The sequence below is a fragment of the Antechinus flavipes genome, chromosome 4 (genome assembly GCF_016432865.1).
Source record: "Antechinus flavipes isolate AdamAnt ecotype Samford, QLD, Australia chromosome 4, AdamAnt_v2, whole genome shotgun sequence".
Lineage (NCBI taxonomy): Eukaryota > Metazoa > Chordata > Mammalia > Dasyuromorphia > Dasyuridae > Antechinus > Antechinus flavipes.
This window is the reverse complement of record NC_067401.1, coordinates 164,168,445-164,312,623: the sequence shown is the minus strand read 5'-3', so window position 1 is coordinate 164,312,623 and position 144,179 is coordinate 164,168,445. Positions and strand designations below refer to the sequence as shown.

Genomic DNA, 144,179 nt, shown 5'->3' with positions numbered 1-144,179 from the left:
CAGAAAGTTATCAAATATAAAGCAATTATATCCAATAAAGCAGTTAACGTTCATATAACATTTGTTTTATGCTAAGCACTTTTGCAATCATGTGGTCTTCACAACAGCAGGATGAATACAGAAAGGACTGGCGAGACTTACATGAACTGATGCTAAGTAAAATGAGCAGAACCAGGAGATCGTTATATACCTCAACAATGATACTGTTTGAGGCTATATTCTTTTTTTTTTTTAATTTTTATTTAATAATTACTTTATATTGACAGAATCCATGCCAGGGTAATTTTTTTTACAACATTATCCCTTGCACTCGTTTCTGTTCCGATTTTTTTCCCCTCCCTCCCTCTACCCTCTCCTCTAGATGGCAAGCAGTCCTTTATATGTTGGATATGTTGCAGTATATCCTAGATACAATATATGTTTGCAGAACCGAACAGTTCTCTTATTGCACAGGGAGAATTGGATTCAGAAGGTATAAATAACCCGGGAAGAAAAACAAAAATGCAAGCAGTTTATATTCATTTCCCAATGTTCTTTCTTTGGGTGTAACTGCTTCTGTCCTTGATCAATTGAAACTGAATTAGCTCTCTTAATCGAAGAGATCCACTTCCATCAGAATACAGCTTCAAACATATTTTGATGGAAGTGGATTTCTTTGACAAAGAGACCTAACTGCATTTCAATTGATAAATGACAGACAAAAGCAGCTATACCCAAAGAAAGAACACTGGGAAACGAATGTGAACTATCTGCATTTTTGTTTTTCTTCCCGGGTTATTTATACCTTCTGAATCCAATTCTCCCTGTGCAATAAGAAAACTGTTTGGTTCTGCACACATATATTGTATCTAGGATATACTGTAACCTATTCAACATGTAAAGGACTGCTTGCCATCTAGGGAAGGGGGTAGAGGGAGGGAAAGGAAAAATCAGAACAGAAGTGAGTGCAAGGGATAATGCTGTAAAAAATTACCCTGGCATGGGTTCTATCAATAAAAAGTTATTAAAAAAAAAAAAAGAGAGAGAGAGAGAGAGAAATAGTGGATTGTTGTGAAGACCACATGATTGCAAAAGTGCTTAGCATAAAACAAATGTTATATGAACGTTAACTGCTTTATTGGATATAATTGCTTTATATTTGATAACTTTATGGTTTTTTTTAAATGTGACCAACATATAATGTCAATGTTGAGGTAAATGATTTCTATGTGTGTGTGTGTAAAATAATTCAGAAGCAAATTCAACAAAATTAAGGCCTTCCAAGGAGTAGAAAGATACACTCTCTGTACTCATAGAAGAAAGAAAGTCTCTTTCTCTTTCTTCCCTCTTCCTTCCTTCCCTGACCAAAGTAGGGATGTGTGGACGAAGGGGTGAGAGGGAGAGAAAGGAAATATATTCATTTCAGTGAAATTTGTTATTTGAAATATGATAGTAAAAGTAATTTTAAAGGAGCTCTAATGAAAGCCCATTAAAGAGATATGCAAATTGTAATCTATTTGTGTTCACTGTTAACAGAAGATTTAAGAATTTGGGAACTTTAGGAAAACAGAAAAGCAGTTGACTGCTATTTTTAAAACACTGAAAATAAAGAGATGGCTTTTGAGTTATCTAGAGTCAGACTTCTCAGGGCCCAGTCAGTAAAAATTGTTACTTTAGCCCTTTCCTGGCTCATAAAAGAGAATGGTTTGTGTGAATTGGAAAATAACCAAATGGCAATTCAATTCCTCTGGAACATTTAATTAGAATTTGGGGAATCTCCTGAACTAAAATTAAGTCAATTTAAAAATCTGTTCTATCTCAATTTTAAGAATTATCTTGTTTTCTCCCTAAAACAAAAGGGAAATTTATTTAAGGGAATAGAAATCCTCCTTGAGAATTTCCAAAGTTTTAACAGCTTAGAGACAGAATAAACTAAAAATTTAAAAGAAAGTGGAAAGCTATTTAGCCTTTTAAGTCCCATTTTATATTTTGTATGTGTTATTTAGGGAATTAAGTATTTTTACCTTTGCTAGAAAATTAAGAAATTACAGTTAAGACTATTTGGCTATTACTTAGGAGAATTCTAAAATTGTCAGCTAAGTTTTTTGGAGTTATTGTCATCATATTAAACTTACTGTGTGTGGGACAAGAGGGATGAGGTCTTATTAGTTCACCTCTAAGTATGAAGTATGCAACAACTTTTTTCCCCTTCACAGAATGAGGAAAGGTATCAAACAACTAAGACCATGAAAACAACAGCAAACTCAGCCCCTTCTCTAGGAATCTCTGTCAGCCCTTCCCTTAATTTGTAACCCTGCCAGTTTTTTTGAAAATATCAGGGTAAGGAAGATCATCAGCCCTGAGAAATGAGCCTGTTTAGAATGTATAGTTCCTAAACAAGAAATGTGTTTACTAAGAATCTATAAGCTTATTTAATGATTGATCCTTTGCACAAGAATGAGTTTAAACTTAAGAAAAAGAAAAGAAAAACCTGTTAAACAAAATCTCCTAAGTGTGTAAATCCTGATAAAATTTTAAAATAATGTATCTAGGGGCAGCTAGGTGGCACAGTGGATAGAGCACTGGCCCTGAAGTTAGGGCTGAGTTCAAATCTGGCCTCAGATACTTAACACTTAACACTTTATAGTTGTGTGGCCCTGAGCAAATCACTTATTCCCAATTGCCTCAGGAAAAAAATTGTATCTAACCATAAGCTGTGATTAGTAGAATTTGTTATTAAAGATAAAATCTCTTGGGACTGTAACTGATATTCTTTTGAGTTTTGAATCTGATTGCCTGATCATTAAGTCAGTAACCCACCATTCCAGAGAAATGCCATAAGTTACTCAGGGGAATGCCTTCCTGAATTGAAATAGGTGGACATCTTATCTGGGTAAGAGCTGGGAGGACAATCTTAGCCTCTGCTTAAGGTTGAATCCTTCTGACTCAGTTTCCCAGTTCCATTTCTTTGTTTCCCACCTGATTATTCCTGAGTCTGACTATAAGGTGGAATTGTTACTGCATGATTGGCTGTCAAACAGATCTAAGAATGCTTTATCCTGTCATGTATGTGCTCTCAGGCTGAAGCCTGAAGGACCTGTTTTGACACTATTATAATCATGTCCCTGCTTTTTCTTCTAATAGCAAATTTCTATAATCAGAGAGAAGCCATGAGCCCAGTATAAGTATCCCAGGAGACATAATGGTTTTCTACCTTAGATCTTAAAGATGCTTTCTTTTGCATACCATCATATAAAGACAATTTCTTTTTCTTTTAAAGGGGCAAATCCAGGGGAACGTAAATCCCAGCAATTAACATGGGCAGTCATGTCCATAACATGGAGATAGCTCAGGGCTTCTGTGACAACCCCCCCCATATTTGGTCATACCCTAGCTATCTAGTATGTAGATGATATCTTGATCAGCCTTCCAATCTGAGAGGCTTCTCTGGCTTCAGCCATAAAATCCTTAACTTCCTGGCCCTCTCCAGGGCTATGAAGTTTCTTTGTCTGAAGGCCCACTTTTTAAGTTTTTGAGTCATGAATTAACTACCATCTCTTATTTGCTCACAGCAGAGAGAAACCACTCCCTGAAGCTTCATCAAAGAAATAGCTGTGTACTTCCTGGGCACAGCTGGATTTTATGCCTAACTTTAGTTATTGCCAAAGTTCTCTATGATTCCATTCCAGGCCCTGACAAATTCCCCTCAAATGGGGCCCCTGATCAGGTCAAGGCTTTTAAAATCTTAAAAGCTAAACTAATCTCTTGCCTAGCTTTAGTGCCACCTAAAACCTTTTATACTGTACATTGATGAAAGGTGGAACCAGGTCCTAGGGGGTCTTGATTCAGTCCCTGGGAACCTATCCCAGACCTCTTGTTTACTTTTCAAAGAAACTTGATGTCTTTGGAGTGACCTTCTACCTTAGAGCAGTGGCTGTCACAGTGTTTACTCTAGACCAACCATTGGAGGTTCTAACCCCCCACCAGGTTAAAAATATTTTTGCCCTCACAGAGTTTCAGAATTGGGGAAAGGAATAAGAGTGAACATCTACATTGATTCCAAATGTGCCTTTCAAGTTTTGCATGGTCATGGGACTATAAGGAAAGAAAAGGGATTTTTGACAGTCAAACATTCCCCCATTAAGTATTCAAGGGAACAATTACTGCAAGCTGTCCATGGACCTAGAGAACTTTCTGTTACATTTTATAAAGGACACCAGATGGAGGATTCACGTTATGCCAAGGGGAACAGGACTGTAGATTCAGCTGCCCCTGCTGCTGCCTGTTTGCCCCTGACCATGGCACCTTTAAATCCGTAGCTCCCCAACTCCCATACTCCCTCATAGTTCCCAGCTACAGGCCTAGGGTACACCCTTCTCCTTATGGGTGGTTTCAAACACCTTTAGGCCAGTTTTTAATCCCAGAGGCCAATCAGTGGAAACTTCTCTTGGACTTACACCAAGCTACTCACTTGGGAAAAAATTCTCTCTAGTCCCTTGTGAAATCTATTTTCACTGGTCACAAGCTAGGAGAAACCATTAAATGGGTCTGTCAGGCCTGTCCAGTTTCTGCCCAAGTAAATCCTGAAAGGATTGGTAACTATCCCCCTCCTGAAGCCCATCCAGAGGAGGGGTACATACTTAAGGGAGGACTGACAGATGGATTTTACACATATGCCCTCTTTCAGGGGCTTCAAAATGCTTTTGATTTTTGTGGACACCTTTACTAATTGGGTAAAAACCTTCTCTTGTAAGACTGAAAAGGCTCAGAAGATTTTTGCTAAAGAAGATCAAACCTATTTATGATTAATTATTATCTCCACTCTGCCTGTCATCCTCTCTACCCAATGCTTTATGCCTTTTAAACATTATGGTGCTTGCAACCTAGGTCACCTGAGCACTCCTTTCAGGGTGTATAATGTCATTATTTTACACTATCCCTACTGCTTTGAGGAAACAAAAGCAGGGATTTTGAGAAATGTTCTTTGGTGTTTGTCTAGGAAAAGCTGTCTGAATGTGAGACATTCATGATAGCTTCGTCTACTCCCCTCCCCCCGCCCCCAACAATTTTCCTCTGGGTGGGATTCCCAATTACTGTTCCTAATAATCCCCACACTAATTCCATTTTTTAATTTTTCTTTTTTTGCTTATATTTGGCCCTTGCATTTTTAACTTACTTGTGTGATTTGTTTCCTCCAGGCTCCTAACTTTGAACTTCCAGCTATTTGTTCAACCTGAATACCATCACAAACTGATTCTGACACCCAGAACCCCTTGGATGCTCCTGCTATCATATTCAAGTTGCATACTTCACCTCTTGAGTATGGACCCCACTAGGCAGAGACAGCTCTGCACCCCTTATCAGCATGAAGCAGCTCCAGAAGATGAGATCTTCATCCTTTTATCCCAAATGAATTTGGGGTTCAAACTGAGAGGGGAAAATGATAGGGTACAGCTTCCAAGGGGAAATATAGCAATAATTTTAGGGTTCTCTGACCTTAGAGTGCTTCTGTTCTAACAATCTGTCAATGATTCTAAAGTCTTCTGGCTTTATTATCTGTGATCCTGAGGTCCCTCTTGACCTTAGAGTGCTGTTGTTCTAGAAATCTATCTTTCAATGATTGTAAAAGTCTTCTGTCCTAGGAATCTAATAATATCTCTTCCCTTAGACTTTAGGGAAGATATATTAGGGATCCTGAGGCCCTCTGACCTTAGAGTGCTCTTGTTCTAACAAATTCTAAAGTCTTTTGGCTTTAGAATAGTCCTACAAACATTACTGACTGTCAGATAGATAATCTGCTGGTCAATGATAATCAAGTTCCTGAGACAATAGTGAATAGACCACTCCTCAGATCTACCTATAAGCCATAAGATTACTAAATAAGTAACATGAAGCTCTAATCTAACTTTGTCCTATAAATCTATCTCCTTTCTCTTGGTTCTTTGCTAAATTGTTTTGGAACTTAGTCTGTTTCAATTGGTGTTACAATTACAATAAACTTGGTCCCTTAACTAAGAGATGGGTTCAAACCTGCAAATTCTTATCACAAGGAAGAGTAAAAATAAGACAAAGCTAGAAATCACCTTTCCTTTTGTTTTTGTACCCTACTTCCCTGCTACTGCTACAAGAAGGGAGAGCATCAAGAAACACCTCAGGATTTGCTATCTCATGCTAAAAGGCCAGGTCTTCATTGTTTACATGTATCAGGCATTGTAATAAGCAATTTTCCCTTCTCAGTAATATTTTATTTTTTCAAATACACATAGTTTTCAACATTTATTTTTGTAAGATTTTGTGTTGTAAATTTTTCTCCATTTCTCTACAAAATAGTAAGCAAAATGATAAGAGGTTAAACATGTGCAATCCTTTTAAGCATATTTACATATTTGTCATGTTGTGAAAGAAAAATCAGAAGCCAAGGGAAAAATCCATGAGAGAAAAAGCAAACAAAAAAAAGTGAAAATACTATGCTTCTATTCATATTCAGTTTCCATAGTTGTCTCTCTGAATGGAGATGACATTTTCTGTCCCAAAATTAGTAGAATTGTCTTGAATATCTGCATTGCTAAGAAGAGCCAAGTTCATCACAGTTGATCATCACATAATCTTACTGTTAGTGTGTACAATATTCTAGTTCTGCTCACTTCACTTAGTATCAATTCAGAGAAGTCTTTTCAAGGTTTTCTGAAATCAGCTTCCTTATTTTTTATAGATCAATATTTCATTACATTTATATATCATAATTTATCCAGCTATTCCCCAATTGATGGGCATTCACTCAATTTCCAATTCCTTGCCACCACAAAAAGAGCTGCTACAAACATTTATTGTAACTAAGCATTTTTTAACAAATATTTCTTTTGATCCACACAACCCTATGCAGAAAATGCTATTATTCTCATTTTGTACTTAAGGAAACTAAGGCAAACAGAAGTAATTTGCCTAGGACCATATAATAAATATCTGAGGCCTGATTTAATTCTTGTCTTCAGGACTCTTAACTCCAATTATTGTACCAACAACATCCTCTAGAAGAAGCATTGGGAAATCATTTAGTACAGCCTTCGTAATTTTACCGATAAGGAAACTAACTCAGACTCACAGAGGTCACTTTCTCATTGATTAGGTCTAGAATCAAAACCCAGATTTCCAAACTGTCATTCACTGGGTAATTCCCCAACTTCCACTGGTGTTGATGAAATGACTAGTTTTCTGTTCACAGTTCACAGGCACTTTACATATCCCGCAATGTGCCAAAGGGGATTGTGTAATGCCGGAGAAACTGAGGCAGGAGAGAGATTAGAGAGTTTTTAATATTTTATTAATGGGAGAGTAAGATTGGCTGGACAGGATTCTCGTCTCAGATTATCCAGTCAGACAGAGATAAGTATACTGGGACCAAGGAATCCATATTGGTCCCAGGGCTGGAGGACCCAAAGAATCCAGCATCCAGCATACAGCTGCCAGACGCCATTCTCCAGCAATGAATGGAAGAACCCCAACTTCTTAAATACCTTTTTGGAGACAAAGAAGAGAAAGGGAGGGAAAGTTTTTCTTATCAGGGAGGGGAAGCCATAAAACCTAAAAATTCCAGAGACAAAGAAGTAAAGATATCATGGGTTGATCTTGGAATATTCTAAAGGAATATTGTAAATCCATAAAAGAATCAGGAGATCTACTCTTTTATCTTGCTAATTTATAACCCAAGAGCGAATAATCCTTAGTTTTACTGGGTCAGAGACAGAACAGTTAAGGAAACTGAGACAGGGAAACTGAGTCAGGACAGTTAAAGAAAACTGTGGCATAACAATTGCAAACCACTTTTTACAAAATCACAATCCTTTTAAATGTTGTTCTCTCCATGTTGACTTGAGATAATTTAATTTTGAAAAGGAATCCAATATACATGACATTAAATTTTTATATTGCTAATCAAGATACCTAAAAAGCATTATTAGATTTTAATTCTTTGGCATTAAAATTAGCTCAACACTGCATATATTTGAAGAAAGCTGAAGCTATTGATTATAGAAAAACTGAAAGCTGTTCAAAAGGAAATTGCTGATGCCTACCATTTTGACAATGTTTTTATACAGCCTAAGGAAAACCTGAAGGAAATCATGATATTGATAAGGAAAATATTTTCAAAGTATCTACTTATTTTAGAATTTAGAAGCATATAGAGTCATCATTAGGAGCCATGTAGAATAAACAAGACCCGATATAGACATTCTGATAGTTCAAGTTTGAGATGGGAATGAAATGAGATATTTGTTGGAATTTTTCATGGTCAACAAAAGGAAGTTTACTTTACCATATAGCACAGGGAGGATACTTAACCAGGATATAGCATTTGGCTCAGAGAGATAGAGCTGTTGAGGTTGGGAAGGAGGGACTCTTAAAGATTGGGGTCTCAAACCAATGTCTTCATGTGTCTCAAAAGTATTTGCAGGCTTGAACCCATCTCTTTAGCCAAGGGGGAAAGCTTTATTGCAATAGTAATACCATTACAAAAGTGAGCTTGAATTTTAAGGGAATTCAGCAGAGAAAAAGCAGCAAGGAGATATATTTATCCAGCTTTCAATCATACAAATGTTAATCCTATGGCTCATAGGTAGGAAGGAGTGGTTCTCCTTTGATCAGATTATTACTGACAAGATTAAATCAGCAATGAATTGAGGAGTGGTCTTATTCAGTATTGTCTCAGGAGTTTGATCTGTGGGAGTTTCCTGAGGTCAAAGGCTATCTGACTAAGGAGTGGTCAGACACTGGGTGTTGGGGTTTCCTGAGGCAGAGTCCAAAGCTAGAACATTTAGGACTACTGATTTATTGTTAGAACAGAAGCCCCCCAACATCAAGGGACCACAAAATCATATCACATCAGAGCCACATGGAAAAATGTGTCTAGACCATTAGACGGGGTATGATGATTCACATATGCTTACCTGAACTGGCCTTTTAACAATTCTGCCTAAATTAATCTACTTATTCAGTGCCATATCAATCAAACAGCTAAAAAATTATCTATACTAGAAAAAAATAACAATTTATCTGAAAGAACAAAAAGTCAAGAATATCAAAGGAATTAATGGGGGGGGGGGAAGCAAAGGAGGGTGACCCAGACCTAAAATTATATTATAAAATGGTTGTCATCAGAACCATTTGATACTAAGAAAGAGTGGTGAATCAGTGGAATAGCTGAGGTACACAAGATGCAATAATCAATAACTATTGTAATAATTATAGTAATTTAGTGTTTGAGTGATACAGAAAACTAAAGACTTCTCAGAATAATCATTTTTGTGAGGAATTGTGTGGTTTCTCATAAAATCACTAATTAAGGTAGATTGAACCTACCATTAAGATTTTAATGTATCAAGTAAATTGATGGATTTGGAAAATGAAATTCTTTGTATAAATATCATAATAAAGAACTTAAAATAGTTTAAGTATTGTGACCAGCTAAGCTTGAGCAAACATTTGTAATAAGTTAACCACATCGGTTTGAATAACCATTGTAACAGATTGGAATGTAACAAACATTGTAACACTTTATTACACTTTAATCATGGGTGAAACAGGAAACTGAGGACTTCTAAGAATAATAAGATTCAGCATCAAGGGCTTAATCATTAGGATCTGGGGAGAAGAACAAAGACTTTCAAAGAGAAAACATTTAAGAGATAACTACTTAGTGAAGAATCTGACTAACTGGGCTGGAGATATTCAAGAAGTACAAATTGGCTAATTTTTATTTATTGATTGAGAAAAGCTTGAGGTAAAAGCAAGTCTTCTCAAGCTATTTTAGAAACCTCTAACTCCTCTGACTTAATTGATTATTAACCTTAGAAGCAAAACAGACTTTCTTTCTTTTGAAACATGTATTGCTTAATTAAGACCCTAGTGCCACAAAAGCCCACCAATATTCCAGAGACAAATAAAGGAATAAAGGTTGAGTTTGCCAATGACTTTAGGAGGATTAACAGGAGATGGATGCGGGAATAGTTTCTGTATTATTTTTTTATTTAAATTATCTCTCAGCCTTTGTGAAACTGCTCTCCTCTCTCTGAGATTCAGTGAGTGGACTGTTGGCTTCTCACAAGATTCTAATTTCTTTACTTTGAGATATCTCTGAGTAGTCCTTTTGAGTTAGAGTTTGCCATCCTATACATGTTTGATAAGCCCAAAGAATCTAGTTTCTAGGATAAGAACTCAAGATTTGTCAAAATTGCTGGGAAAATGGCATAGTAGAAACTAGGGAGTGACCAACATCTAACTCTCTATACCAAAATAAGGTCAAAATGGGTTCATGATTTAGACATAAAGGGTAATATAAACATACTGGTAGAGATTGTTAGATCTATGGAGAAGGGAGGAGTTTATGACTAAAGAAAAACTAGAGAACATTATGAAATGCAAAATGGATAATTTTGATTACATTAAATTAAAATTTTTTTTGCAAAACCAATGCAATCAAGATTAGAAGAGAAGCAGAAAGCTTGGAAACAATTTTTATAACCAGTTTTTTTAAAAAAGATCTCATTTCAAAAATTTAGAGAGAATTGAGTCAAATTTATAAGAATACAAATCACTCCCCAACTGATAAAGGGTTAAAGGATATGAACAAACAATTTTCAGATGAAGAAATTAAAGCCATATCTAGTAATTTAAAAAATGTTTTAAATCACTATTGATTAGAGAAATGCAAATTAAGAAACTCTAAGGTACCACTTCACATCTCTCAGATTGACTAAACTTACAAGAAAAGATAATGATAAATGTTGGAGGCTGATGAGGTCCTAAGTAGCTAGGTGGGTATTAGTTGAGAAAGCTTGAAGCACTAATAGGATTATAATACTCCCTGAGGCAAGCAGAAAGAGCACTGAAGGGAACAGCCCAGTTTTTGGTAAAGCTTTTTGTTTTTAAGTAGACCTTTTGTTCAAGTGGACTTTTGATTACAGTCTCACCCTAGGTGGTCTTTAGAAACTCCATTTCATACCAAATTAGAAAGTAGAATTATGATATCAAACTCCCAAGGTTATATTTTCCCTATAAAAGATTGAGTTGTGTTAGATCTTTGCTAAATTCTTTTTAGGGTTAATCAGCCATAGCATCCTGCCTCATAGTATCTTTCCACACCCTTCCTCCCACCCTCACTCTCCTATGATTTCTTTCTCTCTATTATAACTAACTCGTTTAGGGTTAGTCCACCAGTTAGTGGTGTAATCCCCTTCCCCTATTAACTCTTTTGGGTTAGTCTGCTAAACTCCTCTTTGAATCTAGCTTGTCAAATGAATACTAACACTTCATGGCATATTGCCTTTAAAAGGGTCTTCTTTCTGGTTAATTGTGAGTTCCACTAGAGAATTTGTCTTTCCCCTTGTTGTTAAAACCCTTTCCTTGCTAACTCCTGTGTGTTAATTCACATAGTAAATAGGAAAACTTTGTACCTGTTGATGTCTTGTCATGATTGCTCCATGTAATGAACTTAATTTTTATTATGCTATTTTCATATAATATTCTTTTTACAATCAATTGCTTTCCCGAAATGATTTCTATTGACCATTTCTGGTGCCTCTTTTATCTCTTCAGAGAGGATATGGGAAAACTGGGACACTAATGCATTATTGGTGGAGTTGTGAAATGATCCAACTATTCTGGAGAGCAATTTGGAACTATGCCCAAAGGGCTATCAAAGTGCATACCCTTTGATCCAGCAGAATCTCTATTGGGCCTGTATCCCATAAAGCCTTTTTTGTAGTGGCAAGGAATTGGAAAATGAGTAAATGCCTATCATTTGGGGAATGGCTGAAGAAGTTATGGTATATGAAAGTAATGGGACATCATTGCTCTATTAGAAATGATAAGCATGTGTGGGACAGGTGCTAGACCGTTTTCCCAGATTAACTAATCAGAGACATCTTCAGGTACAAAGAGAAAGCATTTATTTAATCCCTGTTGGGAGAGGCCCAGATACACCTGGGAGCCATCCGAACTACTACCATGTGCTCCTGGAACCTGGGCAGCTTCCAGCTTGTCTAAGATTTAAAAAGCAAAAGACCTGACCCTTCTCATTGGATAGACTAAAAGGACATGACCAACCTTGACCAATGTTGTCTGCTTCCTGTGGGTCATATCACTTCTTGAGGGGCTGAACTTTAGAGACCACATGACTCTCTGAAATCCAGGGTTCAAGATTAGGAATTGAGATCATGTGACTGAAACCTGAGGCCCAAAATTTCATCTTCCAGCTCTCGGTGTAGGATCATGTGACAGACTCAATACTGAGAAAACTTCATCCAATCAGTCCCATTCAAGCAGGCTGATTTTGGAAAAGTCTGGAATTACTTTACATGAACTGATGGTGAATGAAGCGAGCAGGACCAGTAGAACATTGTGCACAGTAACAACTAGATTCAAGATAATTCCAGTAGACTTGAGATGGAAAATGTTATCTGCATCTAGAGAACTATGGCGATTGAATGTGGATTGAAGAGTAGTATTTTCACTTTTTTGGCTTGTTTGCTTTTTTTTCCTCATGGCTTTTTTCCTTTGGGTCTGATTTTTCTTGTACAACCTTATAAATATAGAAATATGTTTTCCAAAAAATGGCTAGTGAATGCTAAGCACCTTGAGTCTTAATCCTCAGGACAATCACCCTTTTTTTTTTTTTTAAATAACTTTTTATTGACAGAACCCATGCCAGGGTAATTTTTTATATTATCCCTTGCAGTCACTTCTGTAACAATTTTTCCCCTCCCTCCCTCTACCCCCTCCCCCAGATGGCAAGCAGTTATATATATGTTAAATATGTTGCAGTATATTTTAGATACAATATATGTGTGCAGAACTGAACAGTTCTCTTGTTGCACAGGGAGAATTGGATTCAGAAGTAGAAGTAACCCGGGAAGAAAAACAAAAATGCAAACAGTTGACATTCATTTTCCAGTAGGACAATCACCCTTATATTAACCTTGACTCACCTTACTTCCCTAGCTTAGGAAAAATACTAATCTTATATACTGTCAAGGACCCAGGTAGATTTTGCTCCAACCTTACCACATCCCTTGATGAGAAAGGTCCTAAAATTCTTTAAGAGGGCTTTATACCATTTAAATAGCTTTAGGGGCATTATTGGGAAAACTTGATCTCAAGGAAATGAAAAATTTGGAGTAGACAAGGAAGGAAGATTAAAAAAAAAAAAAACACAACAAAACCAGAAAAACAGCAAAAATGAATGTAAAGACAGACTGGAGCCAATAGATCATCTGTCTTTCCTGATGGGTGTGAACATCTTTTTAAGAAGCTGAGGTGGAGTAGGAGAGTAGACCATGGGAAATTAGTAATTTGAGAAACTAGGAAGTTAGAGTATTTTTAAAAAGTGTGTACATAGTATTAAATCCTAACTACTGACAATCAAACACATAAAAACACAGGAAGTCATTTTCTTATCATGAGTGACTAAAAGGTCAGGATTGATAGAAGTCTTCTGGTTGGCTGCTGAGACAAAAGGTCTAATAACTAAATGTCTGGGGATCAAATAGAAACTGAGCAAGCATACTAAAACTTTAAGTAAATAGGTTCTAATTCTCTTCCCTGGCAGCTTTCCTGTGGGAAGGATTCCTTCAAGATCCCTAATGATAACTTGACTACCATATATGTGTATGTATTTATTTGTTTTGTTTTTATATATTTTTATTCTTTTCTGATTTTTGGTGAATGAGTATCAAGAGGAAGAAAGGATTATGTTATCACTTTGTGAGCTTTAGAGGAAAAAGCTTTCAGAGGTGCTACAAGTAGAGTTAGCAACAGAATCTTCTAGTAGGCACAGCAGCCAAATCCAGAAAGGAGTCCAAACAGCTGTATAAAGTCAGCCAGTGGAATGGAGTCAGTCTGAGTCACCTTCTCAAGCAGTGCTCAGCCAGCCTGGTCCCCTTAGATCTAATCCCATCACCTGAGATGAATCTGATGAAGACAATACAGCCTCTCCCAGAAGAGCATCTACATTTCCTGAGAAAGACTCTCTTCACACACATTATGCACCTTTTGGATGCAAATCTACATTCCCTGGAAAAGACTTTGCCCAAGCCCTATCTCAAGTGTGTTCCTTTTGGATGCAAAACCCAAATTGTTTTGTTTCTGTATAAAAGTAAGCCCTGAGAAAATGTCTCTTCGAAATTCTTTGACATTGCCCACTAAGAGAACATCTTGGTGTCTCTCTCTCTTTAATATCTCTCTCTTTAATAAAGTGCCTTTTCTTATCACAGCCTTTTGTGTAGCGTTTCTCGCTGTGAACCTGCCCTAACTTGGTGTTCTGGAGAACTAGGAAACCAACCCATATCCCTGCCACGATCCATACCTCATCAAATCTACTTGGCTCCAAGTCCAGCACTGTATCTACTATACTGCCTGGCAGCATTAAGAAGAAAACAGAATTTGATATTTATCATAATTGAGGTACATGAGAAGAATATACAAACATGGAGGAAGGGATGGGGGGACACCCAAATAAAGGAAGATTAAATGTAAATACAATATATTTATATATATATATATATGTTATTTTATATGTGTGTGTATATATATATATATGTATGTATACATATATATAAATATAATAGAGACATCCAGGTGGTGAAGTAGTTAGAGTACCAGCCCTGAAGTCAGCAGGACCTGAGTTCAAATTTGACTTCAGACACTTAACACTTCCTAGCTGTGTGACCCTGGGCAAGGCACTTAACTCCAATTGCCTCTGCAAATAAATCAATCAATCAATCAATCAATCAATAAATAAAAAGGAGATAAAGGTGCAGTAGATAGAGAACTAGACTTAGAGTCAGAAAGAACTGACTTCAGATCTGGTCTCAGATACTTATTAGCTTTGTGACTCTGGGCAAGTCACTCAACTTTGCTTGCATCAGTTTCCTCATCTGTAAAATAAAAAGGAAATGGTACCTAATCACTCTAGTGTCCTTGCCAAGAAAACTCAAATGGGATCATGAAAAGTCAGACTCTACTGGAAATAATTAAACAACAACAATAAACAATGAAGACACTCTCATTTTGGGAATGAGGTGACTAAATATAACAAGTATAGCTCTTCCAAGAAAAGTCCTAGATCTCACCCAAGGGGAAGTTCACCAAAGTATCTAGTGTAGCAAGCTGCAGATAGGGACATGGTGGCATCTGTCAGCTCTTATGTTGGCTTTTCCCTATAATCTTTTTCTTCAGGAATCTTTTCTCCTAAATCCGGAAGCCAGAAGCATCTGAAGTAACTGCAGAGCCTGAGAGACTGAAGAAACTGGAAAAACCTGATAGTCTTCTCTCTTTTGCTTATCTAACTCTGTCCTGATTGATCTCTGCCAATTAATTAGAAGGCTCTAGTTGTATTCATGCTGCTCTGTTTATGGAAATGTTAATTCTTTTTTTGGTACTTAAATTGAGAATTTTTTTAAAAAGCTCAAAAACTAGGAAGATCACAAATATGGACATAACAAATAGCATCTTTTATTTATTGTATAAATATGTGTATGTATAAGGATATATATCTGAAAAAGCCCCTGTTTGATTTGCTTATTATTTAACTAAGAAATATTTGCATTCTATTTGTTGAATGTCTGTAAACATTGTTTTGTATCACTTTCCACTGTTTCTGTTTAGTTTAATAGAGTCTACAATAATTTGAATTATTAATATTTTTAAAGCATGTTATACCTTAATATATTTTGGTGGCTTATTCCCTCTTACTACCAGGTAAGTTAGAATACTCCTTGTTGGCCATTGCTACTTTTGGGTTCCCCCACCATCACTCACTCAAAACATCTTCTCCTTCGAGGATCACACAATTGGTATATACTCAAGTTTTTTAAACTGAGTCACAACCCATATGAGAACACACAACTGATTATGGGACTCATGACATTGATCTGTATATCTTTTATATACCTATATAACCTGATGTTGTGTAAAAATTCCTTGGGCAGAAAAGGATTGTGAATAGAAAAAGTTTATGTAAACCTTACATTTATATATTTATATAAACTGGTATATATTACCCATTCAAAATCCTGGTAACATATACATATGCATTATATAAGATTACATGTATATAGACATATATGTATACATGCTCCCTCAACCTAGTTTCTCAAATTACTAATTTCCATATAGGTCTGCCACTTACAAAAATGGTCACTTGATCTTGCCATAATGTTTTCAAATTCATAAACTTACCTAATTACAATCTATTGACCTTCTACCTCTTTCAGTCTTCCATTATCAAACATTGTTCTTCATGCACATCCATCCATACAAACCTCCAATCTCTTGATTCTTCAGTTATCTCTAAGGCAATCAGCCCTACACTACTACTTTCTGCTTTTCCTTATATGGACTCCTTGGAGAACCAGTTCAGTTTTACCCTGATCTCTTGAGTTCTTTGCTTCCTTATCATTCCACTGATTATGCTTTGCCAAGCTCCATCTACAGCTTTTGATCTTCATACATGTTTGCTGTACAGAGGAGAAAATCATTCAATGGTACTGATTTGAGTCCATAAATTTGTTATATAACCTCAATTGGACTCTTGCTGCTATAGTACTCTAATTAGCTTACTATTCCACTCATAATAGACAACTTTTCTAAATATTTTTATCCTTCTTCAAACCTTCCAAGGCTCTCCCTCCCTTATTGAAACTGAGATCATTACTCCAAACTCCCTCTTCTTTATTCCTAATCTCATATCCCTCTAAAGCCTTCCACTACTATTTCTTCCTCATTGCTATCTCACATGATAAAGTAGTCCTTGCAAGGCTAACCCTCCTTCAATCTTTTCCCATTCTGTTTTCTCTATTACCATCACCACTTTCTCATTTTTCAGTCATCTTTCACTATCTACTGGTTGCTTCTCTACTGCCTAAAAACATAATCATTTCCATCATCTTCAAAAAACCTTCACTTAATCTATCCATCCTAAATTATTTTAACAATAATTTCCTTTTTAATATATTTCCCCCCCATTTAAAATGTAATATTTGGTTTTTTTCCCTAATTACATGTAAAAACAATTTAAAGATTTTTCCCCCAGATTGTTCAGTTCCAAATTTTCATCCTCCCTTCATTGAGAAGGCAAACAATTTGACATAAGTTATACATGTGTAGATATGCAAAACAATGATCTGATCTATTCTGATGATTCTTTAATGTATCTATCCAGCCCTAACCTCTCTTTGAACTTCAAGTCTTGAGTCTCCAACTATACGATGTGTTGTAGACACCTTAAATTCACCATTAACTCATTATTTTACCCACCACAAACCCTCTTATCTTCCAGATTTCCCTTTCATTGTTGGAAATCACCATCCTCCTAGGCATTTCCCTAGACCCACAACCGAAATGTTGATGAGGTCTAGATTTGGGGTACCTAAATGAAATTAGGGTTTAGTTGAAGTCTAGTGGCAGGTTTGGAGTACAGGGAGTCAAATAGAGCTCCCCTGGAACTCCCATGGATTCGGCGCAAGGATACGGTGGTAAATGAGGTCTAGTAGCTGCGCGAGTCCCCAATAAAGGCATTTATCAGCCTGAAAGCTAGATTGATAAAAAAGGTTTATTAGTTTGGAAGCAAAGTTAAAGCATAGTTAAGGAAATAGGTGAAGGTAGAGATAAGGAGGGCACCGGACAGAGGGTCCAGTGGACAGAGAGTCCTGACATGGCTAGCATGTTTAGGACCTCTGCAAAGAGGGGGTCCCAATGTGTCCCTTTTATAATGGGAGATTTAGCTAGAGGGGTCTGTGGGTGTAGCCCCAAAGTTGGCTTAGATTTGGATGGAGGTTGGGAAAGGTCTGGATTTTTTATTGGAATACAAAGGGAGCAGGATTTGTAAGTCAAAGGGTAATTACATTAACTGGGGGGGAGGTTGGGAGTCACAAAGAAAGGAATCTTTCCCGCATCATTCCTCCCTCAAGCAGTTGGAATTTAAATTCATTTAAGAAAAAAAGGACATGGGGCAAAGTCTCTTATTGAGGCAGAATTGAAGATTTTCTCCTTCTAGGATTTTCCAAATTTGGGGGTCTCCTCTTCATCCCCCCCCTCAAGCAGTCACCTCCAAAGGTATGTGGGGAAAAGAGGCGCTGATCTCTTCTTAACTGCTTCGAGCTGGCAAGGGTCGAGCTGGGGGTTCATGCCAGGAGGTGAGGCGTGAGGTGTGGGGTTTGGGGATGATAGCAGGGCATCTAAGGGTGTTTGTCCCAGTCAGTCGCTCCTAGTCAGTTTTCCCATGTTCTCCAGGCTGAAGAGCAGTTGATAATCCAAAGATTGAAGCCCAGATTTCGGCAGCAGGTTAAAACTGGGGTGTTATTCAGGGTGGAGATGGCGGGATAGCAGGAAATACATCAGGTTCCTTCTGTGGGCTGCCTGAAAGAATGCTGAAAGTTTGCTGATGGCCCGTTTAACTATCAAAGAGAAGTAGGAGAAGTAGGAAGCAAAAGATTATTTGTTTATAGTAAAAAGCATTAAGTAGCCTAGAGTTTAGCCCATTCACTCTTAATTTCCAGGAAAGCTAATTTCTCGGGGGTGGGGTGGGGGGATTAGGGTGTGGACTAAGAAGTCAGGGGAAACTGGAGGCCTTTATATCTAGTTAAGATAAGAATGCAATTTAAGCTCTTAGAAATCTTTTAACTGTGCTGCCTTTCTTTAAAAAAAGAGTTGGTTCCTCAATAAGCAAAGATTCTGAGCCTTCCCCCCCACTTTCCCCATTCTTATGGGGGAGGGGGGGTGGAAGAGGTCAGAGGGAGTGTAAAGTATCTCAGCACTGCCAACCTAGCTTACGGCCCCTGAGGTGTTGGGACTGTGCTGGGATAAAAGGGAAAACAGGGCCCGACCCAATTCCCTACCGGGGAGCAGGATGCCGGGGGCCAATTCAGCCCCTGTGGTGTGAGGCAGTTTCTCCATTGTTTTTCCTGCTGGAACTCAGGGTAGAGACTGGGGTCTCCTCGGACAGTTTCAGGGCACCTACAGACCTATGTTTGGGAGAGATTTGTATTAGAAAGCACTTCCGCTCTGAGTGTTTTTTCAGGAGACAGAAGTTGCCCTGAGAAGAAAAGAGCTGAGAGTCTCAGGTTAGAAAGTTAAAAAGAAACCAACAGGTGTTAGCAGCAGAGTGGAAGAAACATTGAGTTTTGGACCCCAGAAACAAATTGAGGAGGTGGGTGGGTCCTAGGTTTCATTAGGTTGAATTTTTCAGCTTTAAAAGAGATAAGTGTTTTGGCTCACTGCTTTTGCCTGAGGGCACAAGTGTTAATCAGTCCCAGGATTCCAAAGAAAAAAAAAAGCACTTTAAAGGATGGACTTGTCCAGAGAGTTGGTGGGTGGAGAGAGATTGGAATTCTGCTAATCTGTTCAGAGTTCAGGTGTTGAGATTGAGGTATTTTTCTCAAACACAGTGTGTCTCTGCATTAAGCGACAGCTTAAAGGAGAATGTCTAGGGATGGGGAGGGAAGCTAATTTATTGCAAACCCGAAAGCCTTACCCATTCTATAATGTAACCTTCCATAGACATCTCTAGGAAGAAAACCCGCAAAGGCCCTCCCAGAGGGCCATTGCCAAAAACAGGATTTTGTCTACACAGCGTCCTATGACAGATAATTTCCCCCAAAGGCTCCCCGAGCCTGTCAGCACTCAAATTAGCCTGGGAATTTGAACTGCCCCCATTATAGAAGGGTGGTGTGGTAGCTTTGCCTCAGTGGAAACCTCCTAGGAGGCCCACCAACATTGAGGGCAAGGTAGTGAAGGAGGGGTGTGGTAGGAGTGGGTGTGTTCTCCATTCAATAGCTTCTAGCTTAACTCTAGACAGTATGTGTATTCTATAGCCCCTGGGCTCCTGGAGCTAGTGCCAGAGAAACCGAGGTGGAAACCTGACAGAGCAAGGGAGAATTTGTCAGGGACCAAGTATAGAACAGAGAACAAATCTAGAGAGCTTGAGAAAAGAACAACAGGAAAGACAGACTTCTTTCCTAAAGGTGTTTACCGAATTGAAGTTGTGTTTTAAATGGCTTCAGTTTCTCCCATTAACTCATTTCTTGTTGCAGTCAAGGAATGAGAGAAAAGAGAGAATCCAAAGAATCCAATTCTAAAGAATTCAATTTGCCTTGATTTGGAATTTTATTCCTCAGCCATCATTCCAAAGGTCTTTTTTGAAGCTGCAAGCTGGCCAGGGTTGGAGCCCAGAAAAGAAACCTTTAGTTGTTGGCAGGGATGTAAAATGCCATTCCAGAAAAGAATAGAACCAAGTGTGCTAAGAGCAAAAGATCTTGGGACTGAGAAAATTAGGAGCGAAAGAGTTCCCACCTGTGAGGTTAGGTAGGAAAATGAGTGAGAGAGAGAGAGAGACCTAACCTGGTTTAGCTAGGTTATCTCCCCACAAGCAGTTGAGAAAAAGGTTTTAAGTAGTGCCCTGAGGCTAAGAAAAAAAAACCCAGAGAGCAGTTTAAAACCCCCAGTCTTTGTAAACAGCCTTGTGAGCATGTAAAAGCATAATACTGAGGCTTCTACAGTTAAAAGGCTGTGACGGGAGGGGCATTTGCTCTAACCCGGGATGACCAAATCAGGGAAACCGAGTCCTGTTTTAAAATATATGGGAGGAGCACACTTCCTGGGGGCTGGAAGCTGCGGCTTTAAGAGCCAGGTAAAGGTCTGGGAGGGGCGTGGCTCACTTGTCCAGATTGTTAGCAAACTTCCATTTAAAAGTTGGGGAAAACCTTTCCGGAGATTTGAGAAGATTCAGATTAAGTCCCCAACCTCCCCCCCGTACAGTAACCCCAAGAAGGGGACAGGATAGGAGCATTTAAATGGCAGGTTGCCAAGCCACATGGGAGAGGTCCAAACCAGGCCTCGAGTTCTACACTCCCCACTCCATGGAAGAAGCAGGAAGAAAGGCCAGAGCGAGGGTGAGGAAGGAAGAGATGCCATCTTACCCAGCGCAGTGCGTCTTGAATGGCGAGGGCTCCTCTGGCGGTTCCACGCTGGAACTTGAGGGCGGGGTAGCTCATCTAAGCCCCCATCTTTTTCTTTTTTTTTTGCTGAGGCAATCAGGGTTAAGTGACTTGCCCAAGGTCACACAGCCAGGAAGTGTTAAGTGTCTGAGACCAGATTTGAACTCGGGTCTTTCTGACTTCAGGGCTGGTGCTCTATCCTCTGCGCCCCTCAGCTGCCCCGTAAGCCCCCATATATTTCTGGGAGAGCAAGACCTGAAGGAGAGACCGCTTACCCCTGTCCAGGGAGTAGCTGCCCTGGGCAGAGACATTCTCTAAACTCACCTCAATTCAGTGACCTTTCTCCTCATGGCTAGAGCCTGACCATTAGAGACTCCATTGCATTTAACAGTGGAGTGGGAGAAGGGCTCAAACATGGCTCCTCTTATGTTTCTCCAGCTATCTCCCCAGAACAGATCAAAGAGAGCGCTGGCCTGGGACCCCCAAGAGGGGTGGGTTCCCCAGAACAGCCATGTGTCTCCTTGGTATGGGGTGGGGGGCTGTTAAAGAGACATTTCCTCTCGTGTCTCTGAGTTCTTGCTTGAGAGCAGGGCTTTCTGGTGACCAAGAAAAAAGATTAGAAATGCATTGAGATGTAAAGGAAGAGCCTTTGTCTCTGGAAAGGATTTAGACAGAGGGAGTTTCTAAAGCAAAGCATCTTCTTGAGGAAAGATTTTAGAGGCAGAGGTGTGTCTAGATTGTGGACAGGTAAAAACTTTTAGTTTTCCAAATCCTTGCAGCCTCCCTCATATCTCTTAGAGACAGAGAGCAAAACAAATGAAGGCTTTTTGTCAATCCACAGCAATTCACAAAGAATTGTGAGCTTAGAGCTCCAACAATGACCCAAGCCCGACCCAAGTGGCTTGGGTGTCCACTGCAAGATAAGGAAAGAAAAAAAGTCTTTTATCTTGTCCAGAGTTCCGGATTGCCTGGTAAAAATAGAGGCCTTTTCACCTGAAATGCAAGTAGAGTGAGACTGAATGCAGATATTCTCCCCACTACCTTTAGGGATAGAGTGAGATGAAAAAAGGAACTCAGATTCTTCCTGGAAGAATACTGCCTGAACAGCTCAAAACCCAGATTGGTTCTGAGTGCCCTGAAAAGGTTGGGGTTCAGTTTGGTCGCCAAATTATCTAGTTTCCATGTTTCCAGTCAGAGAACCAAATGATGGGATCTAGATTTGGGGTACCTAAATGAAATTAGGGTTTAGTTAAGGTCTAGTGGCAGGTTTGGGGTACAAGGAGTCAAATGGAGCTCCCCTGGAACCTCCTTGGATTCGGTGCAAGGATACAGTGGTAAATGAGGTCTAGTAGTGGGGTGAGTCCCCAATAAAGGCATTTATCAGCCTGAAAGCTAGATTGATAAAAAGAGGTTTATTATTGGGTTTGGAAGTAAGGTTAAAGCATAGTTAAGGAAATAGGTGAAGGTAGAGATAAGGAGGGCACCGGATAGAGGGTCCAGTGGACAGAGAGTCCTGACATGGCTAGAATGTTTGGGACCACTGTAAAGAGGGGGTCCCAGTGTGTCCCTTTTATAATGGGAGATTTAGCTAGAGGGGCCTGTGGGTTTAGCCCCAAAGTTGGCTTAGATCTGGATGGAGGTTGGGACAGGTCAGGATTTTCTATTGGAATACAAAGGGAGCAGGATTTGTGAGTCAAAGGGTAATTACATTAACTGGGGGGAAGGAGGGGTTGGGAGTCACAAAAAAAGGAATCTTTCCTGCATCCAATGTCATCCTCAACTCCTAGCTCTCTGTCTTCCTATCTCAATCCAGTCTGTTGCAAAAGCCTCTCTCTATATAATTTTTTACCTTCCAGAATCTCTCTTTTCTCTCCTGATAGTACTATTACTCTCTTGTAGACGACCCCACACTTGGACTGCTGCAATAACCTGCTGGTTGGTCTGGCTGCCAAAAGTCTCTTCTCATTGCAGTCCATCTTCAGTTGTCAAAATTATCTTCCTAAAGTGCAGGTCTGACCATATCACCACTTTTCCCTCTCCCACTCAATAAAGTCCAGAGATTCCCTATTAATTCCAGGATGGAATATAAAATCCTATTATTCAAAGCCTTCATATCCGAACCTTCCCTCCCACCTTAATAGAACTTTTCATCTTCTTATACCTTTACACATTTTCACATATTCTTTGATCTAGTGAATAGCCACTTTGAATAAGCCATCCCAACTCCTTATTTATTTGTTTATTGAAGCTTTTTATTTTCAAAACATATGCATGAATAATTTTTTAATATTAACCCTTGTAAAAATTTGAGTTCTAATCCCCACCTTCCCTTCCCCTAGGGGGTGAGTAATCCAATATGACATCCCATCTTCTTATTCTAGACAGTTTCACTAGCTGTTCATCATATTAAAAGTTCTTCCTCTTAGTCTCTGCCTTTTTGCTTCCTTAGCTTCCTTGAAGTCTCAGCTAAAAGCTTCCTTCCACAAGAAACCTCTCCTAATCCCTCTGAATTCTAACACTTTCTATACTAATGATTATTTATTATCTGTTATATTTGCTTTCATGTTGATTCCTCCATTACATTTGAAGGCAGGAACTGTCTTTTGACCTTTTTTTTTATGTCCTTGTCTCTTAGCACAATGCCTGGCACATAGTAGGCACAACAGATGTTTATTGATTAAGAAAAGAGTAAAGTGTGAGAGGGGAACTAGAATAGGTTAAGAGAAAAAAAAGAAAGGATTATTAAAACATGTTTTTGAAAAACACAGAAGAGAACAGAAGGAAGGCCAGGAGAAATCACAAATAAGCAGGACAAAATTACATATTGAATTTATTATATAGTTAAAAAGAAAAGCAAACTGAAGCAGGTTGGGGTCCCTTTAAGAAAGTGTATTTCCTATTGATCTGTGATTCTTTTCAGATTCCCAGCCCCTCCTGCCTGAGCCATATCCTCCCCAGACAAGGTGTCTTTCCGGGATGCCAGAGCCTTTGATTCACAAATCCTGGTCAAAAAGCATCCCTTTGAATTCCACTAGGAGATCCGGACTTGTCCCAGCCCTCATTCTGACTTTCTTGGGCTGCTCAGCCCCCACTGGTTCTGGTTTGCTCCGTTTGTCCCAGTCCCCACCAAGTCACCCAATATAATAAGTTTCCATTAACTAAAGTCTTTGCAGATGGACCTTGGCAGCTCCCTTTTCTGCCAGGACCTTTGGTCCACTGAGAACTGCATTCTCAGTGCAAAACTCCAATTTCCATAGCTCTGCCGCTATAGAAATCAGTCTCTGGGTAAACTGATTTCTATCTAACAATAAACTTTCATTTTGCAACTAATATTCGGGAATGAGAGAATTTTTTCACTCCTAAAACCTGTGGCCAATTTAATGGGGATTCTTAACTCTCTCATAGCCACTAATTTCTAGACCATTCTAAACCTCATCAAAACTACCCATAATATTTGCATTTTTATATGCCAGCCATTTTTATTCTACATACATGCTAATGCACTGTTAGTAGTTTGTTTAATCATTCTGGAAAAGAATTTGGAATTATACAGAAATTTGTTAAAACTGTGCATACTCTTTGATCCAGAGTTACCATAACTAAACATATGTCCCCAAAAGATCAAAGATCCATATATACAAACCAGTGTCAGTACTCTATTAGACATATGAAAAGAAATTATTAAGGAAAACTGCTCCAATATTTTAGATCCACAAGGTAAAATAGAAATTGAAAAAAATCCACCAATCACTTCCTGCAAGAGATTCCAAAGTGAAAACTCTCAGGATATTATAGCCAAATTACAGAACTCCCAGGTGAAAGGTAAAATAAGCAGCACCCCCCCCCCCCAAAAAAAAAAAAACAAAACAAAACAAAACAAAAAAAAACCAAACCCAATTCAAATTTCATGGAGCTATAGTAAGAATTACAGAAGATTTACCAATTTCCACATTAAGGGGACAGAGGGCTTGGCACATAGTAGGCACAACAGATGTTTATTGATTAACTAAGAAAAGAGTAAAGTGTGAGAGGGGAACTAGAATAGATTAAGAGAAAGAAAGAAAGGATTATTAAAACATGTTTTTGAAAAACACAGAAGAGAACAGAAGGAAGGCCAGGAGAAATCACAAGCAGGACATTATATTCCAGAAAGAAAAGGAGCTAGGATTACAACCAAGAATAAACTACCCAGCAAAAGTGAGTATAATTGTTCATAGGAAAAAGGAAAAAGGATATTTAATGAAATAGAGGACTTTCAGATCAGAGCTGAATAGAAAATTTAACATTCCAACACAAGACTGAAGAGAAGCATGAAAAAGGTAAACACAAGGAAGTAATTATAAAAAACTCAATAATGTTAAACTGTTTACATTCCTGTGAGGGAAATTTTTATATATATCTGCTAAGAATTTTGTCATTTTTAGAGCTGTTAAAAATTTGGGTTTGGATGTAAGTTAATTATGTTGGAATGATCTCTCCCCCCCTCCCCCCACCAAAAAAAAAATGGTGGGGTGAGAGAGGGATGCACTGGGAGAAGAATAATAGGGAAAATTTTCTCACATAAAAAAGTCATGCAAGGAAGAACTTTTATAATGGAGGAGAAAGTGATAAGGGGTGAAAGGAAAGGCTTGAATTTTGCTTTCACTAGAATTGGTTCGAAGAAAAATTATATATATATACTGTGTGTATTTAAAAAATGAAACTGACCCAATAGGGAAATAGAAAGGGAAGGGAACAAGAGAAATTTATAAAATTAATAAAAATAAGAATCATTTCCCAATTGGTAAATGATCAAAGGATATGAATGAGCAGTTTTCAGAAGAAGAAATCAAAACTAACTATAGCCATATATAAAAAAAAAAGCAAAACTCCAAATCACTAATGATTAGAAAAATACAAATTAGAGCAATCTGAGATATCACCTTACACCTATCAGAAATGACAAATGCTGGAGGAGATAAAAGGAAAAGTAGCCACACTAGTGAATTGTTTGTAGCGTTATGAAATAGTCCAACCATTCTAGTAAACAATTTGGAACTATGCTCAAAGGGCTATAGAACTGCCCATACATTTTGACTGAGCAATACCACAATTAGATCTCTATTCCAGAGAGATCAAAGAAAAAGAAAAAGAACCTATCTATATATGGACAAAAATATTTATAGTGGCTCTTTTTGTGATGACAAAGAATTGGAAATTGAGGGGATCCTCATCAATTCAGGAATGACTGAACAAGTTATTGCTTATGATGTGATAAAGTACTACTGAGCTATAGGAAATGATTGGAGTGGAATCATTCTAGAAAAAATGTGGAAAGATCTATATGAATAAACACAGAGTGAAATGAAAATAATCAGATCATTGAAACCAGTAACCTTAATGTTGCAATGATGAACAACTGTGTTCATCTTCTAATCAATACAACGATCCAAGACCATTCCAAAGAACTCATGTTGAAAAAAGTGGTATCCACCTTCAGAGAGAAAACTTATAAACTCTTATGAGTCATAGAAAACTCATGATGATGTGTTCAATTTCCTGATGGAGAGGTGATGGACTTCAAGTAGAAACTGAAGTATATTTTTTTTGGACATAGTCTGTGTGAGGGGGATTTATTTATTTTGCTTGGGTCTAAATAGTTATAACAGGGATTTTGTTCTTTCTCTATAGAGGAATGTAGCAATCTTTTTGATTGAAAAAATTAATTTAAAAAATTGATTAGCTTAGAGTATTAAAGACTGCTGACATCACTTCATGGTTGCCTGACTATAAAACATATAAGGAGTTCTAGATTATTTTTGATGCTTAGTAGTCTATGATGGACAATTCAGGCAAAGGAGCTTTACTCAATTTAATCAACTCAGTGTGTCTTCAATATTTATCCTTATTTAATTTTCTTCTCCTGATATAGATAAGTAAAACTCCTTTTCTTAACTGTTGAATGATCTAAAACTGTCTTATTTTGCTCCAGTACTGAATCAAAGCTAAATCCTGCCTCCCAGGTGGGGACCAGGCTTAGACTTCAGATCCTGTGAGGAACACTTTTGGTACCTGAAATTAAAGACAAACAACACAGAATAGAAATAAACACTCCTCAGTTCATTTTTGGAGCCTGGAAAAAAGAAAGGGAGAAGAGGAAGAAAAGTTCTTTTTCTCCCATTGGTTCAATTTTAAAACAGGAAAAAAATGTGGGGAAAAAAAGGATTGACCAGTTCAGTCTCACCAATTTGTTAAGATGCAGGCTGCGAATTAAAAGGTTAACTCCCTCCCATGTGATAGGGGATACAAAAGCCTCCACAGTAGGCAATCGGGGCATGCCCTAAAGAGGCCACATTACCTAAATTGGGCAATGTCCAGAGCATTTGGAATGATTTGGAATACTCTTACATATGGTTATTTGTAATAGTTAGCAATACTTCTTTTGAGGACCCTTTGTTCATATCCTTTGATTACTTATCAATTAGGGAATGACTTTTAGTATTATTTATTTCTATTAATTATCTAAGTATTTTGGATATTAAATCCCTAACCAAAAAATGTGATCCAAAGGGCTTTTCCATTGGATCCCTTTAGACATTATATAAAAGTTTTTCAATTTTGTGTAATCAAATTATTTTATTTTTTGATTATACTCCTCTGCAGCAATCAAGTGGCACAATCCTGGAAGCAGGAGGATCTGAGTTTAAATGCACATTTAAACATTTGATAATTACTAGTTGAGTGACCTCCAGCAAATCACATTGCCTCACAAATTATCTTACAGAACAAACAAATAAAAAAAAAAGTCTCTAATTCACCAATATAAGTACATTATTTCTTCTAATTTTTTATAGATTACTCTTTACTATTCAGATCATGTGTATACTTCAAATTTATTATTGAATATGGTATCAAGTGTTGGTTTAGCCTAATTTTTGCCCAGCTACTTCCCAGTTAGTCTAGTTCTTATCAAATAGACTCTTTTTCCTAAAGGAATTTGTTTTGAAGTTTATTAAAAATTAGGTTATACAAACAAAATATGTAGTCAAAGGTGATGAAGTTGGGACAGATGTGCTAGAGGAATCCATGGTTGTTGTTACCTTCAATAATATCTAAAACTTGTCATCCTTGAAAAATTGCATTTGAATAAAAGTATTTGCAAGCAAAAAAAAAAAAAAAAGAAAGAAAGAAAGAAAATGGTTACAATGGGAAAAAAATCTGCAAAAAAAAAAGAAAATTAGGTTACAAAGTTCTATAATTTCTCATTGTTCTTTGTCAAGTTTATTCCATTGATTCTCTATTTTTTTTTTTTTTTTTTTGCTGAGGCAATTGGGGTTAAGTGACTTGCCTAGGGTCACATAACTAGGATGTGTTAATGTCTGAGGTCAAATTTGAACTCAAGTCCTCTTGCTGTCAGGGCTGGTTCTCTATCTTCAAAGCTGGTACCACCTAGCTGCCCCCTCTATTTTTTTTTAAACCACTTCCAAATAGTTTTGAATACTGTTGCTTTATAACATAGTTTGAGTTCTAGAAGTGCTATTCCCTCTTCATTTCTATATATTTTTCCATTATTTTCCTTGGTGATCTATATTTTTTATTCTGCTAAAATAAATTTTATTATTTTATCCACTTCCATAAAATATTCCTTTGATATTTTGATTGATATAACATCAAAACTATAAACTAACTTGTATGGTATTATCAGCACAGTGACATGACCCAGAGAGGCATTCTCAGGTTTCTACCTGAGATGGGCAGCACCTTTCCTTACCTGGTCACCATAACGACCCTTCAGACTTCTCCGGATTATGTCAGTAGGATAGTCAGTCACCATACCCAAGGAAAGTTTCTTTCTTTTTTTTTTTTTAAATTTTATTTAATAATTACTTTATATTGACAGAATCCATGCCAGGGTAATTTTTTTTACAACATTATCCCTTGCACTCGTTTCTGTTCCGATTTTTCCCCTCCCTCCCTCCACCCCCTCCCCTAGATGGCAAGCAGTTTTATATATGTTAGATATGTTGCAGTATATCCTAGATACAATATATGTGTGCAGAACCGAACAGTTCTCTTGTTGCACAGGGAGAATTGGATTCAGAAGGTATAAATAACCCGGGAAGAAAAACAAAAATGCAGATAGTTCACATTCGTTTCCCAGTGTTCTTTCTTTGGGTGTAGCTGCTTCTGTCCATCCTTGATCAATTGAAACTCAGTTAGGTCTCTTTGTCAAAGAAATCCACTTCCATCAGAATATGTCCTCATACAATATCGTTGTCGAAGTGTATAATGATCTCCTGGTTCTGCTCATTTCACTTAGCATCAGTTCATGTAAGTCTCTCCAACCCTCTCTGTATTCATCCGGCCGGTCATTCCTTACAGAACAATAATATTCCATAATGTTCATATACCACAATTTATCCAACATTCTCCAATTGATGGGCATCCATTCATTTTCCAGCTTCTAGCCACTACAAACAGGGCTGCCACAAACATTTTGGCACATACAGGTCCCTTTCCCTTCTTTAGTATCTCTTTGGGGTATAAGCCCAGTAGAAACACTGCTGGATCAAAGGATATGCACAGTTTGATAACTTTTTGGGCATAATTCCAGATTGCTCTCCAAGGAAAGTTTCAATCTCTTTATTAATATCATATCTCTCTCTCTCCCTCCTCCTTTCCCTTCTCTGTCCCCTGCTTATAACCCCTTTCCCTGTTGCCCCTTGGTTGCCCTAACAACAGTACCACCATTGGAAGGGAGTGCTATCTCGTTTTTGGCACATACTCAATGCATGACTGCTCTGTGTTTTCTTGACCACCTATACATTTGGTGGATGACTTTAACAGAAACTTGTCTGGCATAACTGAAACTCGGGAATGCACATCAGCAGAATACATGCCCAGGGCGCTTCTTGGACCCTTTGGGTATGTACTGTTTCCAGGCAACAATCAAAGGCAAGGTTGGGGTTTTACAAAGGACAAAGAGACAATCCATCATACCCTTATATGTTTATATAACCAGAACATAGTTAAAGTGTAATTATTCTGGGAGTCCAACAAGGCATGATCTTTTAATATAGACTTCTAAATTAGCCAAATTTAGAAACTCTAAATTATGATAGAAATGAAATGAGTTTTCTAGTCATATGAGAAGGTGCTCTAAATCACTATTGATCAGAGAAATGCAAATTAAGACAACTCTGAGATACCACTACACACCTGTCAGATTGGCTAAGATGACAGGAAAAGATAATGATGAATGTTAGAAAGAGTATGGGAAAACTGAGGAACTAATACATTGTTGGTGGAGTTGTGAACTGATCCAGCCATTCTGGAGAACAATTTGGAACTCTGCCTAAAGGGCAATGTACATACCCTTTGATTCAGCAGTGTTTCTACTCACTTGTATCTTAAAGAGATCATAAAAAAAAAAAAAAAGCAGAAAGGATCCACATGTGCAAAAATGTTTGTTGCAGCTCTTCTTGTAATGGCAAAGAATTGGAAACTGAGTGGATGCCTGTTAGTTGGAGAATGGCTAAATAAGTTATGGTTTTATAAGAAATGGTCAAGAGAATAATTTCAGAGAGGCCTAGAGAGACTTACATGAACTGATGCTAAGTGAAATGAACAGAACTAGGAAATTGTTATAAATAGCAACAACAAGATTATACCATGTTCATTTCTGATGGATGTGGCTCTCTTCAAAAATAAGATGATTCATACCAGTTCCATTGAAGAGAGCTATCCACACCCAGAAAGGATTATGGGAACTGACTGTGGATCACAACATAGCATTTTCACTCTTTTTGTTATTTGCTTGCATTTTATTGTCTTTCTCATTTCTTTTCTGGTTTGATTTTTCTTGTATAAATTATATAAATATGTATACATATATTGGATTTAACACATATTTCTACCATGTTTAACATATATTGGATTACTTCATGTAGGGAAGGGTAGGGGAAAATGGAGAAAAATTAGAACATAAGCTTTTGCAAGAGTTAATGTTGAAGAAATTTTTTTTTAAATGAAATGACTAATGACTTTTTTCCCTCAAATAATATTTTATTTTTCCAAATACATATAAAGATAGCTTTCAATGTTCATTTTTATAAGATTTTGTATTCCAAATTTTCCCCCTTCCTCCCCTACCTTCCCCTGCTGTAATATAGCAATCTCATATAGATTACATATGTAGAATCCTTTTAAATATATTTCCATATTTGTCATGCTGTATAAGAAAAATTAAACCCTTTTCAACAGTGAGGTGATTCAGGCCAGTTCCAATAGACTTGTGATGAAGAGAACCACCTGTAACCAAAGAGAGGATTGTGGGGACTGAATATGGATCACAACATAATAGTTTCATTTTTTGTTGTTGTTGTTTGCTCACTTGTTGCTTTTCTCTCATTTTTTTTTTCCTTTTTTATCTGATTTTTCTTGTATAGTATGATACATATGGAAATATGTTTAGGAAAATTGCATATGTTCAATTTTGAAAGAAAAAGCAAGTAAACAAAAAAACTAAACTTGTATGTTATTATCAGCACAGTGACATGACCCAGAGAGCCATGATCTTTTAATGTGGAGTTTAGATAGCTCTACCAGAAATCAGGAACAAGTAGTCCACATGAACATTTATACATGACATTCAAAATTTCTCCATTTGTTGTAACTGATTGTTCCACATATGGATGGTGTGGCACTAGCTGTTAGAAAATCTTTTTTTTAAGTATTGTGAAGCCAAAATTAGCACAACCAGTAAAGAATAGAGATATATTTTATTGTACCTCAGCTTCAGAGACTTCATTTTACAATCATCTGTGAAAAATCTACTTTTGTCTTGGCTTGTAGCCTTTTCAAGTTCAATAATTTATCATCAGTGCAGTAGCTGATGCTTTTCTTCATTGCGATTGTCATCTTCATTGAAGGCATCTTGAAACATCACTGAAAACATCAAGCATGGGAGCAAGCCTCTAGCTCTGCTTTACTCCACTGGTGACTAGAAAAACATGAGATCATTGTCTCTCATCCAGAACCCATACAAGCATGCCTTTTTGTCATGATCTTCCTCTAGCTCAAACAATTCACAGTATCAAAGAACTTGGTCAATTGATCGACAAAAGCTGTGTACAGACTGCTTCTGGCATTTTTTCTAAAGTTGTTGAGTCATTCCTTCACCTTTTCTTTCTTTTTTTTTTTTTTTTTTGTTTCCGCTTAAAAATTTTCAATGTAATTTCTTTAAAAATTAATTTTCCAATTTTTTTATTTTCAAAAGATGTGCATGGATAATTTTTCAACATGAACCTTTGAGAAACCTTGTATTGCAATTCCTCCTCCTTCTCTGTACCCCTCCCCTAAATAGCAAGTAATCCAATATGTGTTAAACATGGTAAAAATGTTAATATATTATTATATGCATACATATTATACAATTATCTTGCTGCACAAGAAAAATAAAATCAAAAAGGAAAAAAATGAGAAAGAAAATAAAATTCAAGCAAACAACAAAAAGAGTGAACATGCTGTTATGATCCACATTCAATTCCCACAGTCCTCTCTCTGGGTGTAGATGGTTCTCTTCATCACAAGATCATTGGAAATGGCCTTGATCCTTTCCCACTGGCTCTCAGGTAAATGGCCCTCTTTCAGATGGAGTATTAGCTTATTTATTTATTTATTTATTTATTTATTTATTTATTTATTTATTTATTTATTTATTCATTCATTCATTCATTCATTCATTCATTTATTTATTTATTTATTTATTTATTTATTTATTTATTTTTGCTGAGGCATTTGGGGTTAAGTGACTTGCCCAGGGTCACACAGCTAGGACGTGTTAAGTCTCTGAGACTGGATTTGAACTGTGTAAAGCAGTTATTTTTTTATTTTCTTGTGTAAAACAGATATTATTTAGAACTATGGTTTTTTATTTGATCTGAATATTGCAGGTAAAAGTTGTTTTTTTTCTTCTTCTGATTCAGTGCACTTCTATCCACTTCACCATCTAGCTGCCCTGAAGTATTAGCTTCATAAAAAGGACTCTGGAGAAATCTGGTTGGCAGTGATTTAGAGACCATGCTGTGATTATCACAGGATAATCTATTTCCTTCTCCTTTATAGAAATGGACAATAGGTATTGCTAGATGACACAGTGGATACAGTACCAACCTGAAGTCATGAGGAGCTGAGTTTAAATCTGGCCTTGGACAGATTTACATAACTAGACTTCCTAGTTATGTGACTCCCAATTGCCTCACACAAAAACAAACAAAACAAAACAACAAAAAAGGTGGAGAAAGGAGGCTTCTATGATCTCCTGGGAGATAGCATCCTCTTGCCATATAACCCAGAAGGCTTAAGTCAGCTTTCATATGAATGCAGGACCCTCCACCTTGTAAATCTCAGCTGGAAGAGAATCCATTCCAGATGCTTTGCTACATGAGAGAAGCCTAATGGCATTCAAGCTTGTCTAAAGAAGAATTAATTTCAACCCGAGGTATTGTCAGTATCTTCAGCATTAGTGGTCTGTTGAGAATGTTTTGAAAGTGTTCAACCCATCTGCCCAAGATTATGTCTTATCACTGATCATTAAGTAGTTGAGATGCACATAGCTCTTTGGCCCATAAATAGCCTTCAGGGCATCACAGAAGTACGTTGGGTTATTAATGTCAGTGTAAAATCAAATTTCATTTCTTATTACTAAGCCAAGAATGCTGCATCTAAGTTTATCCACCTTTACTTTTGATGGAGTTAAATACTTCCTTGTTAGAGACAGATCCTGGTAAATGCTTTGGAGTTCTCAATTCTTCATTTAGTATCTACTGAATTTCCCCATATTTTCATTAAGCCAATCATGACATTTCTGAGTGTTCTGGACCAGATGAGTTAATGAGGACTGTATACCAAATTTCTGAAAGCCACCCACTCCTTTTCTGCCAAATATAAGTTGCCTCAGATTTCCCTCTAAGTCAGCATGAAGAAGCATTCTACTCTGTTGATATTTAAGTCTTTTGGTAGTCATCTTGTCTTGGAGCCTCAGTTTGGCTTAATTCAAATGTTTAGATTGTAGCGTGTTGGAATCCTTACAAAGTGTTAAGTCATTAGAGTTGATAGAGACAATAATTATCTAATTTAGCATGGTTCGGTATGATTGATCTGATCCTACAAGGAGATGTTATGGGCCAGAACTTGAAACAAGATACTAAGTGGAATTGAGGAGACAATGTTTAAATCTAGTTTAGAATTGATTTAATCCAACAACAAATAATGGTTTCCCAGTGAAATAATGATTGGTGTGTACTCAGTGAATAGCATATAAGCAGGAAGCTCTTAGGGCCAAAGAGCATTCTGGGAGATACAGAAGCCCACTCTCAGAGGCGGAGACAGATTCATTCCATATTCCACCTTTGTGCTGGCTGGAGACATTCGGAGGGAGCTAGGGTCTGAAACTCAAAACTTTGAAGGACACAATAAAGGACTGGATTTTAACTCCTGGCAGTATTTGAAGTGATTATTGATTTGAACTGAAACTAAGGCTGCTTCCAGAAAACCTCCCCAAAAAACCTGCTCACAGAGAACCATCATATATTCTAGAAAAGAAGAGAACACCACAGTAGGGAATGTCTGTGATTGGTCCAGTACTTTGTGACACACATTACCTTTGTCACTCCCAATTCTGTTTGTCTTTTCTCTTTACAATGACATTTTGCTGTAAGGGTGCATCCACAAAGTTTTATTGGATTTAAAAAAACAGAAGATGGTGTTAATGATGAGTTCATGAGATCCAGAAATCATCAATAACCTTTGCTGTTGCTGTTTCTGATTCCATACCTTCCAAGGACTCCTTGCCATGACTGACAGGGTATCTATTCTAGAATTAAAATCACTCAGAATTTCAAGCTTGTTTGCTTTCCCATAAGTGGCAATTGCATCATCACGAACCTATCATTCATTCTTTTTGGAATATATGCAAGATTATTGACTGGATGATTTGAGCATGAAACATATTTGTTTCATGGTATTCCTCATCACGGTAACCATTCCAGAAAAACGTATCTCTAGCTCTGACTTTGGTAAGATGACCAGCCTTGTTTCACTAAGGGATGTGACACCTGCTGAGTTCTCTCCCGACAAAAGCATATCTGAAATATGACATATGCTATGTGCACTTCTTTTTTTTCCCCCTCTTCCATGGTTTTTCCTCTCTGCTCTGATTTTTCTCTCCCAACATGATTCATAAAACAATGTATATTAAAAATAAATAAATTTAAAAAAAAATAATATATTATACCACTCTATGAACTTGGTGGTATTAAATGTTATCTTTAAACAGTGGAATTTCTGGTGTAAAGCAGATATTATCTAGAACTATGATTTTTTATTTGATCTGAATATTGCAGGTTAAAGGGTTTTTTTTTCCTCTTCTGATTCAGTAACTTTCATGCACAAGAATATGTCAAGAGTTAACCTACAGAAAGTGTTGCCTCTTCAATATTCAATCAATGAACATTTATTAAGGACCAAACACATTCCTAAGTAAGGCAAAAAAGACTGAATCTGTCCTCAAGGGAGCTTATAATCTAATGTTGTACTCAAAGCTTCATAATATATGTTGCTAGGAAGACTGAGAGGACAGTATTATGAAGGCAATGGCAAGATCCTCTTGATCTTGTTTCTTTATTGAACACAATAATTTCTCCTAAATTAGATCATGATTCTGAGTAAGACTCCTTTTGAATATAAGGATCCTATGCAAAGTGCTTTACAAATATTATCTCACTTGATTCTCACAAAAACCCTGAAAGGTAAGTAGTGTTATCATTCCCATTTTACAGTTGAGGAAACTGAGGTTAAGTAACTTGCCCAGGCCTTATACAGCTGATAAGTTTCTGAAGCTGCATTTGAACTCAGGCCTTCCTGATTCCAGGCTAGCTCTTTGGAGCTAGGAGTTCATGACTGACCATAACAAGAAGTTTTTATTCTATTTGCTAGGAATCCAACAAAGCTGAGAGTCCTTTTCCCAGTACAGCTAAGACAGTTCAGTCTGTGGCTTTCTGTTAGGGCCCAGCTCAGTTTTAATGTCCCTCTTCCTCTTTTTTCGAAGCTATTTCCTCTGAATAAGTAGGAGAATGGTAAACATTTTATGATGACTCTTATTATCAGACTGCCAAGAGTCCACAGTCATGGATATGTAGGAGTGGAAATCCAATGCAACTTGTCTTTGTACTGCTCTGAATTTGTAGATTAAAATGTTATTTTTTAGATTAAAATATATTATTTTTGGGACCTCACTGCCAGCTCCAGACAACTGAAGCCTTTATACAAGGCAGTAGTTCCAATATCTGCTCTGAAACAGACAACTGGTAAAAGAACAGCACCAACTCAAATATCCTTTGTGTTATGTCACTAGATGAAGGGATGAAGATGCTAAGAACTGTGTGGATTAAAAAATACAAATGACACTCATCTTAAATCCTATGCATTTAACATTATTTTTTTCAGTTCCTACTATTTATACATTCCCACTAACAGATATAGGTAATAGCTGTACTCCATTAAGACAATTCATTGTAATGAATTTTTTAAAAATTAGCAATGCAGTGATTTATTTTCTTCTATTATTTCAGTGATGTTTGCCTCTTTGTGATTCCATGGACCTAGGGATATTGATGAGGGGAATCCTGAAACAGTCCTCTGACTTTGGGGAGGAACCATGGGGGTGGACTCTGAGAAAGTCTCCTCTGGGACAGGCCCGCCTCAGGGAATGAAGATAAAGTAGCTTCATTCTATTATTTGGTGGGACTAGCTAGACCCTCTAATGAACTGAAAATTAGTCCAGGACCACTCCTATTTAGCTGGAACTTAAGTGGTCTCATTCAACTGGAAATCTAGGCCTGGGGGTAGTGACAACATTGAAGAAATTTTCATTCAATTGATCTCTTATAAAAAAGGCAATTTTAAACTCATAATTTGCAGGAACCCAAAGTAGGAATATACTTTGCCAAAGGAGCTCTCCCATCTTGGCATAGCTGCCTACCAGGACCCCTGCTAGCTGTGAAGAGACACCCTCTTCTCAGTGTTAACACCTCTGTTTATTTCTCTTCCAGGATTTCTCTTCTAGGACCTTTATCTCTCTGCCAGAACTTTATCACTCAGAAGTGATAGTCTTCCTAGCAAAAGCTGGCTTTTGTAGTGCCAACAATAAACTCCCTTTTGCCAGCCAAAATTTTCATTTCATGAATTCTTTCACGGTGAACTTTCCCTTTCCAGAAGGGGATTCTCACACCTCAACTCTTTGCACTGCCACTAACTGCATCAATATGATTTGCCACTTCCTTCTGTGGATCTGCCCCCCTTCCTTCCCCCCCAATAAGCAGTGATTCATAGGCAAACAAGTTAAATGCCTTGCCAAAAGTCATATAGGTAGGAAGTTTTTAAGGCTGGATTTGAACTAAGATCTTCCTAACTCCAAGTTTAACACACTATCCATTGAACCATCTAGCTGCCTAGTTGAATTTTTTTTTTTAAACCATTCTTATTTGTCTCTGTGACTCAGTGTCTGGATTTTAATTCAAGGCACTGCCCAGCAATAAATTCCATTAAAAAAAATCATTTCATAGCACAAAGATCACTTTTTAAAAAAATCTATCCTTTCCTTTTTGAGTCCATTTGTGTATAAAGCTAAAAAATATCTTTCAATTCATAGCTACATTGCTGGCAAAACAAATGGCCACATTAGTGGTATCTAAAAATTTATGTCTCTGCTTCTTAAATCTGTCACTACTCTGTCAATAGGGGAATGGTATATTTCATTATTCTTTTAAATTCATGATTTATGATTATTTATCAATTCTAAGTCTTATCTCTTTAGTGTTATTGTATAAATTTTTCTCCTACTTCAGCTTACAAGTGATGTCAATTCATAGAAATTTTCCTAGTTTCCTTTGGGGTTTTCTATTTCATTCTTAATTTGTTTAGGATATCATATTTTTAAGTAATTCTGTTCTGTGGTTCTGTTCTGAGGATGAGTTCTATTATATTTTATCTGATACCTATGTTAAACTTCTCTGGTATTGTGAGGGAATTTTTATGGTTCAATCAGTTATTTTCCTCCCTTTTTTTAGGGCCCTAGTTCCCTTTAACCACTTAATATCATATATACATTTATTTGCAGAGGGCCAAAAAAACCTCAAATAGGGTAAAAAAGAGTCAGATAAAACAAAAACAACCCCCTCCCCCCCAAAATTTTTTTAATGTTCTTTAATGTTTTTTAATGTTCTCTTGTTGGACTAGATATTGGTTGGGTTGGGAGAAAGTTACTAATGTAGTCTAAGTCCAAGGTCTAGTTCATTGTTCTTTTCTTATGCAAATGATCTACTCAAAGCCTCAATTATTCAATTTATCTGGAAAGGTTCCCTTGGCTCAAAAAAGGACTTACCCCTTCAACGTTGTCTTTATTCTTACTGGTCTTGACTTATAAACTTGCTAAAGTCTAGAAATGGCTTCAAAATGTAATATTATGAAGCAGCAATCAAATTTAGTCAAACCCACATAAAAAAAATAGAAAACTAGGTGACTTTCTATTGGGCAACAGCTAAACAATCTGGATGTTTGTAATAGGATGATGAGGTTGAGGGGAGAAAATTGGCACATCTCCAGATCCCTTGTGTCAGGTTATTAGAGATCTTCCTACTTTTTTTTTTTTTTTTTAGCTTTCTAGAGGTTTACTTCTACTATAATCATAGTTTCTTATGATGAATTAAATTATATTACATTGATGATTCACAATTTGTTAAGCCATTCCCTAATCAATGGACCCTTTGTATCTAGGTTATCAGAAAACATGCTGTTTTGAATATCTTATCTGTCCTTTTCTTCCTTTGAGTATATAACTAACAGTGGGATCCTGTGTCAAAAGGGTCAATGTTGCCAATTTCTTGGCATAATTCCAAATTGCTTTCCATAATGGTTAGATCAATAATTTTTTCATTATTTCCTTATTTTCTTACATCACTCTCATTTCTTTTCCCAGTTTTTCTCTACCTCTCTTACTTAATTTCCAAAATTCTTTTTGAGTTCTTCCATGGCCTGAGACCAACTCCTATTTTTGTGATCTTTTTATGAGTGTTTTAATCTGTTGTCACTATAGTAACTACAGTAAAAATCCTTTTCTGTTGTTTGCTCATTTTCCCACTTTATTACTTGACATTTTAACTCTGTTACAAAGTCTCTTATGTCCAGGGTGAAGGGGGCATTGTCCTTAGTTTCAGAAGTTCTGTGTGAGAGATACTTTTAAGGATCTGTAAATTTTCAGTTCTCCCAAGGTGTTATACTCTAAAGGTGTTTCTTACTTTCCTGGCCTGAGCTGTGACGTGTAAACGACCATAAAACAGAAACGATAGCTATTTACATTCACTATGAGTCAATCATCTGTTTTAGCCAGAAAGCCTGAGGGTTTTCTGCTTCCAGATTTATTTATTTAGATTTTTATTATTATTATTTTTGGACTGATGAAAGAAGAGGTTCTTGGAGGGGATGTGGGAAAACTGAGACACTAATACATTATTGGTGGAATTGTGAGCAGATCCAGCCATTCTGGAGAGAAATTTGGAACTATGCTCAAAGGGATATGAAACTGTGCATACCATTTGATCCAGCAGTGTCTCTACTAGGTCTGTGATCAAAAGATATCATAAAAAAGGAGAAAGGACACACATGTGCAAGAAAGTTTGTGGCAGCCCTTTTTGTAGTGGCAAGAAACTGGAAACTGAGTAGATGTTCATTAGTTGGAGAATGGCTGAATAAGTTATGGTATATGAATGTCTGGAACATTATCGTTCTGTAGGAAATAACCAGCAAGATGGTTTCGGGGAGGCCTGGAGGGACTTACATGGACCGATCCTGAGTGAGATGAGTAGAACCAGGAGATCATTATTCATGGCAACAAACAAGATTATATGATGATCAGTTCTGATGGACGTGACTTTTCAATAATGAGATGATTCAGATCCATTACAATGATCTTGTGATGAAGAGAGCCATATGCATTCAGAGAGAGGACTGTGGGAACCACAACATAGCATTTTCACTGTTCTTGTTTGCTTGCATTTTTTTTTCCTTCCTGATCCAATTTTTTTGTGCAGCATGTAACTGTATAAATATGTGTACATATATTAGATTTAACATATATATATGTATATATTGGATTTAACATATATGTACATGTATATGTATATGTTAAATCCAATATATGTACCAGCAATTGCCAAACCTTTTGTTTCAATTTTTCCCTCCTTCCCTCCACCCCCTCTCCCAGATGGCAGGTTGACCAATACATGTATTTTTACAATATTTAATATATATTGGATTATCTGCCATCTAGGGGAGATGGGAAGGAGCGGAGAATTTGGATCACAAAGTTTTGCAAGGGTCAATGTTGAAAAATTACTCATGCATATGTTTTGTAAAAAAAAAAGCTTCAATTAAAAATATTAAAAATTAAAAAAAAAAGAATGACAAATATTGGAGAGGATGCGGGAAAACTGAGACACTAATGCAATGTTGGTGGTATTATGGACTGATCTAACCATTCTGTAGAGCAATTTGGAACTCTGACTAAAGGGCTATAAAATTGGGTATACCTTTTGATCCACCAGTGACTTTAATGGGTCTGTATCCCAAAGAAATCATAAAAGATGATGCATGTGTGCAAAAATGTAGATAAACTTTTTGTAGCATCAAGAACTGGAAATGGAGTTGAGAAATGGCTAAATAAGTTATGGTATATGAAGGTAATGGTATATTATTGTTCTATAATGATGGACAGTCTGATTTCAGAAAAGGCTCAAGAGACTTATATGAACTGATGCCAAGTTTAAAAAAAAAAAAAAAAAAGGTGATTCAAGGCAATTCCAATAGACTTGGAATGGAAAAAGCTATATAGTTCCAGAGAGAAAGAACTATGGAGACTGAATGTGGATCAAAGCTAGTATTTTCACCTCTTTTTATTTGTCTGCCTGGTTTTAAAAAAATTTTTCCCCTTTCGATCTAATTTATCTTGTGCAGCATGACAAATATGGAAATGTTTACGTTTAACTTACATATTATTTAAGGTTATTTAAAGGGTTTTTGGGGAAAAGTTGGATGAGCTTTACTAGATCATCTTGGCTCTGCTTCCCAACATTCTAGTAGCATTGTCTATCCTTTCCCAACCCTAAAATGTAAACCACTTCCACATTTTGTCACTTTGTCAGCTTGGTAGCTTATGAGGAAAAAACAATTGTTTTGATTTCTTTTATTAATTTAGAAGAACTTTCCATATGGTTCTCAATAGTTTGCAATTCTTTTAAGAAAGGTCTGCTCATTGCCTTTTACCACATTCACTGGGGAACAGAATTGTTTTTATCAATGGCTTGAAAACAAGCCAATCATATCAGATAAAAGCATATCAGATTTGCAGCTTATACAAATTTCGGAAATAGCTTAACCCTTAGAATCCAGGGTTAGCCTATATTTCCAGAGTACTTATATTCTAGTCAAAATGACCTTTTTGCATTGGCTATCCACTGTCCCTGGAATGTATTCTGCTCAACTCTTACTCTTAGAAACTAGATTTTTTCAAAGCTCAATTCAAACAGTATAAAACTTTTCTCATCACATCCTCATATCTCTTTCCCTTCCCCCTCAACCAAAATACCTAACATTTAATTTTTATGTTTCTATCTTCTTTTATGTTTATGTTGTTTCTCCTGATATAATATAAGCCTATGGAGATAGGGAATTTTCCATTTTTGTCTTTGTATTTCCATTACCTAGTAGTTATCTACTTAATAAATACTTAATGGTTGACCAGCCTCTTTACGATTTCTCAGACAAGGCACTCCTGAGCATTTTCACTGGATGACCTCCATAACTTGCAACTCTTTTTCTCTCTTGTCATCTGAGTCTTAACTTCAACTCCTAGAATAAGTCCCGCATTCTACAAGAAGCTTTTCCTAATCCACCTAAATGTTGGTGCCTTCTTTTTGTTATAGTTTCTATTAGACCTAGTGAACTCCTTGAGAGCAGAAACTATCTTTTGCCTTTCTAGTCTGGCATGGTGGGAAGTTAATGTTTGTTCAAGCATGCATACCTTTCGACCCAATAATACTTCTAGAGACCATAAAAAAGGGAAAGAGCCCTACATGTACAAAAATATTTACAGCAGCTTTTTGTATTGGCCAAAAATTGTAAACTGAGGGATGCCCCATCAGTTGGGTTATTGTATATATGAATGTAATGAAATACTATTGTACAATAATAATGAGCAAGTAAATTTCAGAAAAATCAAGAAAGATTTGTATGAACCGATGCAAAGTTAAATGAGCAGAACCAGGAAAAATCACAGTAGCAATATGTGATGATTAAGTATGAATGACTTAACCTTTCTGAGTAATGCAATGACCCAGGACTTAAAAAATTTAGTAACAATAAAAATGCTACATTTGGGTTCCCAATATCAATAATACAAATAATAAATGGAAGACATCTGGTTGGTTAGAAATTTTTGTTGCTGTTGTTCAATATGCATTTTATTTTCCAGCACATTGTGTGGTGAATGTATTATTCACAAAATAAACAAAACTTGTCTATTGCAAATATTCACTGAACATCAGACCTTGAGCTCACAGAGAATTAACACAAACAGCTGCTATTATTAAAGGGAAATTGTGTATGTCTAAGTACCCAGAGTCTCCTATGGTGTTAATTTCAGTGTTCAGTGTGCTGTGATTCTTCACAGGAAATAACATTAAGCTACGATGGGGAAAAAAATTTTAAAACCAATGGACTAAATAATCTCTAAGGTTTCTTCCAAATTGTTGGACATTTCTTATGCCAAAATACCCGCAATTTTAGTGTACTACAAGCTTGATGTGAGCCAGGAGCATAACATGACACACAACTACCATCCCACCTAAATTCCATCTTCGACACTAGTGCCAAGAATTAGGAAGGTGAGAATCCTGCTGTCCTCAGACCTTGTCAGAACACATTGAGAGTATTGTATTTTGGGAGCCCTATTTTGAGGACACTGATCATCTGGGGATTGTCCAAGAGAATCAGAATCTTAAGGCAACTATAAACCATGCCATAGAAGGATTAGTTACAGGTCTTGTCGTGTGTAACAGGGAGAAGACTCAAAAAGGAATTATGACTGGAAGGGATTGGAATAAACTGGAAATTTTAGCTGAATAAAGAAAAATTTTGAGTTTCCCAACCCTAAAATGTAAACTACTTCCACATACTAGGGATATTCAAACACAAACATAGACTTTTTTTTGTAGTAAGTATTCCTTTTCAGGTATATATTGGGCAAGATTAGTCCTAAGGTTCTTATTCTCCACAGGATAGGATAAATTAATTCATTATTTTCAATTTTGTTTCAATTTTGTTATTGCTTCCTATAATATCTGTGCCTCCACTTAATACCACCCCCTTTAAAATTTTTTTAAACAAAGATTAACTATTCAACAACAGATTCACAATTTGATTAAACCAAAAAAAATTTTTTTGGGGGAAAGCTATCTTTTCTGATAGTCTGTCAAAAATTAAGTTTATACTAGTATTTTATACAATTTGCTACAATAAGCTCTAAGTGGATACATGACCTAAATATAAAGTCTTAACACAAAAAAATTAGATGAAAATATTAGTGGTTATTTTTCTTATATCTCTTATATGGATAAGTAAAGAGTTTTTGACTAAATTAGAAATAAAAAAGATCACAGAAGACAATATAGACAATTCTGATTATATAAAATTGAAAAGTTTTTGCACAAAAGTTTTGGAGTTAGAATTTAGAAGAGAAAATGTTAATGGTGGAGGGGAAGGGGGGAACTTTTATATCAACCTTATCTGAAAAAGGTTCGATATCCAAGAAACAAAAGGGAGTTAGAATAGTAAATCAAGGAAGAGGGACAGGGACTGGACCTATCTATAATTTCATTAGTATAGTATACTTCCAAGTGAGAAAACTTCATTTGGGAAGACAGGTTAATAAGGACAGGCAAAGATTTGACCAAAGAATATAAACAGATAGTTTTCAAGGCAAGAAATGCAAGCAACCATATAAATAAATGTCCCAAGTCATTAATAAGAGAAACACAAATTAAAATTGCTCTGAGGTTCTACTCATACCTTTTAGATGGGCAAAGATGATGAAATAAGAAAATGACAATTTTTGGAGAGGTTATATAGAAGGACAGGCACACCAATGCACTTTTGGTGGGGCTATGAAGTAGTTTAACTATCCTGGGAAACAATTTGGAACCCAAAGCCTAAAGATGACTAAACTTTGTGATACCCTTTGACCAACTAATACCATTACTTATATCCCAAGGAGGGGGGGGAGGAGAGGGTATGCAAATGCATATGGACACACATATAAAAAATATTTATAGCACAGAACTGAGAAGGAAGTGGGTGCCCATCAATTGTACAGCAAGAACCAATATTAAATGGGATAGATTCAAAACAATTTATATATTGACTACACCACTCAAATGGAAAACTTTGAAAGACTTTAGAACTCTGATCAAGGCAAAGACCAATTATAGCTGTAGGATACTGATAATGGAAACCGGTTTCCCACCTCTTGACAGAGATAGTCTAGACAAGTCTACAATTAGACTACAAAAGTCTACAAATAGTCAAGATAGTCTAGAGAGAAGGGGATACATGAAAACAGGGCAGTGTTTGAACTACCATGTTAAATTTAATTTATATTAAAAAAAAAACACAAAACAAAACCCAAGCCATACATCACAGATATTCAGTGTCATATACAATTTTTTTTCTTGATTTTTCTTTGTGTAAGGAAATGTTCATGTTTGTTGATATTTATCAAGTTCATAATAAAAAAATTTTACAACAGTTTTGTTTATGCAGTTCCTCCCCTCCCCACTTATATTACAGCAGTGAAACTGAAGTCACAGAATCTAGATTTGAATCTTGGCTCTGCCACTTATAAGCTGTGCAACCTTAGGGATGAACTAGATGCTATCTAAGATCCAATCCAACTCTACAGTATCTGTCTCTGACCTCCTACCCTGTGAGCCTTCTCTTGAAACATAAAAACAAACAAAAAAAAACTGGCCAAAACCATCTATGTACTGATCAAGTGGGATAGCAAAATTCCACAACCATAATAAACCACCCTTCCAACTAAAGAAGAAAATGCACCTTTAAAATTAAAATGGGATCAATAATACTTCTACAACTCATATTACAGTAATTGTAGTAACTATTTGGTACTAGTTAAAAAACCAAATAGACAAAAAACAAAACAAAACAGTAAACCAGTAGAATAGATCATAGGAAGAACAGAGACAATCAAACTCAGTGATCTCAATGTTCAATAAGCCCCCAAACATAAACTATTTGGGGGATATCACTCTATTCAACAACAGATACTAGGAAAGCTAGAAAACAGTTTGTTTGAAATGAAGCTTAGACCAACATCCTACACCATAATCTTAAGATAAATGACCTGAACATAAAAGGTTGCTATAACAAATTAGAAGAAAAGCAGATCAGGTACCTTTTGCTGGCATGAATAAGGAAAAAAATTATTTACCAAACAAATGTTATGATAAAAGGCAAACACAAGAGAATGTCAATTACATGAAATTAAAAAGGCTTCTATAAATGAAATCAATGCAACTAGCATAAGGAAAAGGGGCTGGTTAGGTGTAAAAAATTGTATACATCTCTGATAAGTGTCTGAAATGGGAGACATACAGCAAATTAACACAAATAAGATGATCAAGAATCATTTCCTAATGGATGTTATCAAATATAAACAAAAAGTTCTCAAAATAATTGTAAACTATTAACAATCATATAAAACAGTACTCCAAATCACTAAAAATTAAGGAAAATCTAACTAAAAATTTCATACCAGCAAAGTGGCCAAAGAAAACAAATTAACAAAAGATGGAAGTAGTTGATATTGGAAGGGTTGGAGAATGGCAGGAACGCTAATAAACTCTTGGTAAAGCTGTGAATTGGTCCAACCATTATAGAAAAAAATTTGGAATTATTCAAGAAAATGCCATTACTCTTAAGTTTCCCCTTTGTTAAGCAAACATCCCAAGCAAGTCAAAGATAAAGTTCCTACAAGTATATGATAGTCACTGAAACAAGATGGATACAAATTGTGGTTTGAACGTAATGAAATCTCATTGTAGTAATGGAACCTACAAATGTGAAGAATTCAGAGCAGCACAAGAAAACTTGAGTTGATGTAAAGTAAGCAGAACCAAGAATACAACAGACATTAACTACAATGTAAATGGGAAGGGGAAAGGGAAAGAAGAAAAATGTTTATACAGTGCTTCTTATGTGCCAGGCATGGATGCTAAGTGCTTTTACAAATATTTTCTTATTTGATATGGAAAGAGTAAAAAGTTAAAACACTTTCTAATGACCAGAAGCACACCTACCTCTCTTTCATTCTTTGCAGAGTTTATCAAAATGTTGCTTATAGTAGATTTTTTTAATTTGATTTTTCTTGTTTACTACCTTTGTTACAATTTTTGTTCAATGGGTAGGAAAGGTGAGCAATACACTGGGAAATGAGTGATGTACAATCTTTTTGTATTTAAGTTAATAAATACAAGATTAAAAATAAATTCAAAATAAAATTAAGGTGGAAGATTTTGTGATTCTCAGTAGTAATAAATGATAATTAACATTATTGAACACTTGCTTTGTATACTGACAGCAAGTGACTGATTAACAAATGGTTGTTAAATTTGAAATGCATCAAAAAATAGGCAATGGATATATTAAGGAAGTGACTTATACTTCCTTATACTTCATTATTTGTTTCATTTTCTCTATACTACTTGAGGGAGTAGAACCCCATTTGCCTCTCGTTACATAGGGAATAAATTTACAACAATCCTTTCCTTTAAAAACACTATGAACCATTGCACCAAGAATAATGTTCTCAAAAAGAGATTCATTGTGACATAATGCTTTCAAGTGCTTAAATATTCTATCTCTGGTTAATAGAATGAGAGCAACATTCTGCCTTACAACATGCAATACATGTAGGAATTTTTCTTAGTTTACTTGTTTTCTAAGGTAAACTCTCAAGACTGAGTATCTTAAGGCAACTCAACCTTTATACTTCAGCTAATACATCCATTTTTATAACTCCCATTTTCCTGATAAATTCTCTGAACAATCGCTTGAAGGAGGATATACTTTGCCTTATAGAAGTAAACAATAAAGTAAAAACAACAGGCTCTCAAGGGATTTGGGGTCCAGGTCCAACTCTATTCATCCATCACTAACTGATCTGTGACACTTCAGGCCAAGATATTGAACTTGTCCAAGCCTCTTAATTCCCAACTGCAAAATGGCTAATAATATTTGCTTTGTCTACCTCTCAGGCCGTCATAAGGAAAAGAACTCAGTGGTTGTCCTGTTAAGTCCACAGCAGAAAAATAATCCTCACTGTAGAATTGAACCAGCCTGTTTGGTGATCTCCAGTGAAAGGTAACCTATCAAATGCTTCCTTCACTAGTTTATTCCATTCTTTAAAATCTCCAATTGTTAGGGAGTTCCACTTTCCATCCTTCAAATGGGCTGGACTCAAATCCCTCAAGTTGCCCTTTTTATAGGTTTCTTACTTTTTCAAAATTCTTTCTAAACTGTGGCACACAGCACTTAACACAATATATTGCACACAGTCTGACCAATTTTGAGGGAAAACCTTTTTTGGGGAAGCTATGCCTCTCACAACATAGTCCAGGATAACAAGATTCTTTTGACTGCCATGTATCTCTGTTGCTCCGTCATAACCATAGGCCAGGAGACAACACAGCTAAGGTTGGTGGTAATTTAGTCTGTCTTTGGATTCCTAAGAATTGACTACTAGCCCACTACCATCCAACATCTTGAAAGTGGAGGTGCAGAGCCTCAAAGAATATCTACCTTGAGTTATTTGGATTTCCACATTTTGTACCACTCCCATGAAATGAAAGGAAAACTACTAGCTTCATGACTATTAGATGTGTATCTAATTTTAAAATGGCCACTCATCTGTTTTCATCAGGTTTCCTACTTTAATCATGACTCATGGCAATTTGAATCATGGCACTGAGACTTTTTGGGCACTATGGTTCTTTGAAACTAGATGGACTTTCCACCTGCTTTTTATCAATGACACTGGCACTGTTTGGCTGGGGAAAAGGCTTCTGTCATGCATGGATAGAGTCCCTGCAAAAGTAGCTTGCCATCCTTAAATCCTTAATCCAATTCACAACATTGGTGAGCTGAGGCTTTATCAGCCCAGCTTAGACTGAGAAATCCCATGCATTTTATAAATAATTCCTGAGTAAGCAAGGAATATTTTTCCCCCTCTTGAATATTCCAGTGAACCACAAAGCAAAGAGGTAAAACAATTTAAGATTTAGTTATGATACTCATACACAAAAAATACTCCCTCTGAACAGGAGTCATAGAGAGCACCTTAAGTTTAAAGATATTAGGAAAAGGGAAAAGGCAGGAAATCTGAGAAAATGAGCTACTAATTTACCTTTACCACAGAAATAAAGGGCACAGTGGTGCTGCACTGTTACCAAACTGGGTGGTTCTGGCCTGGGATCAGAAATTATCCTGTTCAAAGCAGAATAAGCAAACATTAGCTTGTCACCACCCCAGTTCTTCATAGGCCATCCTGTCTACTGTAGACTTCCAGCTTCTCAGATAAGGGGGAAAGGGGAGGAGGGGGAAGAGAGAAGAGGAGGAGATAATTATGCTCTGTGCCCAAGAAATTAATCAACTGTCCCATAAAGCATAAAGAGACCAGGAAAGCCAGGATTGTTGCAAGATATTTTTTTTTAAAAAGTAAATTCTAAGATTTGATTCAGAGCACGAAGAAAAAGCAATCAAATGTCAAAATACTTTTCACAGTTCCAAATGTTGATGGGAAACCTCTTTTATCCCCTACATAAAAGTATATTCAATACTATCTTTTGTCGAATAAATGTACAATCATTTTTTCATAACCAATCCACCCTCTTGAACTTCACCTCTAAACACATAAGAACCCATTGTGCACATGTAGGCCAGAAATTGGGTTCTCAAAATAAGATTCCATTTTTAAATGGCATGGTTAAGACCAAATAGCAATCCCAATGGGGGCTATTCATCTAGTCTACTCAGCAACATACCAACTCGGACATGAAAGTTCTGCGCCACGTACACAGCCCACTAGCAGTGGGATGAAGCAAACAGTTCCACTTCTACACACATTTCTATTTTATTATGGCAAAGGTGAAAACGCCACCTTCTCCACAACAGCAACCAGTAAAATTTATCCCAAAAATAACTTGGTACAAAACAGGTCTGTTTCAGAATTTAAAAAAAAAAAAAAAACCTTTACATGAGTTTTAAATCCTATTTCGAAACATAAAAGAAACAAATCCATCATTGATAGCAGAGCCACAGTCCTCTACTCCGCCCTCCAGCAAAAAGGGTAAAGAATGAGAATCCTGGGTCCTGTTCCATGCAGGGAATATGTTGGCTAGTTTAACTGGTATCCATCTGAAAGAAAAAAACAAAAAAGCACCATAAGAAAGCGTCTCAACACATAGCAAAACATATCTCAGACAAGACTGAGAATGTCTCACCTCAATCTGACCTGCTCTGTCTTTGAGAGAAGAGTGGCCAGTCACTGTCCCACATTTTTACCCCCCCCATACTTACCCTGGCATTATAAGCATCCAATTGTGCATCTAGTTCTTCTGCGGAAAGCTGTTGTTTCGAATTTCTTCCAGTCCCTCTGCCTCGTCCTCGATTGCCTCCACGACTGCCTCTCCGGGTGCCACCTCCACCACCGAAACCTCCAGAGCCACGGTTTCTAGTCATTCCACCTCTATTTACACTAAGTGCAAAAATTAGAAGGAATAGCATTCACTCTCACATACCTGAAAAAGTTCCCCAAAAGGTTACATAGTCCTGGATTGGACTCCTTGAAGCCAAGAACTAACCTCTGTGCAGGTCTTCGTTGTGTATCAATCTGTGATGTAACAAGCTGAATGTTCATAGGGCGACCTACAGCAGACGAAAAGAAAAGAAAGATTTTTCTATACACTTTTCTATAGAGCAATTATACAATGCTAGCAATGTTCTAGGCTCCATGCAAATAATACTGGATGGGTACCTTGCTGTCTCATTCTAAATGCAAACATGGGAAAAGATTGGAAAACATTTGAGAAAGACAAAGGCAAGAGAGAAACCACCAACCTCCTCTGTGACAAAGTTAAAACTGGGCAAATATTCAGTAATTGTTTCTTTGGTGGATATGGGTGGAAGAGGGAAATACGCTTGGCTGACCTAGTGGGAAAAAGAACCAGTACCTTTTTCTTTATCAATATAGCCCCGCTCTTTGAGGTGTACTATGGTGGTTCTGGTAAGGCCTCACAGAAGTGAATCTTCAGGAAGGATCTGAAGGAGGGGGTCACAAGAGGTTGGTCCAGATGTATGGGGCAGCACGAAAGGTGGCAGAACGGAAGAGAGAGACAAAGCGGGCAAATGCAAAGTGGTGCTCGGCCAGAGTGGGCAAATCATATTCCTACATGGGCAGATGACAGCCCCACACTCCACAAAACGTAGTACCCAGCCCTTCAATGACAGAAGGCTCAACTTACCATCCAAAGGGACACCATTATATTGTTTCATGGCCTTCAGAGCATCTGCTTTTCGCTCAAAGTGAACATCTGCTGTTCCTAAGCTTCGGCCAGACCGATCATAATGTACAGCTGCCTTTTTCAGAGTTCCAAATTCAGCAAATAGTTCCTGATAATAAAGAAACAAAGACAAAATGATTAGCATTCCTCTCCCTCTCTCCTACAATGTCCAAGGAAGAGGATCCCTGAAATATGTACTTTAGGAGTTATGTTCCTGAAAGGGAACACAAATCTTAGAGGGTGGGAGAGTGGCACAGCAACTTCAGCTGGACCTATCCTGGGTCATGCCATCTGTATGATGCTATGGGCCAAAGAGTGCTCTGCCCAGTAGTGAGGGGTATAATATTCAACAGCTGTCTTTCCGCAGATATGAAAAATCACTATAAACTGAAGAATGTTCTAATTAATGACGAAAATCTCCAGGTCACAGAGCAAGGGCCCATTGATTCAGTAGACCTGACCACAGACCCACCCCCAGAAGGCAGATTCTGGCTCACCTGTGTTTCCCTCTCCTCCTACTCAAGCCTGCCGCAATGCCTGACGTCAAGCGCTGCCATGGAAACTGCCCTGACCTCACGGCAGGCTGGGAGTTGGAGAGGGAACCCAGAGAGTGGGATACTCCTGCCGCAGGCACACAGCGGGAAGTGGAGTTCACCAAAAGCGGTTTCCAGTGGATGCCAGAAACCACCTTAAAAAAAGTGTTGATACACCATGAGTGCTCATCTGCTTCGATGTCCTCCCACAGCAAAGCTGCTTGGCTGGGCTCTAGGAAGTACGACCCAGGAAAATCTAGCATCTAGTCCCAGCTGTTTTCAATCTCTAAAATTTACTTCCAGAAAGGAGTTTAACTTAACTTTTTTAAAAAGAGCACTGTTTTGGTTAATCCAAAAACAGATGCTTTGTGGAAGAACTTGTGGGTAACAGAAGAATTAATACTGGACATAATTTTGATTATGAGCCAATTAAAGTTACTTAGCTGTACTAAAAAAAATAATACTGCCTCTTTGTTTTTTTAGCCTAAGGGAAATTATACGTTCTCTCAACAAACCCAGCACTTTTGGCACAAAAATAAATTACTTAAAACCTTTCCAGTTTCAAATCACTTGAATGCAATCTCAGCCTAATTATTTCTGCCTCCTACAACAAAGTTAACTCTGACCAGACTCCAGAAGCTAGCCTATCCTGGAAGCAAAACACATCATAAACAAGGTTCCTATCTCCTCGAACAGGCCAACCCCCTATTCCCTGAACCCTAAACCATATGCAAAACACCAAATGCCCGCGCACAACTTTTCCTACACAACAATAAAGTAAAGGCACCTCGGGGCTGAATGCGGCGGTGCGGATGCCCTTTCCTGAAGCAGGTGGGAGGGCTGGGACTAGGGGTTTGCAGCCCAAAGCGCACAGTTCAAGCTGTGCACTCAGTTTCAGACAAGGCTCGCTTAGGCGGAAGCCTCCACAGTCCTTACCTGAATATCCGCATCTGAGACCCCAAAATCCAGATTGGAGACCAGCAATTTGCCACCAGTCTCAACTCCGGCCCCGCCTCCAAAGCCACTGTCGAACAGGTCGTGCTGCCACTTATCTGGAAGCTGTTTTGGCTGAAACAAACACAAAGGTTGGTGAGTCGTTCCCCCCACCCCGGTCGGGGCCTGGTGGGTTCTTCTTTTTCTGAACCCCCTTCCCGCCCCCGGCCCACCATTCCAGTCCGCCGACTCTGGCAGGAGGGAGGCGGTCGCTTTCCCGCCCCCACGTTCCCGCCGCCCGGGGCAGGCCCCAATTCCCGCCCGCAGGGTCGCCATGAGGCTCCGGGCCTAAGACCTCTATAGCCCACGAGAAACAAAAGACCTCAGGGAGTGGGTGGGGTGAGGAGACCAGCGATCCCTCGGTGATGGGTCAGTCCCCCATCCCCCCACTCCCGCACACCCCCACACACTGACCCGTCCTCTTCCCTCTTTCTCGGCCTCACAGGGATCAGTCCTTTCGGGCCTCGAAGCTCCCCACCCTGCCCACGCCGGCCTCTCGGTACCGGCCCGGCCTTCCCCTTTCCCCGGGCTCGCTCACTCACTCGGCTGTAGGGCGCGGGTCGGTTCCTGCCGCCGCCCCCAGCGCCTCCGCGGGCCATGGCCGGCCTATTCCGGATGGGGCCCCCGCCTCGGCTCACGCGGGCTGCCGCCTGCGCGCCCCCGCCGCCGCGGCCGCCCTGAACCCCGGCCCGGCCTCGGCCCCGGCCCCCGCCGCGTCCGCCCCGCTGGCTCCGGTTGAGTTTAATGATGTCGTCCAGGGACATGTCCATCTTGTCGGCCATGGCGGGCGCGGAATCGGGGCCTCGGCACGAACCCCGCGCGTCAGCACGCCGGTGCGTCACTTCCTTCCCGGCCGAAGGTTCAGGGCGCTTCCGGGGAAGCCTGGGCCTGCCTCTCGGTTGCGAGGCGGGGGGTCTGGTGGGCGCCGGTGGTCGGCTGCTGGGCAGGAGACTGCTTGGCTGGCTGGCTAGCTCTCAGGCGAGCTGCGCTCCTAATCGGAGCCTCACTCAGCCTCTGCTCCGTCAGCAGACTGCTGATCCCAAGCTCTCTGCAGCCTCTTTTGTACTCGTCACGAGGGCGCCAACGGAAGGGCGCGAGCTCCTGGAGCTAGGCGCGAACTCAGGTATCAACTCGAGCAGGGGGCGCCAATTCGGGAGGGGGCCTGCAGCCCAGGGAAGGAAGGGTAAGCCTAGCGGAGAGCTGAAGGAAGGGGCGATGATGGACTCGAGTTCTATTGAGGGGCCCTATCTCGAGGGGATAGAATTTGAGCCAGGGGGTCCGGACTGTAGGGGTGCGTACTCAAGTGGTAACTCGAGAAGGTGAGAACTCCAAGTGGGTAGGGAAGCTGATGGGAGGAGCACGGACTGAAGTGGGAACCCTCGAGGAGGTGGGAACCCAAGTGGGTGGGGAACATTTGGGAGGGGCACGTACTGAAGTGGAAACTCCAAGGGGAAGGAGAAGTAGATAGGAAAAGCTCGAACTCTAATGGAAACTCAAAGGGAGGAGGAGCAGATGGGAGGGGTTCTACTGTAGTGGGAACTCCCAATGGAGGCGGGAAGTAGAGGGGAGAAGGGCTGGGACTCTAGTGGGAACTCGTAGGAGGGAACTTAGAGCCGTTCTAGCTGGGGGGGGGGGGGGGGGGGAAGAGGGGGGAGAGCTGAGGGTAAAAGGGATGCCGCCTAATAACCAGGGTTATCTTCAGTGTGAGACCTAAATGGAAGGGCAATTCTGCGGAACAGGTCAGGCACTAGTGATCCAACAGATTCGAGTCCAGAAAGGAGAAGGGGACCGATTTGGGCTTAATGTGTGTCCCTATCCCCTGCCCCGGTCGGACTCTTCCCTCGAAGCAGACCCGAGGGAGAATTTATTTCTTTACGTTTCATAGTGATTTTTCTTGTATTCAGTTCGATTCCAGGAAAGTTTTATTTTATTTTTTTTAACTGTACAATTTAGTATAGTTAAAAATTTAGTACAGTTATTATTAGTATTAGGGAATTAGAATTAGGGAATAAGTATTAGGGAAATTTTTACATGGTTATCTCAATTCTCAGAAAGTTCTCATTGTATGCATTTCACAGGGAATATGCTAAAATCGGTATCTGTAATGCTTCCTTTGACAACCCTATTACTATAAATTTATATAATTAACACATTATCAATTAATATAAATTTATTGTTTTATTATTATTATTATATTAATATAAAAGGACCATGTCATGCTTGTTGCAACCGTACAACCGTTCTTTTTTTTTTTTTTTTAATTAAAGCTTTTTATTTGCAAAACATGCATGGGTAATTTTTCAACATTGACTCTTGCAAAACTTTCTGTTCCAAATTTTTCTCTCCTTTCCCCCCACCCCATCCCTTAGATGGCTGGTAATCCAGTACTTGTTAAATATGTTAAAATATATGTTAAATCCAATATATGTATATATATTTACATAGTTATCTTGCTGCACAAGAAAAATCTGATCTAGAAAGAAAAAAAAAAAACCTGAGAAGGAAAACAAAATGAAAGCAAACATCAACAGAAATCGTGAAAATGCTATGTTGTGGTCCACACTCAGTTCCTACTGGTCTCTCTCTTCTGGGTATAGATGGCTCTCTTCATTACTGAACAATTGGGACTGATTGAATCATCTCATTTTTAAAGAGAGCCACAGCCATAGTTGTATAGTCTTCTTGTTGCCATGTATAATGATCTCCTGGTTCTGCTCATTTCACTCAGCATCAGTTCATGTGTAAGTCTCTTGGGGCCTCTCTGAAATCATTCTGTGGGTCATTTCTTACAGAACAATAACGTTCCATAATTAATTCAGCCACTCTCCAACTGATGGGCATCCACTCAGTTTCCAGTTCCTTGCAAAAAGGAACAAAAAGGCTGCCACAAACATTTTCGCACATACGGTCCCTTTCCCTCCTTTAACATCTCTTTAATATAATATAAGCCCAGTAGAAACACTGCTGGGTCAAAGGGTATGCACAGTTTGATAACTTTTTGAGCAGAGTTCCAAATTGCTCTCCAAAATGGTTGGATCTGTTCACAGGTCCTCCAACAATATATCAGTGTCCCAGTTTTCCCACATTCCCTCCAACATTCTGCATTATCTTTTGCTGTCTGACAGGTGTGTAGTGATTTCTGAATTGTCTTAATTTGCATTTCTCTGATCAATAGTGATTTGGAGCACCTTTTCATATGGCTAGAAATCGTTTCAGTTTCTTCATCTGAAAATTGTTCATATCCTATGATAGTTTATCAATTGGAGAATGGCTTAAATTCTTATAAATTTTGAGTTAATTATATATTTTAGAAATTATCTGAATCTTTGAATGTTTTCCCAGTTTATTGCTTCCCTTCTAATCTTGTCTGCATTAGTTTTGTTTGTACAAAAGCTTTTTAATTTGATATAATGAAAATTTTCTATTTTGTGATCAATAATGATCTCTAGTTCTTCTTTGGTCATAAATTCCTTCCTCTTCCACAGGTCTGAGAAGTAAATTATCCTATGTTCTTCTAATTTGTTTATAAAAATCAATGCCTAGTTTCTGCCATATTAGTTTCCAATTTTCCCAGCAGTTTTTGTCAAATAGTGAGTTTTTATCCCAAAACTTGGGGTCTTTAGGTTTGTCAAACACTAAATTGCTATAGTTATTGACTATTTTGTCCTGTGAATCTAACCTATTCCACTGATCAACTACTCTGTTTCTTAGCCAGTACCAAATGGTTTTGATGACCACTTGTTTATAATATAGTTTTAGATCTGGTACAGCTTAATTCCCTTGAAATTCTTGACCTTTTATTCTTCGGATGAATTTTGTTGTTATTTTTTTCTAGGTTAGTAAAATAGTTTTTGGGAGTTTGATTGGAATAGCACTAAATACATAGATTAGTTTAGATAGGATTGGTATAGCACTAAATAAATAGATTAATTTAAATAGTATTGTTATCTTTATTATATTTGCTTGATCTATCCAGAAGCACTTGATATTTTTCCAGTTGTTTAGATCTGATTTATTTGGACAACCTTATTCTATGGTCTATCTATCCCAGGGGGCATTAGTTCTAGAAAGCTTTTATCAAGTGTCTTTTCATGCTTTCTGTTGATGTTTGCTTGCATTTTGTTTTCCTTCTCAGGGTTTTTTGTTTTTTTTTTTTCCTCTTTCTAGATCATATTTTTCTTGTGCAGCAAGATAACTATGTAAATGCTAATAATCTAGCATTTGGATGCCAGATTCTGAAATACAAAAATCAAAGTGAAACCACCTTTGCCTTAAAGGAACTTTTATTTTACTGGAGCCATGGTTATATTCACATCCTAAGGCAGAACTGCTCAAATCTCACTTTTCTTCTTTTTTATTAATAGTAGGAGTATACATGTAGCTTTTATAGATTAAATATAGATTTAGATTTTTATACTTGGCTTTAACAAGCCAAGGAGCAATAGTCTGAATATTATTGCTCCCATTTTTCAGGAGAATTAAATTTTATTGCATTTATTTTATAATAGCTTTTTATTTTTCAAAATACATGAAAAGATAATTTTCAACATTCACCTTTGAAAAATCTTGTTTTCCATATTTTTCTTTCTCCCTTCCCATTTCCCCCATCCCCTAGACAGCAAGTAATCCAATATAAATTAAACATGTGCAATTCTTCTAAACACATTTCCACATTTATCATCTGCACAAAAAAAAATCTGATCAAAAAGGGAAAAAAATGAGGAAAAAAAAAAAGCAAGCAAACAACAACAAAAAAGGTGAAAATGCTATGTTGTGGTCCACACTCAGTCATCTCTCTGGGTACAGATGGCTCTCTACATCACTAGTCTATTGGATTGGCCTGAATCACCTCATTGCTGAAAAGAGCCAAGGCCATCACAGCTGATGATCATATAATGTTGTTGCTGTGTACAATGTTCTTTTGGATCTATTCACTTCACTTAGCATCAGTTCATGTAAGTTGAAGAATTAAATTTTGAACAATTACTTTATTTTTAAAAATTTTACTAAAATGTTCTTTATTATTTTGTTATTGATTCTTTTAGTATACAAAATTTTCCTCAAACTTAATCCCACAGGAAGGAGGAAAGGGAGTGAGCATAGAGAGAGTATAAACTTTTAGAAGATGAATAATTTTTTCCCTCCATTTTTCTCCAAGCATTTTTGTTTTGATGTCCTGTTATGATCTACTTTACTATGTCTATATGTACATAGCTATGTGTAGATTTACACATGTAAATATAAGTCTGTTTCCAGTCTATACACAGGCATATGTATATTGTGTATACATATATAATTTCCCAGTATATATATAATGCTGAGTTACATTTTTAAAAATGAAAGTTAAAAACAGTTGACAAGTGTTGTGCTTCAAATAAAAGCCCTTAGGAAAAGCTTGTGAATCACAAAATCAAACCTTTAAAGTTAAAAAGATAGGAAACTCTCTGTTCCCTACTTGTCCTGTTTGATTCCTTCAAAGCTTCTTGTTAAAAATATCACATGCCAAAGGGCTATCAAACTGTGCATAGTCTTTGATCCAGAAGTGTTTCTACTGGGTCTGTATCACAAAGAAATCATAAAAAAGAGAAAAGATCCCACATGTGCAAAAATGTTTGTAGCTGCCCTTTTTGTAGTGGAAAAGAACTGGAAAACTGAGTGGATGTGCATTAGGTAGGGAATGGCTGAATAAGTTATGGTACATGAATGTTCTGGAATATTATTGTTCTATAAGAAACAAACTGCAAGATGATTTCAGAAAGGCCTGGAGAGACTTACATGAACTGATGTTGAATGAAGTGAGCAGAACCAGGACATTATTGTACAGGGCACAACAAGACTATATGGTAATGAACTCTGATAGATGTGGTTCTTTTCAAGCCAGTTCCAATAGACTTGTGATGGAGAGAGCCAACTGCATCCAGAGAGAGGACTATGGGGACTGGATCACAACATAGTATTTTCATCTTTTTTTATTGTTTGCTTCCTTGTTTTTTTCTTTCTTTCTTTCTTTCTTTTTGTGGAGCATGATAATGTGGAAATATGTTTAGATATATAAATATGTTTAGAATATTCAGCAAGATAACTCTGCTTTTCCTTCCTAGGGTACAAACTCACTTCACCATGAAGGTGAAGATTAAGTGTTGGAATGGTGTAGCCTCCTGGCTCTGGGTTGCCAATGATGAGAATTGTGGTATTTGTCGAATGGCTTTTAATGGCTGCTGCCCAGATTGTGAGTACATCTGTCTCATTATATTGCCCTTGCTTTTACTTTCTTTCTTTATTTTGGATTTTTACTACATTAATATTTGTTAATAGGCCCCAATCAAGATGAACTCATTGAAGAATTGCGTAGGTGAAGGCAATTCTTCACAGTTAACCAAGATTATGATTGTTTTGCAAAGAAAATATTTAGCTTTTGACTAAAAAGATGGGCTAATTGGGAGGTGTTTATATATGTTGTATTTTGCCTAGAAATGGACTCTACCTATAAAAATTAATCATTTGGTTATATAGTCAAAAGAATTCTTTGAACCAGACATTTTAATCACAATCTAGGATATATGTGGAATTATAGGAAACGAGGGAGTCCTTAGTTCTCTCCTTTACTGGTGAGAAAATTTAAGCTCAGGAAAATTAAATGACTTGGCTGGGAGGGGAGGGTGATTTCTGTGTCACCTCTTGACTGGAGAACCAGTATTCTTTCCATTGGGCCATGCCTCCCTGGTTTACATTTGTAGATTACTTTACAATTGACAGTTTACATTCTTAAAAAAACTGGATAGAATGAGTAGTATGAGTATAGAATTTTGGGTGACCAGATATGTGAGTTCATTAGTATTGGGAACTACAAATGCGAATACTTGTAATTATGCAAAATATTCTTTACAATTTATAGTCTTTGAGAGTTGCTTAGAATGCTTAAGAGGTTTAGTGTTGTGCCTAAAGGCAAACAGTATGTATCAGAAGTGGGACTGCACAGCAGTTCAACTATGATGTTTTGCATCATAGATTATAGAATACTGGGGCCTCAGAGAAGTGAATGGACTAACTCATAGTCACCCATTAGGGAAGGACGTTGATGGGTATGTGTGTAGGATGAGGGGGGGGTGGTGCTCTTTAAAAGATACTTTTGAGACTGAGAGGTAACTCCTTTATCTGTTCTTGTTTGAATAATTTATGATTCTGTAATTCGGTTGTTACTTAGATAGGGAGTAGTTGAGCTCATTTCAATTACAAGAATAAGTCTCTAGGGAACTGTCCTTATGTACCTTATCTTCTTTCCAGTCCCCATTCTTTTCTTTAATTCCCCTCCATTCCTTCTCTTCTCCCTAAATCAGTATCTTCCTTGATCTAGTTGAGTCCCTCAAGAGAATCCACTTACTCTCCCTTGTTCCCTTGTGAGCCTGATAAATTGTAGGATCATAGATTTAGAGATGGAAGGGACCTTACATGTCATTGAATCTAATTCCTTCATTTTGTACTTGGAAAAAGACCTCAAGAAGGAAATTGACTTTCCTAGAGTCACATAGCTATTAAGTGTCTGAATTGGGTTTTAAACAGATTATCCTGACTCAGATTTAGCATGCTATCTACAGCATTGTGCTGCATCTTTATTCTACTCCTTTGAGGCCAGTTAGAACACTCTTTCTTTAATGAATTCTTCCCTGAGTTTTTTTTCCTCAGATCTTATGTAGGTTTTTGTTTGCACACCTCTTCATTTTGTGAGATAATTATTTGTAAACAATGGCTGATTTCTTCTATTTTTATTGCCATTAGTGGATCATTTGTGATGCTAGAATTGGATTGGGATTAAGAGAAATCTTTTCATATAAGTAGGGCTACAGAACTCATAGACTACAGAGACATTATTTAAAGGTTGATTATTTCTAGGACTAGATTAGCAGACTAGAGTAACCCAGCTTTGTTAATTTCTTAATATGAAATTTGATATTGTTAATTTAGTGCTAATGTTTTTTTTCCCCACTCTGGTCAAGGTAGGAAATCACTCTAATTTTTTTTTTTTTTTTTTGCTTTGCTTTTCTTCTTCTTTTTTTTTTCTTCAGGTTTTAGATGCATTATTTGGAGATATGAGCTAGGAGTTTTGGAAGTCATTAACCCAGCATACTTTGCATAATCAAGCTGAAGTAGTGGCAAATGCACTAAAACATTATTAATCTTTCCATACTAAAAATTTCAGTGTGATCTTTGACTTTTTTTTTTTTTTAACCTAACCATACCTAATCAGATATCAAATTCTGGCAATTCTACCTCCCAGGTATCTCTTACATCTATCTCCTCTCACTATTTACACAATAGCCATCCTGGTTCAGGCCATCTTTACCCCTTATCTGGAATAATGTAATGTAACATCTTAATTGGCCTTTCAACCTCCTGTCTGTCCTTCACACTAATGCCAAAATAATCTTCCTTAATGCATAACCTGATTAAAAAAGAAACCTAGTAGAATCAAGGACTTCAACAATCTGGCTTCAGACTATCTTTCTAGCCTTACTCCCCCTTTACATGCTTTCTGTTCCAGCTAATGTGATGCTGATCTCTTACTACCCTCTCCTACTACTGTTCATTAGCATAGATTATTCCCTATATGTATTGTGTGGTACTTCCACATTATTTGCTGTTAAAAGATTTTTTTTCTCTATTCAAGATGAGCTTCTCTGATCCTCTTGATACAAGTATTTACTCTCTCAAATTCCTTTTAACACTTTCATTCTTTTCCTTGCTTTTAGACTAGTGGTTCTAAAATGTAGTGTAGGGATGGGATCTCTGGGGGTTCCTGAGAAGTTAAAAAAAACTTTTCATGATGATCCTAACATATTTTCATTTTTAACTTGATAAATATCCACATAAGCAAGAGTGTAAAACGTTTCTGAGATGAAAATGTTTAAGAATTGCTGTATTAGACTATAAGGGACAACTTTTTTTGTCTTCATGCCTAATACCTTGAAAAGTGTTTATCTATAACAAAAGTAATAAAAATTGATATTTATACAGAACTTTAAGGTGAGAGGGGTTATGCGATTTGCCCAGAATCTTATAATGTTTAAAACAATAGGTAGAACAAACTCATACTGACTGTTGATTTATCCTACCCCTGCCCCTAATTAGATTTGCAAGTTGTTATTATTGTACATTCATCTGTCATTGATTTTTATTGTGAGTTAGTAAAAAAACATTAAACTTATAGCTGATAAACAGTTCTTTATTAAATACTTGCTGAATGCATGTTTTGTACTAGGTGTTAATGTATATAAAAAGTTTAGCTACATTGAGTGATCATTTAGGTAGGTACATATACTTCAAGGATTTCAGAAGCAAAGTCAGTCCTTCTTAAGTGTAAAGATAGACAATGTTAAGTTTGGCAATGGAACAAAAATCACATTTATTTATTTTTTTTGTTTTTTGCTGGGGCACTTGGGGTTAAATTACTTGCCCAGGGTCACATAGCTAGGAAGCATTAAGTGTCTGAGGGCAGATTTGAACTCAGGTCTTTCTGACTTCAGGGCTGGTGCTCTATCCACTGCGCCACCTAGCTGCCCCACAAAAATTACATTTAGAGTCAGAAGACATAGGTTTAAATCTTTGTTGTACTTAATAATTGTGTGCCATTGGGCAAATCATTTAGATTCTTTAGGCTTCAGTTTTCTCATTAGCCAAATGAGAAAATTGGAAGGAATTGAGCTCTAATGAGCTTCTGAGTGTCTAATGTTGTGCTGTGATAAGAAACCTTTCTTCCCTCATCAGCATTGTAGTCTAGTTGGAGAATACTTATGGGTATGTTAGTTATGAAAAAAGTCCTAAAGGAAGCTAGCTTTCTCATAGTGCAGAAAAGGTTTTAATATTCATCAGAAGAAAGAATAATGAAGAAAATCTAAGAGAAATGGGTAAATTGCACAATAAAATTTTCAGAAGTCTGTGGGCTCTTTGAGTGGAACAAAGAGCAGCACTGTGAATTGGTGCCTATAGCTAGTGTGGTGGTATCTCTGACCTGTTAGAAGCAGGTGATAGAGGCAACTCATCCTGATAAAGAGAGAGACATTTTTTCCCTTTTTTGATGTGATTTTTCTTGTGTAGAATGATAAATGTAGAAATATGTGTAGAAGAATTGCCTATGTTTAACATATATTGGATCACTTGCTATCTAGGGGAGAGTGTGGAGAGAAAGGAGTGGGAAAATGAAAACACAAGGTTTTGTGAGAGTAAATGTTGAAAATTATTCATGTCCACATTTTGAAAATATTTTAATTAAAAGAGAGAGAGAGAGATCAGTTGAGTTGGGCAATATATAGTTTACCTAGGGTCTTGCAAAGTACCTAAAGCACCCTGCAGCCCATATCAGGAGTCCTAGCATAAAGTTCCAATTTAGAAACTGAAACTGTAACAAAGTAAGTGTCAAATACTGTGAAATAGTTCAACTGATTAAGAGAAATCCTTAGGAAAAGAATAACTCCAAAAGTACAAATATATAGAAAAAAAAAAAAACTGCTTGGTCACAAAGACTGTAGGAATACCTTAAATTAAGCAAGAGATAAAAGGATGAAGTTATGAATGACATTGAAGCTCAAGGGAAAAATTCACAAAGCTTTCAAATGATGATAAAGATCTTAATTCTAAAAGAGGGAAAAAAGACAGAATTTCTTTATCTCCTAGTTTTATAGAGGGAGAAAAATAAGAAATGCTGGGCTTAGAGGTGGTTTTGTTCTATGTTAAACGTTTTAGGAAATGGGAAGGAAACTGGAATATACAAGGAAAGAAGTAAAAGAAATTTACTATTTCAGAATAATTGGGGTCTGTGGAAAGAGTGTAGAAACTTGGAGGAGAAGGCTGAGGTACATCTTTTTTTTTTTTTTTTTAATTTTATTTAATAATTACTTTATATTGACAGAATCCATGCCAGGGTAATTTTTTTTACAACATTATCCCTTGCACTCGTTTCTGTTTCGATTTTTCCCCTCCCTCCCTCCACCCCCTCCCCTAGATGGCAAGCAGTTTTATATATGTTAGATATGTTGCAGTATATCCTAGATACAATATATGTTTGCAGAACCGAACAGTTCTCTTGTTGCACAGGGAGAATTGGATTCAGAAGGTAAAAATAACTCAGGAAGAAAAACAAAAATGCAGATAGTTCACATTTGTTTCCCAGTGTTCTTTCTTTGGGTGTAGCTGCTTCTGTCTGTTATTTATCAATTGAAACTCAGGTCGCTGAGGTACATCTTGAAGTTAGGTATATGAGAGTTGAGCACACAAACAGTCTGCTGTAGACTATATATTTTTACATTAAATTTAAAAAAATTTTTAACACACATTCCTTTATAAATCATATTGGGAGAGGAAAATCAGTAAAAGGGAAAAACCATGGGAGAGAAATATTGATGGTGATTTTTGTTGATTTAGAAATACATTAAACTCAGTAGTGAAAAAGGCAGTGACAAAAATGGGTTAGGAGTCAGTGAGGGAACAGCCATAAGCAAAACAAACTTCAGTAGTTAACTATGAAGTTAAAATGAGGGGCAGACTAAAGGGTAGCATGGATAATGAAGCACTATCTATATTAAACATATATGCACCAAGTAGTGTAGCATCTAAATTCTTAAAAGAGAAATTAAGAGAGCTGCAAGAAGAAATAGACAGTAAAACTATAATAGTGGGAGATCTTAACCTTGCACTCTCAGAATTAGATAAATCAAACCACAAAATAAATAAGAAAGAAGTCAAAGAGGTAAATAGAATACTAGAAAAGTTAGATATGATAGATCTCTGGAGAAAATGTAATGGAGACAGAAAGGAATACACTTTCTTTTCATCAGTTCATGGAACCTATACAAAAATTGACCATATATTAGGACATAAAAACCTCAAACTCAAATGCAGTAAGGCAGAAATAGTAAATGCATCCTTTTCAGACCATGATACAATGAAAATTACATTCAACAAAAAGCCAGGGGGAAGTAGACCAAAAAATATTTGGAAACTAAATAATCTCATACTAAAGAATGATTGGGTGAAACAGCAAATCATAGACATAATTAATAACTTCACCCAAGAAAACGATAATAATGAGACATCATACCAAAATGTATGGGATGCAGCCAAAGTGGTAATAAGGGGAAATTTCATATCTCTAGAGGCCTATTTGTATAAAATAGAGAAAGAGAAGGTCAATGAATTGGGCTTGCAACTAAAAAAGCTAGAAAAGGAACAAATTAAAAACCCCCAGTCAAACACTAAACTTGAAATTCTAAAAATAAAAGGAGAGATCAATAAAATTGAAAGTAAAAAAAACTATTGAATTGATTAATAAAACTAAGAGTTGGTTCTATGAAAAAACCAACAAAATAGACAAACCCTTAGTAAATCTGATTAAAAAAAGGAAAGAGGAAAATCAAATTGTTAGTCTTAAAAATGAAAAGGGAGAACTCGCCACTAACGAAGAGGAAATTAGAGCAATAATTAGGAGTTACTTTGCCCAACTTTATGCCAATAAATTCGACAACTTAAATGAAATAGAAAAATACCTCCAAAAATATAGCTTGCCCAAACTAACAGAGGAAGAAGTAAATATCCTAAACAGTCCCATCTCAGAAAAAGAAATAGAACAAACTATCAATCAACTTCCTAAGAAAAATTCCCCAGGACCAGATGGATTTACATGTGAATTCTACCAAACATTTAAGAACAATTAACTCCAATGCTAAATAAACTATTTGAAAAAATAGGGATTGAAGGAGTCCTACCAAACTCCTTTTATGACACAGACATGGTACTGATACCTAAACCAGGTAGGCTGAAAACAGAGAAAGAAAATTATAGACCCACCTCCCTAATGAATATTGATGCTAAAATCTTAAATAAAATATTAGCAAAAAGATTACAGAAAATCATCCCCAGGATAATACACTATGATCAAGTAGGATTTATACCAGGAATGCAGGGCTGGTTCAATATTAGGAAAACTATTAGCATAATTGACTATATCAATAACCAAACAAACAAAAACCATATGATCATCTCAATAGATACAGAAAAAGCATTTGATAAAATGAGGGGCAGAAGCAAAATGCCTTGAGCTAATTTTTAAGTTATGTAACATGGGGCAGCTATGTGGCACAGTGGATAGAGCAATATCCTTGAAGTCAGAAGGACTTGAGTTCAAATCTAGTTTCAGACTCAATACTTCCTGGCTCTGTGGTCCTAGGCAAATCATTTAACTCCAATTGTCTCAGCAACAAAAATAAATCAAAATCAAAATCAAAATTTAATTTAATTTAATTTAAAGTTTATGTAGCAATCTTGATATCAGGCAAATAAATTACACAATTTAATTAAAAGATTATACTGAGACCAAAGATGAACTAGAGACCATTACTGATCACAAAATAGAAAATTTTGATTACATCAAATTAAAAGGCCTTTGTACAAACAAAACTAATGCAAACAAGATTAGAAGGGAAGCAACAAACTGGGAAAACATTTTCACAGTTAAAGGTTCTGATAAAGGCCTCATTTCTAAAATATATAGAGAACTGACTCAAATTTATAAGAAATCAAGCCATTCTCCAATTGATAAATGGTCAAAGAATATGAACAGACAATTTTCAGAGGATGAAATTGAAACTATTACTACTCATATGAAAGAGTGTTCCAAATCATTATTGATCAGAGAAATGCAAATTAAGACAACTCTGAGATACCACTACACACCTGTCAGATTGGCTAAGATGACAGGAAAAAATAATGATGAATGTTGGAGGGGATGCGGGAAAACTGGGACACTAATACATTGTTGGTGGAGTTGTGAACGAATCCAACCATTCTGGAGAGCAATCTGGAATTATGCCCCCAAAATTATCAAATTGTGCATACCCTTTGATCCAGCAGTGTTTCTATTGGGCTTATATCCCAAAGAAATACTAAAGAAGGGAAAGGGACCTGTATGTGCCAAAATGTTTGTAGCAGCCCTATTTGTAGTGGCTAGAAACTGGAAAATGAATGGATGCCCATCAATTGGAGAATGGCTGGGTAAATTGTGGTATATGAATGTTATGGAATATTATTGTTCTGTAAGAAATGACCAGCAGGATGAATACAGAGAGGACTGGCGAGACTTACATGAACTGATGCTAAGTGAAATGAGCAGAACCAGGAGATCATTATACACTTCGACAACGATATTATATGAGGACATATTTTGATGGAAGTGGATTTCTTTGACAAAGAGACCTAACTGAGTTTCAATTGACAAATGACGGACAAAAGCAGCTACACCCAAAGAAAGAACACTGGGAAATGAATGTGAACTATCTGCATTTTTGTTTTTCTTCCCGGGTTATTTATACCTTCTGAATCCAATTCTCCCTATGCAATAAGAGAACTGTTTGGTTCTGCAAACATATATTGTATCTAGGATATACTGCAACATATCCAACATATAAAGGACTGCTTGCCATCTAGGGGAGGGGATGGAGGGAGGGAGGGGAAAAAAATCGGAAAAGAAACGAGTGCAAGGGATAGTGTTGTCAATATAAAGTAATCATTAAATAAAAATTTAAAAAAATTATACTGAAAGGTACTACAGATAATGAAATAATATTTGTTCTGTAACATGTGCAACAAGTGACACAGCATCTTAATATTTTCAGGAATTTTAGGGAGAGAAATAGCAAAGTTATTTCAGAATTACACAAAACTAATAAGAAAGAAGACAGAAGTTGATCTGAATTGAATGTTTAGAAAAGTTAGATATGATCAATATCTGAATTTTTTTTCATTTATTTAATATTTTTCCTCACTTTAATTAAAAAGTAATTTTTTTAACATTTGTTTTAAAATTTTTTGAATTTGGGGCAACTAGGTGATACAGTGGTTAGAGTACAAGTCCTGAAGTGAGGAGGACCTGAATTCAAATCTTACCTCAAAAACTTAACACTTCCTAGCTGTGTAACTCTGGGCAATTCACTTAACCCCAATTGCCTCCACAAAAGAAAAAAAAATTTTTTTTGAGTTCTAGGTTCTCTCCCTTATCCCCATCCACAATTAAGAAACTATATGTGAAGTTAATGCAAAGCATTTCCATAAAGGTCAAGTTGTGGGAGAAAAAAAACAACATAGATTTCCTATCCTAATGAAAATAAAAATTTAAGTTTAAACTAGAGAAGACACTTCAATCTGTATTCAGTTTTCCCATCTTTCCTCCAATATTAATCATTAGTTTTTTCTGTCAATTTAGCCAATCTGAGAGGTATGAGTTGTTTTAATTTGCATTTCTCTAATCAATTGTAAATTTAGAGCATTTTTTCATATGTCTATAGATGGCTTTAATTTCTTTATCTGAAAATTGTTCATACTGACCATTTATTAATTGGGGAATGATTTGTATTCTTATAAATTTGACACAATTCTTTACATATTTTTAGAAATGTGACTTTTATCATAAACACTGGCTGTAAAGATTCCCCCCCCCCCAGCTTTGTATTTCCCTTTTAATCTTGGTTGTGTTAGTTTTGTGTGTATATGTGTAAACATATTATCATAAGTTTCTCTTGTTTTTTTACTAAATTTTCTCCAGATTCTGTTTTCCTTCTAATCTTGTCTATATCGATTTTAGTTGTTCAAAATCTTTTTAATACAATTAAAATTATCCATTTTATACCTCATAGTACTCACTCTCTGATTATTCATAAAGTGTTCTCTTATCCATGTCTACCTCACAGTACAGTTTAAGATCTGGTACTGCTAAATTTCCTTCCTTATTTATTTATTGCTTATTTTTATTTTCTTTTTCTCATTTAATCTTTTTAAAAAAATTACTAGTATATAATTTTCCAATTATATGTAAAGATCTCTTCTTCCCCAAATAATAATAGCTTTTTATTTTCAAAATATATGCAAAGATGGGTTTCAACATTTAGCCCATTCTGACTTGCTTGGGCCACCCAACCCCCACTGGATCTGATCTGCTCAGGCTGTCCTAACCCCCCATCAAGATACTTAATAAAATAGCTTCCATCAACTAAAATGGACTTTGATAGCTCCCTTTGCTGCCAGAACTTTCTGTCCTCTTGAGAACTGCATTCTCAGTGCAAAACTCCATTTTCCATAGATCTGCCACTATAGAAGTCAGTCTCTTGGTAAACTGATTTCGATCTAACAATAAACTTTCATTTTGCAACTAATATTCAGGAATGAGTGAATTCTTTCATTCCTAAAACCTGTGGCCAATTTAATGGGGATTCTTAATAACTCTCTTATAGCCACTAACCTCTAGACCACCAGGAATCTAGACCACTCAAACAGCATTAATATCACTGACAAATCTCAGCTGCAAGAGATAGAAAAAGGAATTCCAATGAAAATAATTGTAGACAAAATAAAATATTTGGGCATTTACTTACCAAGACAAGTTCAAGAATTATATGAACACAGTTACAAAATACTTCTCACACAAATACAATCAGATCTAAACAACTGGAAAAATGACAATTGCTCACAGGTGGGCCATGCTAATATAATAAAAATAACAATTCCGCCTAAATTGGTCTGGTCTACTTGTGTGTCATACCAATCAAACTGCCAAAAAAATATTTTATAGAACTAGAAAAAATAACAAAATTCATCTGGAAGAACTAAAGGTCAAGGGAATTAATGAAAAAAAAATACAAAGGAGGTTGTTTAGCAGTACCATACCTTGAATATAAAGCAGCTGTCATCAAAATGATTTGGCACTGGCTAAGTGGTAGATCAGTGGAATCGATTAGATACAAATGACACAATAATCAAGGCCTATAGTAGTCTTGTATTTGATAAATCCCCAAACTCCAGCTTCTGGAATAAGAACTCACTATTTGATAATAAATCAGTAGGAAAACTGGAAAATAATATGTCAGAAGGATGTCCATCAATTGGAGAATGGTTGAGTAAATTGTGGTATATGAATGTTATGGAATATTACTATTCTGTAAGGAATGACCAGCAGGATGAATATAGAGAGGACTGGTGAGACTTACATGAACTGATGCTGAGTGAAATGAGCAGAACCAGGAGATCATATATATACCTCAAATGATACTCTTTGAGGATGTATTCTGATGGAAGTGGATCTCTTTGATAAAGAGAGCCTTAATTGATCAAAGATGGACAGAAGCAGCTACACCCAGAGAAAGAACACTGGGAAATGAATATAAACTGCTTGCATTTTTGTTTTTCTTCCCGGGTTATTTATACCTTCTGAATTCAATTCTCCCTGTGCAACAAGAAAACTGTTCGGTTCTGCACACATATATTGTATTTAGGATATACTGCAACCCATTCAACATATAAAGGACTGCTTGCCATCCGGGGGAAGGGGTGGAGGGAGGGAGGGGAAAAATCAGAACAGAAGTGAATGCAAGGGATAATGCTGTAAAAAATTACCCTGGCATGCGTTCTATCAATAAAAAGATATTTTAAAAAATAATAATAATATGTCAGAAACTTGGCATAGACTTACATCTCACACCCCATTCTAAAATAAGGTCAAAATGGATACATGATTTGGGGATAAAGGATGATACCATGAACAAATTAGGAGAGCAAGAGATAATTTACCTATCAGATCTTTGGAGAAGGGAGGAATTTTGACCAAAGAAGAACTAGAGAACATTATGAAAGGCAAAATGAACAACTTTGATTACATTAAATTTAAAAACTTTTGCACAAACAAAACCAATATAAACAAGATTAAAAGGGAAGTACACAGCTGGCTAAAAATTTTTTTACAGCCAATCCTCAACAATGAGAGGTTCCAAATCAGTTCCAATTGATCAGTAATGAACAGAACCAGCTACACTCAGTGAAAGAACACTGGGAAATGAATGTCGACCACATCATAACATTTACACTCTTTCTGTTATTGTTTGCTTGCATTTTTGTTTTTCTTCCCAAGTTATTTTTACCTTCTTTCTAAATCCGATTTTTCTTGTGCAACAAGATAACTATATAAATATGTATACATATATTGTATTTAACATATACTTTGATTTTTTTTATTTTGAAAAAAATTTCTTTACAACATTATCCCTTGCACTTACTTCTCTTCTGACTTTTTCCCTCCACCCCCTCCCCCAGATGGCAAGCAGTCCTATACATGTTAAATATGTCACAGTATATCCTAGATACTATATATGTGTGCAGATCCGAACAGTTCTCTTGTTGCACAGGAAGAATTGGGTTCAGAAGGTAAAAATAACCCGGAAGAAAAACCAAAATGCAAACAGTTTATATTCATTTCCCAGTGTTCTTTCTTTGGTTGTAGCTGTTTCTGTCCATCATTGATCAATTGAAACTGAGTTAGATCTTCTCTTTGTCGAAGAAATCCACTTCTGTCAGAATACATCCTCATATAGTATCATTGTTGAAGTATATAATGATCTCCTGGTTCTGCTCATTTCACTTAGCATCAGTTCATGTAAGTCTCTCCAAGCCTCTCTGTATTCATCCTGCTGGTCATTTCTTACAGAACAATAATATTCCATAACATTCATATATCACAATTTACCCAACCATTCTCCAATTGATGGGCATCCATCCATTTTCCAGTTTCTAGCCACTACAAACAGGGTTGCCACAAACATTTTGGCAATATAGGTCCCTTTCCCTTCTTTAGTATCTCTTTGGGGTATAAGCCCAGTAGTAGCACTGCTGGATCAAAGGGCATGCACAGTTTGATAATTTTTTGGGCATAATTCCAGATTGCTCTCCGGAATGGTTGGATTCATTCACAACTCCACCAACAATGCATCAGGGTCCCCGTTTTCCTGCATTCCCTCCAATATTCATCATTATTTTTTCCTGTCATCTTTGCCAATCTGACAGGTGTGTAGTGGTATCTCAGAGTTGTCTTAATTTGCATTTCTCTGATCAACAGTAATTTGGAACACTCTTTCATACGAGTGGAAATAGCTTCAATTTCATCATCTGAAAATTGTCTGTTCATATCCTTTGACCATTTATCAATTGGAGAATGGCTTGATTTTTTATAAATTTCAGTTCTCTATATATTTTGGAAATGAGGCCTTTATCAGAACCTTTAACTGTGAAGATGTTTTCCCAGTTTATTGCTTCCCTTCTAATTTTGTTTGTACAAAGGCTTTTTAATTTGATATAATTAAAATTTTCTATTTTGTGATCAATAATGATCTCTAGTTCATCTTTGGTCACAAATTTCTTCCTCCTCCACAAGTCTGAGAGGTAAATTATCCTATGTTCCTCTCATTTATTTATAATCTTGTTCTTTATGCCTATTCATGGACCCATTTTGTCCTTATCTTGGTATATGGTGTTAAATGTGGGTCTACTTTGACATATTTAACATATATGGAACTACCTGCCATCTAGGGGAGGGAGTGGAGGGAATGAGGGGAAAAGTTAGAACAGAAGTTTTTGCAGGGGTCAATGTTGAAAAATTACCCATGTATATGTTTTGTTAATAAAAAAATAATAATAAAAGCGGCTAGCATTTATAGAGTGCTTTAACATTTAACACTTTACATGTGTTGTACACAAGAAAACTACATGATAATCCATGCACTATATACACCATAGGGATGTTGTAGGGACAGTACTCCATAAACTAAAAAGTTTTCTAAAAATTTAAGTTATTTTCTATTCAACTTTTGCCTTACTTAAATTCAGATATGTTGAGAACTTCCATATTTCCTCAATAGTCTTGAAAGTGATAATGAACTGGTCTTTATCAACTTGTATAGAGACAAGCCTCGCTGAGAGTTCCTAAAAACCAAAAAAACAAACAAACAAACAAAAAAAACACTTTACATGTGTATCTCATTTGATTTTCATTTAATTTTAAACACAGATTAACATTGAGCAAGAATCAGTGTTACCTGATAGATAACTTCGGAGTTCTACTACTTATAACCACACAATTTCAAGGACACTGGAAGAAAACTGCCAGCGTGTCAAATGAACATCCTGCAGGAGCTTTAAAGGAGGTTATAGATAAGAGGAACAGTAGGCAGCTTCATTTCTGGAGTCAGGAATACTCAAAGTCAGCCTCCAGACTTATTAACTGAGTGACCTTGGAAAAGTATTTTAATCACTTGTCTGCCTCAGTTTTCTTACCTATAAAATGGAGAAAACAATAGCATTTACCTCTCAGCATTGTTGTGATTATAAAAGGGGATGACATTTACAAAGAGGCTTAATAAATATTTGTTGCTGTAACAAGATCACATGATGATCAACTTGAATCTTTTCAACCATGAAATGATTCAAGGAAATTCCAATAGACTTGTGATAGAAAGTATCATCCACAAACAGAGAGATGATTATGGAGACTGGATCAAAGCAAAGTATTTTTATCTTTTGTTGTTGTTTGCTTGGTTTTTTCCCTCATTTGATCTGATTTTTTGTGTGCAACATAACGAATATGGAAATATGTTTAGAAGAATTGTACATGTTTAACCTATATTGGATTGCTTGCTGTCTAGGGAAAAGGGGGAGTGGGGAAGAAAGTAAGAAAGATTTGGCACACAAAATTGTGCAAAGGTGAATATAGAAAATTATCTTTGAACATATTTGGAAAAATAAAAAAATTGTTAAATAAAAAAAAAACTTAACAGCCAGTGTTTATGATAAAGGTCTCATTTCTAAAATATATAAAGAACTGTGTCAAATTTATAAGAATACAAATCATTCCCCAATTGATAAATGGTCAGTGTGAACAAACAGTTTTCAGATGAAGAAATTAAAGCCATCTATAGTCATATGAAAAAAAATGTTCTAAATCTCTATTCATTAGAGAAATGCAAATTAAATAACTCACCTCTCAGATTGGCTAAGTTGGCAGGAAAATCTTATGGTAAATATTGGAGGGAATATGGGAAATCTGGAATACTAATACATTGTTGATGGGCTTATGAAGTGATCCATCCATTCTGGAGAACAACTTAAAACTATGCCCAAAGGGCTACAGAACTGTGCATAATCTTTGACCCAGTAGTACCATTACTGGATCTATGTTCCACAGAAATCATAAAAGAGGGGAAAGGACCCACATGAGCAGCTGTTTTTGTAGTAACAAAATTAGAAAGGAGTGGATGCCCATCAATTGGGGAATGGCTGAACAAGTTATGGCACATGAAGGTAATGGAATGTTATTGTTCTTTTAAAAATGATGAACGAGCTGATTATAGAAAGGCCTGGAACGATTTACGTGAATTGATAATGAGCGAACAAGCAGAACTAGGAACAGATTGCACATAATAACAGCAAAAATGTGCGATGATCAACTATGAAAGACTTGGTTCTTCTCAGTGGTTCACTGGTCCAAAATAATCCCAATAGATTTTGGATAGAAAATGCCATCTGTATCCAGAAAAAGAACATTCTATGTTCACTTTTTTTTTTTCTGTTTTTAAATTTTTCCCATGGTTTTTCACCCTTGCTCTGATTTTTCTCTCCCAACATGATTCATAAAGCAATGTGTATTAAAAATATATAAACTTATCAAAAAAAAAAAAAAAGAAAGAAAAGGTGAAAATAGTATGTTTTGATCTGCATTCGGTCTCTGTAATTCTTTCTCTAAATGTGGTTAGTATTTTTCATCCAAAGTTTTCTGGAATTGCCTTGAATCACTAAATTGCTGAGAAGAGCCAAATCTATAAAATTGATCAGCACACAATCTTTTTTTTTAATATTTTATTTTATTTTATAATAACTTTGTATTGACAGAATCCATGCCAGGGTAATTTTTTTTTTTTACAACATTATCTCTTGCACTCGCTTCTATTCCGATTTTTCCCCTCCCTCCCTCCACCCCCTCCCCTAGATGGCAAGCAGTCCTTTATATGTTAAATATGTTGCAGTATATCCTAGATACAATATATATGTGCAGAACTGAGCAGTTCTCTTGTTGCACAGGGAGAATTGGATTCAGAAGGTAAAAAACAACTCGGAAAGAAAAACAAAAGTGCAAATAGTTCACATTCGTTTCCCAGTGTTCTTTCTTTGGGTGTAGCTGCTTCTGTCCATCATTTATCAATTGAAATTGAGTCTTTGTCAAAGAAATCCACTTCCATCAGAATACATCCTCATACAATATCGTTGTCGAAGTGTATAATGATCTCCTGGTTCTGCTCATTTCACTTAGCATCAGTTCATGTAAGTCTCTCCAAGCCTCTCTGTATTCATCCTGCTGGTCATTTCTTATAGAACAATAATATTCCATAACATTCATATACCACAATTTACCCAACCATTCTCAAATTGATGGGCATCCATTCATTTTCCAGTTTCTAGCCATCACAAAAAGGGCTGCCACAAACATTTTGACACATACAAGTCCCTTTCCCTTCTTTAATATTTCTTTGGGATATAACCCCAGTAGTAACACTGCTGGATCAAAGGATATGCACAGTTTGATAACTTTTTGGGCATAATTCCAGATAGCTCTCCAGAATGGTTGGATTCGTTCACAACTCCACCAACAATGCATCAGTGTCCCAGTTTCCCTGCATCTCCTCCAACATTCATCATTATTTTTTCCTGTCATCTTAACCAATCTGGCAGGTGTGTAGTGGTATCTCAGAGTTGTCTTAATTTGCATTTCTCTGATGAATAGTGATTTGAAACACTCTTTCATATGAGTGGTAATAGTTTCAATTTCATCATCTGAAAATTGTCTGTTCATATCCTTTGACCATTTATCAATTGGAGAATGGCTTGAATTCTTATAAATTTGAGTCAGTTCTCTATAAATGTTAGAAATGAGGCCTTTGGGGTTGCAAGTTGGTGCAGTGGATGGAGCACCAGCCCTGAAGTCAGGAGGACCTGAGTTCAAATTTGACCTCAGATACGTAAAACTTCCTAGCTGTATGACCCTGGGCAAGTCACTTAACCCTAATTGCCTCTGCAAAAAAGAAATGAGGCCTTTATTAGAACCCTTGAATGTAAAAAATGTTTTCCCAATTTATTGCTACTTCCCTTCTAATCTTGTCTGCATTAGTTTTGTTTGTACAAAAACTTTTTAACTTAATCTATTTAAAATTATCTATTTTGTGTTCAATAATGATCTCTAGTTCTTCTTTGGTCACAAATTCAAGTTCTAAGTGCTAACTGTCATAAGAATGTACCAGAAAGACAGATTACATGACTCAGGCAGGTATTTTTAGGTTGTCAGTAGGTAATTTGAAACTATAAGATATATAAACTAGGGCAAATGAAAAAGCAGTGTAAAAGTTAGTTGATAAGGTTTGGTGTAGTGTTCTTGTTGGTCTTATGGAGGTCTTGAAGCATCCTTCATATTTCAGTAGAGTAATCACCAGTAATAGCTTAGGGATAAAGTCCAAATTCTTTATTATCTCCTTCATAGTATAGTTTCCTTGCCTGGGCTAGCTTTCTGGAGCCCATCCTTCAGATGGGCCTTGGTCTCAGTGGAGGAAGCAGGAGGACAGGCTAGCCACCATGGTGGTGTGAGATGGAGTGAATGAATCTGGCTCTGACCCTGGCTGAGTTTATCCCAGTTTATATGCTTTACACTGAGTATAAACCAATCATTATATCACTAGGAAGCCATTATTTGTAAGATTAAATCAATCATAGTGAATTTAGAATTATTAAGCACCATGCTAAATAAGACAATAACCATTGTCTTATTAATTCCACTGACTTAACACTTTGTAAGAATCCTTATTTTACAGAGTTCTGGCCCATAACAGTTTGGGTCAGTTCCTTTCACCTGAAGGAAAAGATAGTAATTCCCATTAACCTAAGTCATGTGAACAAATAATCTGGATTGGTTTCTAGATGGTCTAGGGCAAGACTTGAACAAGTTAGAGTTTAATCGGATTTAACAGATGAAGAGATCTGCCTTTCTCTTATTATTAGTACATGTGAACAGTGTCAACAATTGTTTATGGTGTGCATTTTTTTGTTTGTATTAAAGAAAAATTAGAATAGCACATAGAAAAACTGAGAAAGCAATACAAGTCCATCACAAGGTGGGGGAGGGGGAAAGAAGCAAAGAGAAAATGATTTGGAGATTATATTTCAGGAATAAAGAGTTATATTTTAAACTAAATTTCAACATCTGTAAGTATTGAATAAGTCTTCTCACTTTTTAATTGCTTCTCTGGCTAATCTTTTAGTTTCTGTTTAGTCTTCAACTTTTGAATGACCAACCAAGTACATACTTTTGTTTAACATTCATTTCCCAAGTCAAATTATCTAGCTTAATAAATTGGTCTCTGTGGACAGCATCTCTATTTTTATTTGTTTTCCAGAGATTTTCTTTTTGGGTCAGTTCCTTTTACCTGAAGGAAAAGATAGTAATTCCCATTAACCTAAGTCATGTGAACAAATAATCTGGATTGGTTTCTAGATGGTCTAGGGCAAGACTTGAACAAGTTAGAGTTTAATCGGATTTAACAGATGAAGAGATCTGCCTTTCTCTTATTATTAGTACATGTGAACAGTGTCAACAATTGTTTATGGTGTGCATTTTTTTGTTTGTATTAAAGAAAAATTAGAATAGCACATAGAAAAACTGAGAAAGCAATACAAGTCCATCACAAGGTGGGTAATCCACCTTGGTAATCCAATTGGTAATCCAGACATCTATACCTTTGGTGATGAGTTGGTTATTTGTATACATGAGTTTGTCTGTAGTTGACACTTTTGCTTGCTCAATCCATTTGGCAGCTGCTTCCAGTGATGTGATGTGTCTGTCGTCCAGAAAATGTATTACTTATGTTTCCTTCTTTTTGCTCTGTTTCTCTTCATTTTTTAGAATAGATCTTGCTCTGGTCCCAGAGGAGACCCCGAGGAGAAAGTACCTCAAACCAGCCCCTTCTCTTCCATTATTTTTGCAAGCACTATTGACATACAGTGTTAGAATATGATTCCTGGTATGGTTGCCTGTACCAATTTCTAGAGCTTTTTTTACTCTGCCAAATCCTAGGATTTTATTTTCTATTTATCTCAACTCTCTCCAAAGGTTTGGTAGGAAAAGAAAGTGACTGACCTATAAAGAATGTTTCTATAGATGCTTCTTATAATTTTAAGGAAAAATACTTTTTTACTTATGCTTTCAAGTGTTTTTAATAGGAATGAATATTGTAGTTTTATCAATATTTCTGCATCTGTTGATATATGATCTTTGTTACTTTTGTTATTGATAGCATCAATTATATTAATAGTTTAACTTTTGTTAAACCATCCTTTTATTCCTGGTATAAATCCCTCCTGTTTATAATTATATTTTGTACTATATTGTAGTCTCCTCTCCTAGCTAGTACTGTATTTAGGATTTTTGCATCTATTCATTAACTAAAGTGGTCTATAATTCTCTTTTGCTCTTCCTGTTTAGTTATTAGGATCACATTTGTTTCATAAAGAGAATTTGGTATGACTCCTTTGCCTATTATTCCAATAATTTATTTAACATTGGAATTATGCTTTTTTAAAATGTTTGGTAGCATTCACTTGTTCATCCATCTGGACTTTAAAAATTGCTTTGGACAATTAATCTAGTCAATTTTCAGTGAGCATTTAAGTATCCACAATGTTCTAGGCATTGTGCTAAGAATTGGAGTGCTAAGAATGACCAGAGAGGGGGGAACCTATCAACATATTTTTTCCTAGCTGTTCCATTAGTTTTCCCAGACACAAGCATAGAAATCGGAAAATTTTTCAGACATTTCTTTATAAACACCTGGTAGATCTGAAGCATTATCATTGAACTCTTCAAGGCCGTCTTGAAAATGAGAGAGCTCCAGTTATCAAGAGCTAGACAGCACTCAGTCATCATCATCATTTATGTATTCCTTGTGTACCATAGTGGGCAATGTGTGAGGATATCACATACAAAAGAGGTATTGTATGCCTGTGAATAAATTTAACCTGAAGTAATCTCCATTTCATCAGATTCTTTTGTATTCTATATAGTAAGATCCAAGATGTTCTTGCTGGCACCTAGGACAAGAAAAAACCTTTTAGATACCAGTAGACAGTCCTTCATAGATTTGATTAAAAATATTTCCTTGTTCTTCAGTTTGATTTTCCCTAAAGATGGCTCTATTTAAGACTATTATATTATTCATGAAGTACCAATGGGATTTTTGATTCCATGTGACATATAAAACTTAGAACAATAATCTGCACCCATGAGGCACTATACAATTTTGTCTTCAGTCAGGCATATATTGAGTCTTTCTCATGTGCCAAGGATGGTGCAGTGAGCTAGGGATGCAAAGAAAGGGAAAAGACAGTCCTTGCCGTTTAGTAGCTACTGTCTAGTGGGAGACAGTAACAACAACAATGTATAAATAAGGTACTTAGTAGAAAAATAGAAATTCATTAACAGAACCTAGACACTAGAATGAAGGACTGGAAAAAACTTCCTACAGAAGATGGGATTTTAGCTGGAACTTGAAAGAAGCAATGGAGTCCAGGAATTGGAGATGAGAAAAGAGAGCATTGTTGGCATGGGAGACAGAGAAAATACCTGGAGCCAAGAAATTAAATGCCTTATTTGAGAAATTCCAAGGAGGGTTGGGGTGTGTGCTAGATTATGAAGAACTTTGAAAACTAAATAGAAGATTTTATATTTGATATTGGAGATGATAGCCATTGGAATTATATTGAGGAAAGGAATGACAGACCTGTGCTTTAAAAAAAAAAAAATCACTAGTGGCTGAATGGAGCATGGATTTGAAGGAGGAAAGACTTGAGAGAGTGAAATCCAGCACCAAGCTACTGCTGATGAATGCCTGCATAGAGTGGTAGCAATGTCAGGAGAGATAAGAAACCAGAACCCAGAATAGAGGTATTTCTTAGGATTCACAGAAATTCAGGTGGAAAGGATTTCCAATCCTTCTTCAACATTCCCAGTGTTGAAGAGTCAGTCAGTTTCTGTTGGAAGACTTTGAGTTTACAGGGAATCCACTGACTCTAGAGGCAGTATCTTTTTAAAGTTTTTTTATGCTTTTTATTTTTTATGTTACAATCAGTTTCATGAAATGCCTCCCCAATGAGGTTTCCCTTGTAACAAACAAAAAAATTAAATCAGCAAATATTTAGTCAGGCAGCGTGCTAAGGGTGAGCAAGTATAAGTATTACTTGCTTATATCTTTTAAGAGGAGAAAACATACATAAATAAGGATGTAAAGAATATATATATGGTAATTTTGGGAGCTAGATGATAAGAAAAGGCTTCCTGAAAATGGTGGCACTTGAATTAAGTCTTCCTACAAGTGAGGGGAATATATTTCACACGTGGAAAATGTGAGAAATGCTAAAAATTAGATTTTCACAAGATGTTGCAATTTCAGAGTGGTATAATAAGTACTACCAACGAATCAGCTTTCAGAAGAAAAAACCTAGCCTGACCAAATTGCCCTTGCTTAATGGGCTCATTGCATATGATACACCTGAGCTAGAGATCACAGCCATTTTTTGAACATGGGATAAATGACCAGAGAGGGGGGAACCTATCAACATGTAAGGGATTGATAATAAATAATAAATAAGAGTGTAACCTAGAAGAGCTTGGAGGGAGGGACTGCACTGGGACTACTAGTATAAAGCTTTCTCTTGCTTTTGTATTGGTGGGCTTCTCTTATTGTAGGAGATGTGCATTTTTGCAAGAATTGTACTAAAAAGATTCTTCTTTCACTCTGGACTTATGATTTATTATTGGGTTCAGGGCTAAGTATTGCTCTAGCTTGGTGAGTCCCTTTATAACAAAAAATAATCAGAAAAAGGCATAAAGATGAGTGATAGAAGATTCTTTTTTTAAATATTTGTTTGTTTATTATAGCTTTTTATTTACAAGATATATGCATGAGTATCCTTGATCCTTGCAAACCTTCTGTTCCAACTTTTCCCCTCCTTTCCTCCCACCCCCTCTCCTAGATGGCAGGTAGACCAATACATGTTAAATATGTTAAAGTACATGTTAAATACAATAAATGTATACATGTCTATACAGTTATTTTGCTGCACAAGAAAAATCGGACTTAGAAATAAGGTAAAGATAACCTGAGAAGAAAATCAAAAATGCAAGCGGATAAAAACAGAGGGAGTGGAAATGCTATGTTGTGGTTCACACTCATTTCCCAGAGTTCCTTCGCTGGGTGTAGCTGGTTCTCTTCATTATTGAACTGGAACTGATTTGGTTCATCTCATTGTCGAAGAGGGTCACGTCCATCCGAATTGATCATTATATGGTATTATTGTTGAAGTGTATAATGATCTCCTGATTCTCTTCATTTCATTTAGCATCAGTTCATGTAAGTGTCTCCAGACCTTTCTGAAATCATCCTGCTGGTCATTTCTTACAGAAAAATAATATTCTATAACATTTATATACAACTTATTCAGCCATTTTCCAGTTGATGGGCATCCTTTCAATTTCCAGTTTCTAGCCACTACAAACAGGGCTGCTACAAACATTTTTGCACCTATGGGTCCCTTTCCCTTCTTAAGATCTCTTTGGGATATAAGCCCAGTAGTAAAACTGATGGATCAAAGGGTATGCACAGTTTGATAACTTTTTGAGCATAGTTCTAAATTGCTCTCCAGAATGCTTGAATGCATTCACAATTCCACCAACAATGTATCAGTGTCCCAGTTTTCCCACATCCCCCTCTAACATTCACCATTGATCTTTTTCTGTCATCCTAGCCAGTCTGAATGATGTGTAGTGAGTGGTATCTCAGAGTTGTCTTAATTTGCATTTCTCTGATCAATAATGATTTGAAGCATTTTTTCATATGGCTTAGAAATATTTTCTATTTTTTTCATCTGAAAATTGTTTGTTCATATCCTTTGACCATTTATCAATTGGAGAATAGTTTGATTTCTTATAAATTAGAGTCAATTCTCTATATATTTTGGAAATGAGGCCTTTATCAGAACCTTTGACTGTAAGAATGTTTTCCCAATTTATTGCTTCCCTTCTAATCTTGTTTGCCTTAGTTTTGTTTCTACAAAAGTTTTTTAATTTGATATAATCAAAATTTTCTATTTTGTGATCAATAATCTCTAGTTCTTTGGTCATAAATTCCTTCCTCCTCCACAGGTCTGAGAGGTAAACTATCCTATGTTCTTCTAATTTATTTATAATCTCATTCTTTATGCGTAGATCATAAACCCATTTTGACCTTATCTTGGTATACAGTGTTAAGTGTGGGTCAATGCCTAGTTTCTTCCATATTTATTTCCAATTTTCTCAGCAATTTTTGTCAAACAGTGAATTCTTTTCTCAATAACTGAGGTCTTTGGGTTTGTCAGACACTAGATTATTAAAGTTATTGACTATATTGTCCTATGAACCTAACTAGTGCTATATTAAAGCTTTGCAATTATTGTCTCATTTGATCTTCACAACAACCCTTAGAGCCATAAGCTCTCATTTTATAGTTGAGGAAATTGAGGAAAACAGCTAATCTATTTCTTAGCCAATAACAAATGGTTTTGGTGACTGTTGTTTTATAATATAGTTTTAGATTTGGTACAGCTATGCCACCTTCATTTGATTTTTTTTTTCATTAGTTCCCTTGAAAATCTTAACCTTTTGTTCTTTCATATGAATTTTGTTATTTTTTCTAAGTCAGTAAAATAGTTTCTTGGGAGTTTGGCATAACACTAAATAAATAGATTAGTTTAGGCAGTATTGTCATCTTTATTATATTCACTTAATATTTTTCCATTTGGTTAAATCTGACTTTATTTGTGTGGAAAGTGTTTTGTAGTTTTGCTCATATAGTTCCTCACTTTCCCTTGGCAGATAGATTCCCAAATATTTTATACTATCGGCAGTTACTTTAATGGAATTTCTCTTTGTATCTCTAACTGGTGGATTTTGTTAGTAATATATAAGAGTGCTCATGAGTTATGTGTGTTTATTTTGTATTCTGCAACTTTGCTAAAGTTATGGAATATTTCTAATAGCTTTTTAGTAGAATCTCTGAGGTTCTCTAAGTATCCCATCATATCATCTGCAAAGAGTGATAATTTGGTTTCCTCATTCCTATTCTAATTCCTTTAATCTCTTTCTCAACTCTTACTGCCGAAGCTAACATTTCTAATACAATATTGAATAGTAGTGGTGAAAGTAGGTAACCTTGTTTCACCCCTGATCTTATTGGGAATGATTCCAGTTTATCTCCATTACATATAATGCTTGCTGATGATTTTAAATAGATACTACTGACTATTTTAAGGAAAAGTCCATCTATTCGTACACTCTCAGGTGTTTTTAATAGGAATGGATGTTGGATTTTATCAAATGCTTTTTCTGCGTCAATTATACTAATAGTTTTCCTAATATTGAACCAGCCCTGCATTCCTGATATTAATCCTATTTGGTTGTGGTGTATTATCCTGGGGGTGATTTTCTGTAATCTTTTTGTTAATATTTTATTTAAGATTTTTGCATCAATGTTCATTAGGGAGATTGGTCTATAATTTTCTTTCTCTGTTTTCAATCTACTGTGATAGAAGATTCTATCTGAGGAAGAGAAAGAAAGCTAATTGTTTTTGTTTTTTTTACTTTTGTTTGTTTGTTTAAATAACTTTTTATTGACAGAACCCATGCCAGGGTAATTTTTTACATTATCCCTTGCACTCACTTCTGTTCCAATTTTTCTCCTCTCTCTCTCCACCCCCTCCCCCAGATGGCAAGCAGTCCTTTACATGTTAAATAGGTTACAGTATATCCTAGATACAATATATGTGTGCAGAACCAAACAGTTCTCTTGTTGCACAGCGAGAATTGGATTCAGAAGGTATAAATAATCCAGGAAGAAAAACAAAAATGCAAGCAGTTTATATTCATTTCCTAGTGTTCTAAGAAAGCTAATTTGGCTGGATTTTACAGTTCATAAAGACAAGTAATATATAAGGCCAGAAAAAAAGTTTGACCAGTGCTATAAAGCCTTTTTATAATTTGATCTAAGCAGCAATAAGGAGCCACTGGAGCTTTTGATTATGGAAATGACAGGTTTAGACCTGGGCTTTAAGAAAGTAAAATTTGACAACTGTTGGTGGATAGTTTAAAAGAGAGATTTGAGGCAGAGATGCGAATTAGGAGACTTTTTCAGTAGTATAGGTGAGAACTGATAAAATCCTGACCTAATGTAATAGTAGTAAGGGGGTGAGGTGAGAGGGAAATAAGTGTTCATATATTGCTATATTAAAGCTTTGCAATTATTGTCTCATTTGATCTTCACAACAACCCTTAGAGCCATAAGCTCTCATTTTATAGTTGAGGAAATTGAGGAAAACAGTTTAAGTGACTTGTCTAGAGTTGCACAGCTTGTAAAAGTCTGGGGTCGATTTTAAATTTAGACCTTCCTGACTCCTGGTTCATCTTTCGGTCCATTTTGACACATATCTACTTTGTATGAGTTAGAAAGAAAGGCTTGGAATTTGAGTTGTCTTGAAGATAGAAATGACATTCAATGACATTTGGTAGCTGAATTGATATATATTGAGTAAAAAAAAAGTAAGATGTCAAAGGTAACAGGTTGGAAACTGGGTGATGGGGAAGATGGGTGGCTCCCTTGAACAATAATAAAGTTGGGAAGAGATGTAGATTTGGGGGAGACATGGACATGGGATTAATGATTTCTGTTTTGTACATGTTGCATTTGACCCTTGGGATATCCATTTTGAAATGTCTATTAGGTAGTTTGTAGAAAACAGCTGAAAACTCAAATAACTAAGCAAGTAACAAAATGACACGATTGTAGTGACTCAGAAAATTGCAAAAGCATTCAATTAAACTATATATGGCCATGATAGCCACATTTTGTTCCCATGGTCCCTTCCCTATCCAGGGAAAATGGGAGTTTCAATTATCATTTACATTTCTCTTGTTAAGTGATTAGAAACAATTTTCATATGGTTGCTAAAAGTTTGCAGTACTTCTTTTGAGAATTTTAAATTTATATTTCTTGATCTATTAATTTCCTATTAGAACTTAGGCATAAGATATTTTATATGCCTACAGATATTATATCTATATGCTTCTCAGATAATTGATGCCAAAAAAAAAACCATTTTGCTTATCCAAAAGCTTTTCAATACCACCATTTCACTTTGGGATGTTAAGAAATTGTTAGGAAATTTTTTTTATACCAAATCTAAATATGCTTTTGAAGATAGTTATCAGGTCTCTTACCAAGTATTTCTTCTCCAGGTAAACCACCTCAGCTCCTTCATCCTATCATTGTTATTAATTTATACCCTGAACCTAGAGATGGAGGGGGAAAACATGGCAGTTTTTTGAATTCGGAAAAATGGAAATCATAGAAATTCTCCAAATGATCCCTTGAAGCCCCATTGCAACAATTATTTTTATATTGTTATTTGCATTTGTAATTATTCTTCAGAATATATCCCCCAAAAAAGAGATCTAAAAGATTTTCCCTAGTTTCTAGGTGGGAAAATGTCAGAACTCTGAATTCAAAGCAGAGGCAAGATTTCTCGAAATTCCTTATTGCCCATTTTAGAGTATATGGAATTTCTGCAAAAAAAGGCTCAGTTTATAATGGTAATTTACTCTCAATTTAAAATATGCATGCTTTACACATAGTAGATACTGAATAAATAATTTGAATTAAAAGTAAAAGAATAAAACAGTTGATTTAATGTAGTCAGTAAATTATAACTTTAGATGGCCAACTTACTTTTTCCAACCTAAGTAATATATATTTTTTTTAACTGCAGGTAAGGTGCCTGGGGATGACTGCCCCCTTGTGTGGGGTCAGTGCTCTCACTGTTTCCACATGCACTGCATTCTCAAGTGGCTTAATTCTCAGCAAGTACAGCAGCATTGTCCTATGTGTCGACAGGAATGGAAGTTCAAAGAGTGACTGACATCTTCTGTGACATCTGTCTTTTCTTCGTGTCATGTGGTGAAGAACTCTGTAACCTTGGGCTTATAGATCCCAAGCCACAAAAAGGAGTCATTTTACAATCTTCTAGGCTTTGATGCTTTCAACAGGAACCTTGAGACCACCCACATATAGGAAGGGCATGAGAAACAGACTGGGTACATGAAGTCACCTTTTTTCCCCTGTGTTTTAACTCTGTTTTAGTGCATAGAAGCTGTAGTGGTTCACAGGATTAGGCTTCTCTGATTCTAAGAGAGTTGAGAAAAGGACTGGACTTGATTTTGTTTTTTTCCATTGGCAATGTTGAAACTTTTCATCTTGAAAACTAAAATTCATTAAACTATCAATCTTGCTAAAGGCCCCCTGGGCCTCCCAGTTCTTTACTTGATAGGTTTATAAGCCTCTGATGTGTAATGAAATGATATGATATGAAAATACTCATGAATAAACATTTCTGTGAAACACCAGGGAGGCCTCCTATAAAAAATGAGAGGAGACAGTGCTGCTTTAGGGCTATTTGATGTAAATTAAACAGGTAAGAAGACACTAGGAAGGGGACTAAGTAGATCACATTGGGATATGAGAGCAGCTGTTTTTACAAACATAGCATTCTCAAATAGCTTAACTATTTAAACATGCTATAACAGTCCAAGGGAAGAGAAGGGGATAGTAGCCAGACTTGAGAAGTTCTTGCTGACTGAGTGGTAAAAGGATTTTGGGAGGATATAGTGAATACTGTAGGATGAGATATTTGGGGAGAGAAATCAAATACAAATGGAGCTAGACTTTCTGCCCTCAAAGGGTTCCCCTTTGAACTAGGGAAACCCCTAGTAAACAGAACAAAAAAAATTAGAGGTAATTTACTGTAGAAGGTATACTTTGCAAGTATGAAGCTTCAGGTTCCATCCTTAGCCTCTCAAATTGTTTTCATTTTTGAAAGGCAGTATAGTATAGCAGAGAGGACTTTAGACTCAGGGGGTCAGGAAAGTCTACCTCAAACACTTTCTTTGATGACTCCAGACACAGGCCACTTAATGTCTTTGTATCTCATTTTTCTCATCTGTAAAATGTGGGAATTGGGTTAAGTGGGTTCTAAAGTCTCTTCCATTTCTAAGTATATGATCTGAAATCATACTGATCATTGAAGCTGGTCATTCATGCCCTCTCCCTCTTGTTCATATCATTGTAATTCCTTAATGGGCACTGAGCCATTAAAGCCCTCCCTTGTAACAAATATTACAGCTAATTAAAATCAACAAATTGGCTGTGTCTGAGAATGAGTGGTCACTGCTATTTGACACTGCTATGATCAGCCATGTGGAATGTGGGCGTTTTGGTTCTGGTTTTTTTTTTTTGTTTGTTTGTTTGTTTTTTAAGACTGAGTTTCCCTGTACTGAATTTCCTTGTTCTGCTCAAGAATTTAAGTCATGGATCCAATCCCATTCTGGTCAGCTTAGGAGCTTGGATCTCCTCCATTTCTGATCTAGGTCAATTTGAATCTTCTTAGACAATCTTAGACTATCCTTGACCCTCACTCTCACCCCTTCTCCACTGGAAGTAGGGGTGAGAGTCTCCCCATGTTAAATTTGTACTTGATGTAGAACAAAATTGCAGCTCAGAACTCCCATGTTCAGGAGCTTGGCCAGCCTCATTCTTCCTAGTTACAGGTTACCAGTACACCCAGCTTGACAGGTGTTTCATTGTCATTTTCTTTTATTTGTAGTCATTTTCAAATCCTGTGCCATAAAATCATAGGCTGTTAAGAGATGGAAAAAAGGCAGCCTAGAGATAATCTAATTTAATTTCAATATACAGATAGCTTGTTTTCCACTCGTACTGTGTCCTTCAGGGTTCAGATAACTTTTACAAGCTGGTGCCAGTAATGCCAGAAGCTGTTTCCAGCGTCTTGGGCAAGCCATAAGCCAGATGTATTCTTTTCCTAGGGAAGCTGCAAAAATAAAGCTTGCCTAATAAAAACTAAGTATCTTGAGGGTAGGGCCTTTCGAACTCTCTATTTCCTGGGGCACTTAAAGTAATTTTTTGCATACAGTGTGCATCTAATAAATATTTGAGATACTTTTGAATATAATCCTATTTTTATCAGTCTTATAATCCTGGAAGGGGCATGATTTGGGGTAAGAATAGTTGAGGAAGTACGACTTTCCTCTTCCTCCTCCAATCTTAAAAACTTCCTTCAAATATGTTTCTTTCTATGGTTATCTCAGGAGTCCCAGCTTCCTACTTTCTCCTACTGCATATCAGAATTTGTCACCATTGCCCTGACCCCTAACAAACTATGCTTGATGTCATTTGGCTTTTCCCCATTCTGAACTTGGGGTTTCTAGGATTAAGTAAATTAGGACAAACTCCAATGACTGGAGGTCCATTGAGAATTGGTCCACATTTTCCATTTAAAATGGTGTGTGAACTTTTTAAAACAATTGGCCTTTGATCCCTTGAATTGTGTAAAAGGGGTCCATTAGAAAGGGCTGGATTTCTATATTTGGAAAGATTGGAATGGCAGTAGGTTCTAAGAGCATCCAGCCTGTCACAGCCTGGACTCCTAAGTCTGGGTTCTGACCAGGTGTAGGAAATTCAATTCTTTATCTAGGCTGCTTTGAAGTCCTTATGTTCATTGAGCTACTAGATCTACTGGATCTTCCAGACTCTAAATCAGAGGGAGGGAAATCATCGCTGAGCCAGCTCCAAGGAGTGGCTGGACTCAGGGATGTCCAGGATCTCCAGGTTCCTAGACCAAAGGTTCCTCCCTCCTCTTTCACCCTCTCCCCCCCTCCTCCCCTCCGTCCCCCCTTCGCCATAGATTTCCATCTCTGAAGGAGAGCAAAGAATTTCTCACAGCTTCTGTTGACAACTCCGCAAAGTGGAGGTGGTGCTTCAGAGCGGGCTCCGCCCCCGCAGGTTCCCCCCTCCTTACTTTGCTACGCTAGCCTTCCGTCTTTTTCGTGTTTGGGGTGCTGCACCAGGAGGGAGGGCGCTGAGCCCCCCAGGCTCGCCTCCACCTCCGTTTTTCGCGCAATATGCCCTTCCCCGCTGCCAATATAAGGAGCAGTCGGGCTCCTTCGAGGCTCAGAGCTCCTGGCTGTCAGAGCGGGTACTACCGCTTGTTCGTCTTTAGTGTGTCTCATCTGCGCTCCCCAATGCCTGCCTCCGGGAAGCTGGTGGCGGCCATCCTGGCGCTCGGCCTCCTGCTTGTGCCCCCCGGTCACGCCTGGTACAAGCAATCCGCCGGACCCAGCTACTACTCCGTGGGCCGGGCGTCGGGGCTGCTGTCGGGCATCCGCCGCTCCCCTTATGCCCGGCGCTCTGACCCGGTGCAGGACAGTGGAGACATGGGGAACGGCGCCTTTCCCGAGTCTCGAACCAGCCTTCGGAGCCTCGTGAGTATGGGGGTGACTAGGGCGTCCCGCAACGGGACAAAGCAAAGTAAGTGGCCCGAGAGAATTCAGAGGGCTGTGGGTGAGAGTGGCGGATGACGAGGACGGCCCGGGTCTGGGAAAGGCTCGGGAAGTCCCTGAGGGAGGCTGGGGCAGCTCGCTCCTTACGTCTGTCGCGGCCCCTCCTTGCCTAGGCGGTGTGCGTGAAGGACATCGCTCCGAATCTGCAGAGCTGCGAGCTGCTCCCTGACGGGCTCGGGACTTTTCAGTGCAAGGCGGATGTTTTCCTGTCTCTGGACTCGGCTGACTGTCTCAGTACCTGATCTCTCCCGTCCCCAGCCATCCCTGGGATGGAAATTGTAGAGTTGAAGCCTCGACTCTCACCCCACTCATTCCTTCTTACTCCAAAATGAATAAAGTGAAAAAAATGAAACAACGGCAGAGTCTGTGTGTGCTGGATTCTAGGGGCGAGGATGGGGGGAGGGGGAGATGGCCCCCGGAGTTCTCAAATGGAAGTTTCTGAGATGGTGTTTACTGCAAAATAACGCTGGGATCCCCGTCCCCTTCCAGTTCGGTCCTCTTCATTTTCCCTCATCAAGTGGGACGAACGCGCTCCCGTGCACACCCACTCTCCTTTATTCGTGGTCTTGGCCATAGGTCTTGATTGTTGTGTTTGAAGCTGGCTTGTGGTTGGACAAGGAAACTTGCTTTCTTCCTGGTCCTTTCCAGTAATCTTTTTAATGTACACCTACTGAGAGGAAAGATACAATTTTGACCCTAGCTGGTTGATTTTTAATTGGACCAGGAGAAAAGGGGAGAAAGAAAAAACATTCATAACTAAATCTTAGGGTGATAAGGAACCCAAAATGAAATTTATGAAGAACCAAAATAAGTAAAATTGAATTTTAAAAAGTGGTAATGATATATATCAGTGATTCTCAAACTTTTGTTTTCAGTATCTTTATCCTATTAAAAATTATTGAGGATCTCTCCAAAGCATTTTTGTTTATCTGGATTATATTTATAGACATTTACCATATTGGAAATAAAAACTATTTTAGAATTTGTAGACCCTCTAAAAGGGTTTCAGAGATCCACATACTTTGAGAACACTGAATATAGTGGGAAAATGGTTATTTACTTGATTGATTTCAAGTTCCGATTCTGCCTGTATGACCTTTATGTCTCTGGACCTCATTTTCCCCATGTAAAATTAAGGGATTAAAATGGATGTCTCTGAGGTTTCTTCCAGGTTTAAATCTATGATCCTGTTGTAGGAAGGCTGAACCTCTTTCCCCCTCCCTCCCGTATAGCATGGAGTACACTTATTGTGTGACTGTAAAGGAACAAAAATAGATATCTTTAGTCACTTCTCCCCAACCCTTCTCCAAGAGCGACCATTTCCTACTAGAAAGGGAAACAAAGTTGGGACCAGAAGCTAGAGAAAGATTAGAATCTACTCCCTTAAATATTGTTAATCTACAGCAAGGCTTCTTAAACTTTTTCCACTCACAATCCCTTTTTGCCCAAAGAATTTTTCCCTGTCACAGGGGTATGTGGATATGTAAAATATATATAAAAATCAAATGTTTACAATAAGTCATAAAGTCAGGACTCCCTTATTCAATTGTTACAAGACCCCCAGTTTAAAAAACTTTGTTCTAGGAGATGTGGTCCAATTCAACTTCTGATTGCTGTTTCATTAATGGAGGAAGCAGGATCTCATACTTTATATTAAATCTCTTTCCCACCAAATATGAGTTTCACAATAAATAAATATACCTAACACCGAGGGGAAAAAACAAATAAACCAAAACACCTTTTTTATACAATTCGGTAGCCAAACAAAAATTAAAGTGTGTGTATATGTGTGTATATATATAAAATCTGAAAATAAACAGTGAAAGGGCTCTCCCATTTGAAGCAAGGTAATGCCTTGGTAAAACCAAGGGAGAGAACCCTAGATCACAACCAAGGGAAAATTCATCAATGTCTCTAGTGCAGTAAGCTGGGGACAGGGACATGGGAGACTCTCATATTGACTTCTTCCCTTGAGTTATTTTCTTGAGCAACCTGAAATGGGACAGGCGTTTTCTATCTCCTCTTTGAAATTGGAAGCCAGAAACAGAAACACCTGAAGCTTAAAGGAGATAAAAGTATTCTTCTCTCTCCAATTTACCATCTTCATCCTGCTCCTCCTCATTCAGGCTTAAGATAGTGATCTCCTCCAATATTAAGTCCCCTGCCAATGGGTTTTGGGATACAATTGGGGAAATTGGATTAACAATTTTTTTTACTCATTTAAAAATTTTATTTAAAAATTTTTCTCTATTTTATTTTTCCAAATACATGTAAAGATAGTTTTCAACATTCATTTTTGTAAGAATTTATGTTCCAAATTTTTCTACCTCCTTCCCTTACCTCCTCCTTCCCCAAGACAGCAAGCAATCTGATATAGATTAATAGCAATCCTTTTAAATATATTTCTGTATTTGTCATGTTGTGCAAGAAAAGTTAGACCAAAGCTGGGGGGGGGGGGCCCACAAGAAAGAAAAAACAAATAAACCACAAACAAAAGGTGAAAATACCTTTGATCCACATTCAGACTCCATTTCTTTCTCTGATTGTGGATGGCATTTTCCATCCCAAGTCTATTGGAATTGTCTTGAATCATTAAATTTTTGAGGAGAAGCCAAGCACATCATAATGGACCATTACATGATCTTGTTACTATGTACAATGGATGTGATCTATGATGTGAGGGTTTGGCACTAGATGGCAGACACCAAAAGTTGGGATTCGGTCATGTGAAGAAATCCTAATGGCCATTCTTTTTGGCAAAAGGTAAATTTATTTAGGGAAATAGGTTACAAGACAAAATGAAGAGATACAATAGACACTGGGAATGGTAATTATGAAGTAGAGTGGGAGAGTATATGAAAAACAAGTTGGAACAGTTACTCAGTAGAAAGGGAGCAATCATGAGGTTGGGGCTTGCCCTAAACTGGCAGAAAAGCCCCCCTGAAAAGGACTTAGCACTTTAAAAGAGTTAGCTGTAAAGAGGAGAATGAGGTTGGGAAACATAGTGGAGTTAGGGGAGATATCATGTGGGCTTGGGGGAAGAGGAAGGGAAAGGTGAGAAAACACCAAAGGCAGAATGCTATGGGGGGACTGACCCAAAGGAAGGTAGCAGAAAAGCCACGGGCTATAAGTTGTTGTTTTATAGAAAAATTAAGCCTCAGGGTCTTGACTTAACTTGGATTTTTAACCCTTTAGAGGATGGAATCAAGGAACTAAATGGATCTCCACTATCAGAGCCTTCTTCCTGTTTGCCTAAAGGATTAATTTTTATCAGTTCCTCTGCTAATCACACCTAACACTTAATCACAATATTCTCTTGGTTCTGTTCACTTTACCCAGTAAAGTTCATTAACATCCATTTTTTAAAATCTTGAGTTCCAAATTGTTTCCCTCCCTCCAGTCCCTCTCCTAGCCCTTGAGAAGGCTAGCAATATGATCTCTATTAAGCATATAAAGTCATTAAATTAAATTAAGTGAAAAAATGTGCTTTGATCTGTTCCACATCCTCTGCAGGATTTATCATTTTCCTATTCTTAAACAAAATATACATTTCTCTCCATTTACTGTCCTTACGTTTCCTACTTTTCAACTCTCTTTTTATGCAGTTGTCTTCCTTCATAGAAGGAAGGATTAGAATGCCCTTCCTTGAGGGCAGAGATGTTTCTGCTAGTATTTATTTGTATTCCCATTGCTTAGCACAGTGCCCAACTTATTTGTCAGTCAATTAGCATTTATTAAGTATAGATAGTACTAGGCACTATGCTAAGTGCTGAGGATACAAAGAAAAGTCCTCCTCCACCAAAAAAAAGGGGGGGGGAGGGTCTCCATTCTTACAGTCAAATAGGGGTACGGTTTGGGGAAAGAAACAACCTATATATAACAAAGTACAAAGTAGTTCTATGCAGGTTACTTTGAGGGTAGTCTCAGAGGGATTAAGGGGGATTGGGAAATGCTTCCGGCAGAAAGTAGGACTTTAATTGAGACTTGAAGAAAGCCAAGGAAACCAGGGAAGCCACTTGGCAGAGATGGGAAGGGAGAGTGTTCCAGATAGAGTAAAATGTTTGTTGTTGACTTGGTGATTTAAAAAAAAAAAGGCATGAAAATTACTTTGTTCAGATGTGTCTGACTTTGTATGACCCATTTGAGATTTTTTTGGCAAATAATTGGAGTTGTCATTTCCTTCTCCTTCATTTTACAAATGAAGAAACTGAGGCAAACAGGTTTAAGTGACTTTCCCAGGATCACACAGTTGGTCACGGTTTGCATTTGAATTCAGAAAGAGTTCATGTGCAAAGAGCTAGATAGATCATTTGGAGCAGAAAAGGACTTATGTAAAGATTCATTCAATCTCTTGAAGAATCTATACAACTGTAGATTCAGGTTTTTTTTTTTTTTTTTGCCTTTTTTTAAAAACTGGATTTGTGATTTTTGTGTAGGGTGTTGTTGCAGGTGAAGAAATTTCTTCTAATAAGTCATTCACTCATTACCTATCTTGCCCCACATCCTTCCTTATTTAAATATCACATATAGATTACCATATCCACATTCTGGTCTTCCTGTTCTTTTGTACACAAACTCATTTATTCTGGGCAAATTAACCTATTTGCTGTCCCTGGAAACACTTATTGGCCTTTCCATCTCCATGTCTTTCCTTCTCTCCTTCCCTCCATTTCTATCAATCTTTCTAATCTCTCCTTAATGAAGTGTCTCTCTGTTCCTATACCAGTAATATGATGTCTTTTCTTACTGATTAGTTTGCAAAATTTGTAGATAAATTTCTCTCTTGGGAGGCAGTGTAGCATAATGGCTAGAAAGCCCACTTCAGAATCATGAAGATTCTGGTTTAAGTCTGCCAGTGATATATTTTGGATGTTAGCAAAATAATTTAAAAAAAAAAAAAAGCATTGGGCAGGTCAGGTTATTAATTAGCAGCAAAAACTGATTTCTCTCCATTATTATTTTTGGCTAACTATGGTATTGCCATCAACAAGGAACATAAGTTTGGAAAAGTCTTATTTCCCTTTATAAAAGGGTTAGAGTAGGTAAGAACTCAGGTCTCTTTTAACTCTCAACAATCCATCAATTAACAGTATTCTCCAAATGGCCTGAGTTTCCCTGAACTATAACTACAGAGCAGCTAGGTGTCAAAGTGGGCCTGGAGTCAGGAAGATCTGACTTGAAATGTGGTCCAAGACTCTTCTGAGCTATGTAACCCTGGGCAAATCAATTGCTTTTTACCTGTTTCCTCATCTGTAAAATGAAGTGGAAAAGGAAATGGCCAACCACTCCAGTCTCCTTGCCAGGAAAACCGAACCAAGGGGTTTAATTGGACACAATTAAACAACAGTGTACAAGTGGGAAGACCCAGCTCTAACGGATCGTCACTTGGGAGAATTCTGATCCTCTTAATGATAATCTCACAGGGGTGGGCAATAGTCATCAAACATATAACCACTCACCAAATAAAATACTCTGTACTTTGTGAGGGGGCGTAGTGCTGGAAACTGCAAAGGATGCACAGAGAAATAAGATAATTCTTGCCTTTCAAGAATTTATGGCTTTTCAAGATTTATTAAGAACTGAGATTTCATTGGTGTAGGACAGAGGTGTCAGACTCTTGAGTGAAGTCCCAACTGACTTAGAATGTATTGGAAGATGTTTAACAAAATAAAGATACAATGTATCATAGATACTGTTAATTTAGGGGCATTTGGGTGGTACAGTGAATAAAGTTCCAGGTCTGAAGTTAGGAAGTTAGGATCTTCTCTAGTTCAAATCTGGCCTCAGGTACTTATTAGCTGTGTGATCCTAGGCTTAATCTTTTTGCCTCAATTTTATGTTAGAATCCTTACAAAGTGATGTCAGTTGCCCAATTTAGTATGGTACTTAGCAAATTCTCTAGCTCACTAATGTATTTAAGTACTCATTGGAGTTCACACTTTTGGGAGATTCATAAGTCAGTATTCAGTATGAGATTGACAAGTCAGAAACCCACAATCCCACTTTTGGATCCCATAATCCCACTCTCAGAGGAGGAGTCAACCTTTTACACCCAGAATAAAAAGAGCTTCAGTGAGTCAGTCAAGAGTCAGTAAGAGTCAGTTCGGAACATTGCCAGGAGTTGGAGAAGAGCACTCTGGGAGATAGAGAAGCCCACAAATCCACAAGCCCACTCTCCGAAGCGGAGTCAGGTTCATTCCATCTTCCACCTTTGTGCTGGCTGGAGGCTGAAGAAAGCAGAGGCAAAGGACAAGCTGCAAGAGCAAGCAAGCAGAGAGATAGGCCTCTAAGAAAGCTAACTGGGCCCAAGGAAAGAGATAAGAAATAAATGTTTGGATTTTATCAGCTGGCTGCATTTGGAGGGATTATTACTCTGAACTGAAACTAAAGCTGCCTCCAGAGAACCTTCCCAAGAAACCTGCTCCCAGAGAGAACCATTATATTTTGAAGAAGAGAACACCACAGTTTTCTCATTGGTAAAATGAACTGGAGAAGGAAATGGCAAACCATTCCAAGTATCTTTGCCAAGAAAACCTTCAAAATACAGTCTCGAAGAACAACAACACAGCACTATTAATTTATGTTTTTCTAAGTCAATATGTGACCTAGAAAGGAAACTCATTCTTCCAATACAGATTAGAAACTCCTTGCTACCCTACAGAATCTTCTCTCCAGCAGACTGGAGGCTGGATCAGAGTCTGTATTTTTCTTTTTCAAAGCCTTGCGTCTCACGCTCCCAGTATGAGTACCTTACCTGGTCTAGAATTTCAGACAGGCCCTTCCACTCTGTCACCAGTTGTTTCTCTCTAGGGTTGTATCATAGAATAGCACATCCACATTTCTATCTCCTGATCTCCAGTTCTGGAACCATGATCAAATCAACTCTGCTATTGTTCTTGCTCAACTTCCTGGCTGTCATCTTAAGATCTACAATGTCCAGGGAATGACAGGAACTACAGTCAGAACTAGATAACTTACCAACAATGTGGGATAGAGATAGATGAAGGGAGAGAATAGGAAGCAGAGGCAAGACTCTTTTCCTGAATCTTTCATAAAAAGATAAAGCAGGGAAGAGACAATTGGGAGCAAGAAGAGGCTATCAGGGAGTTGTCAAGTCAGTAAGCACTCATTAAGTACCTAGTGTGTTCTTGAAAAGGTTTTGTGAATCTCCTTCCCTAAAGACCTATTTACATCCTCTACAACCCTCAAGGTCTGGTAGGTGGTGAAGAGAAAAAATGCTGTGCAATTAATATAACCCTCAAGTTAACTTAACTCTGCCTTATTTTTCTTATCTGTAAAATGGGTTAGAGAAGGAAATGGTAAACCACTCCAGCATCTTTGCCAAGAAAACCCCAATGAGGTCATAGTTAAATATGACTGCAAAATGACTTCACACACACATATGGCCGTCACTTCAGAACTTCAGGATCTGTATTAATACTCCTTCAAATACTCAATTTACTTATTTCCCACTTATTTATTCTCTCACCTCAACACAACTACATGTGGAGCTGGTCATATTTTGACCTTGCCATTATCCACAAGTATTCTACTTTTATAATCAAGAACTCTGAACTTCCTTTATCTTATCAAAATCAATTGCCATTCTTCTGGTAAATATCTTAAACTTAACACATCCAAAACTTGAACTCAGCTTTCCCTCAAATTTTCCTTTCTTCCTAATTTTCCCTGTTACTGTTGGGATACTGCTATCCCCCCAATTACCCAGGGTATCATTCTCTACTCCTTATTCTTTCTTACCCCTTCATCCCCCATCCAATCTGTTGCTAAAGCCCGTGGTTTCTACTTTTATAAAATTTTTAATACATTCTTTTTCTCTCCTCTGATACCCTTATATCCATACAAGCTGGTGCAAGTCAAGTCTAGACTACTCCACTAGCCTTCTTCCTATCTTGTTTCTTTCCATTCCAGTTCGTTTCATTTTCTGCTTAGCTTGCAAAGTGATATTCCTAAAGCAAAGGACCAACCACATCTCATTCACTTGACCTTCCTTACCCATTTAATGCATTTCTGGAACTCCCTACCATCTCCAAGATTAGTTAGAAAATCCTCTGGCTTTTAAAGATTTGTATAACCACAACTCTTTCTACCTTTCTAGGCTTCTTACACCCACATCCCCCTCCTCTTTTTATTTATTTATTTTTTCACATCCCCCTCCTCTAACCACCATCAATTCTGTAGTCTAGTGATACTGGCCTTTTTACAATTCTTCAAATAAGAGGCCATTGTATAATTCCATGCATTTTCATTGGCCTGGATTTTTTTCCATCTCTTAACCTCCTGGGATTCCTCCAAATCCCAGTTGTAGGAGACAGATTGGTGGACCTGAACTAAGGGAAAATGAGTCCAAACAATGCCTATGACATCTACTTTCTGTAGATATTTTCAGATTTTCCTAATTCTTTCAGATATTTCCCATAAACTAGGACTGATTTAGGGCCTTCTCTTAACACCTAGAAATTGTCTCACTCTCCTCAAATACTTCCCAATACTTTATTGGGACTTAACACCTATTATAATCTTGTCTTGTGTCATAGCACGGATATAAATTGTTCATTAAAGTCAACAAGGCTCTGCAATCAGACAGACTAAAATTCAAGTCTAGCTTCTCTCATATATGGGCTATTTGACCCTGGACAAATTTATTCCCCCAGACAAATAATAATAACCAGTATTTATAGGGCATCAAAGTTTACAAAGTGTTTTTTACATATTATCTCTCACCTGCATTGATGGAGGCTTTTCTCTTTGGGAATACTTTCTACTGTTATTGATAGGTCCAGACCAAAATAAATGAAAACATAGCTGATTTCTTACATCCTAATAAGTCTTTATTCTTTAGGAAAGGACTTTTATCACTCATCCCTCTCCCAGGGCCTACTAATGTCTTACCTACAAGTTGATACACACTATGTTGGTTGAATAAATCAATGCATTTAAAGCTGATACACTTTAGGTGGTGGGAATTCAGTTTCCATGCCTCATACCCAGCTCTAGAAGTTTTATGTTCAAAAGCAGATTTTGTCACAGTTCTTGAGTGACGAGTATTTTTGGTTGAAAAGACTAGGATGAAAGTGTTAAGGAATCTGGTTTTGCTATAGGCTGAAGGATAGTCTTCAACTCCTATCCTAATTCAATTATTTCAGGTGACTGAAATAGTTTTGATTCCCTTGAATCCATTGAACTGCATTTTGGAACTAAGATCCTTTCTCCAGGTAAACTGGGGGGCTTCATATAGTCTTCCAATTCGTCCAGTAAGTCCAGATCATGTTCCATCTCTCTATGGATTCTGGCCAACTGTGTCTTCAATTCCCTCTGGGTCTCACAATAATTCACAAAGAGAAAGGGAAAGATGGGAGTCAGTGCTAAACAGGACTCCAATGAGAATCTAGGCTAAGGATTTTTTGAGGGGAGGAAGGTGGGGAGGAGTGGGAAGTTGATCAGCACAGACTGGCAAAAAGATGAAACAATGGGGGAATTCTGGTGCAGGAAGAACCTTGGTGCATTATATGAACTATATGGCATTTTAAGAACACAACAGTCTTTGGACCCACTAATAGTTTCTGACTAGAGCTTGGAACTGGGATTTCATCATATCAAGAGGTAATTGATGGGATGAAAGCCTGAAGGCACTTTGGAAGCTAATATATTAATTTGGTATATGGGGGAGTGCTGAGAACATTCTGCCTATGGCAAGTGTTGTTAACTCATTTTGTTTGATTTATGAACAGAAATTAAGAGTCTTCCACACTCATCTTAGTTTTATTGCTTTTCTGCCTCGGGGTACGAGGTCATAGGATGTCCCTGGTTTGCCTAATGAATTGGTCTTGGCTCTATTGGGGGGAGGAGGGGAGACAGAGAGAGAGAGAGAGAGAAAGAGAGAGAGAGAGAGAGAGAGAGAGAGAGAGAGAGACTGACAGAGAGAGGACTTCCAATTCTAAGCTTTTCTAGGGAGGTGTAACCCCAGCCCCTTACCTGTCATAGAATGGATATAATTTGATAAAACAAATGTATTATGTACATACACGTATACACAGAGGTACCTCTTCACTTTCTTTTATCCAGTGTATCCTCTCCCTACCATGCCAATGACAATAGCTTATGCTTTCTGGTGAAATCTGTAAACTGTTTCAGAATGCTTTTAAACATGTTAGATATAAAGAAAACCAATACATAATGAAATAAAAGTTAATTTCTCTCCACTAAATCCACAGATTTCCTTTAATCTATCCATTGATGTCCCATGTATCCCAGATTAACAACCCCTGGATTATTATATTGATGCAATTGACTAAAGGTATTACTTCTAAATCTTGGCCATTTCACCCTGTCAGCCCTAACTCCAGCTCCCTTGCCTTGGACCCCAGACCTCATGGAAAGGATAAGCAAACAGTAAGGGTTGAATGTAGCCCTCGCTTTGCAATTCCTGGAGTTCAGCCTTCTGGCTGCTGATTGGAAGTAGCTAAATACTGGGGTCCTGGTATATCACTGATTGGGAGGACAAAGAGCCTGTTCCTGACTGATCCCTTCTGACTTTCCAACTGAGATGTAGTTCAATACCTCTTCTTATCCATACTGCTACATCACAGTCCCTAGAGACACTGTCTTAAGAACTCTGCTCCTAGGGGACTTGATAGTGCAAACTTAGCCAAGAGCACCAGCAGGCACACAATTACTTAAACAGTGTCAAATCCTCTTCTGGAAACTACTTAGCCCTAGAGTTTAGAACATCCTAGGTGGTATCACAGACAGGTGAAGAAGGTAACTTTTAGAATCCACTCAAGCCAGTTTCTTTGGCAGTAGCCACTGAAGCTCTCTGCTAGAGTGGGCACCTTCTGTCCCATCCCCTCGTCCTCTCACAGTTCCTTCCACACCATGACAATCTGGTGCACCAGACCATAGAGATGCAGGAATATTTCATATTCTCCATTCTCCCCGTAAGGAGCTTGTTGGCCTACAGACACCTGAAGACCCTGGGAAGAGGAAGGACCTCCTCTGTAGGAATATGGAATCCCACAGAGATTTAACAATCTAACCCCCAAGGATCTGAATCATCCCAATGAAAGAGGAACAGCTAAGTAGGACATAGATGTAGGGGCCAACACTCAGTTTTAGGGAAGAAAATAGGTTCTAAGCCATACTACTGCTGGGATGACTACTGAAAAGAATGGGGTTGTTGAAGCTTCAGAGGAAAGCACAAAAATTTGAGGGTTGGCCACAGTGGGCAAAAAGGACCCAACAGGTACAGGCCTACTTCCTTGCTAAGAAAACTAAAATCCAGTGTGATCCAGGTTTACATGCCCCAGAGCTGCGCACAAGGATGATGAACAGAACCTAAACCCCCCCCCCCCCAAACTCAGGATTGCTCATAAGTGGGGAACAAAGTTTTAATCTTCAGTTGAAGATTAGACAAGACAGCCAGAGAGATGGTTTTCTGATTCCTTGGTATCCCTGAAGAGGCAAGGGAAGTTTGGTGCCTTAAGCTTAATCAGATTTGGTCTGAAAAGCACACCCTCGCTTGCTCTCCTCATCCCCGTTTATTAATGCTACTGGGGAAGTGACACGGAGCCCTGAGGGGACTGGCATTTGAGAGTGGTTAACTAGGGAGCTGTCATCAAGGGTACACACATGGCATCCCAGCATTGGGAAAGACTCTCTTCTATGAGCCAGCAAATAAAAGCAGATAAACAAGAGTAAGGCACATCTGTCACCTCCAGTACCATATTCTTTCCTTCTTTCTCCTCAAGGGTTGAAAGAGAGACTATTATCTGAGAGGGAGTGCACGTATCCCCAGCATATTTTATTAAGTTCCACTGACAAATTTACAACAGCCAGTTTGATACAAAAATCAGAATACAAAGTCTGTACAGGGAGCAGCAGGATGAGGGGAGGACTATGGGACCCCAGGCAGCAAAGTTGCAGGTGAAAACCAAAGGTCCTAGAGCTCAGGCTGCACGCAGGATGCTTTGGAGTATAACTCTCACCATAAGAAGAATGAAGGGATGAGGCGGCAAGGAAGTTTAGGGAGATGGGATCCCCTTCTTAAGGAGAAGGAAGGTCACCATTTGGATCATTCCCTTTTGGCTATGGCTGACACCCCTTCCCCTCCCCCCCCTTCCCCAGCCAAGAAGTGAGGCTGGATGGGGCCATGCAGAGGAAGCCTCGCTTCTTGGGGGACAGTGGAAGACAAGTTTCCTAAGCCCATTAGGATTGTGCTTAATGTTAGGCGAGGCCCCAGGCAACTGTGATTCATTCCTCTCCCTTCCTGGGAGGTGGGCAGTGCCAAGGGAAGGAAAGCTGGGATTAAGAGCAGCCAGAGCCTGCTCGTGGCTCGGATTCCAAATGCTCAGAGTGCTGGCAGGTCCTTCTGTTTTCCTATAAAGTCAGAGCAGTAGAGCCTAGGCAGGAAGTGTTACTGGAGAATACAAACCCTCCAAAAACACCCCGGGAGACCCAGCACCGAGAGTTTGCTTCCACTAGCCTCTGGCAGCACCCTGCTGGCCTAGTCGGGCGAGGCTTTGAGTTACTCCCAAGTCAGGCTAGATTAAAAAGGGGCCTCAGCTTCATTAAAACGGTAGGTGTGACAAATTCTAAAATCAGAAAGGCAAGAGAAGGTGAGCAGAGCCAAAGGCAGTGCCCCCACTTGGGAGGAAGACAGGGTGGGGCCAGGGAAGGAGGGGCAGGCGTGCTGCTTGAGCCACTTGGGACTAGGCCTCACAGGGGCTCTCCACCTGCACCGCTGCCCCTTCGGGCATTGCCTCTCGTTTTTTTATGGCTTCCAGGACAGCTAGCTCCCGAGCTTCTTTCTTTTGATTTCTTGCTTCATACTCTAATCTGCTAGGGGAAAAAAAAAGCACCCCAGTGGTATCGAGGTCTGAGGTTCCAAAGCCCATCCAGTCCCATGCTTAGATTCCCTGGGACAGATTGGTAAATGTTCATTCTACCCCTGAGGCCTAAAGTAACCAAATGGAGAAACTGCTATGAATCACCTCTTGGGACCACAATGGAGGAAGCTCACCTGTTCTTAATAATTCTCTGTACAATGAGGTCTGTGGTGAGGTCGTTGCCGCTATCGATCTGACGAAAGATGCCCCTTCTCTTGGGTTCCTGTGTGTAGAAGGAGGTCACCATGGGGGTCACAGGCTTCCGAAGGCCCCACTCCTTCCCCCTCAAAAGGAGGAGATGGGGTAGGAAGGAGGAAGAGAAGGAAATCCCTTACTCTTCTTTCCCTCCCTCAATAAGGGAAGCTGTGCAGAGGGAAAATAATTCAAAGACAAGGAAACTGTCTGGGAGTTGGCGCGGAGAAAGACAAAGGCACTCACCTGATATGGGTCCGAACCGTCCTTATCAGGCATGACCTCGGTCTTCCCGTGGCACACCAGGTCTACCTAAGAAGAGGAGCTGTGGCGGTCAACAGAGCTGCTCCAAGGTCCTTAGGGTATAGGGCCTCCACAGGGCATATCCCAGCCCGCTCGGGCACAAGGAGATCAGGAGGACGCACTTTGTAACCCATGGACCCTTTTCTCCTTCAATGCCATATGAATGCTCTGGCCACCCCCAACTCTGTCCCCAGGGCTCTGGAGTCACCAGGATGACTCACCTTAAAGTGATCAAGGAGGTTAGCTGTGACGGCATATGGGGCTCCAATCACTACCTCAGCCACATACTGGGGAGACAAGAGAGGACTGATGACCTAGCTTTTCTCTACCAAGCCTAGCCCCAGGTTAAGCAGCCCTGGGGGGAATCCCACAAATTTGGTTCTAAAGACCAGAAAGTCCTACATGAACCATTCAAAGCAGGAAAGGAGTATGGATATTCAGACTATTCCATAACTAGATCCTCTTTTCAAAGCTATTAGTAAATGGAATCTGAGGTTACTGAGTACCTCCTCTTCTTCCCCATCACACTAATGAGGTCCACAGGAATTAAATGACTTTTAGAAGCTTTCCCAACTAGCAAGTGACAAAGCTGATTTGAAGCCTGATCTTCTGAATCCAAGTCCAAAGTTCCCCAATAGTCTACAAAGAGCCATTAATAAACCTGATAAGGATTATGGTTGAGATAGCCATTTTAAGCTTCCTCTTAAACCTTCCAGAGAAAAAGAGCTTTGTTTAGGGGCTAGGACAGAAAGAAAAGAAACGGTTCATAGGAGGCATTAATTAGAATAAGATGCTGAAAGGGTTTGGGGGCAACCAATGGACCCAAGACTTCCCGAAGGTGGAAGATGTTTACTTCCTTTGAATATTTCCCATCACAGCCCCTAAAGCAGCCTCTGTAAAAGCCAGGAATGCTGATGAGTGAGTGCCAGAACTGACCTTCAAGAGCAGGGGATTTGTTCCAGGGAGTGGTTGTGACCCTCAGAGATGAAGTCTTTCTTTCCCCTCCTGGAACAAACACCTCCCAATAGGCCTGAGTTTGTAGATGACTTAAAGGGCAAGGGAGAGCCCTTTGCTCTAACTCTAGCCTTTTGAAGTCCAACTTAGTCCCAGCTCACCCTGCAGGCCAGCACACTTAGTGTTCTCTCATGCACATTCATGATGGGGTAGTTCTTTCCCTTGTAGTGATTCACCTCCTGGAATCAAACATAGGGGTTAGTCAGATCCAGCGTCCAGCTAGCCAACTAGCTCTTCACAGTCACTTCCTCAGAGAAGGTTCCTTTCCCCCTCCCAACTCTTGCTGTTTGGCTAAAAAGAGGTCATTTTTGGAAATAATGTTCTCCTGAAAGAGAGCAGCACACATGGAGATGCAGCTAAAGAGAAGTGCAGGGTCTCACTTATCTTTTTTTTTTTTTTTAAATCATGACATAGTTCATACCTGGTCAAAATGTAAGCCTGCAATGATGTATGGTCGCTCTGCAAGCTGATAAACCTTCTCCAGAAAAGCCACATGCCCAATATCTGTGCCCAGGTTAAGAGAACAACAGGGAAAGAACAGGGTATTTGTCTCCATAGGGAACCGCCCCAGGCCTCCTTGGTGGAAAACAAGAGTGATAAGTAATCCCATAAAGTTGGGGAAAAGGGGGCTCCTTTGTTCCCTTTTCCACAGTCCAAGTGAACAAGGGGTGGTTCTAGATGACTCTCATTCAGACTCCCCATCCCATCCCCTTTTCCACAGCCTGAAAGAACATCAGTGACCGTGACAATCTAGTCCTCGGGCCCTAAGATTTCCCTTGATCTTTCCAAGGAGGCCTGGTAGGGAAACTGTTTCTAGGACAGACATCCACCCTTCTTCCCTAGGGAGCAAAGTGCAGGAGCGGTGCCAGAAAGAAAGATACGGAACAGGTCAAAGGCCCCAGCCACGTAAATGATGGTGTCTCCTGGTTCTGGCTCCTTTCCAGAAGCAAACTGGATGATCTTTTGAGATGTCTGTAAAAACTGTGACACTCCAGTCCAGGGGCTGTGGCTCCTTGGGCACTGGGGAACAAGCAGGGGGACTGGTTACAAGTTTTCACAGGCCCTGCAAGCTCACCCTGCTAGCCCACATCCCCAGGGGCTGAAGACACAGCCTGTCCCCTCTTCCCAGCCCTTCTGAGCTTCTGGCTTCCTAAGGAAGCCCTCCCCCTCCTCTACCAGCAAGTCCTTGCTTCTTTTGGCAGGAAAGGTCTGCACACCAATGCAGAGAAGGCTCTGTAATCTGGGCAAGGGTGGAGAAGAGGCTGCCAAATTGACAGCTCTCCTTTTAGCCTGAAGATGCTGGCTGGTACTGATACTGAGGGCTGGAGGGAAGGGGAAGGAGGGGGAGGCAATGACTTGGGATAGGGGGAAATCTTAGAGAAACCAAAAAATGATGAAAACGATTTCTTTGCCCCCGTTTCCGGCAGGCTCACTGGGGTGTTTGGGAAGAAGAAGGGACGGGGGAACAGAGACACCTGATGGGAGGGGACTATATACAAGGAATGAAACCTAGCTTTAGCTCAGGGAAGCTTTAATTTGGTAAGAAAGGACGAGCAGATGACAAAAGTCAGAAGTGTTTTCAACATGGCCACTGAGTGAAACACCAGCATCTTGGCCTCCACCAAAGGGCCCCAGATGGACAGAGAAGAAGCAGACAGCAAATCCCGACACATTCAATAGGACCCAGAGGCCACTGTCTTGTCACCTGGGAGAAGCCTTCTGGGCAAATACCTGCCCCAGCAGGTACTAGGTGAAGGGGCTACAGAGGGAGAGAGGGGCCAAACCACTGTTAGAAACTTCAAATAGTGATGGTCTCATATGGCAGTGTCTACTAACACCCAGGGACTGGCATGGTCAGGCCCAAATAGGGAGCATATGTTCGATAAAAGTCCCTAGTTCCTGTCTGCCCCTCTCAGCACTTGTTGAATCTAAGAACTCATTGGGGAAAATTCTGTCTGATACCATCATGTTCATATAAGAGTCTTGATAGGAGGACCTAGGGAATGCAAGGAAACCCAAAACAAAATGGCAGAATGAAGTCCAATTAGGATAAATCCTGGGGTGGGGGAGAAATCTGCCGAAGAGCAGAAAACAAAAGGACAAAGACATAACAGGGGATAGGGACTGGGTCTTTCCCTAACTTCCCTTTATTAAGGGAAAAAATATCAGCTCCCTCTACTTGTTGCTATCATGAAGTCTCTTATACATGTGAGTTGCTAGGTTTTTGCTATTCTATGCACTTAGATGCTAGATAAAAGAACCCTTCCTAAAAACTCACCTTGCCAAAGCTGTCAGTATACTCCCGGTATTCTGAAGGCAATTCCTGCACAGAAAAGTGGAGTCAGGCCCCCAGGGCCAGCATGGCACCAGAATTCCAGACAGCATTCCTTTCCATGGCCCATTGTGGGGGCTTTCCTCACTGATTTGGAGATGTCCCTGTTGAAAAGCAGGAAGCCTGCTGCTCCCTACATGCTGACCAGTCTCAGGAAAGGAGAGTGAGAGATTTATTTCTCATGGCCTATAAACATCCCAACAGTGATTAATGGAAAGAAATATTCACTCCCTTCCCAACCAGAGTCCTGGCTTTCAGGCAGCAGCTATATCTTAAACCCCAGGTCCCAGAGACAAGGCGTAGGAAAAGCCAGGAAAGTTATCAAACTCCCAGAAGACCACTGGTCTCTAGGCCACTCTGGACTTACCCGACTGCTGTGATGGGCCTTGGTCATGAGTAGCATCCGGCCAACTAGATCAGTAGTAGAGACTCCCTGGGTACGTTTACATTCTCTGTGGGAGAGTGGAAACAGAGTCTAAATAGCTCAGTTCTTCTAGTGAACTGGGTGGGGGGGAGGAGGGAGTCGCTGTGGGAAGATCTAAGTATCCACCCTCCTCTCTGTTCTGCAGTAGATGGTTCTGATTTCCACTGAAAGATGGGAGTATTTTGATGCCATTTACCATGGGATAACAAAGGGCATCTGGCTCTACATTCTGTAAGAATTGTCCAAACTTGAAGGACAAGAAAACCCCAGGGACAGAGTGGCCCCATCTACAGCCACCAATGCTCAGGCTTTCAATTTTTTCCATCCACTCAAAACCATTCAAGGCAACATCCAGGTCCTATTGTTGACTAAAAAGTCAACAATTTCAACATCCTGCCTGATAGATAGAACTGACAGTTTGCCAGGGTTCTGATTTAGATCTTATCTTGTTGAGTGACCACTAAACGTCTGCTTCCTGCTCTGTATCTCAAATGACCACAGTTGCTAAGAAAAAAAATGAAAACTTAGGAGACAAAGAAGATAGACAAGAAGACATGTTATAGTGGAATGGTTTCTAATCTCTGGAAATTATGTGCCCATATATGGCAACAAGTATTTTGGTTTTGATCTTTATTTTGCTCCAGTGCAATACACAAGTCGTTATTTTTGAAACATATACACATTCTGATGAGGTTAATAAAATAAAAATTCATTCTAAAATACTACTGAAACTACAGCAATTTTTTTTTTATCATTGTGTGTTTTCTTGGTCAATGATAACAACTTAGATTTTACAGTATTTTAAAGTTTTCAAAGAAATTATTTCACTTGAACTTCACAACAATTCAATGAGGAACTGTCTCCATTTTACAGGTGAACAACTATTACTAATACCATGCAAGTATAAGTATATCATGTGGCATTTGCTAAATTCTTGACATCAAAAAACAGTCCTTCCCAAGCTCAACCGCAGAAGAGAACTGAGAAAATATCCCTCTTTTCTTTCTTTGTTGGTGGGAAATTTATGGGTGTGGAGAGATGGCCCCTGACCTGGAATCCTGGTTTAAACTCACTCATTGCCTGTATAACCTTGGTTTTCACATGTATACAAAGAGAAGATCAGATGACATGAACCATCAAGTCCTTTCCATCTCTCAATCTGTGATCCTATGATTCCTTTCCCACTAAAAAATTCCACAAATCTATGGAATGCTCTTGTTCCTGTGATGCCTGCAGCACAACCTGGTGGTCACACCTAGAAAACCTAGAAAATCACAGATCATCTGCCTACTTAGTAGCTGGGATAAATTCTAGCCAGTAAGAGAAAAAGGAATGCAGAGCTATGCCCTTATTAGCCTCTCTCCAAAGCTATCAGGAATCAAAGAACATACTATGAAATTGTATATAAAATACTGTATGTATAGTAAAGCATTGGCTATGGAAACGTCAAGGACAATCATTTCTCTCGAGTCATTTCAACAAATAGATATTAAGTACTCACTCTGCAAAAGGCATTTCTTTTTACAACATCCTCATCCTCCACCTTAGAGCTGGACAGAGGAGCCTCACCTGTATCTCCCAGCTTTCTTCACTTCTTCATAGGTGTCCCGCCCATCCACAGTTAAGGTGATATCATCTAGGAAGGGACACACAGACATAAACACAGACACACATTAGAGTTAGCTTTGCCAAGATACTTCAGGAGAGCCTTGGCCAAGAGCCCGAGTTTCAGAATCCAAACCTTCATATTGTAAAGCTTCAGGGTCAAGGAAAATGCTTCCAGAGTCTAAGACTTAATGGGTCTGTCTGACAACTTTTCTGCAATTTAAAAAGCTGCCGAGGACCTGCCCCCTTCCCTCTTGTTACCACCTTAGGACTTCCAGGATAGGGTATGCAGCCGGGCCACTTACTGCCGTGAACACAGAAATCACAGTTGTATTTGTCCAGAGTCTCCAGGGCAGTGACGTAAGGAGCACCAGCCACAATCTCATCCACCCACTTGATGGCCTGGACCATCTTGTATCTCTCCTCCTGAGTGAAGACAGGAGGGCCCTTGTGCTTGGCAATCTCCTCTAGTGCAAGGCAAAGAGGAAGAAAGAGTAGAACAATGACAAACACCACTTATGGTCTACTGAAGGATCCATACCAAGGACTCTCATTTCCAGCCCCAATTCAACAACCCAATCTGCTAAAGTACTGCAAAACCAAACATCTTAGCTCTGTAAGATCTTAGGTTAAATTCCTAGACACAGGTAAATCTTGGGGAAACAGAGAACCTCCTGGTAGAACAACTCCTCCCTCACATTTCTTTAGTCTTTCCACCCAAAGTCAACCCTAGTCATACCTTCCATACCTTCACTGCCTGCCCAGGATTGTAATTTATATCACATGACTGGCTGAAAACAGCCAGTATTGCAGTCCTGAGTAATGGGATGGGAAGGCGAGAGATAGGAAAAGATCTGGGGCACCCAGCTTCTTACCATCATTGTGGACCCCTACGACAAGGTAATCTCCCATGGCCCGTGCCTGACGAAGCTGGTTTGAATGCCCATAATGTACCATGTCATAGCTGTGGAAATAAATGGAGGTATCAAATCTTGTATTTGGTTGACAGGGAGGGACAGATTTGAGTTAGGGAAAAATAGCTGGATACAGAAGGTTTAGGAATCACAACAAAATCATGCGTAGTCAGAGAAACTCAAGTGTATCAAAGGGTAGGATTCTTATTGCCAACAACACCAATATGGATTTTTGGCCATGTGACTAAGTCAGGCCTATAAGGAACTTCAGATTGATTCCCCAGTGGTCAGAGGCCTTCTTAATTGTTAAGATTTTTAAGAGGAACTACATAGCATGCTTATTTCTAAAATTTAAACCTAAATTAATTCTTGAAATACTTCTTGAGGAGGCTTTAAATCTGACCTTGGCATTTGGGGTATACTAGGCCCAATTTTTTCTTCCCCAAGGTTCAGAAACAAGACCTAATTCCAGGGAAGGCAGACTCATCCTCAAAAAAAGCCAATTAAAATGAACCCATTAAAATAAATAGGAGAAATGAGAGTGGGAGTGGGGAAAAAAGGGGTAGAAAGGTCAGGTTAGAAGGGAAGCTGAAATTGAGTGTACCCAGAGGAACAAAGTCCCAGTTCCACTGCAAGCCTGGGGATTTTGAGCAGACAGAGGGCCTTTCATAAGCAAAGTAAATAGAGTCCATTACAGAGTCCACTTGACAACAGGGGCAGAGAAACAGCCACTTTCTTACTTTCCCTGGCCCAATATGAGTTAATGGAACCATTGGTTTTGCTTAAATAAGAACTCTGGATTTAGAGTGGAAGGAATATGAAGTACTGATTTGATTTTGTGCCCAAAGTCTCTAAGTTTGTATTAAAGGATTTTTTTTCAGTCCTTTATTACTGCCATCCAGAAACCCCAGATTTACTAAAACACTGGAAAAGTAACTATGGAAAGAAAAATATATCAATTTTCCTGTAGGACAGAACACCTATGATTTGAATTGTTTCGACACAGTCCAGTTTGGACCCCTGGCAGAATAGCACTAGAATATGAATCTGGTTCTGATAATCCAGCAAAGGTCAAATATGCACTAACTACAACCCCAGAATACTTACTGGGATGAAAGGCAGAATACCTGTGTTATATCTCTTGCTATCCTAATGTCAGTAGTATCTTGTTTCAAAATCTCTCTCTAAAGAACACTCACTTCTCTTTAATTGAGTACATGAATATCTTATAGAAATTTATATAATTTTTTATAATTTATGAAACATTTCATATAATCACATTTGAACCTCATTAAATTTATTTGAAGTTGGTGCTAGGACAAGGATTATCTCCATTTTACAGATAAAAAAAATTGAGGAGAGGTTAATAACTGATTTTTTCAAAATTACAAAACAGGTAGAGCTATGATTAAATCCAGGTCTTGATTCCAAATCTAGCACTATCCCAAAGCTGACTTTGCTTATGAAAATCCAGATTTGTAAAAGTGATGAGGGGTGGATAAGTATGATTTTATATTATCTATATACTGGTTAAAATGACAAAAATTTGATTCACATATATTTTCAGAAACATTTCATCAAACACATGGAATTGCACAGTATTAAACATATTAACAGACACAATAATTTAAACTATTATACTATCTGAATCAAATGTTTTATATTCTATCAAAAGCAAATAGAGCTTGGCAGAGCACTTATGAGAAAAACAAAACTAAACCCTTAATGTCTGAGAGAAACTTTTTGGAACCCTGAAAAAGCTCCTCCACAACTTGAAATATTTTAAATCTCAATAAATACTAACCTCACTGCTTTCTTCTTGCAGTCACCTGATAACAGAGTGCTCAGTGTACTCATAAAAGACTATCAGATTTGAGGCTAAAAGCCAAGTATTCTCAACTTTCCCACTCACTTTACTATTATCTCCCTTATCTATCCTCACAGGATGATGAAAGTCAGTCTCCTTATGCTGAATGTGAGCAATAGTCCTAAGTTATGAGGAAGGAAAATTTTATGCATCTTTTTGTAATATTCAGAAACAGTCAAATATTCTATCCCTCCATATCACTATAGATGTGTAGAACCATAAAAGGTCAAATTCCTCAGAACACAGACCCACACAATCATGTTTCTATTTACACTTTACTAACCCCAAACATTCCTTTCCTTCTCAGGCAGAACTTCAAGTTCAAAGACCTACAGCAAGAAACGACCTTCTCCCTCCATTAGAATATCAAAAGAACCATTTTATCTGATTTTAAAGTAAGGAACTGGTCCAAAAATCCACCTAATCCTAGGACGATTAGCTGTCCAATAAAAGAATGGCTAATCTAGAGATTTTCAGTGGAAATTTAATCTTGTAAATGCCTTGTCTCTTTTAAAAGTCCTAGGTTCTAGCTTACAACCCAGTTTCCTTTTCCCAGTCCAACATGCAGCTTCTCCAGAATGGACGCTGCTGACTCTTTGACCTTTCCTCGGCTCCCGGGGCTCCCAAAGAGTCGCTTATCGAATGGTTGGCTACAGCGCTGAGGGAGGAATGGGATAATATATGCAGTGAGCCTGGACTTTTTCTCTGTGCGTTGAGTCCCCGCGAACTGAACCCTGGCGCACGTTTCCAGGAAAGGCAATCCTACGGAAATCTGACGCAAGAACCGAAGGTGCCCGGGGAGCGCTTCGATGAGGGCCGCGGGATGCCGGGCGCCTCAGCTCTCGGAGGCCCGTCAGCCCCTCCCCGCGGAGAAGTGCGGAGTCGGCCGGCTGTCCGCACTAATCTTCCGGGCTTCCCCGGCTCCGGGACTCTGTGGGGTTGGGGGCTGCCATGGGACCCGGCTCAATAACGTCGCCCGGCAGTCCCGGAGTTACCGGGCTCCGCGGCGTTTAAAGCCCCGCTGCCTCGGGCAAGAGCTGCGACATGTCTCCTGAGGGACAGGCGGCCAGCGGCGCAGGACGAGGCGGGGCGGTGCGCAGGGCCCCGGGGCGGTGGCGAGGGGAAAGCACGAACAGAGGGAGGAGAAGAAGAGAGAAGGGAGCTGGGGGAGAGGAAGCTGGCACAGGTGGGCAGTCGGCCCGTCTAGGGGTCGGACAGGGAGGGGACTCGGGCCATTCCGCTCTTCCCTTTCTGCCCCACGCTCTCACCAGCCGTCGCACCAGACCCGCACGGTGCGCTTGGTCCCCGGACTGAGCTTCTTGGAGGAATCCACGGCATCGTGTCCGTTTCGGATCATGTCCCGGCAGCGGCAACGGCTCCAGCCCTTCCGTGTGCGGCACTGCGACCGTGCGACCGACTGACCACCGACACAGAGCGGCCACTGCCGGGGCTGCCACGGCTCCAGAGCCGCTGCCCCCGCCCCCGCGCACGCGCCCACAACCGTCACGTGGAGGCTCACCCCGCCGCTCCCGGCCAATCACGAAGCGAGGAGCTCCTGGCCCGACAGCCTTGCCCTCGCTCCCCACAGCAGGCCGCACCCCTCAGCGTGCTGTCACTCTCTTCCCTTCCACCTATGCGGCAGCGAGTTGGAGGACGCCCCACGCTCCCCAAGTACCGCCCTTAAGCCCAGCCACAACTTGTACCTGGGGCCGGTAGTAAAAGAGGAAACGGAAGGTTTGTAAATGCACTAAAGGCGGGCCCTCTAGCTCCACGGCAAAAATCAGTGGCTGCAATAGGAAATCTCGCTGACGACGCCCATTCCAGTGTCCACCTGGTCTTTTATCCACCTTTCGGAATTCTGGAGCAAGGCGGCAAGTGTTCGCCCAAGCCAAACAGGCCCGTGAAAAGTGAGAGCTAGTTGTCAGCTTAGCCAGACTAAAGGCCTGATCACCTGCCGATTCCAGGCTCAGGCTTGCACTTTATCCCGTCGTATCCCCCTCTCTCCTAAGCTGTACTAAAAGTACTGTTTCATTTTTAAGACTTTTACATTCCTAGTCTAGGTCACAAAGCTGCTTACTTCACTTGGTTATTTTGTTTTTTCATATTATGCTTATAAAGAGTCCAAGGTACAGGACAGGATACAACATAGACAGATTAAGGCAGTCTACTCAGCTAATGGAGTATTAAAAAACAAACCCAAAACAGACACACACACACAAAATAATCAAGGTATTGCAGAGGCATTTAATCAAAAACAAAATGAAAGGATCTGCTTAGAGCTTTTAGAGAGGTCAAAGCCACCCTATTACAGAAAAAGAGATCTATAGTTAGCAACACTTTTAGTAACAAGTGGTAGAAATACAGTTCAGGGCCCTAAGAGCAGTCTGGTGATCTGAGGTAAAGGCAGCTGTGTATTTCCTCATGGCCAGCCAGATGTGAAATATCACCAAGTCCTTTATCTTGCAGAAAATTGCTAAGTCTGCCACTTCCTCATTCAGGGACTAGATGAGCTAAAGATGTCATCCATAGACCCTAATTCATGATTAGGTGCAGTTTGTTGCACAGAAAATGGTACAAAGAGTTAGGAGATAGGCTTTCAAGGGGAGAAAAGCCCCCAAATAAATTGCTAAAAATCCCAGTACAAAAATTTCATCCATTATTCCCACTTACCAGTCAACATGGAGGTTAATTTTACCCTTCATGGTGACTTTTGACCCCTGAATAAGGTTTCCTGAAGTTATTTTAAAAGTGCCAACTGTCTATTCCCCTCTAGGCACAGGGTTATACTTTTTTTCTCTTTGTGCCTTTGGTACAACCCCTGCCAAACCAGCCACCTGAGAAGGACACTGAACTAAGTGGAGCTGCTTGCTCCTTATGATCCCTGGACTGAGTTTCTTCTGCACTCTGGGGGGGCACCAATGGCTTTCGGCTGTGGCTGCCTTCTTCATCAGCTCGAAGGGGAGTTGCCAGAGAGAAAATGGGGTCTTGCCACCTAGTAAAAGGGAGAAATATATATTAGAAACCACTCAAGGAAAGAATCTTACTCGGAAACATACTCTTAAAATATATGGTTGAAATAGGTTCCTCCTCCAGTTACTAAATGACAAACCAGAGTGTCAGAAGGAGTAACCTATTCTTGTTAATTAGAGGCAATCACTTCTTTGTCCACCTTTCTTCCCCCAAACCAAAATCTCATTAATTTACCATAATGGGAGAGATGTATCTGTATAGATTATAAAATATATTTTAAAGAAATTAATTCATTCAAACATTGAGCACCTGATGCTAGGCATTGAAGAAGTTACTATGTTTAGATAAGATATGGCCCCAACCTTCATAGAGCTGACAATCTAAGACAGGTATGAAATAATTGTATTATATAGAGCATAAAAGTGCATTAGACTTATAAAACAAAATGTCATATGAAGTTCAAGGATGGAAAGGATTTCAGAGTGTAAGTTCCATTTGAGCTGGGCTTTAAAGGATGATCCCAAATTATGTTTGTATTATAAACTGGGAGAACACAGAATGTGTGTTGATTGCAACAAGTTCCAGGTTATTAAAAGGTATCCAGAGAAAGGTCCTCAGCATGCTGAGCATATCTTCAGATTATAAATTCTATAATCACCATAAAAGTTTCAACCTAATTATGAAGAAAGGAAGAAAACAATTAAGATGAAGAATGTCTATGGTTAAGGCTTTGATGGTATAGTTGGATGAACAGTCCATAAAGCTCATCTGTATTTCATCGAATGGAACATATTATATAAGGTATTAATCGATATGACTGATGTATAGTATATAATCTGTACACAATGATTAGTGCATTCTGTAATAACTATCAATTACTAATGGAATAATCAGTATGTATCGTACTATATACTGTACATATCAGTCTTACCGATTAGCACACATTACTAATAAATGAGACTCTAATGGCTAATTTCACATCCAAATGCATATCTTGTCTTTTTTGAGTGTGCCAAAAACAATTTTATTGTTAACCTGTTATTCTTTAACAATTTGTTAACTATTTGTTAAGCTGTTAATTAAGCTATAACCAAGCAAGAGATATACAAAATAGTGAATGTGCTATGCCCTCCAACATGTCTCTTTCTCCTGACAATTGTAGGTAGCATTTATTAGAGTTCTAAATAAGAAAATCAAGGTATGTAACAATACACTCCTGGATTGTCAAAATACTAAATTTTCTTATTCCCTAATGACAGAGGCCTGAGGAGCATAGATTTAGGTAAACTAGGAACTTAAGAGGCCATCAAGTTAAACAAAGGAATCTCCTTCCTTCTAATACTATCTTAGTTCTTTCTCAAAGAAGAAGAGTGAATTCTAGGGACTATCACTTCAGGTCAACCAAGTTACTGTTCAGTTCTGTTAAGATTCCGCATGATCCCATTTGGGGTTTTCTTTGCAAAAACAATGGAGTGATTTGCCATTTCCTCCATTTCTTCATGAGGAAAATGGGATTAAGTGACTTGCCCAGGACCACACAGGCTGGATTTGAACTCAGAAGATGAATTTTCCTGATTTAGGTCCATCACTCTATCCACTGTGTCACCTAGCTGACATCGTCATAAGTCTTAATGAGCATTCTTCATCCATTTGCTTTTTCCTCTGTGGATACTTACAACTGAACTCTTTTGAGTAATTAAAGATTTTATTTATAGATTCCCGTTTCTTGAGGATTAATGCAATCAGCTCTGCTGATGATCCATACAAGCATGAGTATATAGAGTGTATTAGTTTATGTTATAAAAAAGTACATTTTATAGCTCATTTACAAACTGGTCTTCTATTTCATTACTGTATAATTTTAAGTTTTTGTTCTAATCAGGGTCTCTTCTTCGTGAGAATATAAATGAGCAAAATGTCAGAAAAGTGACTGCCTTACATTGATCCAGTGGTTTATTACTTTTACTTCTCTGGTAGCAGTTTAATCTGTCTTGGAAAGATACTGGAAGATGAACCATGAACTGCACTCAGAATTGACAAAAAGAAGGGACTATCCTGCCTCTAAAAAATAGTTGTTATTTGTTTGTTTTTAATGATCTCCAAACTTTTCCTTGATTAAAAAAAATCATCCTCTTGTAATACTATATGTCTTTGAACCATGGGATATCAGTCTCCAAAATATTAAAGCAAGAAGTTACGTAAAAGGCAATGATGAATGTGAGTAGGCTACAGCAAGGAAGAACTACATAAAAGTATGTAGTTGTTGTCAACTACTGAGATGCTGAGGAGCATAGGAAGATGTTGTCAAAGAATGTAGTACTGGAAAAAGGACAAGATGTGAAAAGGGATAACTAATGAGTGGCTTGTGTACTCCACTGGTGCCCACATGATGAGAAAAGATCCACAGTAAGGCTATCAAGTATGCTAGGTAGACCAAGAACTGGAATACAGAGAAAACACAGCACAGGGTGAGTTTGGGATCTATACTAGTGTAAGCCCTAAAACCAATGTGATCACATATCCACTCAAATGGTGAAGTTTATAAACTAATTAATTTAATAGATATCAATGAAATGTGTTAAGTTTAAAAATCAACTCATATTACATAATGCCTAACATTATTATATAACAATTTTAACAATGTTCTTTAAACATAAACATTTCCAGATCCAGAAATCAAAGAATCATTTATAATTGAAAATCTTTAATTAAAAAAGCTACTGCTTTTGGAATGTCTTCCTTTTGATTAAAAGTAAAAAAAAAAAAAAAAAACCCACAGAAATAACTCATATTTTTATGGTATAACTGGGCAATTTGAATAAGGTGGGCAGAACTATAATCCTTTCAAAGCAACATTTGTTTTTACTTCCTGAAAATAAAAATCTTATTTCTTCTAACAGAAGCACATAAAAATTAATGAGAAGGCAAGTTATCCAAAATTTATCTAAAACTTCAAGTAAGATTTCAGTCAATTGCAACAACTCTTAGAAGCAATTCCATCAGATGTTCTTATACCTCAGCCACTCCCTTAGGTTTAAACCAGCTCTACAACTTCATTAATAACTAGGCTGTAAGGAGAAAAGAGGAGTAGTTTTGCAGGGGCACATAAATAAGCCAGGATAGTTTTGAAATTAACATGATGAATTTATTACATGCTTAAAAAAGACAAGTTATTCATAGTAAAGATTTGCTATTTTATATGCAATTTCTCTTTTCTATTCTTTATATGAGGAAATGCTCATATTAATCAGTGTATAAATACAGAACAAAAAATTCAGTCTACAAGAAGAGGCAACCATATCCATCTGTACACATAAAACAGTCAAGGGAACTGAAGGTGACTAGCTTGGGCTAGAGATCTAAATCCTGTTCACACTACTCACCTATTGTAGGGAGGAATTTCAAGACCCAATTCATCCATTAGCAGCTGCATAACATCATCACATTTCCCATGAAGTTTCAAGGCAGCCAGGTCATCTTTTGGTGTCCACTGAAAATAAAGGGGGAAAAAAAAATGAATGCTTTAAAAAAAATGCTTTCCCAAAAGTATACTGGTATTGATATTTGCTGGCTCAGAACTGACAGATGAGTGATATCTGCTTGATTTCTCATAATGTGCTAAGCCTACTACTTAGATAAGTGTGTGGGAAAGGTGAGGTGGAGATGGAAGGAGTTACTAAAATTGAGATCCATTAGTCCTAGATTGTGATTATATTCTTCCAAAGCTTAGAATGCTGGAATCCTTTCCTCCCCCCCAATTTCTGGGTTACAGCTTAATTAGCATTTGAAGCCCAATTCAAAAGCCACTTCCTTCATTATAATCCTAAACTCAAACCCCTGAGCTAAAAATGATTTCTCTATTATCTGAGCTTAGACTGTTTTCTCTTTTTCTTATGTAGTTATATTCTAATTTGTGTATTTATGAACATTTATCTTTCATATCAGCATGTAAACTCTAAGCAAAAACTATGTTTATACTTGTATTTCTCCCTGTGCCTGGCACATACTCATGGGGCATTAGACGTGATTTTTGGAGTAAATGGTTACAACCCTCCTCCTGTACCTACCACTAATCCCATTACCATCCCTCCACTTTCCTATTTTCATTCCATATTCCCATGCTCTTAAACCTGATATACTAGGTAGGTACTTCTAGACACATATCAATTTTCTCTAGTTACCTGTAAATTTACTATGTAGAGTTTAGGGCGACGGCTAGGGGGTTTAGTCATACACCAGAGACGTGGATACTTCTTCAGCACCTATCAGGATCCAAAGAAACAAGACTATAGAAGGTTGACATTTGATTGTGCCTAAATGTTTAAGGGAAAGGAGTAACAAATTATTGAAATCTCATCTGCTTATTATTTTTCTCATCTACCTTTAAGCTGGATCCCAAACACAGAATTGTGTCTGCTTTGCTTGCTGCCTCGGTTGCTGCTTCCCAGTTCAGAGGCTGCCCCAAAATTCCCCTCTCACCAAAGTGCACAATGGTATCTCGAAGCTGTGCCCCACACTTGTGACAGGTCCGGCCTGTCTGGTGTCTGTGCAAGGCTGTTCGCTCTGTCACATCAAAAATCCTCAAGTACTCTCGGTTGGGAGTGCAGGAGGTGCAGACCTGAGGATCGAGGAAGCCTGGTGAGCCAGTTTAGAGCTCTTTCCCTCAGCACCTCCCAAGCCCCAACTACGGCTGCTTACCTCAATGTACATGTTCCCATGAAGTTCTGAAATCGCTGAGCGGGGCAACCCACTCCGTAAATGGAGTCCATCACAGTTCTGGGATACTACATGCTGCACCTTTAAGAGAAGAATATGGGTGGAGAGATAGCAAGATATACTAAGGGATCTTTCCACCTCAGCTCAAAGTTGGTGCAAAAAAGATCTTATAACACCAGCAAGATTATTAATCTTGCTGAAAACCTCAGGATGTGAGGAAGTATGGCCAAACTATTAAGACAGAATCCACCAAAGAAGCAGGACTGAGTACAAGCAGGAATTGGAGAAAACACCCAAGAAAGATTTCTGTAAGGATTGGGGAAATTCTTTTAGTAATTCCCTTAGGGCTTTGGGAGGTAACTGGCATTTCTCACCTGTAAGATGAACCAAAACAATGATCAATTTGCTGTCTCCTTTTAGTGTCATAAACCATTAGAAACATCAGTGCACCATTTGATTTCCCTCAATGCTCAACATTTTAGGTTAGAGGTTAGGAGTTATCACAGTGTCTTAGGGGGAAGCTATTTTGACTCATTACATCTAATTCTCCTAAAAGCCCAGACAGACTCACTCCTGGCTTCTTGCAACTAAAGTTGAACATATACACTTGAATAAAAGTCAAAGGAGCCACTTCTAGAATTACTGTGGCTCCATAAGAGCAAATCAAGAAAGGCCAGAGGGTGTATAGTTAATGCTTAATCTTAATCTAAAGCTGGTCACCTGAAAGACATTGCTGAGATCTTAGAAGTAGCAAGGCCTCCTCTGAACTAGTCATTTAGGACTGGGGAGGCCTACCTCTCCCCACTAGCCAAGAAATAAGAGAAGTTTAAATCAGGCTGACTCAATCAAAACCTGAAAGCTAAACTCATCTAGGAGTGTTTTTCAAAAGGGGAATCAAGATGTTTTGGAATAATGGAGAAGAAACAAAAAAGTTATGTCCTCTCGTTCAGACCCTGGAAAGTAGGCACATTAGAAATCCTGGATTCTTACCAGCTTCTGCTCATGTAAGCGGGCGATGCTCATGTGGGTGAGGGTGGGCTCCGCCTCACTCAGATCGGCAGCACTGCCAGATGGAAGGGAAAAAGGGAAAGGTGAGGAGAAGCTGCCAAGTTCAGGTTCACACTACATCTGACATCCCTCCATTTCACAGGGAAGGCCTCTGTAGCCTGCCTAGGAGGTAGAACAGGGTCAGACAATTAACTTCTGCATTATACTTGCTTACCTAATACTCCTCCCTTTCTGAAGCAGTGTCCATACTCCATTTGGGCCTCGATAATCTGGGATGGAAGCTGCCTACATGGCCAGGAAATACATGAAAAAAAAAGACAAGCAAGGAAGGGTGTCAACTGTAGCTACTGGCAGAACTCCAAGAATAGGCAGCAAAATGATACTGCTGCTACAATGAAGACATCACACAATTTTATATACACATTCAGCATTCTGAGATTAAGGATTAGTTCATGTTTTGTATTTTCATACCCAGTACCTAACACATACTGGGTGCTTGATACATGCTTGTTGATCGATGTCTTCAACCAATTAATTAAGATGACTTATGAATCTCTAAGTGTGCAGTACAAATTCTTACTGCCACATTCATTTTCCTTCAGTTTTATTTCCAGGATTGTTGTAAAAATCAAATGAGATATTTGTAAAGCATTTGGCAAAAAATTTTAAAGCATTATATGTTAGCTATTGTTATTACTGTATTTCTAAACAGATTCTTCAGAGCCTGCCAAAATAGAAGGAAAATTCAGCTATGACCCACTATATGCTTCTCAGATTGGCTAAGATGACAGGAAAAGATAATGAAGAATGTTGGAGGGGATGTGGGAAAACTGGGACACTAATACATTGTTGGTGGAACTATGAACGGATCCAACCATTCTGGAGAGCAATTTGAAACTATGCTCAAAAAGTTATCAAATTGTGCATATCCTTTGATCCAACAGTAGAACCTGGGCTTATATCCCAAAGAGATCTTAAAGGAAAGGGACCCACATGTGCAAAAATGTTTGTGGCACCTCTTTCTGTAGTGGTTAGAAACTGGAAACGGAGTGGATGTCAATCAGTTGGAGAATGGTTGAATAAATTATGGTATATGAATGTTATGGAATATTATTTTTCTGTAAGAAACAATCAGCAGGATAATTTCAGAGAGGCTTGGAGAGACTTACATGAACTGATACTAAGTGAAACGTGTAGAACCAGATCATTATACATGGCAACAAAGTTATACGATGATCAATCCTGATGGACATGGCTCTCTTCAACAATGAGATGACTGATACCAGTTCCAATGATTTATGATGAAGAGAAGCATTTAGCCCCAGAGAGAGGACTGTGGAAACTGAGTATAGATCACAATATAGCATTTTTACTTTTTTTGTTGCTGTTTGCTTGCATTTTATTTTCTTTCTCATTTTTTCCTGTTTAATTTTTCTTGTGCAGCAAGATAATTGTATAAATATGTATGCATATAATGGATTTAACATATATTCCTACTATGTTTAACATATATTGGATTACTTGCCATCTGGGGGGGAGGGGGGAATTGGAACACAAGATTTCGGAAGGGTTAACGTTGAGAAATTATCCATGCTTATGTTTTGAAAATAAAAAGCTTTAATTAAAAAAAAAGTTAGAAGGAAAATTAACTTTCTAATTAATTTTCTAAATTTCTAATCTATCCCAAACTACATACATCTAGGTTAGGGCATAAGGAAATCATCTGGGCTCTTCAGCTTGATTTCATTTGATCTTAGACACATTAGCTGGGTGATCTTGGGCAAGTCACTTGACCTTGTTTATCTCAGTTTCTTCATCTGTAAAACGAGATGAAGGGAAAAAAAAAAAAATCACACCACTCCAGGATCTTTGCCAAGAAAATCCCATGGGGTCATTAAAAGTAATACACAACTGAAGAAAACAAAAACAAAGCAGTAGCCTAGATAATCATTTCTGTTACAGCAGGCAGCTCTAGTTTTCAAAGTGGAATTTCTAAAGCAGCAATACTCAAGATCCCAGCTGCATTTAGCCCTCATGTGCCACTTAACAGTGCTTTAAAGCCTCTTATTACTGTATTAAATATTAATCTGACTACAGGGAACATAAGTCATGTGACTCTTGGTTATCTGTGATAACCAAAATTGTTGATTCATAGAACTATCAGTACTAAGAGCAGCTGCAGAGATGTGAACAAGTCATTTCAAAGGACAGTATATGGTAAGTGACATTCTGTAATAAGGTATGATTGCCAATGACTAAACTTGTCCTCCCTATATATTTTGCTCCTTTTTTAACATCCCCTTTCTCACTTTTAAAAACAGCAAACAATGGAAAAACTAGGATTCTTTCTCCATACTTGGGGATAGAATGCTGAAGAGTAAGTTGGAAACTGTTGTTCTTTCTATCATATCATACGTTAGAATGTAAAAAGAGAAGCAATTCTAGTGATTGGGGAGATTTGGACAACTAGGTTCTACTACCATCTGTGCTCCTTTAATGTGCCAGAGAGAGATTACAGCATCAAAGATGGTGAGAAAAGGCTTCAGTGAGGACTCATGGAACCCTTTCTCCCCTCTTTCTAGCAAAGTCATTTTAATTTCTCTGGGTCTGTTTGCTTACCTATCAAGTGAAAGGGATGGGAAAGTGAACTAGATAATGGCAGTTCTCAACATTCTTTATTTTCATTTTCCTTTCCCCCAGTACTTACCCAAGTGCTTTACAAATATTATTTCATTTGAATCTTACAACAATCCTGGAAATAAAAACGACACAAAATGTATATGACAGTAACTTAGCTATGGGGTTTTAGACTGAGCTCCCTAAAAGCAGGGAGTTTGTTTTTTGCCTTTCTTTGTATTCCTGGTACTTAGCACAGGGATAGTCACCTGGTAGGCACTTAATAAATGCCAGTTAACTGATGGATTACTTGTTTTCATTTACTAAATTCAATGCAAACATTTAAAAGTCTACTATATGCTAAAAACTTAAATTTCACATTCTCTTAGTTACATATTGTTTTTAAGCAATAATAAGTTGCTTTCTAACTTCAACTTTTAGTTGATTTTAAGGATCAGTGGATTTTATGTGAATCCCCTTGGGGGGAAAAAAAAAGCTTTTACATCTAGGGTAACCACTGGTCCCCAGGGGGCACCATCCACAAACCTACTATTCTGCCCAAGTGATCCTAAGGAGATTTCCAGGGCCAGTCTTCTCAGAGCAGCTACTCCAGGAAGGATTTCTTAAGAGTCAATTTAACCCTAAAGAACACAACAATGTCACTCCTTTCCCTACCGTGCTAATCCCGGCTCCTGTATAGATGACCAGGTATTTGGCATTTTGGACAGCTAAAGCCAATTCCCTGACTTTCCTCCTTAGTTCCCCGGGGTCATCACACACCTGAGGAGACACAAAAAAGGTAGTCAAACCCCCCTCCCCCTCCCAGAACAAAACACCGAGGACCAAGAAGCCGCAAATGATTTCCAGATTTTGGGGCAGAGGGTTCAGAATCCTTTCTGTCCTTTCCAGAGCCAGATGTTTTCCTTTCTCCTTCTTTTCTTAACTGCGAGCTGATCTTTCTCTCCCCTCCCCCCACTCCCCAAAAGCAACATGCTCTAAACTTTGGGAAAAGAAGGCTCGGCGATTCGGCAGGGGCAGTTCGGCAGGAGCCGGGGAAGGGGCGCCTCGAAGTCGTCCTTCGTCCTCGATTCGGGGGTGGCCAGAATGGGGCTGAGAAATCTCGAGATCAGAGGTTGTCTGAGGGGGTCTGGGGTCAGAAGGTTGGGAGGTCAGGGAGCGGGGGCGAGCAAAGGCAAATCCTGCAGGAAGCAGGGCGCGCACTCGCCTCCTGCTGTCGTCTCTTCAGGCCCTCGCGGCGGCGGCTCCGGCCCTGCAGCTCCTTTACCAGCTCCTCACTCTCGGCCAGCAGCCGGCACTCCTCTGCGCTCCGCTCCGCCGCCGCCTTCTTCAGGATCCGGGACACCTGCAGGGGAAGGTGGGGGGAGCCCGGCGGCCGTGAGGGGGAGCGTGGCCGAGCCGCGCGCTCCCGAGGGGACGCCCTGGGCCGTCCCGGCCTACCTGGCGGAGCCGGTTCCGCTGCTGCTCCTCTCGCAGGATCTTGTCCCTTTCGGCCGCTTTCCGTTCCGAGCGGCTCAGGCCGCCGGCGGCCATCGCTCCCCTAGGCAACCGGCTGCTGCCACTTCCGCTCCCAAAGTGAGCGGCACGCCTGCGCAGTTGAGACTCCCGGCCCCGCCTCTCGCTCCTCCCCGTTCCACCGGGCGCTGCCCCTCCCCGGCACCCCCAGAAGAGGGAGCGAGGCAAAGGTCTCTTTAAAAGGTTTTTATTGATCATATACAAAATAAAGAAAACCTTATATATCACAAACATACAATATATACAGCAATAAATACCCGGGGGGCCCGGCCCCGTGCCGCCCCGCCTGGACAATAATTTAGCAATAAATACTGAGTCGGGCTGGGGGAGGAGACACCCAGAGGTCGACCCTGGCTGCCACGACTCCCCGACCCGTACCCAGACCCCAGCCTTGCTCACTTCAAATCTGTAAAAAAAAAAACCCAAAGCAAATTCCAAGGTGGCTCGCCTTTACCCGCTCCTAGAGGCTTCAGCCACAGGCAGAAGCCCTTACTCAAGGCTACCTCCTTTTCCCCTAACCTCAACCCACTCAGGACTAAAGGCAAGGAAGCAGCAGAGCCAGGCGCACCAGGGCAGCCTTTGTCTCGCCGCTGGAAGCGTTCAGGATACTGCTCTGCCCGCATTCCCATTTGGTAAAGGCTTCAGAGTAGGGCCGAATGAGGAGACAGGAGGAAGGGGCGATAAGGTGGGGAAAAGTCCCCTCTAATGTGCCAAAGAGGGAATCACAGCACCCAAGATGGGAAGCACCCACCGTGGGAAAAGGCTTCATTGAGGACTCATGGACCCCTCCCTCCCCTCTCCCACGTTTCCAACTAACTCAACTTAATCTCCTAGAGTTTTGGATGGCTTGGCTGCTGCAAAGATGGGATGGGGATTCAGATACTGACAAACACAAATGAGCACACATCCAGACACAGGCATTCAAGCAAGGGACAAATGGAAAGTTGTCTTTAGGGCATCACTCGGTCCCACCTTCCTCACCATGGGCTTCCCTCTGGACCCTTCTTTGCTGGGTCTCAGGTAGGCCCTTAGTAATCTTCATCTATATACTCCCAAGCCATTGGAAACTGACAGGAAAGGAAGAAAAAGCCATAAACTATTATTCAGTGGCTTCTGGGGAGAAAAATCGTTAAAGTGTCAGTTTCTTCCAACAAACCACAGTCTAAAAAAGTCCCAGTGCGGAAACAGTGCTGCAGACAGAGGCCTTATGCTGCATCCCTGCCTGTGGAGAGAGCTTTGGTCATTCCTTGCTGCTACAGAGAAGCTATCCAATATGATTTTACCTTTTATAAGCAGTCTGTGGCTAGCAAAAGCCCAATGAACAAGCACTGGGAAAATTCAAGAAAACTACCTGAATCATGAATAAGAGTAGTAAAAATAGCTAAACTAAAAAACAAACTATGGAGGCAATACATTTAGAGGCAGGGAAATGGGAAGAATCTAAGATTCCAGGAAGCACCATACACCACACATCTGTCACATTTCTACACAAATAACAACACATCCCCTGGAATAGCAGCAGCCAGTAGCCCTTGGAGTGAATCTATTCTGGAGCCAGGGCCCCTCATTCAAAAGTGAACCCATTCTTCATCCCACAGATTAATTTAGAGGCTTGCTGTGAATCCCCTAAAATGGGTTGAGAGGGGTTTAGAGCAGGGTTAGGAGAACAGGAGAAATACATATCATGGTATTGTTTTGCAAGTGTTTGGAAAAACTGGCCCCAGCTGAAGCCCTCAATTCCTTGTCAAGAAAATTCAGAGGAGAAGGAAAAGAAACACAACACCCTCACGGTAGAAAACTTGAACAAATGAGGACCAGGAAAACACAAAACACCCATACGTAAACACAGTATCTATTCTACAGAAACCAAGGTGAAAGACAAGGAGTACCCATGAAAACAGGGTGACCCCTCAGTTCTGGCTGGGATGGGAGTGGACAAACTCCCCTTAATCTGGAAAAAACATTTTCCCAAATGTGTTAAAGAAAGGAAGCATGAAAATCTCAATATGTCACAACTCCAGAAACAGCAGCACTAGACAGGAGACAAGGACTCTGATTTGGGCTTGAACATGCAGAAGATTTTTCTCCCCTCAATGGGGATTAAAATCCACAATCTTACAGTTCTTACTCCCTGGTTCTGCACACATCTTTCTTGCTGTCCTGTAAGATCCTTCCTCAGTGCCCATCCTGAGAAGTCCAGAAAAGTATTCAGGTATAGCCCTATAGTGAAAGATAAAACTGGCAATTGCATTTTTAAAAAAGGGGGGCGAGGGGGAGTCAGTTTCTGCCCAGTTTGATGTAGTGGAAGGAATGGTAGACCTAGAATCAGGAAGACCTGGGTTTAAACCCTGCCTCAGGCACTTACTAGCTGTGTGACCAGGGGCAAGTTATTTAACACTTCTGGGCTTCAGTTTCCTCATACGCAAAATGGGGATGGATATGATGACCTATGAGGTCCCATCCAACTTTAAATCTGTGTGAACTGATGCGATTTTTCTCCCTTGTCCCTCCAAGACAGGTCTACATTAGACCAAAACCTCTCTTTTGGGTATTTCAAGTCCTTCCTTAGCCACTGCCCACAACCATTATGAGCATTATAAGTGTGGAAGAAAGTAGACCATCACAGGTTCTCAGAAGTTACTTGGATCAAAGCTGGTGAATTTTTCCCTGGCCCAGCTTACAATGTGCAAGTTTTTGACTAAACATACCCAGGAGGGATAAGTCAATCCTTTCCTCCCCATAAGGGATGCTCCCTTCCCCACTCCTACCTCCACTTCAAAGAACAGTCTAGCTACATCTTTATATGGATAGAATGCCCTCAGCCAAGAACTGAACCACCTTTTACTCTGAATCTGGTTTAAATAGTCAGTAGGTAGGAGCCTTGGCACTTTTATAAAAAACTTTTCTTAGCCCATACACACAAAACCTGGGTCCATCTTAGTCTGTAGTACTCAAACAACCCAATGGGAAGAGAAGGATGATGTCAGTATTGCCAGAGCGAGGGTTAACTGCCCTCCTTTAAGGTGGCCATTTCTATAGCTAAGAAATCCAGTCACTGCTCAGATCTCCCTACCCAGACTTGGCCCTTTGAACATTATCACTAACAAGAATTTGCTGAGCCAAGACAGGGGGACTGGGTATTTCTGTGGGTGGGGCTAAGACAGGATATTTGGCTCTATTACAAGAGGGAGCATTCTCTGAAAGCTGAGTGGCCAATTTCTGGAAGACATGAAGATCAGAGAAGAAGAGGAAGAATTCAGGTCAAAAAGCTGCCAAGGTGTTGGAGGATGGTGGCGTGAGTTGTGGGGAGTGGATGGAAAAAGGAACTAGACAGAGCATGAGAGAATGTTTGGCACCAGGTGAGACCTCTTACCAGGCCATCCAAAGAAGGCAGAAATGAGGAAAAATATTGTTTTTCACATACCTCCATATCACAGAACTGGAGGGAACATATACAATACCCCTGATGGTACCTCACCATCACTGATGCCATTCTGGGATAAACAGGGAATAACTTCCTGTCCCAAATTCAAGTTCTGACAGATGTCTGGCCAGAGCTTCATGTTTAGCCCCTTTATCTGAAGACTAGGAATAAAGTAGTAGCCAGATTGGATACCAATTACAGCTTCATCATGTCAGGGAAATAATGAGGAAGACAAGGACAGTTAACCTATACCCCAAATTTATACCTACGACAACTCCTTGGTCCCTGAAAATCTACTACCCCCAGATACAGGGAAGAGAATGTGGAAGCTGCAAGGACGGCTGTGCAGATAGCCCCTGAAGTCACCTCTTCTGCCATGGGCCATTATAGGACCAGAGCATAAAGGAAAAAAGCCAAGGTATCTATTCATGAATGATGAGAATGGTCCAGCCCTATATCTCATCAACATGATATATCCCATCCATAGCCAAAGCCCAATCCTTGTCAGTTCTCTCTCTCTCTCTCTCTCTCTCTCTCTCTAAGAGAGAGAGAGAGAGAGAGAGAGAGAGAGGTTATTCTGGCCTTTGGTGTTCTGTCAACAGAGGACACAGGATGGACTGGGAAGAGCCTGAAGCAGAAAGAGGCAGATTAAGTAAGCACAGATCCTGCATCCTCCAAGTAAGTGCTGCAATAAAAGCTCTGGATTGCCTGAGCTGGAAATCCAGAAAAAAAGCAAAAACAAAAACAAATCCAAAAAACAAACACAGGAAAAACAGACACAAGAGTGACACCCACACGTCAAAGGTCACCAGAAGCACCAGCACGCTACCGCCGCACAAGACCTCACCAGGCACGGACGACACCACGGCCACCGGCAAAGAGACGGAAGCAGAAAGGGCAAAAGAGTAAGTCACTTTTGGTACAATTGCAAAAGAGATATCAAAGAACGTTAGGACTCGCCTTCTGGTCGGTTTTGTGGTTAGGCTTTGCTTTTTCTTTTTTTTTAAACTAAGTTTTATAAATAATGTCTGATAACTCTGTGTTTATAAAAACTAAACTCCAACAGCCACAGAGAATTGTCCAAAGAAAGGATTTACAACAAAGGATTTTCCCCCAAGTTCCTCTCTCTTTTGTAAATTAACAGAATTTCTAGGTTACTTTTTTCTTTTCCGTTTCTATGGTCAAATACTCCTCTTATTCTGTGTTTTTAAAAAGACAGTTTTATAAATACTCTGCAGCTTTTTCTTCTTTAATCTTTAAACTTATATAATTTAATAGCTTCTTCAAAGGAACTTTTCTCTTTTAAATAAAGGACCATTTAACCACACAAATAGGTTGTGTAAACAGTGACACAGGACCCATTGCTAAGACACACTGTACACACCCTTCAAATACGCTCACAACTAGTGATTTTGGTCTTGTTCAGTGCAACGTGTCAGGCACAAAAGCCGTGGCTATTGGCTCATAGCCACCTTATGACACCCCGTCCTCTTCCCAAGGACTTCCTATTACCTCCCACACCAACCAGGGGATGCACCACTTCATTCTCCCAGGTTTACTAGGACATTTTGCACTTTCCCCATCAGAACAAGGCCCACCTGTCCCCACAATACTAACCTATTCAACTTGGGTTTGTTTATAACAAACCACTCCAGACTGAACAGTTCCCAAGGAGGATCCTAGCTCCTGACACTAGGGGTAGTGAGGACAGCATTCTGAGGTCTGGGAGGCAACCTGGAGCTCAAGAAGGGACATGTCCCATCCTCCCAAACTGGAACCTCCCCTCCTCAGAGACAAAGCACATACTCTTTATGCCAAAAGGAGCACATTGGGACTCTATGTCCACATGACCTTGGTACCCAGAGGAAGGAAGGGGGCCACCCCATGTCACCGCCGCACCGACCAATCCCAACGCACAATACACATGACGATAATGATGAAATCAAAGGGGGCTCAGCCCGGCACCCCCGGGGTGGGAGGTTGTGCTTTGCAGGGAAGAGGTGGGAGAAGAGAAGAAGGAAGAGAGGTGGGGACAGGGCTGTTGAAACTGCCTTGTGCCTAACCACCCCACATATACCCGCTGCCGGGGGAGCACACACACACACACACGTGTCACTACGACCGGGCGTCCGTTTTCGACTTCACTATTGTGATGACACTGGTGGCAGCCACTTTGCCAGGGACAAGGGGCCCCATGCTGGCAGTGATGGGGCCCCGGGCTGGGGTCACGGGGCTCCGAGCCACCGTCCTCGCAAAGTTCTGCAGTGCCTCATACTTGGAGCGGAGGGCGTCCAGCTCCAGCTTCATGCTGGCATTCTCAGAGGCTAGCTTCTCTACCTCCTGCTGCAGCTCTGCCTTTTGTTTCTCCAGCTCTTCCTTCTGAGTGACCCTTTTCACTCGGCAACTAGCAGCATAGCCTCGGTTTTTAAGTGTGCGCCGACGTTGTTTCAGCTGAATGATCTCCTCCTTTGACAGGCCTCGAAGGTGCTGGTTCAATTCTCGTACAGACATTGTCACCAGCTCCTCATCTGTCAGGCTGGTGCCATTCTCACCTGGCTCTCTCTTCACCTAGTGAGATAATAAAGAAGGTATACTCATTAGCCCCAGAGACTCATTGCCCACTGTAATTCACAAACCACATGCTGTTCTCTCTCATATCCTGCTCCTCACCCTTCTAACACTTACCTTCAAGGCCTTATTTCCTTTACTGGGGGTCGTCATAACCTGGGAGCCACAACAGTTACTCTCTGTAAGAAAGAATAATTGCAGAATTAAGATTCTAAGACCCTTCCTTCTATCAAAAAGAGAACAATTTAACTCTGTTCAGTTGACCCTAACAGAACACAGTTGTTCCTCTTTTCTCTGACCTATTTACATAGGTTTATATAGCTATGATTTCTAAGATCTCTTCCACATCTAAAAATTCTTATGTTCACACCACAGTTTCCCCTTTCTCAAACTGGCCAGGGCTATTTCCCTATTACTACTACCAGACCAGACCAGTTCCAAAACACCTGAGCCTGAGATAAAGTCATCACATCAAAGCAGACCTCTGTTTAGCTGCTCAAAAAATTGTGCTGGCCCTCTGCTTCTTCCCTTTGGGAATTGGGGCTGGGGGCAGGAGGTTAGCTAGATATAGAAGGAGTAAGAGGAGACAGATCAAAAGGAAAACAAGAGAAGTGGAGGTAAAGATTAGGAGGAAAGAGATCAGGGAGGGGCCAGCCTAGAAGGAAGCCAGGAGCTTTAAAAATAACTTGGCAGCATCAGAGATCGGCTGTTCCTAGCTAGTCATGCTGACTCAGCACATCACTTTGCTCTCCCTCACCCACTTTGGCAATCCCAAAGCCCAATCAGCCAGCAAGGCCCGAGGGACCAGATAGCCTGGGTTCATATGTTGGGGAATGGAACATCAGTCAACAAAAGGCATACTGCCTGACAGATGAATGAAAGAATGCACACCTGAGTTCACCCCCTAAACACCTCTACTCCAGTGAAGGTTGGCTCCTGAAGGTGAGAGGAGGTGTGGGAACAAAGTCTTGCCTTTGAGATCCTTTGTTTTAACAAAGAATGACCAAGTCAGTGGCTCAGACCAAATTCTACTTGGTTTTCAGGGAAGTGGAAATTGAAATTTCCTTTGAAGATGTAAGTTTTGGAGAGGTTAATGTAAGGATGATTCCTGACTCCAAAAGCAAAAAACCAAATTCACTGCTGGCAAAGACTTCACAAGTCATTTAGTTTTTACTTAGCCATGGGGAAATTGAGGCCTAGAACAATTAAAAAGTGCTTCTGCCTCAGGTTTTCCAAGTAGCATAAACCTGGGAATGTTAAATTCTGTACTGTGCCACGATGCCTGCCAATCTTAGGCTACCTTCAAGTAGATTCCTCTTTGCCCATCTGCCAGATCCTATTTGTTCATGGGCTAATAGTTTCAACTCCTGTGGCTTTGGATTGCAGAATCTTAAGAGCTTTCACTTCCCACACACAGTTTTACTGCAACCAGGGTATTTCACAAGGCCTACTAGCAATAACCACTAAGGGGCCCTGCTTGGACACAGATTAGCCAAAGGCTGGGATAAGAAGATACCATTTGGACCACCAATTACTCTCAATAATATCTGCTACACATTTATGTCTGACTCCTGCTAGGAATAAACTTTCCACAGTGCCAAAGAACACAGCAAAGAGATCACAGGTAGCAGAAGCTAACACCAAATAGTCTGTCATTTGACAATACTAAACCTTTCTTTCCCCAAGAGAATCTAGCCACTTTTATTTTTACCACCATACTTCAGCATGCCTTGACTCCTCCCCATCTAATAACACAAACCTTTGTTCCTACATTGAGATTTAGATTTTTAAAAACATTTTCACATTTGTTATTACCCTCTAACCCTCAGAACATCTTGGACTCATCTCCAAGTCCTTAGGTCCTCCAAAGTTCAAATCTTTATTTACTTTCTTCTTCCCGATCTTCATACCAATCCCCAAATCCAATCTCTATTCAGGGTTGGTGAAAGGGTCAGACTTAATAAGGGAAAGAAGGTAATGTAAAAAGGATATTCATTTCCATGAAGGTTTCTTAATTCTAAATTTTAAGGTCCCTACACTCAGGTCAGGGAAGCTTTTAGTCTAAGGAGGAAGTTTTGAATTGAAGGACTATGAATTGAATGGACTATGGAAAGAAGTGTAAGGGAAAATAAAAAGAAACTTAGTAAGGGACTAGAAGACTAGGTAAGAGAAAGGCATATCAGGACTAATTAGGCATTCCTTTTACAATGAAAGCAGTTTGGGGTTAGAGGAGAACTATATAACTAGGTCAGGAAGAAAAGATCCTTGGAGAAAGACATCTGGTTAAGACACTGTGTCCAATTGACAAAGCTCCTGGATTCATAGCCAAAATCAGGCCTGCCTCAAAATTGATAGGAGTTGCAGACCAAGGTCAAAGGACAGAGGTGAAATCAGGACTTCTAGGCCATAACTGAATTATTTCTTTGATAGAAACATGAGAAGGCTCCAAGGGAACCTTGGTCTTATAGTCAGCACTGGTCCTTTCTGGAAATGTTAACCCCCTGACTGAGGTGATCCAGCACCCACATAACTGGATGAGAACAAGGGCTCCTAGTTTCCCCCTGCACACTACAAAGCCACAATTCCAACTTTATCTGGAGTTTGAAAGACAGACTGGGCTCCATTAAAAGGAAGAAATGATCAGTTTGAAAGGTGTCCCTCGTGTCTCCCACAAAAGGAGCCAAAACCAGATACCTTTAGACAGCCTTAGTATCAAAAAGCCTGTTTCCCTGACCTGCTGACTGCTCAGCACAATGATGACTCCTTGAAGAAAGATCACACTGAAAAATGCCGAGTGTGATGGCTGGGAGCTGAAAAGTGCCTCCTCAACAGATTTCACCCTAGCACAGAAGGCCTGAACTCAGCACAAGTACAGCCAATTCTCTTCTAATCAAAGGTGTGTGTGTGTGTGTGTGTATGTGTGTGTGTGTGTGTGTGTGTGTGTGTGTTTGTGCTTGAGTGTACTTACAATAGTGATGGCGACTATACTCAAACTGGAGGTAGGTGCTTAGAGTGGAGAGAAAGATCCAACCTGTCAGCCCACCAAAACACACCTAAACACAAAATGATGTCTTAACAAGGACACTTGACTCCCAGGGAAAAAGCTGAATCTTTAGGCAAGTTGGAAGGAAGGGGAGAAAGGCAAAGAGGCTTAGTCTCTGGGAAGCTCTCCAAGGTCTCCAAGGTCTCATTGGCATTTACCTTAAAGCAAATGATTCCAGACATAATTGGAGATGGTTTGAGGAATACTGATGCAGAAGCCCTAAGAAATCAGGTAGTTCCTGGACTGGGAAACACCCAGTTGCTTAATAAATGAAAGAGTCAGCATCAGGGAAGAAGCTACACTCCTAGTTATTTTCTCTGTCCTTTAAGCAGTCAGGCACCGATTCCCTTTTTCATTTTTTTTTCCTTGTTGGAGTCCTGACCAGGGCTAGTCACTGGATCACTCACCTTCTTATAGTCTAGTAAGATCAAAAACTTCCTTCCTGAAAGATCAGGGAGCAATGGTATATCATCATCAAGATCCTTCAAGAAGGTTCATTCTAGGGGTCTGCCTCATCCCTTTCAATCAGATTGAACTTTAACTATTAAGCTATACAAGATTCATTTTGGAAAGGCCATAATTCCAAAGAGAGCCAAAACCTCAATTCTGTTTTTTCTGACTTACACTTGTTCAACAAATTAAAAAAACAAACAAAACAAACCCCCAAAACCCCAAAAATGAACCCTCCCACCTACTTTATCTAAGTACTGATCAGAGCAAAGAAAGAGTCCAAAAGCTAGTCTCTATAAACATCAACTTTCCCTCACACCCAGTGGGATATCCTAGCTGAAATTAGGTCAGGCAATTGTCAGCTGTTTGCTCATCACTTAAAGAGTCAAAGCTTTGGTCAAAATCTAATTTTCCCTTAATTTTCAAAACCATGTGATCAGTACAACCACTAAGTACACCTGCACACCGCACCCCCCCTCCCCCCTGCCACTTTTATTTCTTCTGTGCCATTTAACTTGTACCCCACTGGGTTCCCAACATCTTCTAAGGCTTTCTTCCCCTAAACCTAGGGAGGTTTCTAATAAACTAGCTTACATTAAAGTAGAAGTGATCTAATATATTTAAAGTGTTATTCCTAATAAGTGTATTTTAACAGAAGAAAACTGCCTGGAGCAAAAGTACTAAATCTCTGGGTTTTGTTTTGTTTTTTAATAGCTTTTTATTGACAAAACATATGCATGGGTAATTTTTCAACATTTACCCTTGCAAAAACTTGTGTTCCAACTTTTCCCCTCCTTCCCCCGGGGCACCTCCTCCCCTAGATGGCAGGTAGTCCTATACATGTTAAAGTATATGTTAAATATAATATATGTATATATATATTTATACAGTTGTCTTGCTACACAAGAAAAATCGGACTAAATCTCTATAACAGAATTTTACACACCAATGTCAATAAGTTAGTACTGCTGTTCTCCATCATTTGAACATTCTGCACTTGGGCAATGGAGGCTCCATTCCAAAGAATGAACTCATATTGAACTGCACCAAGCCAAGGAGGAATCCAAGCAGGTATGGGATTTCAACCATATGCCCCTGAGGGTGGTATTAGGTGGGAGAGGAGAGGAAAACAGGTCTTTCTAGTGATCTTTTGGCCAGACACTGATGTCAGAATGTGTGTTCCCATTATCAACCCATTCATGTCCAGGAAATATCGATGAGTCTATAATAAAAAATACTAATATTCTACTCAGTCCCCCAAATCACTGAAAACTTGGTTCTAAAGAAGTCAGCATCTTCCTCTCATTTACCTATACTACAATTCTACAAATACTGACTGACCAAGTCACAAATTCTAGCCAAAAAGGACTACCTTACACAAGCTTAAAATTTATGGGTTCTCTATCCTTCCTGATCCTGACCACATAATCCTTTGCTCTACCATAAATCTCTATGCTCCAAACCACCCACTTTGTTCAAATCAGGTCTCAAGTCAAAGACTGTAGACTGAAAATTTGCCCACCCTACCCATACCCAGCCTTCCTAGCAAATCTTGTTGTTTACTTCATTTGCCATTTCCCAGAATATCTGAAACATCCTTGTGGCCAGCTTTCTCCCACCTTTCTCAGCTTTACTCTCCCTCAGGATCCACTATTACCACTTTTCAACTCTTAGCTCCCCATATACTCCCCATATACACCCTCTCCTCTTCACAACTTCTTCCTTCACCTCCAGTCTGATCTGCTGCACCAGTCATATGGACAAGGTCCCCTGCCATCTTCTTTCAGATATGTCCCTGAACTACTCAACAGTTTTAGAAAGTGTCCTTGACCTGGGTCTAGTTCTAGCAACTAAAAAAAAAAGAAAAAAAAAAAAAAGCCTGGTAAAACTGTCCCCTAATTATCTGTTGGGGTGGGAGAGAATAAAGCCAAGGCTCTAGAATCTTGCTCTGTAAAGGAACTTTTAAAGGGACACATTCCAATCTTCCTTACTCTGCCTAGGAGATTGCCTCAATCTTCTCATCAGCAAAATTTAGGGGTTGGACTAAAGATTCTTGGTGGACCTAAGATTCTTTCCACCTCTAGTATTCTTCCATGCCAACTAAAACTCAAAGATCCCGGTCCACAACAACAGCACTCTTAGGCTGTCTCTCCACCAGGTTTGCTTTTTTCCCTCCAAATTTCACCAGTTTGGGCTGTCACCCTCTCCTTCAAATCCCCTCCGGCATGAGGATGAGCCTCCAGTGACCTCATGCTGATGAGTCAGCAAGTCTTTGCTCTGTGCTCTGGCATCAGCTTTGCTAAGGGGAGCATGCTAGGGCGGCAGGGTGGTCTTCATCTCCCCTCGCTCCCTCCCAACCCGCCCACTCCTTTCTTCCAGTCTTCTTAACAGGCCCCAGCACACGGGAAGATGCTGACACAGACACCTGATGAATCAGCAGCTTTGTTCGGTCAAAGCTCTCCGCAGCCACACTATGCTATGGCCTTCCCCATCAACCGGTCTGGAACTCACGTCCCCCGGTACACCAGGGTCGCGGGAGGGCACCCCTATCAAACGGCACCTCGGGCATTTCTTCTCCTACATTAACACTCCCAAACAGGGCGTAAGCGGGTCCGCATGCCCCGCTCCCCCTAGAACTGTGCAAACAGGACTCATTCAGTCCTCCAACATCGTGAACCACCGAGACCCCAAACTCGGCTCCAAGGGGAAACGGAGGCACGGGGGCTGGGCTCCGTTGGCGGGAGTTGCAAGGTTGGACGTAACGCCCAGAGGCACTGCTCTCGCTCCCACCCCCGGGGCCCCGAGGGCGGCTCCCGGGTCGCTTCGCCTGGCTCCACCCCGGCGGCCCAGCCAGGGTGCCCCGGCCACTTCCCCAGCCGTCTAGCCCGCCAGTAGCCCCGGGCCCGGGCCCGCCCTCCAACCCGCGCGGTACTCACCACACAGTGGGGCCGAGGCCCGGACCGGGCGGGCGGGGGGCAGGGGAGGAGGGAGGGAGGGAGGGAGGGAGGCCGGGCCCGGGCGGGCGGGCGGGCGGAGACTCGGGACCCGGGACGGGACTGCTGGCTGGGCGGCGGCGTCGAGTCGAGGCAGCGCTGAGGCCGGGTGGGGCGGGGTGGGGCAGCGCCACACGGCGCTGTGCTGGCCCGGACCGCGGCGGACCGGACCGGACCGGATAAGGGCTGAGGCCGGGACGGGACCAGGATCGCGGATCTACAGCCGCCACAGCCGCCGCCGTTCCACAGACGTCACATGATGTTTGGTCACGTGGGCTCCATTCATGAAGCGGCGACGCGACCAGCCGGGAGCTTAAAGGGGAAGGAGAGAGCGAGATGGGGATGGAGTGGGGCGGGGGTGCGGGGGAGCGGAAAAGAAAGAGGGCGGGGGAGGGGAGGGGAAGAAACCCCGATTGAGGCCAGTGCGCCTGCACACTCGGAAAGGCGCCCCCCTTCTGAGCTGCCGTGACATCTCGTCCTCCTCCCACTTTTAGTTTTCTCTCCTCCCTCATTGCAACCTAATGCAATCAGACCTTTACCCTGTTCCACTCTCCACCCCAGGCCTTGTAGGCCTTCCTGCCCCAAGTATTGGGTAAATGTGGTCTCTCCCAAAGCAACATAAGCTCCCCAAATTTTTTATCTTTCTGGGCCTAGCAGAGTGCAGAGTACACAAAGGAGCTTACTAAATGTCTTGGATTGATTGGTGCCTCAATTGTGTCTTTCCTCCCCACTTTCTTTGTATACCCAGTACAGTGCCTGACATATAGTATGGGTTTAACAATACGGTTTCTAAAAACAAATAAATAAGTGCTGGTTGATTGTCTTAACATCAGGCCTGGGTTTGCTGTCCAAATAATTTATCTCGTGCAGACGCTTCTGGTCTGGTTCACACAGAGAATCCCTAAAGTGTATAGTGGCTTCAAATTGCATTAAGACTTTTGGGACAGTCTGTATATTGAATAGGGTATAGAGACTGGGCTCCCATGTGCAGCTCAGGACTTGAACAAACATCAAACCTCTATTTTTTGGATGTATAGTTAGTTAATTATCCTATTCTTATACCTAATTCTAAGACAAAGGAGGGGTATGTTCTGGTATGACTTCATAAACTAATAGAAATTAATGATCTTCTGTGCTCTCACCCCAGGTTAGAAAAATCGGTAAAATCTGTAGATCATGATGCCAGAGTCAGAATACTCATTGGTACACATCGCTGCTTCCAAGCTCTCTGCCTCCATCACTCAGTAACTCTCTTGTGTTAAGGATCATTCAATCCAAATTTATCACCTAATCAAGATTCTGGTAGCTATCATTATTATATTCACTCTTCTTCAGTGAGTTGAGTATCTGGGTCACAGTTTTTCTCTCCCTTTTTCTTCCTTTCCTCTCTCTTGCCCTTATTAGGAGACTTCAACATTAACGATGATACTTTCTCAAACACCTTAATTTCCCAGTTCTTTAACTTATTTCCATGACCTACTCTTCCTCTTGACCTCAGCTACACACTCATAAGGGTATAAGGTTGATTTTGCCATTACCCACAAGTGTTCTCCTTCCATGTTTATGAATTCTGAAATTCTTTTATCTAATCATGCTGAAATCTGACCATCATTCCCAATCACTTCGGGGATCAGATATAAAACACTCTGATTTTTAAAGCCCTTCGTAATCTGCCCACTTCCTACCTTTCCAGTCCATATAATTATATAACAATAGCATATTATTTGTAGTTTGTGTAATTTATTATATTATATAAATGTATGTTATGTGCTCTATGCTATATAAAGTATATTAAAATTATAAATATCAATTTATCCATTTCATGTTCTAGTGGTCTCATTGCTATACCTTGCACAAGACATTCCGTCTCACAATTTTTCCCTCCATGGTTGAAATCTCTCCCTTTTCATCTCTATCTCCTGGCTTCTCTGGTTTCTTTCAAGTCTCAGTGAAATAGAATCTTCTTAAAGAAGCACTTTCCAGGGGCAGGGAGCTGGTACAGTGGTTAGAGTGGTGGCCCTGAAGGCAGGAGGACCTGAGTTCAAATCCTGCCCCAGACACTTAACACTTAACACTTACCTATCTGTGCCACCCTGGGCAAATCACTTAACCACAATTGCCTCAGCAAAAAGAAAAAAGGAAAAAGGAAATTTAATGCATATCGGGTTGGTTGCTATTTTGGGGAGGGGAGAAGTAAGAATGGGAGGGAGAAAATTTTTGGACACAAAGTCTTACAAAAATGAATCTTTACATGTACTTGGAAAAATAAAATACTATCGAGGGAAAGAAAGCTTGTCCAGCACTGATACATTGTTGGTGGAATTGTGAACACATCCAGCTATTCTGGAGAGCAATTTGGAACTATGCTCAAAAAGCTATCAAACTGTGCATACCCTTTGATCCAGCAGTGTTTCTACTGGGCTTATACCCCAAAGAGATACTAAAGAAGGGAAAGGGAACTGTATGTGCCAAAATGTTTGTGGCAGCCCTGTTTGTAGTGGCTAGAAGCTGGAAAATGAATGGATGCCCATCAATTGGAGAATGGTTGAGTAAATTGTGGTATATAAACGTTATGTAAGGGATGACCAGCAGGATGAACACAGAGAGGACTGGTGAGACTTACATGAACTGATGCTAAGTGAAATGAGCAGAACCAGGAGATCATTATATACCTCAACAACGATACTGTTTGAGGATGTATTCTGATGGAAGTGGTTCTCTTCGACAAAGAGAGCTAATTCAGTTTCAATTGATCAAAGATGGACAGAAGCAGCTACACCCAAAGAAAGAACACTGGGAAATGAATATAAACTGCTTGCATTTTTGTTTTTCTTCCCGGGTTATTTCTACCTTCTGAATTCAATTCTCCCTGTGCAACAAGAAAACTGTTCGGTTCTGCACACATATATTGTATCCAGGATATACCGTAACCTATTCAACATGTAAAGAACTGCTTGCCATCTGCGGAGGGAGGGGAAAAATCGGAACAGAAGTGAATGCAAGGGATAATGATGTAAAAAATTACCCTGGCATAGATTCTATCAATAAAAAGTTATTAAAAAAAAAAGAGAGAAGAATGGCCTATCAATCATCACATATTATACATAACTATTAAGTGAAGTACAGCTCAGATAACAAGGGAATTGAATTTTAAATGGATATTTATGTACCTGATGATATATAATATTTAATAAAAGTTCAGAATTCCAAAAAAAAAAAAAAGAAAGCTTGTCCAGATCCTCTTAAATGTTAATGCCTTCTCTCTACGATTCTCTCCAATTTATTCTGTACAGATAAATTGATATTTGTAATTATATTTTAATATAATATATATAACATAGTGTTAGAATCCTTACAAAGTGATGTCAGTTGCCTAATTTAGCATGGTACTTAGCAAATCCTCTAGCTCACTAATGTATTTAAGTACTCATTGGAGTTCATACTTTTGGGAGATTCACAAGTCAGAAACCCATAATCCCACTCTCAGATCCCATAATTCCATCTCTCAGAGGAGGAGTCAACTTTTGGGAGATCATATATAAGAAGCTCTTGGAGCTTCAGTGACTTAGTTCAGAACATTGCCAAGAGTCGGAAAGGAGCACTCTTGGACAGACACAGAGGCACTCTGGGACAGACACAGGAGGATTCTGGGAGGAAGCCCACAAGCTCACTCTCGGAGGTAGAGTCAGATTCATTCACTTCATCTCACACCACTGTGGTGCCTTCCCCCACTGAGACCAAGGCTGGCCTGAAAGGCTCTCCAGAAAGCTGCCCAGTCCCAGGCAAGGAGGCAAGACAGATTCATTCTATCTTTTCACCTTGGTGCTGGCTGGAGACATTAGGAGTTGAGCTAGAGGCAAAAGACTAGCAACGAGAGCTCTTAGAACCAAGGAAAGCTGAGGCCTCTAAGAAAGCTACCAGGGCCCAAGGAAGGAGAAAATAAACATTTGCATTTTATCAGCTGGCTGTATTTGAGATGATTATTACTTTTAACTGAAACTAAGGCTGCCTCCAGAAAACCTCCCCAAGAAACCTGCTCCCAGAGAACCATCATTTATATCATAAAAAAGAAGAGAACACCACAACATAGACTAAAATATGATATATAACAATATGCTATTGTTATCTGATAGTATTCATAATAATTTCAATTGATAGTATATGTTTATAAATGGATAGAGATATTATATATAGTTGTTTGCAGATTATTTCTCCCATTAGACTGTGAGCTTCTTCAGATTAAGGATCTTTTTTCCCCTTTGTGTCCCTACCATGGAATTCAGTCCCTGTAATATAGTGTTTAAAAATATGACTTTCCTTGGCTTAACTTGTCTCTTTACCTATAGCATTATTTCCTCTTTTTCAAATTCCCTAGTCTTATAGGCTTACAGTGTTAAACAGTGTAGCAATAGGATCTGCTTTCCTAGACTACTCTTTTAGGAAAGCTCCAGCCATGCTTCACCTTACTTCCTCATTTCTGGCCACTTCCTTCATAGCCACCTCTGACACTTTATTGCTGTTCATTCCAGAGACCATGCCTTGGAGGAACTATTAGCCTTGAACCCTGCTCAAATGATTGATAACTGACTCACCTAGAACATTATTTTAGGCAAGTTCCAATCATGATTCACTTTACTCTTTCCTCTCCAGTTACCTCCGCCACTTTCTCTTTCTAACCTGTCTGATGTTAGGACAGGTACCATTTCCTTCTCATCTCTTAGTCTCTAATTCTGGAACCACAAAATATGATCATAGAGTCAGTTTGATCATTGTGGTTCCAGAATCCTAATAGGGATATGCAGTAAGCATCTATTCATCCATTTCATTTATTTAATAACATAACAATGAGAAAAATCAAAGCCAAAGTCATCTCTAACTAAAAATTATAGTTTCTGACTTAGCCCTAGTAATGCTGACTCACTATTTAGTTTTCTCAGTATGGCAATTAAAGTCTCTTGTATGATTTTCTTCATAACAGTTTTTTAAGAAAGAGGAAATGTGTACAAAAATATTTATAAAAGTTCTTTTTATAGAAACCCTAAGCTGAAAAGTATAAGGGTGTCTTCCTATTGGGGGGATGACTAAACAAATTATAGTATATGAATATATGTGATTTTATACCATGAAAAATGATGAAATAGGTAATTTTAGAGGAAATTTGGAAGACCTCTATTCATCAATGCAGTTTGAAGTGAGTAAAATTAGAAACATTTCTTCAATAGTAGCATTATAGAGAAAAAAACAATTTTGAGACACTTTGTAACTCTGATTGATAAATTGATAAATAGAAATACAAATTGAAAAGATTAAAGATGAAATATACCATGAATCTCCTGTAAGAAAGGCAACGAACTTAAAAGAGACATACATTTTTGGGCATTGCCTATGGATACATTTGTTCCACTGGACTATGCATATCTTAAATAAGGGCTTTTAATTCTTTTATTGTTGTTATTGCTCAATGTGGGAGGACAGTGGAAAAGACAAATTAAACATTTAAAAATTTTGTTTTCATTACACACTTCTCAGATTGGCTAAGATGATAGGAAAAGCTAATGATAAATGTTGGAGGGGGTGTGGGAAAACTAGGACATTAATACATTGTTGGTGGATTTGTGAATTGATCCAACCATTCTGGGGAGCAATTTGAAACTATGCCCAAAGGGCTATCAAACTATGCATACTCTTTGATCCAACAAGGCCACTACTGGGTCTGTATCTCAAGGAAATCATAAAAGGGGAAAAGGACCACATGTGCAAAAATGTTTGTGGCAGCCCTTTTTGTAGTGGCAAAAAACTGGAAACTGAGTGCCCCTCAGTTGAATAAGTTATGGCATATGAATATTATAGAATATTATTGTTCTATAAGAAACAATCAGCAGGATGATTTTTTAGGAAGCCTGGAGAGATTTATATGAACTGATGCTGAGTGAAATGAGCAGAACCAGGAGATCTTTGTACACAGCAACAAGTAGATTGTACAATGATCAATTCTGTTGGACTTGGTTTTTTCCAACAATGAGATGATTCAGGCCAATTCTAATAGACTTGTGATGGAGAAAGCCATCTACATCCAGAAAGAGGACTATGAGGCCTGAATTTGGATCATAACATATTATTCTCATCTTTTTTTGTTGTTTATTTGCTTTTTCTTTTCTTTCTCATTTTTCCCTTTTTGATCTGATTTTTCTCATGGAACATGACGATTGTAGAAATATGTAGAGAAGAATTGCACATATTTAACATATATTGGATTACTTTCTGTCTAGGGGAAGGAGAAAAAATTTGGAAGATAGTTTTGCAAGGATGCATGTTGAAAATTACCTGTATATATATTTTGAAAATAAAAAGCTATTATTCAAATTTATATATTTAAAGGAGTTATCTCAGGCTTTCAGAAAAATTCTTTTAGTTCTTTCTTTACTTTAAGCATTTCTCTCAGAAAAGAAGTTAATAGCATCTCCAGAATACCAGTTAAATTGTCACTCTTAGTAAAAGCCTTTGGTCTTCTGTTGTTCTGTTCAGGCTACCTTGTGTGATCCTTCTTTGCAGAATGATAGATCAGAACTTTATTAAAAATGTTTGGACTTCACCAAAGCCTTACTGTACCCAGTTTTACCAGGTGAGCTGGATAGGAATGGATGTGATTACTATACATTGCTTACAAAATAAGAAATGCTGATTTTTTAAAAATCAAAGTTTTGAAAGTTGTAAGATTCAGTTACTCCTGCTTATGGATATCATTAATTAGATTTACTTTGAGATTATACATAATATGAAACATTAGGCTGGCTATAAATTTGGGCATTTGACAATAGAAAAACACAAGGTTTTTTCACATTCACTTTTAGTCATTTGTTCATAACATGAAATAAAGTCATATGTGCAAGGTAATTATTGTGTTCCAATTCACCCCTTCTTTTTGTTTTTCTGATTCTCATGACCTTGATCTATGTATATCTTGCAATTCAGCATTTCTTTTGTAATAAATACATCTGGTGGAAAAGACTATAATTATCTCATATATACATATATATTGTCAACTGGACTGGAAACGGCCTATGAAATGACCAAAGCAAAACAAAGCAGGCTAAAACCAGGAGAGTTAGAAATCAAACAGAAGTTTAATTTATTTTACAGTGTGGAAAACACTTGGAAGTGAAAGTCCCCTTTCTGAGGAGAGCTTAACTTTCTGGGGCATATACATGAAAACCATAAAGTGGCTAGGACACAAAGCAATCATTCTTAAGTCTTGAGTAAACAGTTCAGCTACCAAGTTGATACTTTCAAGTCTTAAGAGTCTTTGAATCTTGTAATCATTCAATGGAGTAGAGAACCAGAGTTAGCATGGCGGGAATAGGACAGCAATATCTAGTTCAGTTCACTTGGTAATTACAAGAAACAGGGATTATGTCAGGAAAGATAATGGAAGCTTTAGACACATCAGCTACTTCTAGCTATCGGGTCCCAAGGAAATAGAGGGAGCTCCAACAAATCTAAACAGTTATTGATTAATATGAAAATCATAATTCCCTCAGTGAACATGCAGAGTGCAAAGGCCTAGCACAGCCTGCTTGCTGGACTTTAGCTCTGGAAAATAAGGTATCATATTAAACATATAATGGGGATCACACAAGCTACATGTTTAAAATATATGTAAAACATAAACTGTACACAGCAATGTGCACATAAATAAATGTATATGCAACAGGATATGCAAGGAGAAAAAAACAACAAAAGTTATAAAAAGCTAAATAAAATAATAATATACATACTGTAAACATATCAAAAAGATAAAATAGAACCATATATATAATTGATCAGGAATTATGTCTAATTATGTGAGTAACAATTTTTACTTATGCAATTTTATAGGTTGATCTAGGTTGAATGGCTTTATAGCCTAATGAATTTTATGCATATATATATCTATAAAATTATATCTATATACACACACACATATATACACACTAGAACTTATTGATTATATAGGCTGAATACCATTGTTAAGCTTTATAGATTGTCTCTTTTCCTTGGGGCTATTGATAAGTGAAATTTTGTGTAGGAAAGATGCTGCCTCTAGGTTCAGTTCTCTTTCCTTGTCTAAGCTGGGGCTTTCCTCAGTTCTTGGTCAGGATGTTAGGTTTCTTATATTGTGGTTTCTCTACAGAAAGTAGCTAAAATCTCGCTCAGACAGTCTAGTTGACAGATTGTCTCTTCTCTTCAGAGTTCAATTAATTAATTGCTTATCATTACTTTCCTTTTGCTCACCAGGGAATATAACTCTCTTATTGATGGAAATTTCTATAAATTGCTTAACCATTTTTGGATTATTCTATACATTGGGTAATTGCTCAGTTTCTCAACTTGCTGATGAATAAATAGATCTCTATCTATCTGCTAATTTGTGGTCTCCTTGAACCCTAAGTTTTTTTTTAGTAAAATTCTATTTGCTGTAGTTTTTTTTTAAAGCAATAAGTTTCTATTTCAAAAAAGTCTATATGAAAAATATTATACATTATTTTTATAATTTTCCATTTTTCTTTGCTTCTTTGTAGATTTTCTTTTTATTTATCTATTATTATTATTTTTTATTATAGCTTTTTATTTACAAGATATATGCATGGGTAATTTTTCAGCACTGACCCTTGCAAAACCTTCTGTTCCAACTTTTCCTCTCCTTCCCCCTACTT

The 144,179-nt window shown here is 38.9% G+C and overlaps 6 protein-coding genes across 10 annotated transcripts; 2 read left to right on the top strand and 4 right to left on the bottom strand.

Annotated features, from left to right (window-relative positions):
- Positions 1-48,821: 48,821 nt before the first annotated feature.
- ALYREF (Aly/REF export factor) lies at positions 48,822-53,102 on the bottom strand. The gene is made up of 6 exons (XM_051995351.1): positions 52,761-53,102; positions 52,162-52,293; positions 50,654-50,801; positions 49,994-50,057; positions 49,710-49,887; positions 48,822-49,547 (listed from the first exon to the last, which is right to left on the bottom strand). The coding sequence occupies exons 1-6, from the start codon at positions 52,998-53,000 to the stop codon at positions 49,533-49,535; spliced, it is 777 nt and encodes a 258-aa protein (XP_051851311.1). The 5' UTR covers positions 53,001-53,102; the 3' UTR covers positions 48,822-49,532.
- ANAPC11 (anaphase promoting complex subunit 11) lies at positions 53,100-86,410 on the top strand. The gene is made up of 3 exons (XM_051995352.1): positions 53,100-53,341; positions 58,320-58,447; positions 84,967-86,410. Exons 2-3 carry the CDS (start codon positions 58,339-58,341, stop codon positions 85,110-85,112), a joined length of 255 nt encoding a protein of 84 aa, XP_051851312.1. The 5' UTR covers positions 53,100-53,341; positions 58,320-58,338; the 3' UTR covers positions 85,113-86,410.
- Positions 86,411-86,503: 93 nt separating this feature from the next.
- NPB (neuropeptide B) lies at positions 86,504-88,964 on the top strand. The gene is made up of 2 exons (XM_051995350.1): positions 86,504-88,531; positions 88,723-88,964. Exons 1-2 carry the CDS (start codon positions 88,172-88,174, stop codon positions 88,849-88,851), a joined length of 489 nt encoding a protein of 162 aa, XP_051851310.1. The 5' UTR covers positions 86,504-88,171; the 3' UTR covers positions 88,852-88,964.
- An 8,475-nt stretch (positions 88,965-97,439) lies between these two features.
- Positions 97,440-111,654, bottom strand: PCYT2 (phosphate cytidylyltransferase 2, ethanolamine). 5 transcript variants are annotated; one of them, XM_051995348.1, is made up of 14 exons: positions 111,434-111,654; positions 108,260-108,348; positions 107,690-107,851; positions 107,349-107,415; positions 105,723-105,807; positions 105,302-105,346; positions 104,729-104,782; positions 103,905-104,043; positions 103,445-103,527; positions 103,125-103,202; positions 102,231-102,296; positions 101,953-102,018; positions 101,649-101,737; positions 97,440-97,945 (listed from the first exon to the last, which is right to left on the bottom strand). In XM_051995348.1, exons 1-14 carry the CDS (start codon positions 111,520-111,522, stop codon positions 97,936-97,938), a joined length of 1,122 nt encoding a protein of 373 aa, XP_051851308.1. In that variant the 5' UTR covers positions 111,523-111,654; the 3' UTR covers positions 97,440-97,935. The 5 variants fall into 5 exon arrangements, with proteins under 5 accessions (XP_051851308.1, XP_051851304.1, XP_051851305.1 ...); XM_051995344.1 differs by lacking the exon at positions 97,440-97,945 and adding an exon at positions 100,410-101,467 and having other exon boundaries at positions 111,434-111,648; XM_051995345.1 differs by lacking the exon at positions 97,440-97,945 and adding an exon at positions 100,410-101,464 and having other exon boundaries at positions 111,434-111,646.
- A 735-nt stretch (positions 111,655-112,389) lies between these two features.
- SIRT7 (sirtuin 7) lies at positions 112,390-123,074 on the bottom strand. The gene is made up of 10 exons (XM_051995343.1): positions 122,934-123,074; positions 122,701-122,838; positions 122,151-122,255; positions 119,074-119,144; positions 118,842-118,914; positions 117,834-117,932; positions 117,517-117,753; positions 117,317-117,397; positions 116,519-116,625; positions 112,390-113,157 (listed from the first exon to the last, which is right to left on the bottom strand). The coding sequence occupies exons 1-10, from the start codon at positions 123,024-123,026 to the stop codon at positions 112,947-112,949; spliced, it is 1,215 nt and encodes a 404-aa protein (XP_051851303.1). The 5' UTR covers positions 123,027-123,074; the 3' UTR covers positions 112,390-112,946.
- A 4,348-nt stretch (positions 123,075-127,422) lies between these two features.
- On the bottom strand, positions 127,423-137,380 carry MAFG (MAF bZIP transcription factor G). The gene is made up of 3 exons (XM_051995342.1): positions 135,430-137,380; positions 129,118-129,179; positions 127,423-129,000 (listed from the first exon to the last, which is right to left on the bottom strand). Exons 2-3 carry the CDS (start codon positions 129,151-129,153, stop codon positions 128,548-128,550), a joined length of 489 nt encoding a protein of 162 aa, XP_051851302.1. The 5' UTR covers positions 129,154-129,179; positions 135,430-137,380; the 3' UTR covers positions 127,423-128,547.
- Positions 137,381-144,179: the final 6,799 nt, after the last annotated feature.

Coding starts and splice junctions, on each gene's coding strand:
- ALYREF (XM_051995351.1), bottom strand. CDS start 53,000: ATGGCCGACAAGATGGACATGTCCCTGGACGACATCATTAAACTCAAC. Junction 52,294..52,760: donor GACCCGCGCCCTACAGCCGA/GTGAGTGAGCGA, acceptor TGTTTGTTTCAG/CCAAAACAGCTTCCAGATAA. Junction 50,802..52,161: donor TCTCAGATGCGGATATTCAG/GTAAGGACTGTG, acceptor CTTTATTATCAG/GAACTATTTGCTGAATTTGG.
- NPB (XM_051995350.1), top strand. CDS start 88,172: ATGCCCTTCCCCGCTGCCAATATAAGGAGCAGTCGGGCTCCTTCGAGG. Junction 88,532..88,722: donor GAACCAGCCTTCGGAGCCTC/GTGAGTATGGGG, acceptor CTCCTTGCCTAG/GCGGTGTGCGTGAAGGACAT.
- MAFG (XM_051995342.1), bottom strand. CDS start 129,153: ATGACGACCCCCAGTAAAGGAAATAAGGCCTTGAAG. Junction 129,001..129,117: donor AAGGAAATAAGGCCTTGAAG/GTAAGTGTTAGA, acceptor TTATCTCACTAG/GTGAAGAGAGAGCCAGGTGA.
- SIRT7 (XM_051995343.1), bottom strand. CDS start 123,026: ATGGCCGCCGGCGGCCTGAGCCGCTCGGAACGGAAAGCGGCCGAAAGG. Junction 118,915..119,073: donor CAGAAAGGGAGGAGTATTAG/GTAAGCAAGTAT, acceptor TCCATCTGGCAG/TGCTGCCGATCTGAGTGAGG. Junction 116,626..117,316: donor TCTACATAGTAAATTTACAG/GTAACTAGAGAA, acceptor CTTTATTTTCAG/TGGACACCAAAAGATGACCT.
- ANAPC11 (XM_051995352.1), top strand. CDS start 58,339: ATGAAGGTGAAGATTAAGTGTTGGAATGGTGTAGCCTCCTGGCTCTGG. Junction 58,448..84,966: donor TAATGGCTGCTGCCCAGATT/GTGAGTACATCT, acceptor TTTTAACTGCAG/GTAAGGTGCCTGGGGATGAC.
- PCYT2 (XM_051995344.1), bottom strand. CDS start 111,522: ATGATCCGAAACGGACACGATGCCGTGGATTCCTCCAAGAAGCTCAGT. Junction 105,808..107,348: donor AAGAAAGCTGGGAGATACAG/GTGAGGCTCCTC, acceptor ACTCTCCCACAG/AGAATGTAAACGTACCCAGG. Junction 104,044..104,728: donor GCCCAGAAGGCTTCTCCCAG/GTGACAAGACAG, acceptor CTTGTTCCCCAG/TGCCCAAGGAGCCACAGCCC.